The 119,574-nt window shown below is 37.3% G+C and overlaps 2 protein-coding genes across 3 annotated transcripts; one reads left to right on the forward strand and one right to left on the reverse strand.

Moving 5' to 3' along the window:
* Window positions 1–3,868: 3,868 nt before the first annotated feature.
* Window positions 3,869–68,623, reverse strand: C6H9orf85 (chromosome 6 C9orf85 homolog). Of its 2 annotated transcripts, none has more exons than XM_060014633.1 (4): window positions 68,250–68,623; window positions 39,882–39,988; window positions 4,819–4,838; window positions 3,869–4,311 (listed from the first exon to the last, which is right to left on the reverse strand). In XM_060014633.1, exons 1-3 carry the CDS (start codon window positions 68,349–68,351, stop codon window positions 4,820–4,822), a joined length of 228 nt encoding a protein of 75 aa, XP_059870616.1. In that variant the 5' UTR covers window positions 68,352–68,623; the 3' UTR covers window positions 3,869–4,311; window position 4,819. The 2 variants fall into 2 exon arrangements, with proteins under 2 accessions (XP_059870616.1, XP_059870615.1); XM_060014632.1 differs by lacking the exons at window positions 3,869–4,311; window positions 4,819–4,838 and adding exons at window positions 6,530–7,900; window positions 8,381–8,491.
* A 153-nt stretch (window positions 68,624–68,776) lies between these two features.
* Window positions 68,777–105,387, forward strand: ABHD17B (abhydrolase domain containing 17B, depalmitoylase). Its single transcript, XM_060014634.1, has 4 exons — window positions 68,777–69,446; window positions 96,198–96,667; window positions 100,663–100,842; window positions 103,860–105,387. Exons 2-4 carry the CDS (start codon window positions 96,201–96,203, stop codon window positions 104,077–104,079), a joined length of 867 nt encoding a protein of 288 aa, XP_059870617.1. The 5' UTR covers window positions 68,777–69,446; window positions 96,198–96,200; the 3' UTR covers window positions 104,080–105,387.
* Window positions 105,388–119,574: the final 14,187 nt, after the last annotated feature.

Raw genomic sequence — 119,574 nt, forward strand, 5'->3', positions numbered from 1 at the left:
AACACTAAGAGAAAAAAATAACTTTTACAGATTAAAGAAAATATACCCCACAAATAAATTGTGACTAGATTAAATAAGTGAAAATAAAAAGTAGAATAAACAATAAAAATTACAAACAACTACACAAATAATGTTGTTTGTAATTTAAATATGCAAGCTTATAATTTAAATAAAAGTTCAGTGTAACGGAATATGCTTTTCTAATTTATTTTGTATTTTTAATTCATTAGCTAATTTTAAAAATATAAATTTTTTGATCATTTGATTTACTAAAGTTTCTCAGTTCCTGTGTCTGTGTGATATTAATTACGGCTGGCAATATGGTATTACTTAGTTTTAACAAAGAAATGAAGGGCAGTTTATAAAGTTGTTACTGTCAGAAATATTTTTTCTAAAGCTCACTATTGTACTCACAAATTTATGGATGTTATTTTTTTAAAAATAAATTTATTTATTTATTTACGGCTGCGTTGGGTCTTTGTAGCTGCATGCGGGCTTTGTCTAGTTGCAGCGAGCAGGGGCTACGTTTCGTTGCAGTGCACGGGCTTCTCATTGCGGTGGCTTCTCTTGTTGCGGAGCTCGGGCTCCAGGCACGCGGGCTCAGTTGTTGTGGCTCGCGGGCTTAGTTGCTCCGAGGCATGTGGGATCTTCCCGGACCAGGGCTTGAACCCATGTCCCCTGCATTGGCAGGTGGCGTCTTAACCACTGTGCCACCAGTGAAGTCCCTGTATGTTGTTATTGAAGGGCCTATCCCTCACAAATACTAAAAATAGCCGATAGCAAGCCTGACATGTCTTATTACAAATGGAAGGGTTTGCCTCTTACTTTCAGCATGCAGGAATTCTGTATCAAGGTTTCTTTTCTCTCCCCCACCAAAGAATTTTCAGTTTACCTATGTCTCACCCACACAAAGCATCTTGGGATAATTTGAAAGAAAATGTCTAAGCCAAAATTTAAAAAATAATATTTATAAGCTCTATGAATAGAGCACCTATGGGCCAGAAGCTTTATAGATACTGTATTTAAACTAATAGCAATCTTATACTGTAGAAATCAGTCTTCATTTTACAACTAGGTAAAGTGCACAGAAGGTAACTTCACAAGGAAATTGGCCAAGGGTCATAAAGCTAGTGAAGGAGCAGGGTTAGGGTTCAAACAGATCTTTCTGCCTCCAAGTCTCTCTGCCTGCTACTCTTCCTGACACCAAAATCCACATTGCTTTATTTCAAGGAATGGATCTGCTAATGGTATCTATTAATTTTTTTAAATTAAGTACTATAATTACTTTTGAATTCAGATAAAATTTAGATACAATAAAGTGAACAAATCCTAACTGTTAAACTTTATATTTTTAGATACTTCTGTAACTATCCTTAGATCAGGATAAGGGCAATTCCAGCACCCCAGAAGTTTCCATTGTGTCCCTTCCTAGTCAATACCACACTCTCAAAGGTAGCCACTATTCTGATGTCTATCATCATTAGTTTTGACTATTTTTGTTCTGTTTGGTTTTGTTTGTTATTTGGGGTTTTTTTATTTTTGGCCACGCCGGACGGCCTGTGTCATCTTAATTCGCCAACCAGGGATTGAACCCGCACCCTGGCAGTGAAAGCTCTGAGTCCTAACTGCCGGACCACCAGGGAATTCCCAGTTTTGATTATTTCTGAACTTCATACAAATGGAATCATAAAATATATAATCTCGTGTTTGGATTCTTTTGTTCATCATTATCTGTGAGGTCCATCCACGGATAATGTATAATTTTAAAATGTTAATTACAAATTAATGTTTATGTTCAATTCAAAGACATTTGATTTGCCTTAGAAAATAGAAAAAAGTTATTTTTAAATATTATTTAAATAATATAATTTAAATATTGAATATTTGTATTTAATTTATATACTACAAATTAATATTTCTGGAGGTTACAGAAACTTCTAAACCAAATTTTGATGGAATATTTTATCAGTCAACTTTTGAACACTAAGGTACTGTTTGTAATTTTATATCCAATATAGTTTTTAAAACCCTCCATATTAGCATCAAGTACCAACTATACATTTTATAATGCAAACTATTTGATTTGAAAGGAAACATTTTTAAGATTATAAATTTTTTTTTACTTTTAAGATTATATAGAAGTAACTGATGTAACCTTATGTGTAGTTTTATGTAATGATATCTTTTGAAAACCTGGTATTTTAATTCCTTAAAAATTAGTCTTATTTAAGAGATTTGGGGATGCATAATTTTTTCCACAGTTGTTGATGAAATTGTGCAGCTCATTAGCATAGAGCTAAGTAATCCCAACGTACTCCCCTGACTCCATAAGTTTGCCAGTAAAAATTGTGCAAAACGAAAAAAAAAAAAAAAATTGTGCAAAACGATCTTGCAACATTTAACATTACTGACAAATTTGAAAATAATGAGTGACAAAAATTCTATGCCACAAGTTATATGGAGGATATCTATAATCTTTTTATTTTTAAAAAAATGTAGCTTTTAAACAGGGCAATCATTCAGTACAGGACTAATGTTACGAGAGAGGGAAAAGACCTAGAAGGAAAGGATAGAGGTGTGTTCAGGTTAATGTTGTTACACATTTCACTTAAGAAGAAAAGCGTTTAGGAACATGGAATATTTGTAATTTTGCACAAATGTGGTTGAAATAATATGGGCTTTGGAGCCACATAGACTTGGTTTGAACCTCAGGTTTATTACTTATTATCTTTTTGACTTTGGCAAGTTACTTAACCTCGAGCCTTAGGTAAGTCACCTGAAAAATGGAGAACACTAAGAATATTGCTGTTTATCTTTTACAATGAAAAAATATATATAAGCACCAAGTACATATAACAACTTTTTACTCTCCTAATAATTATTACCATATTAGGAGATAATCACTACAACTTACCTTCCCAATACAGCTACTAGATATATCCAGAATTGTTTGCAAACACCTATATTCCTTCCATTATGCAAGTAGCTCTCACAATAACAGGGCATCACTAATTAGGAAGATCACAGGTATTATGATTCATATATGGAAATCAATAATCATGGAGGAGAGTACAAAAAAAGTGACTTGAATTCAGGTATATCAGCAGTGGCTAAAAACTTAAGCTCTCTCCAGTGATGCCTGGGACAGTTCTTCAGAGAAAAAGAGAGAAAAGCTCTAAATTTTCTCAAATAAAGGAATATGAAAGTGTGGCAGTGGAAATGACTGTCAACAGAGCCCTGGAATAGTAGTATGAAAAATAGTGGAGTTATCCAGTCAGCAACTCACATATTTTTCTTAAGCATACTAACCCTAATAGGCAGAATGGGGTTTGGGGTCAGATGATCATGTAGGTTCAAAACCTGGACCTAAACACTTTGTGGATGTATGTCAATTTATTTAATCTCAGTTTCTCATCTGTAAATGTGGATAATGATAGTTATCACTATGCAGGGCCATGATATACATTCAAGGAGTTTATCATGTAAAGGGCTTAGTTTAGAGCACTGTCAGAATACAGTAAGCACTCAATATGTGTGCCTGTTGCCTTTCAGGACACCCTTTCTTGGTTCGCCTACTTCTCTGGTCACTCCTTAGTCTCCTAAACTGCACACATGCAGGGCACAACTCCAGGAGTCCTAGCAGAGAACAGCTGCTGTGAGGCTGAGAGGTAGGCAGAGACTTCAGAGGTCACCCAGTGTTGCAGTCTGGGCTTACCCAGAGGGGAGATTCCTTGGTGAACACCAGTGGCATTAAGACCTCAGAAAATACATGCTTAGGAATAAAAACAATACTCAAGGAGTAAGAGCCAGGAATAAGTGTGAAACTGAAATAGACCACCCCAAGCCTAAACCCAAGTTTTGACAGGATCAAGGTGATCTGCAGTAATTTATTTTTCAGAGGAAGTCTCTATAATGTATCATCCACAATTTCTAGCATACAATAAAAGTTATTAGATATGCAAAGCCAGGGGTAGTGACCAACAATCAAGAGATAAAATAATTAGTAAAAGCAAACAAAAGTGAACAAGAACTTCAAAATAACTGTAATTAATAAATTAAAAACATAGAGAAAAAATGTACAAGATAGGTAGCACAGAATATTTCAACAGAGATAAATCTATTTAAAAAAAAGAATCAAATGAACATTTTAGAACTGCAAAATTCAGTATCTGAAATTAAGAATGTATTAGACGGGTTTAAAAGCATACTAGTAGGAATTGCCTGGCTGGTGGTCCAGTGGTTGAGACTCCGTGCTTCCACAGCAGGGAGCACGGGTTTGATCACTGGTTGGGGAACTGGGATCCCGTGAGCCTCATGGCCAAAATAAACAAATAAATATAAATACATAAATAAATGCACGTCCTTTTCACAGGGAATTATACTCAATATCCTGTAGTAAACTATAATGGAGAAGAATATGAAAAATAATATATATATGTATAACTGAGTCACTTTGCTGTACAGCATAAATTAACAGTGTAAATCAACTACACTTCAATAAAATTTAAAAAATAAAAGCATACTGAACACATTACTCCTGTTTATATAGAAGACAGAATTATGAATGCGAAGAAAGGCCAAAAGAAAACATACAAACAAACAAACACAAAAACAAATAGAAAAAAGAAAGCAGAGCATGAGAAAGACGTGGGACACACTCCTATGCATACAGAATGGGAGTGCTAGGAGAGGAAAGAATAGGAAAAAGCATATTTGAAGAAATAATGGCTAACGACTTTCCAAGTCTGTTCAAGGACATTGACCAACAGATATGAGAAACTCAGAAAACCTTAAGGAGCATAAATAAGAAATTCATACCTTAGAAATCAGTCAAATGGCTGAAAACCAAAGAGAAACAAAAAACATCTTAAAAGCAGGTTTCACATCATCTGACCTTCCATTACCTTCCTGATCTTATCTCTTTCAACTCTCCAACTTAATCACTCCCTTCCTTGCTGTCCCTTGAACACACCTGGCACAATCTTGCTTTAGAGGCCTTGTAGTGGCTGTTTCCTCTGCCTGGAACATTCTTCCCCAACATGTCTCTCTAGGCACCTTATTTAAAAAGACCACTTCCCATCCCCTTGTGCGCACTCATTCCCACCCCATCCATACCCTTAGACTCCCAATCACCCTACCATGCCTTATTTTTTTTCCCACAGAACTTTTCACCTTCTAACATTCTGCATTCCATATACAAACACATATATATGTTCTTCTGAAGAACATAGGCAAACAACCAAATTGACATCTTCATTACTAATAATTACTAATTATTTCATTTCCAGTTAATAATTACTAACTCATTACTAATATATATATACACACAAAATCACAGTAGCAATAATAATACCAGTTATTTAGTGCACTCATAGTTGGCACAGAAATATTAATTTGTACCAAGTCACACAGCTAGTAACTGGCAGAGCCAGGACTTAGATCCATGCTGAATTCCAATAAAAATAATTTTTAGATTAGAAAGGATAAGACCTAAAGATATGTAAATGAGCTAAATGTAACAATTAAATTTCAGTCTGTTGAAAAAACAAAACAAAATCTCTCTTAGCACTAAAGAATGAAATGCAGATATTAGTACATGTCACTAGGTGATGCTCTTCATTAAACTTCTCTCCTAGTAAGGTAATCTGAGGAATTATAACTCACTCAGATGGGGAAGAATTTATGCTAGGTCTAATAATAATTAAGCTGGCTCATTAACCACAAAAGTTACATAGCTCAGAAAACAAATTTACAAACAAAAAGGTAAGCCACACGAATTTATGGTAGAAAAGCTTTCTGTAGACTGTAAACTTAGAGGTTTCTATATCATAAACATGATATTCCTCTCTATTTATTTATTTATATTTATTTATTTATTTATTGCGGTATGCGGGCCTCTCACTGTTGTGGCCTCTCCCGTTGCGGAGCACAGGCTCCGGACGCACAGGCTCAGGGGCCATGGCTCACGGGCCTAGCCGCTCCGCGGCATGTGGGATCTTCCCGGACCGGGGCACGAATCCACGTGCATCGGCAGGTGGACTCTCAACCACTGCGCCACCAGGGAAGCCCTGTATCTCTACTCTTTTATGCTTAAAATATTTTAAAGTAAATTGACTATACACCCTTTAATATTTCAATATGTATCTCTCAAATAACATTATTACACCTAAGCAAAATGATTCCTTAATATCATCTATTACCCAAAAACCAATGGTCAATAAACATTAAAGGGGGCTCAGGCTCATTAGTAATTAGAGAAATACAAATTAATAAGACAAAGACATATGTTGCACACATATCTGACAGAAATTTAAAAGTATGATACCAAGTGTTGGAAAGGATGCAGAGCACAGGAGCTCTAATACATTGCTATGGGGAAGGGAGATAACAATCCTTCCGGAAAGACAGCATTACATAGTGCATAGTAATAGTGAAGATGCATATATACCTGATGCCCTCTACCACTGCTAGACACACCTAACAGAAACTGTAGCAAGAAACAAGACAAGTACACCAGGAAACATTTCAATCTTCTTCTATTACATACCTAACAGAAAATGTACCAAGAAATAAGACACTTATACCAAGAAACACTTAGTATTGTTTGTTATAGGAAAATTCTGAAATAACTCAAATGTCCCTCAGTATTAGAGAGGAAAAATAAATTTTGGTATGTAAATACAATAGAACAAAACAGAATAAAAAATGTAGAATAAAAATGTAATCTTAACAAATTAGAGCTCTTGCAACAACACGGATCAATTTCACAAGTTTCATAATAATGAAATAAGAAGAGATACAAATTAACATGCACAGTATAAGTGTGTTCATATAAAGTTTGAAACCAATGCCTGCCACTTATTTTCAAATGGTTCAGCAAATAAAAAATATATCTATATATCTATTCAAATATAAAGAAAATGTGGCAAAATGTTAACAATTGTGAATCTAAGTGAAGAGCATACAAAGGTTCATTGTACTACACTGCTACTTTTCTTTAGGTTTGAGATTTTTCAAAACAAAAAGATAGAAAAAATGTTCAAAAATCAGACAAAGCTAACTTATATTGTTTAGGAGTATTTTATTCACATGGGTGATAAATGTATGATTATTCTTTATGTGTTAAACTATACATATAGATTTTATGCATTTTTTTCTATATGTAAATTTCATAAGCGAAAAAAGTTAAAAATAATGTGATAAGATACATAAAAATATTTTCAAAGAAAAACTGCTATATACTTGTTAAACATTATTATTAAAAAACAAACTTTTTGTTTTACAACAAGCAAGCGTAAGCAAGAGGGATTTTGTTATGTGGGACATTAACCTGAGATCAATCTGTCAAAAGGTACCTCCTGAGGACCAATTTTTGAGGCTAGCAACAAAATAATGTCATCTGATTTTTCCATGAGATAGTTTCTATACAAGCATCAATTCTGAATCTTGCTTAATTTGATACTAGATAGTATATTCTTCTAAATAATTCCCATGAACTGCAATACGATACTCCAATACTCATTTTGGCAGATATACTAGCATATGCTACTTAAAAATGTATTATAAGAAAACTCTGGATGAAAGCTTTATCACTATTCAAATATCATACACAATTCATATTGTCCATGTATTTTCTATATGTTTTTCCAATGTCCTTACTAGTATTCCACAGTATTTTTTTTAAACCCTCAAAATTAAAGTTGTTCAGAATTTCATGCTTCCAAACTATCTTTTAATATAGTTATATCAATCCATCTGATTGTCTTCTTCTGTGTCATCTAAATCAATATCAAAATCTAAATCTAAATCATCACTTTCTTCATTTCTTCTGCAGCTTCTTCTGTGGCTGGAACGTTGATTATTTTCAACATTTTCTGTCTTTTCTGGTTCTATATTAAACCTAAAGATGGAAGAAAAAAACTTTATTTCTCAGGATTTCATTGTAGACTGAAAAGACTTTTACACTACATTTCTTGATTAATAGGAGCCTAATGAAATAAAGAGGAAAAGATCCTTGAAGATTAACTTAACTCAAGAGCCAACCAATTATAATACAGTTGTCAATAAAGTATGATCAAAGAAATTAACACATGATGTCCATTAAAGAAAAGAAGTTATATAATGAGTAATTCTTTTGTAATGTGTAATAAATGTGAACCTCATAAATATTTTAACTTTCTAAAAATGATGTTTCACTTTTATTATAACGATAGAAATATTTAACAATTAATTAAGATGTTCTTCCTGTTGGGTAGAACAACGTCTACATTAGTGTGACATTCTGCATCTTAAGACTCTCAGAGCAACTGAATGTTTCCTTAAAAGAAAATTCACATATTAATTAAAAGAGTAAATCGCAAACATAAAAAGAAATACTCACGGAATAACATCTTCTCTCTTTCCACATTTGGCACAAACTTCAAGATCACAGGCACATGGTCTACACATTATGTGATAAGAATCCTTCACTGTCTTTTGTAAACATTTAACACTAAAAGTAGAAAAGAAAATAAAATCTTAATTTTTTACTCATTATCTAAGGTTTATTTAATGAAATAAGGGGGTGTGTGGCTAAGTGTATAGCTGATAAGCCTCAATCTCAGATATTACTCTCATATGTTATTTAGATTAATTACATAGCATTTCTAGAGAACAGTGTACAGCTCAGAATAATAGTAGATTCTTAAAGCTTTTAAAAAATGTCATCTGCAAATATTAACAATTTTACTCCTTCCTTTTCAATTTGGATTCCTTTTATTTCTTTTCCTTACCTGATTGCTCTGGCTAGGACTTCCAACACTATGTTGAATAAAAGTGGCAACAGTGGGCATCCTTGTATTGATCCTGATCTTAGAGGGAAAGCTTTCAGTTTTCACCACTGAGTATAACGTTAGCTGTGGATTTATCATATATGGCCTTTATTATGTTGAGAAACTTTCCCTCTATACCCACTTTGTTGAGAGTTTTTATCATATCATTGTGTGCAATGCTTTTTTTGCATCTATTGAGATGGTCATATGATTTTTATCCTTCATTTTATTAATGTGCTGTATCATATTGATTGATTTGAGGAAATCGAACCATTCCTGCATGCCTGGAATAAACCCCACTTGATCATGGTGAATGGTCCTTTTGATGTATTGTTGAATTCAGTTTACTAATATTTTGTTGAGAACTTTTGCATCTATGTTCATCAGGGATAATGGCCTGTAATTTTCTTTTCTTGTGGTATCCCTGTCTGGTTTGGTAGCAGAGTAATGCTGGCCTCATAAAATGAGTTTGGAAGCATTCCCTCCTCTTGAAGAGTCTGAGAAGGATTGGTATTCGTTTTTTGTTTTTTTGTTTTTTTGGAAGAGTTTGAGAAGGATTGGTATTAGTTCTTCTTTGAATGTTTGGTAGAATTTACCAGTGAAGCTGTCTGGTCCTGGACTTTTGTTTGTTGGGAGATTTTTGATTGCTAATTCAATCTCCTTACTAGTAAGTGAACTTTTAGATTTTTACTTCTTCATGATTCGGTCTTTGTAGGGTGTATGTTTCTAGGAATTTACCCATTTCTTATAGGTTGTCAAACGTGTTGGCATACAATTGTCCATCGAAATCTCTTAAAATCCTTTGTATTTCTGTGGTACCTGTTGCAATGTCTCCTTTTTCATTTCTGATTTGATTTATTTGAGTTCTCTTTTTTCTTGGTGATTTTAGCTAAAGGTCTGACAATTTTGTTTATCTTTACAAATAACCAGTTCTGAGATTCATTGATCTTTCCTGTTGTCTTTTCAGTTCCTATTTCGATTATTTCCAATCTGAACTTTGTTATTTCCTTCCTTCTTCTAACTTTGGACTTCATCTATTTTTCTAGTTCCTTTAGGAACAAAGTTAGGTTGTTTAACGTATATATGGAATTTAAGAAAAAAAAAACATGTCATGAAGAACCCAGGGGTAAGACAGGAATAAAGACACAGACCTACTAGAGAATGGACTTGAGGATATGGGGAGGGGGAAGGGTAAGCTGGGACAAAGCGAGAGAGAGGCATGGACATATATACACTACCAAATGTAAGGTAGATAGCTAGTGGGAAGCAGCCACATAGCACAGGGAGATCAGCTCGGTGCTTTGTGACCGCCTGGAGGGGTGGGATAGGGAGGGTGGGAGGGAAGGAGACGACGCAAGAGGGAAGAGATATGGGAACATATGTATAACTGATTCACTTTGTTACAAAGCAGAAACTAACACACCATTGTAAAGCAATTATACTCCAATAAAGATGTAAAAATAAATAAATAAATAAAGTTAGGTTAAGATTTTTTTTGTTTCTTGACGTAAGCATTTACTGCTAGGAACTTCCTTCTCAGAACTGCTTTGTGGGTTAACATAAAATATATCCTGGAGAATGCTCCGTGGACACTTGAGAAGTGTACATATTTTGTTGCTTTTGGTTGGAATATTCCATATGTACCCATATAATATTGTTTAAAAGGCCATACTAACAAAAGCAATCTACAGATTCAATTCAGTCCTTATCAAAATTTCAGTGGCATTTTTCACAGAAATAAAACAAACAATCCTAAATTTGTATGGAACCACAAAAGACCCCAAATAGCAAAGCAGTCTTGAGAAAGAAGAAAAAAGGTAACAGCAGCACACTTCCTGATTTCAAACTATATTACAAAGCCACAGTAATCAAAACAGTGGTACTGGCATAAAAATAGACACATAGATTGATGGAACAGAATAGAGAGCCCAGAAATAAACCCATTCATATATGGTCAATTAATTTATAAAAAGGAGCCAAGAATATACAATAAGGAAAGAACAGTCTCTTCTATAAATGGTATTGGAAAAACTGGACAGCCACATGCAAAAGAATGGAACTACACCACTATCTTACACTATACAAAAAAATTAACTCAAAGTGGGTTACAGACTTGAATGTAAGACCTAAAGCCATAAAACTCCTAGAAGAAAACTGGCAGTAAGCTCTTGACATCAGTCTTGGCAATTTTTTGGAAATCATTTTGGAAATAAAGTCAAAAAAAAAATAAACAAGTGGGACTATAACATACTAAAAAGCTTCTTCACAGCAAAGGAAAACGCCAACAAAATGAAAAGGCAACCTACAGAATGAGAGAAAATATTTGCAAATCATGTATATGTTAAGGGGTTAATAACTCAAATATACAAAGAACTCATATACCCCAAAGGCAAAAAAAAAAAAAAAAAAAATCTGATTAAAAAATGGGCAGGGCTTCCCTGGTGGCGCAGTGGTTGAGAGTCCGCCTGCCGATGCAGGGGACATGGGTTCATGCCCTGGTCCAAGAAGATCCCACGTGCCGCGGGGCGGCTGGGCCCATGAGCCATGGCCGCTGGGCCTGTGCGTCCGGAGCCTGTGCTCCGCAACGGGAGAGGCCACAACAGTGAGAGGCCCGCGTACTGCAAAATAAATAAATAAATGAGCAAAGGATCTGAATAGACACTTTTCCAAAGAATACATACAGATGGCCAACAGGTACATAAAAAGATGCTCAACATCACTAATAATCAGGGAAATTCAAATCTAAACCAAAATGAGATATCACTCCACACCTGTCAGAATGGCTATTATCAAAAAGACAAGAAATAACAAGTGTTGGCGAGAATGTGGGGAAAAAAGGAAAGTTTATGCACTGTTAGTGGGAATGTAAATCAGTGCAGCCACTATGGGAAACATTATAGAGGTTAATCAAAAAATTAAAAACGGAACTACCATTTGATCCAGCAATTCTACTTCTGGGTATTATTCCAAAGAAAACAAAAACACTAACTTGAAAAGATATATTCATCCCCATGTTCACTGCAGCATTATTTGCAATGGAAAAGAAATGGAAACAACCCAAGTGTCCATTGATGGATGGATAAAGAAAATGTAATATATACGTACACACACACACACACACACACACACACACACACACAATGGAATATTATTCAGTCTTTAAAAAAGAAGGAAATCTTGCCATTTGTGACAACATGGATGGACCCTGAGGGCATTATGCTAAGGGAAATAAGTCAGACAGAAAAAGGCAAATTCCATATAATCTCACTTCTATGTAAAATCTGAATGAATGAATGAATGAATGAATAAATAAAATACCTAGCTCATGGATACAGAGAACAGATTGGTGGTTGTCAAAGGCAAGGGGTAGGGGGTGGGCAAAATGGGTGAAGGGGGTCAAAAGGTACAAACTTTGAGCTATAAAATAAATAAGTCATCGGGATGTAATGTACATCATGGTAACTATGGTTAATAATTCTGTATTGCATATTTGAAAGTTGCTAAGAAAGTAAATCTTAAAAGTTCTCATCACAAGAAAAAAAATTTTGTGACTATGTATGGTGATGCATGTTAACTAGACTTATTGTGGTGATCATTTTGCAATGTATAAAAATATCAAATCATTATGTTGTATACTTGAAACTAACATAATGTTATATGTCAATTATATCTCAATTTTCAAAAAATTAAAATTTTTTCTGCATCAAAGGACATTATCAAGAAAGTGAAAACAAAACCCTGCTGGATGGGAGAAAATACTTGGAAATCATATCTGATAAGGAACTGGCATCTAGAATATACTAAAAACTCCTATAACTCAATAATAAAAAGACAAATAACACAATTACAAATAAACAAAGAATCTGAATAGACATTTTCCCAAAAAAGATATACAAATGGCCAATAAGCACATGAAAAGATCATCAACATCTTCAGTCATCAGGGAAATGCAAATCAAAACCACGATAAGGAACCACCATATAATGACTAGAATGACTAGTATCAAAAAGAAGGGCAATAACAAGTGTTGGTAAGGATGTGGAGAAATTGGAATCCTCATATTGCTGGTGGGAAGTAAAAAGGTACGGTCACTTTTGAAAACAATTTGGCAGTTCCTCAAAAGGTTATAAATACAGAAGTATCACCTAACCCAGAAACTCTACTTCTAGATACATACCCAAGAGAATTGAAAACACATATGCACGCAAAAACTTGTACATCAATGTTCACAGCAGCATTATTTGTAAGAGCCAAAAAAGTAGGAATAATCCAAATGTCCCTCAATTGATGAATGGGTAAATAACAATATATATCCATACGATGGAGTATTACTTATTAATAAAAAAGAATTAAGCACTGATAAATGTTACAACATGCTTGAAAAAAATATGCTAAGTGAAAGAAGGCAGTCATAGAAGACTACATATTATATGATTCTGTTTATATGAAATGTCCAAAATAGGTAAATCTATAGAAAGAGAAAGCAAGGGTTGGGGGAATGTTTGGGGGAGAAATGGAGATTGACTCCTAATGGGTATGAGGTTTCTTTCTGAGATGATGAAAATGTTCAAAATTTGATGTGTTTGCAAAACTCTGTGATATATAATACTAAAAGCTGCTAAACTGTACACTTCAAATGGATGAACAGCATAGTACGTGAATCTTAATAAAGATATTTTTAAAAAGCCAAATAGAAATATATTAGAAATAAGAAAGACATGGAGTGAAAGACACAAGAAATCTACTTTAAACATAAACAGGCATACCTCATTTTATTGTACTTTACAGATATTGCTTTTTCTTTCTTTTTTAAACAAATTGAAGGCTTGTGGCAACCCTGTGTTGAGCAAGTCTATCGTTGTCATTTTTTCCAACATTTGCTCACTTTGTGCCTCTGTGTCACATTTTGAATATTCTTGCAATATTTCAAATTTTTAAATTATTATATTTGTTACAGTTATCTGTGATGAGTAATCTTTGATGTTACTATTGCAAAAAGATTACAACTTGCTGAAGACTCAGATGATGGCTAGCATTTTCTAGCAATATTTTTTAAATAAGGTATGTACATTGATTTTTTAAAACATAATGCTATTGCATACTTAATAGACTACAATATAGTGTAAGCCTAAGTTCTACATGCACTGGAAACCAAAAAATTCATGTGACTCACTTTACTGCAGTGCTTGCTTTACTGAGGTGCCCTGGAATCAAACCCACAATATCTCTGAGATATGCCTGTAGAGAGTTAAAAGGAGAAGGGCAGGAAAAAAAAACAAATGCAGGGCTTCCCTGTTGGCGCAGTGGTTGACAGTCCGCCTGCCGATGCAGGGGACACGGGATCATGCCCCGGTCTGGGAAGATCCCACATGCCATGGAGCGACTAGGCCCGTGAGCCATGGCTGCTGAGCCTGCGTGTCCGGAGCCTGTGCTCCGCAATGGAAGAGACCACAACAGTGAGAGGCCCGCGTACCGCAAAAACACACACACAAAAAAAATGCAAACACTAATCAGAAGAAAGCTACATTATTATTGAAATAGACTTCAAAGCAAAGAAAACTGTCAGGTTTAAAGAAAGGATACTACATGACAATGAAGGAATCAATTTTCCAAAAGCATGAAATAATCCTAAATATTTATGCACCAAAAAAGTGTGTTGAAATAAATGATGCAAAAGCATTGAACTAAAAAGAGAAATAGACAAATCCACAATTACAACTGGGGACTTCAACACTTCTCTCTCTGTAAGTGAAGAAACAAGCAGACAAAAATCAGTAAAGATATAGAACACCTGACTGACAGAAGCCTATCAATCAAACTGACATTTACAGAACACTCCACCCAACAAGAGCAATATATTCCCTTCAAGCACACATGGAACAGAATCTAATATAAACCATATTCTGAGCTATAAAACCAACCTTAACAAATTAAAAACAAAAGCCTAAAATTTATATAAAGTATGTTCTCTTACCACAATGAAATTAACCAGAAATCAGTAACAGAAAAACATCTGGAAAATGCCCAAATATTCAAAAATTAAGCAAAACAATTCTAAATAACCTACAGGTTAAAGAGGAAGTCACAAAGGCCATTAGAATACTTTGATTGAATGATAATGAAAACACAGCACCAAAATTTATGGAATGGAGCTAAAGATGCTCTTGGGAAATTTATATAAATAAATGCTTATATTAAGCAAAAAGAACTATCTAAACATCCATCTTAAGAAAGAAGAAAAAGAAGAGTAAATTAAACTCAAAGTAAACAAAAGGGAGGAAGCAATATCAATGTGAACAGAAATTGATGAAATTGAAAAACAGAAAAAGAGAAAACCAATAAAATCCAAAGCAGGCTCTTTGCAAAGATTAATATAATTCATAAACATATAGCCAGGCTGATCAAGATAAAAAAAGAGAGACCACAAATAATCAATTTCAGGAAAGAAAGAGGGAACAATACTAGAGATGCAACAGATATTAAAGAATAATAAGAAAAATATACTAAAAACTCTATGCCTATAAATCCAACCACTTCATTGAAATGGACAAATTTCTGGAAAGACCAGTATAAAAACTTGCTTAAGATGAAATAGATAATCTAAAAACTCCTCTACCCATTAAAGAAAAATTTAGTTATGGTTAAAAACTCTCCCAACAAATAAAACTCCAGGCCAAAATGGTTTTAGAATTGGCGAATTCCACCAAACATTTAAGAGATAATACTAAATTTACACAAATCTTTCCAGAAAATAAAATAGAAAGAAACAGTTCCCAACTCATTTGATGAGGCCCTAACATCAAGATAAGAAAAAGACAAAATTACAAACGAGTATTGGTAATGAACACATGCAAGAAAATGTAACAAAATGTTAGCAAATCAAATCAAGCAATATGTAAAAAGGTTACACATCATGATCAAGTGGGGTTTATCTAGGGACATGAAAGTCTGATTCAATATTAAAATCAATAAACATAACTCATCAAATCAATGTTCTAACGAAGAAAAACCATATGATCATCTAGGTGCAGAAATAGTTATTTGACAAAATTTAACATCTATTCATGAAATAAGTTCTCAGCAAACTATGAACTGAAACTTCCTCAACCCAGTAAAATGCATCTAAAAAGAATCTACAGCTAATATACTTAAGGATAAAAGACTGGGTATGTTCCCCATAAGATCAGGAACAGGGTAAGAATATCTGTCCTCATCACTCCTTTTCAAAAACATACTGGAGGCCCTAGGCAGTAAAATAAAGCCAAAAGAGAAATAAAAGTCATACAGACTGGAAAGCAAGAAATAAAACTGTCTTCATTTTGTATCTTTTTATTTTTTCCCCCACCGCATGGCTTGCGGGATCTTAGTTCTGTGACCATGGCAGTGAAAGTGCCAAGTCCTAACCACTGGACCACCAGGGAATTCCTATGTCTTCATTTTTTAAAAAATTCACACAGAGAAGCCACAACAGTGAGAGGTCCGCGTACTGCCAAAAAAAAAAAAAAATTGTCTATGTAGAAAATATCACAGAATATACAAAAAAAAGTGTTAGAAATAAAATTGGGGCTCGGCTGCATGTTCATGCGCTGTGCACCCTCCAGCCACTACATGCTGCTCTTCTCCATGGCAGCACCATGGACCTGGGCCAGATGTGCAGCTTCTACATCGGCCTCGGCTCACGCATCAACTGCAACATCTTCTCCTATGACTACTCAGGCCATGGCATCAGCTTGGGCAAGCCCTCTGAGAAGAACCTCTACATGACATCGATGCCGTGTGGCAGGCACTGTGCATCGGAAGTGAGAAGAACTACAATCCTGCAGCCGGTGGAACAAAAACCACATCCACAGAAAGATAGACAAGATGAAAAGGCAGAGGGCTATGTACCAGATGAAGGAACAAGATAAAACCCCAGAAAAACAACTAAATGAAGTGGAGACAGGCAACCTTCCAGAAAAGGAATTCAGAATAATGATAGTGAAGATGATCCAGGACCTAGGAAAAAGAATGGAGGCAAAGATCGAGAAGATGTAAGAAATGTTTAACAAACACCTAGAAGGATTAAAGAACAAATGGAGATGAACAATACAATAACTGAAATGAAAAATACACACGAAGGAATCAATAGCAGAATAACTGAGGCAGAAGAACGGATAAGTGACTTGGAAGACAGAATGGTGGAATTCACTGCTGTGGAACAGAATAAAGAAAAAAGAATGAAAATAAATGAAGACAGCCTTTGGGACAACATTAAATGCAACAACATTCACATTATAGCGGTCCCAGAAGAAGAGAGAGAAAGGACCCGAGAAAATATTTGAAGAGATTATACATGAAAACTTCCCTAACATGGGAGAGGAAATAGCCACCCAAGTCCAGGAAGCACAGAGAGTCCCAGGCAGGATAAACCCAAGGAGAAGCACGCCAAGACACATAGTAATCAAATTGGCAAAAATTAAAGACAAAGAAAAATTATTGAAAGCAGCAACGGAAAAACGACAAATAACATACAAGGGAACTACCATAAGGTTAATAGCTGATTTCTCAGCAGAAATTCTACAAGCCAGAAGGGAGTGGCATGACATATTTAAAGTGATGAAAGGGAAGAAACTAAAACCAAGATTACTCTACCCAGCAAGGATCTCATTCAGACTCAACGGAGAAATCAAAAGCTTTACAGACAAGCAAAAGCTAAAAGAATTCAGCACCACCAAACCAGCTCTACAACAAATGCTAAAGGAGCTTCTCTAAGTGGGAAACACAGGAGAAGAAAAGGACCTACAAAAACAAACCTAAATCAATTAAGAAAATGGTAATAAGAACATACATATCAATAATTACCTTAAATGTGAATGGATTAAATGCTCCAACCAAAAGACACAGGCTCGCTGAATGGATACAAAAACTAGACCCATATATATGCTGTCTACAAAAGACCCACTTCAGACCTAGGGACACATACAGACTGAAAGTGAGGGGATGGAAAAAGATATTCATGCAAATGGAAATCAAAAGAAAGCTGGAGTAGCAATACTCATATCAGATAAAATAGACTTTAAAATAAAGAATGTTATAAGAGAAAGGAAGGACACTACATAATGATCAAGGGATCAATCCAAGAAGAAACATAACAAGTATAAATATACATGCACCCAACATAGGAGCTCCTCAATACATAAGGCAACTGCTAACTGCTATAAAAGAGGAAACTGACAGTGACACAATAATAGTGGGGGACTTTAACACCTCACACCAATGGGCAGATCATCCAAACAGAAAATTAATAAGGAAACACAAGCTTTAAATGACAAAGTAGACAAGATAGAGTTAATTGATATTTATAGGACATTCCATACAAAAACAGCAGATTACTCTTTCTTCTCAAGTGCGCACGGAACATTCTCCAGGATAGATCACATCTTGGGTCACAAATCAAGCCTCTGTAAATTTAAGAAAATTGAAATCATATCAAGCATCTTTTCTGACCACAATGCTATGAGATTAGAAATCAATTACAGGGGAAAAAACGTAAAAAGCACAAACACATGGAGGCTAAACAATACCTTACTCAATAACCAAGAGATCACTGAAGAAATCAAAGAAGGCATCAAAAAATACTTAGAGACAAATGACAATGAAAACACAACAATCCAAAACCTATGGGATGCAGCAAAAGCAGTTCTAAGAGGGAAGTTTATCACAATACAATCCTTCCTCAAGAAACAACAAACATCTCAAATAAACAATCTAACCTTATACCTAAAGGAACTAGAGAAAGAAGAACAAACAAAACCCAAAGTTAGTAGAGGAAAAAAATCATAAAGATCAGAGCAGAAATACATGAAACAGAAACAAAGAAAATAGCAAAGATCAATAAAACTAAAAGATGGTTCTTTGAGAAGATAAACAAAATTGATAAACCATTTGCCAGACTCATCAAGAAAAAGAGGGAGAGGACTCAAATCAATAAAATTAGAAATGAAAAAGGAGAAGTTACAACAGACACCGCAGAAATACAAAGCACCCTAAGAGACTACTAAAAGCAACTCTATGCCAATAAAATGGACAACCTGGAAGAAATGGACAAATTCTTAGAAAGGTATAACCTTCCAAGACTGAACCAGGAAGAAACAGAAAATATGAACATACCAATCAGAAGTAATGAAATTGAAACTGTGATTAAAAATCTTCCAACAAACAAAGCCCAGGACCAGATGGCTTCACAGGTGAATTCTATCAAACATTTAGAGAATAGATAACACACATTCTTCTCAAACTCAAGAAATTGCAGAGGAAGGAACACACCCAAATTCATTCTACGAGGCCACCATCACCCTGATACCAAAAACAGACAAAGATACTACAAGAAAAGAAAATGACAGACCAATATCACTGATGAATATAGATGCAAAAATCCTCAACAAAATACTAGCAAAGAGAATCCAATAACACATTAAAAGGATCATGCACCATGATCAACTGGGATTTATCCCAGGGATGCAAGGATTCTTCAATATACGCAAATCAATCAATGTGATACACCATATTAGCAAATTGCAGAAGAGAAACCATAGGATCATCTGAATAGATGCAGAAAAACCTTTCGACAAAATTCAACACCAATTTATGATAACAACCCTCCAGGAGGTAGGCATAGAGGGAACTTACCTCAACATAATACAGGCCATATATGACAAACCCACAGCCAACATCGTTCTCAACAGTGAAAAACTGAAACCATTTCCTCTAAGATCAGGAACAAGACAAGGTTGTCCACTCTCACCACTGTTACTCAACATAGTTTTGGAACTTTTAGCCACAGCAATCAGAGAAGAAAAAGAAATAAAAGGAATCCAAACTGGAAAAGAAGAAGTAAATCTGTCACTGTTTGCAGGTGACATGATACCATACATAGAGAATTCTAAAGATGCTACCAGAAAACTGCTAGAGCTAATCAATGAATTTGGTAAAGTAGCAGGTTACAAAATTAATGCACAGAAATCTCTTGCATTCCTACACACTAATGATGAAAAATCGGAAAGCGAAATTAAGGAAACACTCCCATTTACCACTGCAACAAAAAGAATAAAATACCTAGGAATAAGTCTTCCTAAGGAGACAAAAGACCAGTATGCAGAAAACTATAAGACACTGGTGAAAGAAATTAAAGATGATACAAATAGATGGAGAGATATACCATGTTGTTGGATTGCAAGAATTAATATTGCGAAAATGACTATACTACCCAAAGCAATCTACAGATTCAGTGCAATCCCTATCAAATTACCAATGGCGTTTTTTATGGAACTACAACAAAAAACCTTAAAATTTGTAATGGAGACACAAAAGACCCCAAATAGCCAAAGCGGTCTTGAGGGAAAAAAACGGAACTGGGGGAATCAGAGTCCCTGACTTCAGACTATACTAGAAAGCTACAGTAATCAAGACAATATGGTACTGGCACAAAAACAGAAATAGATCAATGGAACAAGATAGAAAGCCCAGAGATAAACCCATGCACCTATGGTGAAGTAATCTATGACAAAGGAGGCAAGGATATACAATGGAGAAAAGACAGTCTCTTCAATAAGTGGTGCTGGGAAAACTGGACAACTATATGTAAAAGATTGAAATTAGTACACTCCCTAACACCATACACAAAAATAGACTCAAAATGAATTAGAGACCTAAATGTAAGACCGAACACTATAAAACTCTTACAGGAAAACATAGAAAGAACACTCTTTGACATAAATCACAGTAAGACCTTTTTTCATCCACCTCCTAGAGTAATGGAAATAAAAAATAAACAAATGGGGTCTAATGAAACTTTTTGCACAGCAAAGGAAACTACAAACAAGACGAAAAGACAACCCTCAGAATGGGAGACAATATTTGCAAACGAATCAACGGACAAAGGATTAATCTCCAAAATACATAAACAGCTCATACAGCTCAATATTAAAAAAACAAACAACCCAATCCAAAAATGGGCAGAAGACCTAAATAGACATTTCTCCAAAGAAGACATACAAATGGCCAAGAAGCACATGAAAAGCTGCTCAACATCACTAATTATTAGAGAAATGCAAATCAACACTACAATGAGGTATCACCTCACACCAGTCAGAATGGGCATCATCACAAAATCTAGAAACAACAAATGCTGGAGAGGGTGTGGAGAAAAGGGAACCCTCTTGCACTGTTGGTGGGAATGTAATTTAATACAGCCACTATGGAGAACAGTAAGGAGGTTCCTTAAAAAACTAAAAATAGAATTACCATATGACCCAGCAATCCCACTACTGGGCATATACCCAGAGAAAACCGTAATTTAAAAAGACACATGCACCCCAATGTTCATCGCAGCACTATTTACAATAGCCAGGACATGGAAGCAACCTAAATGCCCACTGACAGACGAATGGATAAAGAAGGTGTGGTACATATATACAATGGAATATTACTCAGCCATAAGAAGGAATGAAATTGGGTCATTTGTAGAGACATGGATGGATCTAGAAACTGTCATACAGAGTGAAGTAAGTCAGACAGAGAAAAACAAATATCGTATATTAACGCATATATGTGGAACCTAGAAACATGCTACAGATGAACTGGTTTGCAGGGCAGAAATTGAGACACAGATGGAGACAACAAACGTATGGACACCAAGGGGGAAAAGTGGTGGGGGGGGGGGGGTGGGATGAATTGGGAGATTGGGATTGAGGTATATACATTAATATGTATAAAACGGATAACTAATAAGAACCTGCTGTATAAAAAAATAAATAAATTTAAAAAAATAAAATTGACAAGCTGATTCTAAAAGTTATAAGAAAAAGCAAAGTAAATATATTAGCCAAAACTATTTTGAAAGAAAAACAAGGTTGGAAGACTTTCTTAAGCCTGGATTTCAAGACTTATCTTAAAGCTGTAGTAATCAAGGAAGGCAGTATGGTATTGGTGAAAGATAGATACATACATCAATGGGACAGAATAGACTCTTACACATAACTCAACTGATTTTCAACACAGTACACAAAGGGAATTCAATGGAGAAAGTACAGACTTTTCAACAAATAACCATGGAACAGTTGGATATCCATAAAATTAACAGGAAATGGATCATAAACCCAATATAAAACCAAGAATTACATAACTTGTAGAGGAAAACAAAGGAAAAAATATTTGTAACCCTAGGCAAAGATTTCTTAACTACAACAAAACCATCATCAATAAATCCTGATAAATTAAACAGATCTTCACCATACATTCACACAAAACTCTGTACATGAAATATTTATGGCAGCATAGTTCACAATCACCAAAAACTAGCAAACCTAAATGTCTATCAACCAGTGAATGGATGAACAGTCGGTGATACATCCTGATTGAATACTACTCAGCAATAAAACCGACCTAACCACTGATCCACACAACAGTGCAGATGAATCTCAAATCCACTATGTTAAGTTAAAGAAGTCAGCCTCAAAAGACCATATATTGTGTGACTCCATAAATATGACATTCTGCAATAAGGTAAAAGTATGGGGAAAGAAAACAGATCAGTGTTTGCCAGGGACTGGGAGTGAGGTAGGAGGAACTACAAAGTGGCATAAAGGAATGTTTGTGGGTAATAGAACCGTCCTATATCTTAATTGTGGTGTTTGTCTCACAACTGTATTCATTTGTCAAAACTTATAAAACTGTTGTTAAAAACAAAACAACTGCCCCGAAAATAGAGTCACTTAAGCTAAGGCCCAAATCACCAAATTGAGACAATTTCCGTTTTGGTTTTCCCAGAAATGGAATTTTAAACCAATCAGGACTCATCTAATCAGCACAAGCTAAGTACTCTGCCTGATAGGCCCTTGCCACCCCCTAAAGGAAAGTGACCTTGCAGTAACCAATCTGCTTTTTTGTCTAGTGTGACTTTCTTGTTCCCACACCCTTCTGCCTACAAAACTCTTTCATTTTCTACAGTTCCTCAGAGCTCCTTTCCATCTGCTAAATCGGATAAAGTCAATAAGATCTCGAAAATTCACTCAGTTGAATTTTGTTTTTCTAACACTGTACACTATAAAGGGTACATTTTACTGCATGTAAGAGACTTGATTAGGAAAAATGAATCAGAATTTTTAAAAAAAACTTCACAATCAAAGTGAAAATAATTATGAAAATTTTTTGTTAAATAATTTGGTATGTTTTGTGTTTTGACTTTCCAAAAAGCTTTACTTAATTACTTTGCAATAAAAATTAGATTAAAATATTATGCCATTAGAATACACACAAAATTCTAATAATACAAATGGACTAGGAAAAATTTCAGTGTTTTTTGGCTTCAATTTCTTTTTTTAAAATAATTTTAAAGGAAGCCTGTTTTGGTTAGATTTCTGAGGCTTCAAAGAAATTCATTTCTATTAATACGTTGTTTTATAACAGGGACTCCTGGGGTAAACTAATCCTTAAGTATTCAAATTGCTAATTCGGGGATAAAACTGTATTTGTAGAACTGTTAATGTTAAAATTTACATGTAAAATAGGCTCAAAAATGGGATATCCTGTTTTGGAATGCAGAGTTAAAAGATACCAGATTCTACATTTTCTAGCACATCTAATCCTCAAAACAGTGACTTTTATCACTGGCTCAAACACCTGTGTAGCTTATTAAAATGCAGATCTCTGGCCTCCACCCATTATTTATATAATCAGAATCTTGGGGATGGGTTCCAAGAATCTGTCTGTTAATAAACTCTTAAAGAAATTCTTAAGCACATTACCACTGGAGAACTCTTGACCAGATCAAAGTACTACTGCCTAGATAGGGAGGTCTTTCAATATCCTTCAATATGGTTGAGAAGAGAAGGAATTTTTTTGCTGAAAGCAATTATGCTCTTTTCAAATTTAAATCCACTCAGAAAAACAGGTTGTATTAGGCTAGTAGCTCTGAGTATAAATATACCTATCTTATAAGGAGATACACACACATACACATTTTTCAAATGACACGTTTCCTTTTTATAAACGTGAAATGTTTGTTAAAAGGTAAATTATATACATTTTTAGACGTTTACAACCCTCCAGTTTCTCTGTCACAGAAGTGAGATCTTTGTGCGCCTTCAATTTCAAATCTCTTAACCTAGGCTTTATGTCTTCATGGGGAATACAGTGAGAGAAGACCTGAAAGTAATTGAGTTTCAGCCTCTTTTTCTCACCTAAATACATTACATTCGTCTAGCCAAAGAATCTTGATCTTAAGCATGAAATGGTTTAGACATTATTTTAATGATAAGAGATATACATTCCAAGTTGTAATAAAACTTGTGCAGTATCTTGAAACATCTTTAAAAATAGCTGTAAATTATTTAATCACTCCTGAGTATTTTTTTCTTGCAAAATGTGTAGTAAGGAAAAACTTGAAATTCACCTAAATACAAATTTTACCTAATTTCCCCTGAAAATAGCTACATTTTGAATATTTTGTGAGTTCATTACCAAGAGAACTCCAGAGATGTTAAAATAATGGTGATTTTGCCTTCTTTTCATTGCTCCATGAAATACAATTCCCAGAAATAATCAATCTTGACCATGCATATACCACAACTAATCATTTTAGTGGAAACTGTGCTCAAAAAAAAAGCACAGGTTACTCCTGTGAACCACGTTTACTAACAAAGGAGACAGTAATACACTTTTTTAAAATGTTATTATATTTACTTTTTTTATAATGAAAAACACAAAAGTAAAGAAAAAGTAATTAAAAGCTAAACAATGTTCACTACCTATTTAAGGATAAAAATCAGAGACAAAATTTGATTTTGAGGACCACTGTAAATACTAGAAAATATTATGTATTTTGAAAATAGCACTGATTTGGGATATCCTGATATCCTTGCCACATAATCATTGAAAGTCACTTTAACTTCTTTGAGTCTCATTCTTTACAATGGGTACTAAAAGTCCGGGCAACTTAGCATGAACAAAGACAGCAGCACCAAATTGTACTAGTAATCACTGTATTTGTCACCTCCACAAATTCATAGCTAAATAACAAAAATGAAAAACCCACAGACTTTCTAATGACATTCTTGTAGTATTAACACATTTTCTATTGTATAATAAAACATAGCAACATTTGGAAGATCTGTATAATTCAATGAACTAATATTTTCCAAATGAGCAAATGCATGATGTTACAAAAGCATGCATGAGTGAAAGATCCATTCAATTGCAAGACAGACCAATGGATTTTAGTATAACAAAGTGTTCTCTGATGTGGTTTCAGATTCTATACCATAACAAACCTTTAGGAAATTACCCTTCTGAGATCTGGTATGGTATCAAAGATGAATTTCTGCAATTATCTGGAAAAGGTTATTAAAATTTACTCATACTCTTTTTGAAATGTACTGTTTCCTTTTCCTTCTACTAGTCAGACACTAATGAAATTCATAGAAATATAAAACAATGCCACTTGTCTCACTAATATTTTTGTTTCAAAAGTTATTTTTTCATAAAAAGTTATTAGTATTAACCCTTAATGGGCATGTTGCTTACATTCATATTATTTATTAAATAATTATTTTAAAATGTCTCAGTTTTCATATCTAATACAATAAATATCATTATATCTAATAAATATCATTAGATATAACCCATAAAAGCCAATATAAACCAAGCTATCAGGGCTTCCCTTGTGGCACAGTGGTTAAGAATCCCACCTGCCAATACAGGGGACACGGGTTCGATCCCTGGTCTGGGAAGATCCCACATGTTGCGGAGCAACTAAGCCCACGCGCCACAACTACTGAGCCTGCACTCTAGAGCCCGCGAGCCACAACTACTGAAGCCCGCCCGCCTAGAGCCCGTGCTCTGCAACAAGAGAAGCCACCGCAATGAGAAGCCTGCTCACCACAACTAGAGAAAGCCCGCGCGCAGCAACGAAGACCCAACGCAGCCAAAAATAAACAAATAATTAATTTTTAAAAAACAAGCTATCTGAGCTCCTCAGTAAATTTTTTTTTTTTTTTTTTTTTTTTGTGGTATGCGGGCCTCTCACTGTTGTGGCCTCTCCTGCTGCGGATCGCAGGCTCAGCGGCCATGGCTCACGGGCCTAGCCACTCCGCGGCATGTGGGATCTTCCCGGACCGGGGCACGAACCCATGGTCCCCTGCATCGGCAGGCGGACTCTCAACCACTGTACCACCAGTGAAGCCCCTCAGTAATTTTTAACAGTATAAAGAGGTCCTGAGAACAAAAGCTCTGAGAAGTACTGATCTGGACAATAAATACCAATGGGAAAAGAACTGATCTGATATTTTCAGTAACTTCTATAAGTAAAAGACTCATTTTACTCTGCCACAACTTTTCTGGTACTGCCTTCATTTCCTGGTTATACTATTACACTTTAACCTTTATCACAGTTCAGCTCCACTTGTAATATTCTGACAGGTGACAGCTAGGTGCTTTTGTAAACAGTGAGCTGTGATACTCCACTCTTGGTATACAAATAATAGAAACTCACATTAACAGAGTTCTATAAAGTGACATTTCCTACAGTGGCTCCAAGTAACCTGTGCTAACACAGAAAGATCCAGAATCCATACTAAGGAATTATATCATATGCTACTTAGGAAATGTTTTTAAGGAAACAATGTCCCCAAATTCCAAGAACTTTGAGTAGAAGTTCAGTTCACTTCCCTGTGTCCCTAAATGATGTATTTGAAAATACGTGGAGAGATTTTACCTCTTCTTATTGCCGTAGATTTGATTAGAATAATTCTTAAAAGATTACAAAATATTCACCTTTGACCAAGAGTAGTTTAGAAAAAAAAAAGAGAAAATGGAAACTACTGCTCAAAACTATTACTTGGAGCAGGTAATTTAAAATCAAAGCTTGCTGTATCAATCAATATTAATGTCAAAAAGTAGGCTTTATGTACAGATGCACTAGTGATGATAGTAATGAAAACTCTTCACTTTTACCTTTAAGTATTAAAGACCAAAGTTCTGGGCAAGAATAAGGTCAGGGTTTACAGTCACTGTATACTATAATATGATGCGGAGTGGCCTGTGACTAAAACTCCACTCTAGGACATTTTAATACTCCTGGAATGTGGTGACGTGACTCTCATATCACTGATTAACCATCAGAGCCTCAAACTATTCTAAGAAATTCTGGAGTTGAAGAGCTAAACCGAAGAGGCCAAACTGGCACTCACTGTCTTTCTCTCATATATAGTTTATTGTCACACACTGGTATACATGGAAGGACTGATCATACTGTAGTATATAACAATGTTTACTTTTGTTTGATAAAAGATGAAAAAAAATTAGTGATCAATACACTTTTTTTAAGGCTAGAAATCTAACCGCTAAACCAAAATTCTGTCTTGTTTTCTCTTTGTTAAATGTATACTCAAAGCAGATCTTTTTGACAAGGAACATTGATTAATGTTTATGAATCACCAAGATTATGTAACAAGAGGAAAGAAAAAATAAGAGCAAATGAATGAACAAATGACAACTTATGTAGAACCCAAAGACAATACATATAGAGACAGTTTGAGAGTACCTGCATTGTCCATCAAAGAGAACAGGGGATTCTTGCTCATTTTCCCTCCATTCCCTGGTGCCTTCCTCATAGGGTTTCCTGTAAACATTGTTTACAGCACTCTACTACCTTTTCTAGATCTGTCTTTCCTATCTTCATCTTATTATTCCTCTGCAGGCTTAACTTGTGCCCTTTGGGTCTCTGTCTCCTTTTACTTACAACTAGCACTTCTTGCAAACTGCCAACAGAGTTACCTGTGGGCCCACCTCTCCTAACAGACTGTAAATTCCTTGGTGTCACAGTCATTTTGGTATCTTCTGTAATACATAGCACAGTGTCTTGTACATTGAAGATGCTATTTAAAATAATTGCAGGGCTTCCCTGGTGGCACAGTGGTTAAGAATCCACCTGCCAAGGCAGGGGACATGGGTTCAAGCTCTGGTCCGGAAAGATCCCACATGTCGTGGAGCAACTAAGCCCATGTGCCACAACTACTGAACCTGCACTCTAGAGAGCCCACGAACCACAACTAATGAGCCCTCATGCCGCAACTACTGAAGCCCGCATGCCTGGAGCCCGTGCTCCACAAGAGAAGCCACCGCAATGAGAAGCCCGCACACCCCAATGAAGAGTAGCCCCTGCTCCCGCAACTAGAGAAAGCCCACATGCAGCAACAAAGACCCCAACACAGCCAATAATAAAAACAAATAAATAAATAAATTTATTTAAAAAAATAATTGCAAACTGAACCAAATTTTTTATCTGTTATCCCTAGCAATCCCATTTCTTTGTCAGAAAATAGCTATGTTTGGGATAATATCCTCCATCACTACCCTGGACTCTTCCTAGAGACAATTTTGTTCCTAACAAAACATGTACATTACACTAAATTATCTTTCAAATACAGGGCAGGTTTCTTGGTTCTTGTAGGTTAAGTAAGGAAAATCTGGTTATACAAAATAAAGTTTTTTAACAGATATGTTTTCATTCTACAAGTGAAAATTTTGTGTTCGTTAATTTAAGGTATAGAAATGGTTCAAGTCATAGTGGATGACTTTGAGTCAAACCTTAGGGATCTGACATTAAAATGAAAGCCAGGAATGAGAGATTATGAAAAAACAAACAAAAAAACCTCTGCATTCTAATTTTGAATCTGCTGTTTACTAGCTGTGCCTACGGTAAGTCGCCTAATTTTTCTAAGGCCACTTTTTCATCTGCTGCTCCTACCTCCATAGGGTTCTTACTAGAAGCCAATATATATAACAAAGCTTTGAAGACATGCAAAGTTCAGTACAAATATCTTAATTATCTACTTGCTTAAGACACTATCAGAAAAATGGAAAAACGTATAGTACTAGGGTTAAAGTGAAATCTAGCTTTACGTGATCTTAGGCCAGCTCTAAGTATTTGAGATCTTTTCCTTTTCTTTTACCATGATTCCTCAAACAGTATCAAGTTCCTGATAATTCTCTGAAGAATTCCAGCAATAAATTCTCCCAAGTCTCACCAACAGAATATAATTTCTACTTTTAAGGGATTTCTTAGCTTTCTGGCTTCTACCTTTTACAATTAACATCCAAATCAGAAAGAATACATCATTTCAGTGCCCAAACAGTAAAAGTAAAATTGGGGGCTTCCCCGGTGGCGCAGTGGTTGAGAGTCTGCCTGCCGATGCAGGGGACACGGGTTCGTGCCCCGGTCTGGGAAGATCCCACATGCCGCGGAGCAGCTGGGCCCGTGAGCCATGGCCGCTGAGCCTGTGCGTCTGGAGCCTGTGCTCCGCAACGGGAGAGGCCACAACAGTGAGAGGCCCGCGTACCGCAAAAAAACAAACAAACAAAAAAGTAAAATTGGATTTCTAAAATACCAGTAAAGGAGAAGGTTCTATAATAACAAAGCTATTTCTGCATCCCAGAGTACTAAAAGTACTTTACTTATCTAAGACGTAGTCTCTGCAATGCCACTCCCAGTTCCTATTCATGAAAGTCATGCTGTCTGAAAGGAAAAAGGCACTCAACTGCAGGGGTTTCCCCAGCTATTTACAGTACACCTTTCCCAGGTTGATGGGGGATGAAGGCAGGAAGGGAAAGGAAAAGAAAGAGTCAAACTACAGTTGAGTCTTTACTATCTTTTAATTCTGCTTGGATTCTGGCAGATAGCATACACTGTTAAACTATCTTCATCCCAATCACCTCTGCCATCACAAACTTACTTGAAGTTCCAAATAAACTGCATATAGGTACACACACATCTAGAGAGAGGACCTGACTGACAATGAAGGTTTAATCATTAAATATCCTTTTCTCCTATTTTATTTTAGAACAATTTTTCTTCCTAATTTATTACATTCTTTGCAACAGTAAGTAATCAATTTTTCACTGGTCTGGAAACGTGATATTTAATAATGTATTTATTTCAATGAAATTGATTGGGATGTTGCCTAGACCTGGTGTAAAATTTAATTCACCACTTAAAAATTCCAACCCTTTGTGCTTCCCTGGTGGCGCAGTGGTTGAGAGTCCGCCTGCCGATGCAGGGGACACAGGTTCGTGCCCCGGTCCGGGAAGATCCCACATGCCGCGGAGCGGCTGGGCTCGTGCGCCATGGCCGCTGAGCCTGCGCTCTGCAACAGGAGAGGCCACAACAGTGAGAGGCCCGCGTACCGCAAAATAAAAAATAAAAGATAAATTCCAACCCTTTTTGCCAAGCCAATAAAATTTGTAAAATGTAATGAACACAACTGGTATAAACTTCACCTTCTATTTCCACCCAGTCTAATACCCTAAGTTAATAATAAAAATGATGGGGTTTGGGAGGTAAGATTAGAAAGAGCCTAAAAATCTATAAACCAGATAAACAATCCAACTGCTATGTTTATTTTAAATGGTAAAAATAAAAGAATGTATAGAAAGCCAGTCTTTATTTACCACAATAATATATATATGCTATATACAGGTATATACAATATATATAATACATGGTGCCAGCAAAAGAAAGAAAAAAAGAAAAATAGAAAGAAAGAAAAATAGAAAAACAGGAAGGAAGGAAGGGAATAAAAGCCAGTTGTCAGGCAATAAACCCATAAATTAAGCATCCAATTTTTACCAGTTTTTTTTTAAGATTTTTTTTGATGTGGACCATTTTTTTTTTTTTAACACTAAAGAGGCTATTAAGTATGTAGTATTATCTATAAGTACAAAGACTTTCCCAATCACGTCACTTAGAGATCATTTTATCCACTGCTCTGTTTGGCTGCCAGTCTCTTGTCTCTCTCCTCAGCAATGGTAAGGCAGATACCCTTTCCACAAGGAACAGAGATCCATGGTTTGTTGCCTTTGCCAATAACGAAAATGTTGGAGAGCCGGGTGGCAAAGCTATTGCCATTGGCATCTTTCACATAAACTACATCAAAAGAACCAGGATGTCTCTCCTGGTGAGTGATCATACCAATTCTTCCCAGGTTAGCACCTCCAGCCACAATTCACAGGTTACCAGTGTCAAATTTGAAGAAATCAGTAATCTTGCCAGTCTCCAAATCAATTTGAATGGTGTCATTCACCTTGATGAGGGGATCAGAGTAGCGGATGGTGCGAGCATCATGGGTTGATGTGGACCATTTTTAAAGTCTTCATTGAATTTGTTACAATATTGCTTCCATTTTATGTTTTGGTTTTTTGGCCGAGAGGCATGTGGGATCCTAGCTCCCAGACCAGGGATCCAACCTGCACCCCCTGCATTGGAAGGCCAAGTCTTAACCACTGGACGGCCAGGGAAGTCCCCAATTTTTACCAGTTTTTAAGGAATTCAACTTTGTTCGTTAATCTGTAGCCATTTCACTATATAAAATATCACCAAGTCAACAGCCTTCTCTGGCTATGAAATATAATATTTATAAAATATAAAGCTTTTGCATTTCCATCCCAATTAATTGTTTATTAGCACTGAGACAATTTTTCTATTAGAAGAGTCTACAATAAACAACGCATTTAATTTTCAGATGTCCTGACACAAATATTTTCTTCAAATTTAAAAAAGGAAAAATTCTTTCTCTAATAATTTATTTAAAAATCCATTTATTTTTCCTTTTCACTTGAATCTGTTTATCTTTCCCATGCATGCAATATAGCTTTAGGCCCATAATGGCTCAGGGACCCCTCAAAGGTGTATTTTAATAACAGAAGCTGTGCTTCTAGAATGCAAAGAGCTGATAAATGTGCTCAGTTTTACAATACATCAAAAGGGAGGCAAGTCAAAATGTTCAAAACATGTGGATTGTAGAATTAGCCACCTAAACAATGGGTCTTCACTCAGACGCTATAAACTCAGATTATATGGAGGAATAAGGGCTCAATTTGGACTGGTCACGGCATATTGTAAACATTATTTTTCAGGTATCTCACAGTGAAGTAAGTAGTATGCTCAGTTCCTAAGCACTGAAAGCAAGTACACCTTGGATACTTATGAATAGAATCTATCTATCTAAAATGTGATTATAACTCGTTCAAGGAGATTCACGTTACAGTGTTTGAGCAATGAACAAATACAAGTAATGAATGCCAACTCATGGACAAATAAAATAATTCAGTACCAAGGAATGAGTGCAAGGTACTATCATGATTTAACCATTAGCTGGTGGATATACCTGGTGCTTTCTGTGCATTAATTTGCTTTCTTTGAAAAGTGAGGGCAGTGGTACTCTTTATTAGGCAGAATTTTAAGAGTACAATACTTCTTCCCTTTAAAAAAAAGGGAGTTAACATATTTTGGCAAGTATGTAGAGAAATTTGAACCCTTGTGCACCACTGATAGGATTATAAAATAGTGTGATCACTATAGAAAAAAGTATGGAGAAGCCTCATGAAAACAGAACTACCATATGATCCACCAATCCCTCTTCTGCGTATACATGCAAAGAACTGAAAACAGAGTCTCGAAGAGATATCTGCCCAACAATGTTCATAGCAGTATTCAAAATAGCCAAGAGGTGGGAGCCACCTAGAGGTCCATCAGTGGATGAGTGGATAAACAAAATGTGATACACACACACACACACACACACACACACACACACACACACACACACACACACAATTATTATTCAGGTTTAAAATGGAAGGAAATTCTGTCACATGCTGCAGCACAATGATCCTTGAAGACATCATGCTAAGTGAAATGAAAGTAAAAAAAAAGACATACACTGTATGATTGCATTTATATAAGGTATTTAAAGTAGTCAAATTCAAAACAACAGAAAGTAGAATGGTGTTTACCAAGAACTAAGGAAAGAAGAAGAGGGGAGTTGTTGTTAAATGGGTTATACAGCTTCAAACTTGCAAGATGAAAAAGCTCTGGAGATCTACTGTACATGTGATTATACATAACAGTACCGAACTGTACACTTTTAAATGGCTGAGATGGCAAATTTTATGTTATGTGTTTTTCACCACCACAACAAAAATAAATAGATAGATAGATAGATAGACAACTTAAAAAAAGAACACAGTTGGTCTATAAAAGATTATCTTTAAGGATTTAGTTTGGCTAATTAAAAAAAAAAAAGCTTTTAGTAAAGATGGAGCAAACATCTGGTTAGAGAGGTAAGCAATAGGGTAGCATGATCTGTTGAGCAACACCTCACTTTCTCCCCAATAGTACTACGTTTTGTTTTCTCCCACAGTTTAGAAGACCACCCCCATCCATTCCCCCAGCACACTACAGTAAACATACAAAAGCAAAACTTCTGGGGGGACAAAGTTCCACTTACCTGCCTGCTGCTGGAGACCCAACTCTTCCCCACAAGTGCACTTGAAACATTCATGTGAAATAAGCCTTTTTAAAAACACTATTTTATTCATCTGAGCCAAGGGAGTAGAGATGAGATAGGGGAGAATTTATTTATTTAATGCAATGACGTGTGAAGAGATAAGGGTTGTACCAGGGCAGTCAGTGGAGATAAAAATTAAGAGGCAACACGTTTTAAAATTGTCAAGTAAGAAGTGCAATACCTGGGGACTTCCCTGGTGGCGCAGTGGTTAAGACTCTGCCTGCCAATGCAGGAGACATGGGTTCGATCCCTGGTCCAGGAAGATCCCATGTGCTGCAGAGCAACTAAGCCCATGCTCCACAACTACTGAGCCTGCGCTCTAGAGCCCGTAGGCCACAACTACTGAGCACACAGATCACAACTACTGAAGCCCGCGTGCCTAGAGTCCATGCTCTGCGACAAGAAAAGTCACTGCAATGAGAAGCCCGCACACCGCAACTGAGAGTAGCCCCCGCTTGCCGCAACTAGATAAAGCCCGTGCGCAGCAATGAAGACCCAACGCAGCCAAAAATAAATAAATAAATTAAAAAAGAAGTGAATACCTGGATGTGAGGACCAGGGGGAGTGACTTTGTTTAATGAAAAGCAAACATTGTTTTAGGCATATAGCACCCACAAGTCATGAAACTGGCCAGACATCCCTAGAGCAATGTGGTTCCAAGGTATGGTACACCAGTTCTTCTCCTCTTCACTTGAAATATGTTTCGGATGAAATCTACTTTCAATCAACATTCTTCCTTTGGCATTTAAGGTCTTCTCTCCATTCAGGGCAGCTCCATTTTGGTCTGTAGCATTCAGTGGACTCCTGGGTAACCTTTTGTTTTATTCAAAAACTCTACAGCTGCAAAGTTTGAAAACCACTGAACCAAATACGTATGACATTTCAGTGGCTTGACCCTGTGGGTATCCACCTATTTTGTATGCAACACGGTTCCTCAACCACGACACTACGGCCAGGTCAGGCGGCTATAGCTTCGTTGTAAGGGCTGTCCTGGGCGCTGTGGGATGTTTAGCCTACACCTGGGCCTCTACCTCCTAGATGCCAGTAGCATCCCTCCCAAATTCTCTAGTCATGACAATCAAAAAGTCTCCAGACACTGCCAAATATCCCCTGGGAGGCAAAATCCTCCCCTCCCAGACTCTAATCTGTTTGTGGTCTGTTGCTATTTTATACTAGCTTCTCCTTTCTCTTCTAATGGTTATGTTAAACATGAGCTAACACTATATTATTGGTGATTTCTTTTTAATGGGTAGGAAGAGAAAACAAACAGGCTAGAGACTCTAACAGATATGTGGGTATTTGCCTACTACATTTCAAAATTGACAGGAGAAAAAGGTTGCTTGGTTACCTGAAACACAAGGCATATGAAGTTTCTATGCCTTAGGCATTTCAGGACCTACAAGTAAAATTTGTCTAGATACAGGCATTTCAAAAAAAAAAAAAAAAAAAGCAGGACTATATATACTACTCAGCAGTAGGAAACTTCCATAAACAAGACAGGTGACTTATAAAAATTAATATAGTATTAGGCTCAGGTAAAGAGGGAAAAAGGACTTTTTGAATGAATAATAAAACACAGAAATCACTGTGGGAAAGTGGAAAAACAGAGCTTTGCAATAAGACAATTTGCATCTGAATCTTAACTCCATTTGCTTTACTTTCTTATCTTGGTAAGACATTTAATCCCTCTGAGCCCAGAATAAAAAAAAAGAAAGAAAGAAAACAGCCCACTTCATTTCCTTACATTTCTTGAGGAAGGGGACAGTCTTTTAACCATCTGTATTTCTAGTACCCAGAAAATAATATAAATGTCTATAAATGAGTTTTAAGTGAAAAATATCAAGATTCCTTTCTTCTTTTAAGAGTTATACAAATCACTTTATATTTTTAAGATTTCTTGCTTTTCCAATAATTTTCAGCTCCACACCTAAAATTATTTACAGTGTTCATGAATGGCTTGTGATTGACCAGGAATGGTAATGAATGGTTTTAATTTATCTTTGGGTTTTTTTTTTCCCCTCAAAAGTCAAAAACAAGACACTTGACAGAAACTAACACACCATTGTAGAGCAATTATACTCCAATAAAGATGTTAAAAAAAAAAAAAAAAAAAACAAGGCACTTGAAAAATGAGGGGTTTTTGGGGTTTTTTTTGGCCTCGCTGCGTGACTTGCAGGGATCTTAGTTCCCCAACCAGGGACCGAACCCCACCCTTCACAGTGAAAGAGCTGAAAGTGCAGAGTCCTAACCACTGGACCACCAGGTAATTCCCCTTGAAAAATGAGGTTTTATACAAAAAGATTTAGACTCGTCCTGAACCACAATTCAACATCTAGCAGTAATCTTAATAATGATTATACCATTCAGGGGTCAAGGGAGATGTCTGTCATAGCACCACAACAGCCCTCCACCAGGGAGTAGCGATTTCTCTCCTTCAAATAAAAAAACACGAGTCAAAATGATGGGGAAATCCTGGTACAACTACGCTGACCTCTGATTAAGTGACAGTGGAAAATAAGGATGGCAGCTCATCTTAGCACTTTTACAGAGATGAGAAGCTGTAAAAAACTAAGCATTATGTTTATGAGCCTTTCATTTTATTTCTATAAAGACCTACAGCTTTGCATACTCAATGACATTTAAATTATCTGATCATATAAAAGGGTAGTATCATACCATATCTCATTGTTCACACATCACTAATACGTGACATGCATTTTATCCCCTTCCCCTCACAGCCATCATCCCATCCCTCTCTAGCAAAAACAGTTTTCAACTCTTCTCTCTTTCAGCTAAAGTTAGGACGTCTATTCTTTTCTTAAAAGTCTCTGGGAATGGTCCATGGTTGTTTTCAGTTATTGGAAGAAATTGTCATAAAGAACATGCTTATAAAAATCCTGTAGCACATCACCTTACTGAAGGAAAAAGAGAAACATGAAAATATTTTCTGCCACTTACAAACACCGTACAATTTTTGCTTCCCATGGTTGAATGAAGAAGTTTGAAGAGTTTAGATGTCAACCTCTGTTTCTTGGATCTAACTGTTTGGTATTAGATCCCATGGACAATGGAAATTTGCTAGATGTGCGTGGTTTTTGGTGATTCACACGCCAAACAAATGGGAGAAAAGGCATTAATTTTCCCAATATTCAGAATATTATCTCATTCCAAAAGAAATGTCACTTATAACCAGTACTTCCTCCTCCATTTTATGTTCTGCTGAACTTTTCTTTATGTACATCATTTGGTTACATAATTTGTGGCATGAGACAGACAAATGAAACAATGCTCAGCGTTTTTACCAAAAGTAACATTCAGGGTGCTGGAAAATGAATCTTTACACAAAAGACACATCTAGTGTCAAAGTAAACTTCTTATACAAATCCTAACAAAGGACAAATTTAATTTATAAGTGATTAGCTTGAACAAAACATTTAAAATTTCAAAACAAGCTACGCTACTTTAAGCACTGTTCATCAATGGATTTAAAAACCTTATAGCATTGGTCAAGTTTTGATATGCAGAGACAGCAAAGTGTACATAGGTGATTTATGCTTTCTATAACACTCAATCTTGGTTTGGAGTTTGAAAGCTAGGCTTTCTAAAATGCCTAATGTAATCTAAAATTCTAACGTAGCCTGAAATTCATGATATTCTAGGCCAGGCAAGTTGACCTCCTAAATAACGTGTTCAGACTTGTTTTAACTAGCAGTTTCTTAGTCTCTCATAAGCTATCATTTTTGTATTAGTTTGGGCTTCTTTATTACTAGAGATCTTCCTTTAGGCTTTAATGTCTTGTTACCTGTACTTTGGTATTTGTATAATATATTTCCTTCATTTTGCATTCAGTGGGAGCTATTCTATGGCTAACCTCATCTGCTTCAGGGTGATATAGAACAGCAGCTCCTGAGGTCCTCTTCCAGCTCTCATTTCGAAGACCTCTGAGTCACATACTACCGGCTATTGGCAACATCACCATGAGCTTCCCTGACTCCAAGGACTTCAATGACTCCAAGACAGGACAGAGTTGCTGACCTTTGGGTCCATGTGTCCACATTCAACCATTCTTAGGTTGTTGTGTTATAAGTTTTCTGGAACTAAACATAAGATTTGTTACTGTTTCCTTTTGTTTTTAACAGAGTCTTTCTATCTGAATAAAATATCTGTTCTTCTAGGAATTATAGTATACAAGTTCTTCTGGAACCATAAAAATATTAAGGCCATAAGTAATACACAAAAAGAATAAAAATTCAAGAGCTGTCTAAAATAACTAAGTTCAGAAATTCTATGGCATGGGACTTCCCTGGCGGTCCAGTGGTTAAGACTTTGCCTTCCAATGTGGGGGGTGTGGGTTTGATCCCTGGTTGGGGAGCTAAGATCCCACATGCTTTGGGGCCAAAAAACCAAAACATAAAGCAGAAGCAATATTGTAACAAATTCAATAAAAACTTTTTTAAAAAAAGAAATTCTCTAGCAAATCACAGCATCTGGAAAATGTATAATAATTGATATGATCTTTTATATACTGGCACATTCAATGAAGATAAACATAAAGGAGGCAGCACAAATTAAAGATAAGAGATTAAATTGCAGATAATGGATAAGGCACAAATGTTTTTAAATTATTTCCTTTGTTATATCATGAATCTACTAAAACTCTACAGTTACATAAATACTTACTACCTATAAAAATTCTTTTAGGAACTAGCACTACCAAGAGAAAAGTGGAGACTGGTGACGAAATCTCAAAATACCTTTATAAAAAGAAAGACCTGTTGAAAATATTCAAAAAACTACAAATCTTGTATTAGGCCTATTAACTAAAACTACACAGTTTATAGTGAATCAGCATCTAATTTCTGTGGTAGGAAACAGAGTCAATCCATTCATGGAAATCCAGCACTGAACAGTACAAACAGTTGCCAAATTTCCCTACTGCTAATTTGGGCCAATGAGCATAAAACTTTAAAATTTTCTTTATAAGTGTTTTCTTTGGGGAGGAAATGCTAGAGAATACAAAGAAAAGACTGGAAGACAGGAGACAGAAACTTGTATAGCTATTTAAAAGGGGGTCAGCTGTACCTGTAATAAATACTAAAAATTTGCTCTGAAAAAGCAATACAGAAATAAAAAGCTGAAGTTAGTCTATCTTTACTTCAGGTTTTTAACCTTTCAGCATTAAAAAGAAGCATCTTGGGCTTCCCTGGTGGCGCAGTGGTTGAGAGTCCGCCTGCCAATGCAGGGGACACAGGTTCGTGCCCCGGTCCGGGAAGATCCCACATGCCGCGGAGTGGCTGGGCCCATGAGCCATGGCTGCTAGGCCTGCGCACCCGGAGCCTGTGCTCCGCAACGGGAGAGGCCACAACAGTGAGAGGCCCGCGTACCGCAAAAAAAAAAAAAAAAGAAGCATCTTAAGCAAACTAAAATGCCCAAACATTCAAAGCTATTAAAATTCTCAAATAAACAAATTACCCCATAGCTTGAGTTAAAGATCCACAAAAAAGCTGACATAATTTTTCAATAGAAATAAACAGCAAAGGTTATATCATATTTATTTATTATTATTATTATTTGTGTGTGTGTGTGTGGTACACGGGCCTCTCACTGCCGTGGCCTCTCCCGTTGTGGAACACAGGCTCCAGACGCGCAGGCTCAGCGGCCATGGCTCACGGGCCCAGCAGCTCCACGGCATGTGGGATCTTCCCGGACCGGGGCACGAACCCGCGTCCCCTGCATCGGCAGGCGGACTCTCAACCACTGCGCCACCAGGGAAGCCCCATATTTATTATTTAGACTGACTTCCAAACTTTAATTAAAATTTCCTCCCAAAAAGGGAGAGGGAATACATTTAAGGAAGTTGCTACTACTGAATAGCTAAAAGTAAAATAAAGCAACAATGAACAAATGTATTCTAAATAGCTACTATATAGACTACCAAATTAAAACTCATAATTGTAAAAATAATATTGTACATATTAATGCTAATTTTTATATGTAAAATAATCAGTTTTCTCTTTTAGGCAGCAATTACCCTCCAATATGGCCCTTACTCAGCTGAGCCAAAGGATGTAAGGGAGCTGCACCAGGATGTACATAAAGCTGATAAAACAGAATGCCAAAATTACAGAGGAAGGGTAAAGGACAGAGAGGTGAGAAACAAAGTCCAGTGTCTCTTCATGTAGACCCAAAACTTCAAAGGAATGAAATTATAAATTATCAATCTAGTGATTTATTTATGATACTCAATCTAAGGCATTTCAGTAATCTTCATGGGTCAAATTAAAAGGTCAGACCCTTTTTAAGACCCCCTTTGGTAAAAAATATTATTTAATTTAGTAAATTAAATAGTAAACATTATTATCTCATCAGTGGGAGATAGAATTTTGCAAAACAAACTTTCCCTTCTCTGTCTTAAGCCTAGTATCATTTTATGAACAAGATGCTATAAAAATGGTGCATTATTTATTTAGGGGAGAATGGGGAGAAGGGAATGGTGAATCCACCCTTTCAATCTATTTGCCTTCACAAGCTAGGATTCAGCATGTAAGATGAAATTCTATTCTGCAGGGAATGGAAATTTTTTCTCTATTCACCTTAATATTTATCTGGACACGATTTTGAAAATCAGGGAATGAAGTCATATACTATGATACTGATAGTACTGGTGAGGTAATTAAGAAACTTAACTTACCATTTTTTAGGCTTTGATAAGGGTTTGTACTTGCTGTATTTTACACGCCACTCAAGAACTTCTTTACAACGCTGACATACTCCATCATGAAGTTTTGCATTAATTTTCTTAAAAAGAAACAGAAAAACAAATTGAGAATTTCACTTGTGAGCCAGCATTACAAACCCCAAAAGGTACATGAGAAATTTAAGGTTTTTTTAATTTTAATTTTATTTATTTATTTTTATAAATTTATTTACTTTTGGCCGCGTTGGATCTTCGTTGCTACGCGACCTTTCTCTAGTTGCAGTAAGTGGGGGCTACTCCTTGTTGTGGTGCACGGGCTTCTCATTGTGGTGGCTACTCTCGTTGCAGAGCACGGACTTTAGGCGTGTGGGCTTCAGCAGCTGTGGCACGTGGGCTCAGTAGTTGCAGCTTGCGGGCTCTAGAGCACAGCCTCAGTAGTTGTGGAGCGCGGGCTTAGCTGCTTCATGGCATGTGGGATCTTCCCAGACCAAGGCTCAAACCCATGTACCCTGCATTGGCAGGTGGATTCTTAACCACTGTGCCACTAGGGAAGGCCTAAGTGTTTTTTTAAATAGCAACCTAACTTCAACCTGGGTTAACATTTTATGGTATACTATGTATTTCGATGTACATTATCAATTTGGCTCTTTACAAAGGCAAAGATCCTTAACTGGCTGTAGCTCAGAATCATCTAGGGAGCTTTTTAATTTCCTGGAAGGAGTATTTTAAGCACATTCCCATTGATTCTGATGCATATTTATTTTACAACTCAAACTGTATAGTTAAGATATATTCATTTTACTGTATGTACATTATATCTCAAAAACAGGTAGTAATAAAAAAGAAAGTCTAATTCATATTTTAAGACTACTGTTTTGACAATTCAAATCTTACACTGAGAAATGAGAAATTAAACTGAGAAATTAGACAGTCCTGAATTGTCAGTCTGCAGGGGACAGCAGAGACTAAGAAACTTGAGAAAGGAGAGCCAGGGAGAAGCAGCTGGAAGCAAGAAGGTATTTAATTATTCAATTTAAACCTTTTGTATTCTCATGTAAAGATGTCTTAGAAAAGTTACCTTGCTAACCTGGTTTCTTCAAAACAGAAAATAAATATGTGCATGTGACTGTGGTAGAAAAGGGGCTTTATGAAGAAAATAAACATTTTTATTATAATATTAGTCTCAAAATGTGTTGCGAAATGAGGAAGGAAAATTTTTAAATGTGTCATGTGTTCTCACAACAGCTTTATATTTTATAACACATCTATTTGACTCAGGACCTAGACTATATATTTTCACTAAGTACTCTGGGAATTCTCTAACTTACTTTGGTTGTGGAAGCCTGGTCTTTGCCTATTGTTGGAATAATGAAGAAAGGACATTTTAAGTTCGCTTCCTTTGTTTCCTTTTTTAATTTCTCAAAAGGAGAAAAAAAAAGCATCCCAAAAGATGCAGATTCTTTGGAAGGTTATTTGATACTGAGTTAAAATCACAATATTTAGAAATCATCTGAAAGAAAACAAAACTTCTAAACAGCATTTGATATTCTTTAAAGTTCTAAACAAGAAGGTAAGATAATGACAAAACGTTTATTCAAAGAGATATTTCAAGGGTATTTTCAAAAACCATAAATTAAGCTGTGAATACATTATGAGTGAATTTAACGCTGTGGTGAAAAACATATTCTATTACTTATGAATTGTGTGTGGGGATTCTTTTCTTCCTGACCTAGAAGGAGAGTCCCTGGGAAGATAAATTCTGCATGCCACTATATTCCCTCTTTTCTGTGGTCCACTGACTGTTGCCAGAAAGAAGGAAGTCTGTGCCTAACACCAGACTCCTCTTCTTATCAACCTTGGCACTTAGTTATTGCATACAGGGCTTGCTAAGAAATATCCAGAACTAAGGTTCACATTTCATCTTTGATTCTCACTGCCCTCTGTTGCCTAGAATATCTTACCGAAAGCATTGCTTATATCTTCCTAACTCTAACAACAATAGAAACAAACTAATGACTTGATCTATGATTATAATATGAATGTGATATAAACTTTCAAATTAGAATGTTCTTAGAATGCACACCATTTTGTTACCTGAAATTTTATTATATACAACACACGCTACTTGTTAACTAGGAAGGATTATTTGGTTTCTTGCTTGTTTCTGTTCCAATTTCCGACCATTTCATCTTGATTTACAAAGCTGTGCATAGTTTGGAAACTGGTTTCTTTAGGGTGGATCGAGAGTAGAACAAAACAGGTCTTTGTGGGAACTTGTCCTGTATGTGATGTGTGAAGCAGTATAAATGGAGACGTTGTACAGCATCCACATGACCAGCAGGCACTACTACAAAATTAAACTTTGATTTTCATGCGTTAAGAAATGAATGAGAAAAGAAATGAATGAATGAGAATGAACAGTACTTTCACTTAAAAATAATTGCAGAAAGAAAACAGTGTACCTTGCTTTACTGTCTTTTGGCAAACTAGAAAAAGTGAATTCCAGACAACTGAGCAAAGAAAGCCAAATCCTAGTTCTAGGAATCACTCTGCCTGGAGCAAAGGAGATGGCAATCTTACCTTACACCTATGTTTACAACTAACCCTGTTTTGGCAGTTAATTTTGGCATGTCCCTCATGGTAGAAGATAATAGGTTATTTAAGGTTAAGATTTAAGCATGTTCAAATATAAAATCAAAACTTAGTTTTATAAGTACAAAAGCCTTTAAAGATCATTTAGTTTAACAAGCTACTATCCAGATATCTAAAGGAAAAAAATCATCAGTGGAAGATTCCACTGGACTTAAGAATCTTAGCTAAAAAAAGAAAACCTTCTTTATCAATGAATACTTCTTTTAAAAATTAGAATAGACTTAAGATGTATCAGAAGACACTCCTACTTCACACACATAGTCTTAAAAACTGTCTAAGCCATTATTAATTCATACAACACATTTTATAGTAAGTGCTGTTATCCCTGTTAAACGTTGTTATCCCACAATGCATCAGTGGTAAAATAACACAGCAATCCCCAAAAGAAAACTGGGTGAGGACTACAACCCCAAGAAGGCAGCAAGAGCAAATTGTAAATATAACATCTGTATCAATATGCTGATGCTGAAAAATATTTTATAAAATATAAAGTATCACTTAACAGAAGGAAGGCACTACTATGTTGGGGGGCAAGAATCTGAATAACATTCAAGAGCAACTAATATAATCTTTCGTTAGGATTTTCTGCACATCAAAATTCTTTCAGAAATGCTAAAGGTAAAACAATGGCATATTTTACTTCCCTTCATTAATGGAAAAAAAAAAACAAATTCTCAAGAAAAATGCCAATTCTAATGGCAGCTTAATTTCCATGGAATGGAATGGAATGGCCTTGTTCTCTCCCCTGCCTTACCAAAATAAGGTATTTGCTGCCAATATAGCTACAACAGTGTTATTTCAGAAAATAGGAATTTTATATTTTAACTATATTTAAAAGTATATATTTTTAAATTTTCTAGTAACACTCCTTTATTCTAAATTTGGTTAGAGGATAAAGGATCTCTGAATTTAGGAGTAAGATATTATATGACTAATAATAATAATGTGAAAATCTGTATTTTAGGTTGTGACTTTCAAATCATAAACCGTATTATTTTAAATCCTTTTAATATGGCTAGAACATTGTTGGGCATAAAGTATCTTATAAAATAAATATAACCAAAAATAGATGAGGGAGTCAGATTGAGGGAATAATGAGAGTTGGTAGCGAAAATTACAGAGCAGTCAGGAGTACAGCTGGGAAGTGCACTTGCTAGAAATCGGCCACAAGTGAGATGTGAGTTTTCTAGCAGTCAAAAAAACATGAGCTCTGCTCACCTACCTGATTCAATGTTTGTAACATGCCAAAAATCCAGTTTCTCAGAAGCAGCACAACTATTCTTGTCATTGAAATCCAAAGTTTCATTTTCCCAAAAAGGACACCATATAATACAGTAAACAATGCTCTCAAAAACATCCTTACAGGGCTTCCCTGGTGGCGCAGTGGTTGAGAGTCTGCCTGCCAATGCAGGGGACGCGGGTTCGTGCCCCGGTCCGGGAAGATCCCACATGCCGCGGAGCTGCTGGGCCCGTGAGCCATGGCCGCTGAGCCTGCGCGTCTGGAGCCTGTGCTCCGCAACGGGAGAGGCCACAGCAGTGAGAGGCCCGTGTACCGCAAAAAAAAAAAAAAAAAAAAAAAAATCCTTATAATTCAAAGTATTTCACAGAGCTGTTTTCTACCCTAGTTCTCAAAGTAGGCCGGTGTTATAGCACGCCAAACACAATGTAGTAAAAAAGTTATTTTCGGGTGTGCAAAGTAGATACAGAGGCCTGATATTCATAAGATCTATAGAAATGCACTGCAAATCATAAGGCCATCTTCAATAAATACTTTCTCCCAAATGAGTTCTAAAAACATTCACCTCTATTACGAAAAATTCAAACATGCAGAAAAAAGTTAAAACAATAATACTAACGCATAGCCATATACACTATCTAGAGACAACTGTTAACATTTTATGTGTGTGTACACTTAAAATAAGTTGCAAACATCGAGACAATTCACCTGTCAATCATACATATCCTGGAAATAGACTTTCTCCTACTTAACCACAATACCATTACCACACCTCAGAAAAATGAAAAATAATTCTCTAATATCATTGAATGTAGCCCGTCTACACTGAAATGTCCTCAACTGCTGCCCTGCCCCCCCAAATCAGTATTCAAGTTGTTTGTTATCTCTCTTTTGATCTAGAAGGGTTTTCCTCTTTTACCCTCTATTACACTGATTTTTTTTCAATTATTTTTAAAAAAATTTTTATTGGAGTATTGTTGATTTACAATGTTGTGTTAATTTCAGGTATACAGCAAAGTGAATCAGTTATACATGTACACTGATGTTTTTGAAAATACCAGGCAAGTTGTCTTTGAGAATATTCCACATTCTGTATGTGTAAGATTGTTTTCTCTTGGTGTAATTTAACTCATTGCTTTATGTCCTATAGTTTTGCAAGGTGGAAGTTAGGTTTAAAGACTTGATTAGACCCAGGTTTAAGATTTTTTTGACAAGAACAGTTCATTTGTGCTGCTGCTATGTACTCCATATTACTCCAAGTCAGGAGGCACAAGATGTCCAGTTCTCACCTAGTCAGTGATGAGAAATTTGACTGATCACTTGGTTAAGGTAGTGACTGTCCAGATCTCTTCAAATTACAAAGATTAGCAATAATGTATAGGGGTCATGTCAATATGCTGTTCCACAATAACATTTCGCTTCATGGTTTTAGCATCCATTCAAGGTTCTTTGTCTGAATCAATCATTTTAAATGCTAACTCTATCATTCTTTCTACATTAATTTTTTTTAAAAAAAGGTTGACAGCTTAAGTCAGTTTTGAGGTATAATACATATAGAGTAAAATTCACCCAATTTAGGTGTATAGTTCCGTGAATCTGACAATCAAAATATAGAACATTTCCATCCTTCTAAAAAGCTCCCTCATGCCCCTTTGTTGTCAACCCCCAGACAACACTAATTTTCAGTCTGCTCTTATAGTGTTGCCTTTTCCAGAATGTCATATAAATGAAATGATCAAGTATATAACTATTTGAGGAGCTCATTCCTTTTTATTGGTGAATGGTATTCCATTGCATAGATGTGCTATAATGTTTATTCATTCACCATTTGAAGGACTTTTTTTTTTTTTTTTTTTTGCGGTACGCGGGCCTCTCACTGTTGTGGCCTCTCCCGTTGTGGAGCACAGGCTCCTGACACGCAGGCTCAGCGGCCATGGCTCACGGGCCCAGCCGCTCCGTGATATGTGGGATCTTCCCGGTCCGGGGAACGAACCCGTGTCCCCTGTATCGGCAGGCGGACTCTCAACCACTGCGCCACCAGGGAAGCCCTTGAAGGACATTTTGAGTTGCTTCTAGTTTGGGGTGCTAATGAATATTTACATACAAATTTCTGTGTGGAAATGTTTTTATTTCTCTTGATTTACTATCTAAGAATGGTATCGTTGGGTTGTATGATAATTTTATGCTTAACTTTCTAAGACTCTAACAATTTTTCAAAGTGGCTATACCATTTTGCATTTCCACTAGCCATGCATGAAGATCCAGTTTTTCCACATCCTTTCCAGTGCTTGAAATTGTAAATATTTTTTTTATTTTAGCCATTTGAATAGGTGGATAGAGTTATCTATTTATGCTTTTAATTTGCATCTCCTTAATAACTGATAATGCTGAATATCTTTTCATGCACTTACACGCTATCATGTATTTTCTTTACTGAAGTGTCTGTTCAAATCTTTTGCCGTTTTTTTTTTCTTTTAATTGTATTGTTTTGTTTGTTTTCTCATTATTTTGATGTGAGGTTCTGTATATATTCTAGATACCTGGCCTTTACTGATACATACTTTGCAAATATACACGCGCAGGCTCAGCAGCCATGGCTCACGGGCCCAGCCGCTCCATGGCATGTGGGATCTTCCCGGACCAGGGCACTAACCCGTGTCCCCTGCATCGACAGGTGGACTCTCAATCACTGCGCCACCAGGGAAGTCCCCAATCTGTGCTTTTATTTTCATTATCTTAACAGCGTTTTTCTAAGATAAAATCTTTTAAATTTCAAAGAACAATGTTTCGATTTTTTCTTTTACGGACTATGCTTTTAGTGTCAAATCTAAGAAGTCTTTGAAGAATCATGATTTTTACCTACGTTTTCTTCTGGAAGTTCAGTAATTTTAGGCCTTACATTTAGTCTATGATCTATTTTGAGCTCATTTTTGTACATGGTGCAAAATACTGGTAGGAGGTTCTTTTTAAATTATCTATGGGCGGGACTTCCTGGTGGTGCAGTGGTTAAGAATACGCCTGCCAATGCAGGGACCATAGGCTCGATCCCTGGTCCAGGAAAATCCCACATGCCGCAGAGCAACTAAGCCCGTGTGCCACAACTACTAAGCCTGTGCTCTAGAGCCCGCTAGCCACAACTACTGAAGCCCGTGCACCTAGAGCCCGTGCTCTGCAACAAGAGAAGCCACCGCAATGAGAAGCCCGCGCACCGCAAAGAGTAGCCCCCGCTCACCGCAACTAGAGAAAGCCCGTGCGCAGCAACGAAGACCCAATGCAGCCAAAAATAAGTAAATAAATAAATAAATTTATAAATTATCTATGGGCATCCAAGTTCTAGCATCACTGAATTGTGTTTGTATCTTTGTCAAAAGTTAAGTATGTGTGAGTCTATTTTGGACTCAATATTCCATCACATTAATCTGTGTCTACTCTTTCTTCAGTACCACCCTGTCTTGATTACTGGAGCTTTAAGGTCTTGAAGTCAGTACTGTGTCTCCTCCAAATTTGTTCTTTTTCAAAATTGTTTTGGCTATTCTAGTTCCTCTACTTTTCTGTATACATTTTAGGATCAATTTCTTAATTGTAACAAAAAAAGCCTGCTATGGACCTACTAGAGAATGGACTTGAGGACATGGGGAGGGGGAAGGGTAAGCTGGGACAAAGTGAGAGAGTGGCATGGACATATATACATTAGGAAACATAAAATAGATAGCTAGTGGGAAGCAGCCTCACAGCACAGGGAGATCAGCTCAGTGCTTTGTGACCGCCTGGAGGGGTGGGATAGGGAGGGTGGGAGGGAAGGAGATGCAAGAGGGAAGAGATATGGGGACATATCTATATGTATAACTGATTCACTTTGTTATAAAGCAGAAACTGACATACCATTGTAAAGCAATTATACTATAATAAAGATGTTAAAAAAAATTTTTTAAAAAAGCCTGCTATGATTGCAATTAGGATTATATTGAAACCATAAATAAATTTGAGGGAGAATTGACATCTTAACAATTCTGACTATTCCAATCCATCACCATTGCATTCCTGGGATAAACCTCATTTGTCTGAGGTACATTATCCTTCTTATTGGTGAATACAATATGCTAATATTTCACTGAAGATTTTTGTGTTTATGTTCAATGAGGGATATTGGTCCATAGTTGTTTGTTCATTTTTTGTTGTTGTTGTTGTTGTTTTTTGCGTTACGCGGGCCTCTCACTGCTGTGGCCTCCCCCATTGCTGAGCACAGGCTCCAGACGCGCAGGCTCAGCGGCCACGGCTCAAGGGCCCAGCCGCTCCGCTGCACGTGGGATCTTCCCGGACCGGGGCACGAACCCGCGTCCTCTGCATCGGCAGGCGAACTCTCAACCACTGCGCCACCAGGGAAGCCCTGTTCATTTGTTTTAATAATGTCTCTGGTTTTGGTGTTTAGTTCAGCTGCTAGAGGATTCATATAAAAGGGTTAAAAGGACTTAAAATAGAAGTAAAGATTTTATATATCTTAGAAGAACACTAGAATATTAAAAGTCTTGTAGAATAAGCTCAAGTCCTTATTTTTAAACGTTTAAAAGTACATTTATATGTTAAAAGTGTTTTTTTGGTTACAAACCAAGAAAAAGTTTATCCTAACTAGATGGAGTTCAATTTCTTATAGCTAGCCTTTGGTTTATCATATTATATAACACTTTAGGAAATCAAATTTATCACTCAATAAATATGTACAGGGAAGGGGAAAAAACAGAGTTCAAGCTTCACGTAGAAATCTCTTTTGTATTCTGTCCAGTAGTCTGTAAATTTTGTTCATCTCCTACCACCTCATTTGGTTTTACAACTAGTTCTTTCCTTTTAATGATTTTTTTCCCCACTATGTATTAACAATGGTATACTATATTGTATAATTTTCTTATGACAAGAATTTATTACTTTTGTAAATGAAAAATAACTTTACTGATCAATTTTATAGATTTAAAACAATATGAGCACTTATATATAAATATTCACATTGTAGAAATTTTTATAAAAATACAGATAAAGAGAAAAAGACAAGTCTTATCACTCAGAGATTCTATACTTTCCAGCATTTCAAGCATATATATTTATAGAAATTTGCACTTTTTAATGTATGCATTGCTTTATAACTTATCAATTTTTTTCATAAGAGTATATATACTTTTAAAACATGTTTTCATTGGCTGTATTTTATTCTCTCAGAGTAATACTTTCATTTACTTAACCTATTCTCTTGAGAGTTTGCTTGTTTCCAACTTCTGACTGAATACGTATATTTTTAAATGTACTATGTTATAAATATCAGAAAACTTTTAATGAACATGCAAATTCTCATTTACACAAAACAAGTTCTTATCTCATTTCAACAAAAGAGTAAAAATAACAGGAATTTTATCAGAGGTAAAAACTCGTAGTAAAGAATAACTGTCCCTTTCTTAAATCAAGTATATAATTATTTGGACATTAAAGCAAATGTTTCCTAATATTGTCTATAAAAATTTGCTTTGTTTTTTTATCCTGGCAGTTAAAAAGTTAAAAAGAATAGAAGACATTGCCACTTTCCTTTTCAAAAAGAGAATTAAAAATCATTCTTGCTGGGAATTCCCTGGCGGTCCAGTGGTTAGGACTCGGCTCTTTCACTGCCAAGGGCCCAGGTTCAATCCCTGGTCAAGGAACTAAGATCCCGCAAGCCTCTCAGGACAGCCCCCCCCCCCAAAAAAAGCATTCTTGCTATAATCAACAATACCACAATTACTATAGATAGGACACCACTATTACATGATCCAGAATATTAATACTGATTCTAGTCTCTTAAAACTTTCAAACGTACAAACTCTTTTTTAATGTAATAAGAAGTAATAGTCTGAATGTCTATTACTCTCAGAAATACCTTATTTGGATAAGTTACTGAGTCTTACTATTTTTATGTATTTTATTATTTCACAAAATGAGCTAGTTATATAAATAGACCAGAAATACTTTTGAAGTGAGTTCTCCTAATAAAATTGGTTTTATTGTCATTTAAGGATAAATAGAAGACCAAAGTTACTATACGCTTACTTCTTTTTAGGAAACTACATTGGTTTAATGTAGCTAATTAGAGATTAGCTCTCAACATTCATAAGCAAAATATTACCTTAGTGTTCTAAAATACTTGACATACATATATATATACATCAAATACATAAACATTTCAGTTACCAATATTTGATTTTTCACTATATAAAATTCTAATTAAAAGATACCTAAGGCATAAAATGAGGTACCTTTCTACTGTAAGTTAAAATAATTAATTTTACTCCCTGAAGTCTAGTCCATCTTCCTCTCATTCACTCTGTATTCATCTTAAGTCCTTAAAACACCAATACCAAGCAGAGGAAAGTGAAAATATATACTAGAAATACTCAAAATTCTCCTCTTGTTCAACACATTTACAATACTAGCTTTTCTAGTCACGAAATAATATTGGATTCCCTCTCCCACTTTTTTTTTTTACTACTGAAATGTTTAACAAATGACATCTGCAAAAATAAACAATTGCATTTTCATCCAAAGACTGAATATAAAATGAGTTCTGATCATCCTAAACAGAGGACTATTCTCTCAAAAAGTGGGTAGAGCTATTGTCAGTTGCAATTATACAGAGAGGGTCTATGTACAAACTACCTACTGATTTATTTCAGCAGCCATGCAAACTACTCAGATTTTCACTGACAAGCTGAATGCAGACAGACACTTAAAAGAAGCCACACCTGCCTACAGGCAGAAACATGCTGTTGCAATATTTTCTGGCAGTAGCAAAACCTATTAAGAAAGCAATTTTTTTTTCCAAAGTATATTTCACTCATTTACTTTTAAGGAAAAATTAAAATAAATTGGCGCTGTAAATTTTAACAAGCAAATATTTCTGAAGGATTCTAACAACCAAATCACTGCACTGATAAACCAATCACATCTTTAAAAGGTGTGGTCAGTTGGAACAAAGAGCACTCTGGTATGAAGATTTTTAATTCTCTCCATCTTGTTCTAAAAGGAACAGTTCAGGAGGACATGTTATGAATGTTAAAAAATATTTCCATAGAAGGACCCAAAATGCAATGCTAAGAACAAAGTATAAGCAGAACATAGAATAATCTCCTGAGGACAAGAGAAATTTTGCCTTACAACAATTAAAACATTGGGAATTTAGTATTTTAAGATAATGTGCTTTCAATTATATTTAAGCCATCTTCATCATTAACTATGGGACGTTTTTAGTAAACAAATAACCCAAGAATAACTTCTCTAAGAGGAAATAGCATTATTGTCAGAGCAGTTTTACAGGAAGTAAGTTTTTTCTCCCTCAAAATTTTGCTGTAAATGGTCAAAATGTCAATGATTTTATCTAGGGATAATCTGTGTCGTTCCTGAAAAAAGACCCGCCTTACAATGTAGGATTGTACCCCAAACTCCATTTGCTCCTTCTTAAGATCCTTTGCTAATACTTCTTCCTCTGATTACCCCTTAAAATTATACATTCCTCAATATTTAGTCATCAACTCACTCACTCACCTGCCCACTCTCTCTCTGTCTTTTTCTCTCCTTCAACTTAGATGTCTACCAAGGAGGTGATACACTTTTCCTTAGAAAGAAAGTTGATTACTATAGTTGAAACACCACTGGTTAGTGTGAGAAGAAATAATAACAATAATGGTAATAATAATAATGACATTTATACAGTATAATCTTAAAAATCAATATTCACAGTTAATCATATCATTTCCTCATGACTATCTTAGGGATAAATAGTATTATTCCTATTTTACAGATGAAGGAACAAATCCAGACAGGTTTAACAATCTGCCTACAATCACACAACTACAAAGTCATACAACCAGGGCTCAAGAGCATGCTGACTCCAAATTCCACATTTTGCCCCACCATTCCATACTGTCTCTCTTTTAGAAACTAAATCTCAGGGCTTCCCTGGTGGCACAGTGGTTAAGAATCCGCCTACCAATGCAGGGGACACGGGTTCAAACCCTGGTCTGGGAAGATCCCACACGCCGCAGAGCAACTAAGCCCGTGTGCCACAACTACTGAGCCTGTGCTCTAGAGCCCACGAGCCACAACTACTGCGCCCACGTGCCGCATCTACTGAAGCCCCCGCACTCTAGAGCCCGTGCTCCACAACAAGAGAAGCCACCATAATGAGAGGCCCGCGCACCGCAACAGAGTAGCCCCTGCTCGCCACAACTAGAGAAAGCCCGCGTGCAGCAATGAAGACCCAACACAGCCAAAAATAATAAATAAATAAATTTAAAAGAAAAAGAAACTAAATCTCAGTCTGATTTCTAGTTTCCCCGTTGAAAGCATCATTACTTGGGAAGATGCACTTTGATTTCCAATAGAGTAACTTAGAGAAATCTTTGAAACATATAGTGTTTGTTGAAACGTACAGTGTTGTCCAGAATAACCTCAGAACTGACAGGAAAACCTATGTTAGAGACATAGGTCAAGAGTCCAGAAGAGCTATTACTTAAGAAGCTTTTCCAAAGTTTAATATCAAAAGATATCACCCCTAAATGTAATTAATCCTAGATTCTCAGTCTGTATGTCTAAAGTCCCTTAATTCAGACATGGTTCACAGTGGTATTGCACTGTATAGAAACCATCTGTTTTCTACTCTGACTTTCTCATGGTCAGGAAAAATAGAATTTATAGAAATAGTTTATGGCCTTTATTCCTATTCCTGGAATTTAGGCCAAATCTAAACACTCTGAAAGCTGGGGAATTACTTCTTCACTCTTCCCTATGTTTTAACCCTGCCTTAGTTAAAAGGTCAAACGTCAGACCAAATCTCAATTAGCTATGGAATCTAAGATTAGGAACATGCTAGGAAATCTGGGTAATTTCCAGATCAGTGATACTCAACCTTTGTTTCTCCCTCTACTGTTCACAACCCCATGTTACTCTCATCATCAAATACAGAAAATAGTACAACTTAATTAACAGGAGAGTTAATGAGTATTTGGGGGAAGCACAGGGAAGAGAGGTCCTGATACATTCTTTTCCAACAGAGGATGTCTCTCAAAACTAGAGGAGATAGAGCTAAATACATGTATTTCTAGCTTCTCGAGAAATCTTCTACTGTACTTATCATTTAACTCCCTGCTCGGTTGTTTACAGTTCTGGTCAATGTTCTTTTGCTTATGCAAGTCCTTGAGTGATTTCATATCTATGGGACATGTCTGTACTTTGATCAGGTGTCTAGACAAAGCATGCTTAGGGAAAGGTTATTTATTTACATGGTTTATTATAAAACAGGTCTTTTTGGTTTTCACTATAAAAATAATAGCAAACTAAATAATTTTTATGTAAAAGACTGCTATCATAAATCTATAAACCACATGCCTAATCCTTTATAAAAATTCTCCCTGCTGCTATTCTTAGCCACATTCCTGTGGCTAGGGGCAGGCATAATTATCTTCATTTTGCAGATGAGAAACCTGAGGCTCAGAGAATTAAGAGATTTGCCTGAGGTCACACAATTAATCAGGACAGCAGAGGCAGAACCCATAAAAAGATGCCTTTTAGTTTAGGGCATTCTATTAAAGTTACAAGTAGAAAGTGTTCCCCTATAGCTTTCAAGGTTTTCTAAATAGTAAAGGAAAAAAGAAAAAAAGAAAAGCACAACATTTTGCAGAGTAAAATTCTGTCTATGTTTTTGTCCTATGTTTTGACTCAAATTCTAACACTGGTATGTTCATTGTTTTGCAAATAGGGCCAAATCTGCTGGCTTGTTCCTAAGGTAACCTAGCAGTATTATATGTTATTTGCTTAAAAGGCACAAAACAAAATTCGAAAGTTAGAAAAATTCATTTAAGAAAGAAAATATTACCTTTGCTAAGCAATGTTCTAAAAGAGGAGGATTTACTTTTCTACAATGTTCTTCACAGATTTTCAACACACTGACACCTAAAAAATAAAGTGTAAACTAAAGTAGTGAGCTACATAGGCCAACTATGTATAATCCAATTGGAATGCAAAAAGCCCTACTCAAGCAGCAATTGTGTAGTGTCATGAGGCAACACGTGTTTTTAAAAGCACTCATTAAAAGTTAGTCACAATTTGAGATCCTGTCCAACCAGTATGGTATGCCCCAAGTTAGTGATCTTAAGAGACAAACTATTGACCAACCATTGTTTAGCATGTATTAAACAAAAAAGAACAATGATATTCATTTCCTTCTAATAGCATATTTTAGGAATTTATGGATTTAACTCTTCCAAGCATAATAACTGGCAATGTCCACAAACCAAATGATTTTATCTTTTAAAATAAATCAGCATTGCATGTCATTTACTTGGGTACAGGTATACAAGGACAACTGCCATACTGAAGCTAGTTAATTTCTTCAAAGATAGTTGCCTTGTTCTGGTCACACTAATATATCATTAAGAATAGCCTGTATATGCTGACAATTGATTGAGGAGTCAAGTCACAAAAAATTAGGTTTGTGCCATGATTCGTTTAGTCTAGAGCGCAGTATTCACATGTGACTTACCTAACTTCAGTTGAGAGCATTTTCTCATTCTTAAAAAAGAAAGATATTTTTGATGACAAGAATATAAAAAAACTAAGGGATAAAATTAAGGTGTGTTCTGAAGTGAAGGATGCAAATCACCTGTAACAAAACGCTACTACAGGGCTTCCCTGGTGGCGCAGTGGTTGAGAGTCCGCCTGCCGATGCAGGGGACACAGGTTCGTGCCCCGGTCCGGGAAGATCCCACATGCCGCGAAGCGGCTGGGCCCGTGAGCCGTGGCCGCTGAGCCTGCGCATCCGGAGCCTGTGCTCCGTAATGGGAGAGGCCACAACAGTGAGAGGCCCGCATACCGCAAAAAAAAAAAAAAAAAAAAAAAAAAAAAAACGCTACTACATTTTATTTCCATAGTTTTTTTAAAATCTGAAGTTGTCCTATAGTTCTTATTTTATTCTCACATCATCCCTGTGTGGAAGGAAGAAAGTAGTATTGTTATTTATTGTTATTCTAATTTGTAGAGAATTGATATAACTTACCTATGGTTACAGAGAGTGACTCAGTAGCCATACAGGAAGGAATCTGAAGAGTCTACTCCTGCTTTGCCCTGACTCCAAGTTTAGGACTCCTTCCAACAGTCAAATTATAAAATGTATCACAGGTTAGAAGTAAGTACACCATGTACCGTGACCATCTCTCTGCTGTCTACAGGAACAATTCGAAAAAAGTACAAGCTAGTGTGTACTCAGTACTATGCTAGGCATCGCAAGGATTCAGAAGATTTACAATACACAGTTCTTTCCTCACAGTGCTTCACATCTAGTTGAGACAAAAGTAATGGGCATGAAGGAAATCTGAATAGTAAGCAATAGTATTGTTAAGAGTTAAAATAGTGTTTAAAACAATAGATTAACTGTTAGCTTCTTCAAACTGGGCTTTTGGAAGGATTTGGATTGAGGGGTAGGGGAGTCACTGGAGATTCAAGGCTGACTGGTAGCCTTGCAGATTTAAAAACTCTATTGTTTCATTCAGTCCCAACCCAATGGGACAAAGAGAGGGAGTTATCTATCTCTACTACTCAATGACAAATTTGCAAAGGTGTCACAGAATGGGGAAGACATCTTATGTTTTCAAAGACCATTGTTAAGCTTGTAAAATAAGTCCTCAAAAGGTTGCAGATCAAAGCCTAACGTGACACACGGGTTTAATTTAAAACAGCAGCAATTCATCTTCTTTCATACCTTCTTTGTACTTCTACCAGTCAAGTGTTAAAACCAGAAGTGGGATTTATCCACAAGTAGAAGCAGGAGAGACTATGTACAGATGATCACACAGCCCATATTTTTCGGCCTTTCCTGAAGGTGTCAATAAAATTTCTAGTTTGCTCTTACTTCTTGTACACTGGTCTTAACTCCCCAGCTATACTACAACACCATGAAGGCCAGAACAAGGTCTTATTTTCATCTCCTTATTGCTTAGCACAGACACTAAATAATGGGCACTTAGACTTTAAAACTTTAATGATGGGGACTTCCTGGTGGCGCAGTGGTTAATAATCCACCTGCCAATGCAGGAGACACGAGTTCGAGTTCTTCTCCGCGAAGATCCCGCATGCCGCGGAGCAACTAAGCCCGTGCGCCACAACTACTGAGCCTGCGCTCTAGGGCCCGCCAGCCACAGCTACTCAGCCGGCGTGCCGCAACTACTTAAGCCCGCGCGCCTAGAGCCTGTGCTCCGCAACAATAGAAGCCAACGCAATGAGATGCCCACGCACTGCAACAAAGCTTAGCCCCTGCTTGCTGCAACCAGAGAAAGCGTGCGCGCAGCAATGAAGACCCAACACAGCCATAAATAAATAAATTTATATTAAATAATAATAATAATTGTAGGAAATGATTTTTTTTAAAAAAGAAGAAGAAGCCTTAGTAAAATTTGACTGATTTTTTCTTACTGGGTAGCAAAAAGTAGGCATTAATAAAGGTGTCTCTAGAGAATCCCTAAGATGAGTGTTAACTACCAAGATAAACCAGGATTTTTATTTAAATATACCAGGGAACAGCCAACGAAATCATCATATGAGGGTCAAAGAACCATCCATGGTTCAATAATAAGGAGTTTAAATTAGAGCAACAGCATCACATATGTAAAAGTAACCATAATATTCTTTCATATGGATGATAAATGACAACTTATCCCATATGACTATTCTAACTTTATTAAAAATTAGATCTAGCATTATGTCCTACAAGCATTCACATTTACAGGAAACATGATATCATATTACTATAATGTCTTGTGATAAGGGCTAATGATGGTATATAGAACATTCACAAATACAAGTATATACTATGATGTCAGGTATATTATTCAATTTGATGACTTCAGGAACATGAGTAATTTCAAAACAAACAAGTCAGCCACCTGGTAAGACAGGGCTGAGCATTCAGTAATATATAAATCTTTACAGAACAACAAAGCATTTAAAATAATCCCTAGTGTAGCTTGGTATTTCATATGCGTGTTGTAAACGGCCTTCAAAACCAGGTGCAATTAATATAAAGCTACAACAGAATTCTAATGCTGATGGGCCATCACTGAAAATTATTATACATGTATACTTCTATCACCTACAAGAAGAAATACTTCTTTGTTAATAACATATAACTCTGCCAAAGCAAAAACAAAAAAGAAAATGTGTCATACAACTCCATTCCGTAAGGACAATTTGAATAATTACATTAACTTTAGAATATAAGTTAATGTAATATCTAACTAATTACATAGTTAGAATATAAATCTAACTATTCCAATTAGAAATGAACTTGATAAAATATCTAAGAAAATATGCACCATAAAGTTCTAAAAATGTAATTCAACCTCATAAGTAGATAAATTGGAAGACATTTAGGACTGAGGTTGAATCAACTCCAAAGCTAAAGGAAAGTTCAAATTTACTCTTGATAGTTTTAGAAGTCAAAAATCCTAAAGGGGCCAAATCAATCACTTGGAAAATCAAATGACACCAATTTCTTTCATCCCAAAGAAGGATTATATCAAGTCGTGTTGTACATTTAAGCAGTTAAGATGATCCATCAGGATGCTTGCCTACATCCACTAATACTATTTCTGTAAAGAAAGGCTGGTCATCCAGACACCTATAACTCTCTCTCCTTTGACTCCAAAAGCCGTGACTTTAAGGTTATTTAAAAATACTTCATATTCATCAAGATAATGGTTATTAGAGGAGAGAGTTGTGGTGAATAGGAGAGGTCAGTGACATTCTCTTGATCTGAGTTGACTGGGTTCAGTTTGTGAAACTTCATTGAACTCTATTATGATTTTTGCACTTTCTATATGTTGTATGTTATACTTCAACAAAAGTTTAATAAATGAAAATGCTCCATATTTACCTTTTTTCACTTTTTAGAGTAGTTACTAGTCTGAGATTCCTGAATGATTCATACCATACTCATCTTTTGCAAATGCTTGCTACATAACAATAAGACAGATGTCATGTCAATAAAGACAGATGAATTAACAAAGACCAACAATCAATTATACAATGTCAATAAGAACTACTTGATTTGCATTCCTTCATTCCAGAGCACTGAACTGCTGCTACATATTACGTAGTACACCATGAGTAGTTAAAAAAAAAAATGCTTGAGCCCCTCCCGCCAGAGGTAGATGGCATTTGTGTATGTACACGTAAGAGAGAGAAAGAAGCCAAGACATATATACTAATAACTAATAAGACATGCACTATATGTGTTGTGAGAGCAATAGATGCCACAGGGAAGGAGTGAGACATTCCAGTGGGATTAACCAGGAAGGGCATTACTGAGGGCATAGTACAAGCATGATGAACGTCTTAGTAAGATGAAGGAATGGACCAGCATTTACAGAATACTTAACACTGCACGTCAGGTACCATGTGAGCATTTTCATAAACCTTACTTAACTTTCACAATATAGCTAAACCCACTAAGATCTTGACTAGTTAAGAAATTTATCTAAGATCACAGAGCCAGTACATACTAGAGAATTTGACCTAAATCTTTTCACTCCAAGATCAATGTCTTTCTACCACACCATGCTGCCACTGTCTTGAATAAGAGCTTGATATCTGTGGCCAAAAATCCAAATCTGAAATCTGACAAAAACTGATAAAAAAAATTTTTCCTACCCAATGGATGCACTTCAAAATATTTTTATTCTTCAAAGTAACTGGATCAAAACCAAAACAAAACAGACCACATCTATGTATAGGAATGATGGCCTAAATTGACAGTTTTGGAATTCTAATTCACAGCTTGAGATCAACCTATTCGACTATCCTTTTTGGTAAAAAGGTCTCAGTCAACCATAGTCTTCTAACAAAAAGCCGACTACCAAAATAATAAGGTTATGAAAATTAAGATAATTTAACAGTTGACAGTCTTGCTGACAAACTGAAACACAGAATGTGAGAAAAGGCCAAGAATCAAGGGTAATTCTTACATTTTGGTTTGAGGAACTGGGTAAATAGTGGAGTTGTTTACAGAGTTGGGAAGCACAGGAGGAGGAAAAGGTTTGAAAGAGAAAAATTAAGAGTTCTTTCTTTGCCATGTTAAGCTTAAGAAACCTTTTTGATATTTAAGAATAGAGGTCAAGTAGGTAGTTAAATATACAACTTTGCAGCTTAGGAGAGAGGTTGGCCTGGAGTTCCAGATTTGGAAGGTATCAGCATAAAGATGGTAAAGTCATGGACTGAGCTGAATGAAAAAAATTATTTCAAGACAGTGCTGGAGAGGCAAATGCTGCTGATCAACTGAGTGAGATGAGTACTGAGCATTAACAAAGATTTGGCAACACAGAGATCGATGACCTTGACAAGGGTGCTTTTAGTGGAACGGTATGTACAAAAATTATTTAAATAGGGTTAGAACAAAATGGGAGGTAAAGAAATGGGAGATCCAGGAGCTTTTCTTATAAAGAAAGAAGTAGGGTGGGGCCAGAAAAGAACATGGGTTTTATCTAAGGAGGATTTTTTTTTTAATTGAAATAACCCATTACAGATGGAAAGATTGATGATGCAACAGAACATGGACAAATGAGAATTCTTAAGCCTTTAAGTCCTAAGGTAGGCAAGAAGAAATGAGCTCTAGGGTGCAAGGAAAGGGACCAGTCTTAGGCAGAGACAGGCACTTCATCCACTGTAACAGGAAGGAGAGTGTATGGGTGTAATGCCAACTGGCCCGAGGCAGGGGAACACAATCAGATTCACAGGTTTCATCAGACCGAAATTCTCCGGACCACCCAGTTCCAGAAACTGCCCTGGAGACATTCCGGACCACCCAGTTCCAGGAACTGACCTGGGGACTTTGCACCCGGCCCAGCCTTCCCGCCTTTCGAGGGGCGGGACTAACGGTCCCCTAGGATACCCGAAAAGACCACCAAATAAGGAATACGCTGCGCCCTCCCAGATTCACCACACCCCTTTCCCTTCTTCCCCTATAAAATCTTGCCCAACCACCGCCCGGGTGCGACTTCTCTGGCCCCTTTCTCTCGGACCAGTGAACCTCGCCCGGGAGCGCTCCCTAATAAAGCTCACTTGAAGCTTTCCTGTTTCGCGGTGCCGTTTGTTAAGATCCGACCTTACAATGGGTACAGATGCAGGTAGTTTGGTAGATATGATGGTGGATAGAAAGCTGGATCTAAGCAAGGTTAGGATTCTGTCAGGTAGGTACCACAGAAGGAAAGACGGATAAGGGATTTGAAGTACATGCAAAAGAGCAGCTGTACTGATAGAACATGGTCTCCAAGCTAGATGAGGGAAAAAAGGACATGAATGAGGTGCAGTGGAAAGTGGAAAACAATGTACATGAGCACCCAGTGGAGTTAAAAAAAATTATTTGAGGAATAAGGAAACCAGGTAAGTAGACAGTGGGTTTTTTTGTTGTTCTTTTTGTTTGTTTGCTTGTTTTAAGTTTATAAGAGGAGCAGTTACCAGCAATGAGGTTTAACATTTGACCATGGGAATAGATTTCTGAGGTGGGGGGATCTAAAAGCTGTGAGATCAGATGTTTGATTATCCATGTGGCTGTAGCAATCACTAAGTCTAATGACAGGAAAACTGGAAAAGCAGTGAGCCGGGTACTAACGAGGAGGTAAGGATGGATCTGGAGGGGAAAATTGTCTGATGGCATGCATTTCAGAAGAGCTGGGGTTCTGAGCAAGGAAAAAATGGACTAAAGCAACAAATGGGAGAAAGGGTTCTAAATGAGGGGTTGAAGATGTGGGGTGAAAAAAACATCATTACTTAAAGACTATAGGGAAACAAGAGTTCCCAGGAATAGTCAGGGCAAGAAAGTGAACGAAATTTTATTTTCAACACTATGTCTGTTTGATGATAGTAAACTATCAGTTCCAGGAGGCAAATTGGAAGGGTTAGGGGAAGGGGACATTGAAAAGTTCAAGGATTGTATCAAGTTAGGATCTACATAAAGCAAATGAGTATAAAATTTCCCAGCAAAAATGGCCAACTTGGGAATCCTCGACACTAAAAATGCAACCGAAACAAATTAACAAACACCTTTTCTAAGCTTCATGAGAGCAGTTCAGTATCTTTCCAATAAATTCCCTTTTTGCTTAAGTTAGCAACTAAAGAATCCTAATGATAATGACCTGCATGTAGAGGGCCTTGCATACATAGACAAGTTCAGAAGAGGAATGTTTATTCAATTCATTCAGTATATTTAAGTGCTATTTGGCCTGGAGTGATAAGGAAAATCTCAGAAAGGAATCTTAGGCATGTTAGCTATCCGTTTATCCCCTTTCGCATTTCATTTCTTCCTTTCACAAAAGTCAATGGTGAGAAAAAGTTCAATAACAATTAGGCTGGAGTGAGCGGGCAGCAGGGTTGCTCTGAGGACAAACACAATTCTCTGTACACCTGCCTGTGACCTCACAAAAACACTTGTGCAGGTGTGGAGAGTCCTATAGCTTAAAATAACAAATGCCACAGCAGTCTGTAACTGTCATCCCTGAGGTTCCTTGTCCAACTGCGCCACTCCGTACTACACAGTGTTTCTCCAAACGGAAAATAACCCATTTGGGGAAGAGTTAATATACATTACGACTTTCTCTCTCTCAGGTGAACTAATTTACCTAGATGAAGAATTCTGAGAATACTTTATTTCTAACAGGGTAGTATTTAACTTTATGTAGAAACAAGTGTTGACAATGTAATTATAAAATTTTATAATCCAACAGTGAGTATGGTAGTATTCCTTAACACATAGACCAAATCAAGACAAATTAATTTCAGTTGTCATTCATTGTACATAAAATGAAATGTCTACAACATACGGTTGATGTAGAAAAAACCAACTGTAGCAGGCATCAAAAATAAGAAACATGCAAAATCAATTTATTGGCTTCAAGTGGAAGCACCTTGGGAATGTAGGTATAATGAAATATCCCAAAACATGGATGAGATTATTTTGTGTAAAAGACAGGGAATACTATACTTCAAAACATTCAAAGTAGTGAATATTCACTAGCACTATGACTTTTATTTAGTACAATACTCTTATGTATCATAATGCCCCGCACACCATAGATTAAATCACCTTGTCAATTGAAAAAGTATGTTGAATTTAATAAGAAGTCAATTGGGGGGAGGATACATTTAATTTCAATCCATGTAATAGACAGCCTTGGTGAAATATATCAAAGAGCACTTCCCAATCTGGAAAAAAGATCAAAGGGGGTCCCAGGTGATCTCCAGAATGCCAAAGATGGTTACCTTGAAACTACAGTGGAATCTATTTCTGCCCAGCTGCAGATTTGTTTAATGGCTACTCACTCATTTAAACCTTAATTGTTGAAATCCATTGATTAAGAAATAACACTTATTCCCATGACTGGCACTTCATAACTCATACCAAAATTACTCACATCAGAGATAACACAAACCAATCTGAGACCATTTCCTAAATTACAACATCTTTGGGCTCGAGGAGATAGGACAAAGATCCCATATGACTTGATTCCAAGCTACCTGAACAAAATGAGCCTTACCAATAGTATCTTTTCCATAGCAAGGTTTTATTCATTCATCTTACAGTGTCAGGCATCATGGCCAACTAAATTATTATGACTCTATCCTGGAGTCAATCTAGGAAAAGTAAGATCCAAGCTCAGTAATCTTTTTTTTTTTGTTGTTGTTGTTGTTGTACGTGGGCCTCTCACTGTTGTGGCCTCTCCCGTTGCGGAGCACAGGCTCCGGACGCGCGGGCTCAGCGGCCATGGCTCACGGGCCCAGCCGCTCCGCGGCACGTGGGATCTTCCCGGACCGGGGCACGAACCCGTGTCCCCTGCATCGGCAGGTAGACTCTCAACCACTGCGCCACCAGGGAAGCCCCAGGCTCAATAATCTTATGAACAAGATCCACTTTGTTTTTTGTTTGTTTTTTATTTTTTGCCACACCACATGGCTTGTGGTATCTTAGTTCCCTAACCAGGGATCGAACCCATGCCCTCAGCGGTGAAAGCACAGAGTCCTAACCGCTGGACCACCAAGGAGTTCCCAAGATCCACTTTGTAACGACCATCTGTATTTCTCTTACAGAGAAACAATATTTAACTTAAGGGTCATGACTGGAGTTTGTAGATAAAAGCTTAAAAAATGGGAAAATATTAGAAGACAACTATTAGAATTAATTTGACTTATGGTTAGCTAACATATTCAATATGACAGAATGTCAACCTGTCATTTGTTTTCTTTCTGGAGAAGTTAAAAAAATAGTTTTCTTTTTAAAACATACTGATAATAGGTAGTATTCCTACAACTTCCCCAAACAAAAAGCAAACAACAAAAACAGAACTTCATGACATCTGAGTAGTTAATCAGTCATTCTGCGGTCATATCTGTTTATAATTGAGGTAAAATTTATATCAGTGTCATGCACAGACCTTAAATGCTCAATTCAATGAGTTTCAATAAATGCTTGTGACCTTCATGTTTCCGTCACTCCAGAAAGTTGTCCTGAACCCCTTCCAGTCAATTCCCCCACCACCCAAGGCAACTACTGTTCAGATTTCTATAGATGTGAGAAACACCTGACTTCTTTCCTTCCACACGATATTTTTGAGATTTACCTACATGCTTGCATGTATCAGTAGCTTTTTTTTTAAATAGCAGAGTATTTCATTATATGATTGACACAATCTGTTTATCTATTCTCTGTTGAAGGATATTTGTGGGGGGTTTTGTTTGTTTTTTGTTTTGTTTTGTTTTTTTGGCTATTGTGAATAAAGGTACTTGTAAACACAGAATCCTGTTCTGCTGTATAAATGTAATCATATCACCTTAAACTTAAGACAGCTTTCTGCCTAAACTAGGAGCTGAGGGTCTTGAAGGAATTAGCATCGGCTTTCACACAAAATGAGTGAGGAGCCCCACCCCTGCTCCAGAGCCCTGGCTGATTAGATGGGACCTGCTCCAACCAGCCTGTATCTGTGATATGTGACACTCCAGGGGGCCACACTTTATGAAAATAGACTCTTTCCCCCGAACATTTCAAACAGGTAGTGTTTAGGGGTAGTGTCAATAAAGCTCATCTCTGTTCCAACCCTAATCTGGTATCACATTGCTTCTATTATAGACAAAAACACAGTATTCAAAAACAACAACCAACACACAGACACAAAAAGGGACTTTTAATTTACCCGTTCTTTAAGGTCTCCCAGCACAGGCTACACCTAATCAATGCATAGCCAGCCACATGCTATTAATATAACTTTGGGCACATCATTCACCTCTGAGTCCCAATTTCCCAAGATGCAAAATGGGATAACTGTAGCACCTGTCTTAGGGTTATTTTTGAAGATCAAATTAGATAATACATATCAAGTATTCACAGATGCTAACATACTTAAGTACATAGCATTAGCTATTATTAACAAAACTTTATTTCCAAAACTATTTAGAGAGTATAACCTCAGATTTTCCTTTTCCTTTTCCATTTCAAGGTAGTAACAAGAGTTGCCCAAAATGAGTGTGTTCCCCCCAAAATTAATTCACATTTAACTGGTATTATGTAAACCAAAGTCTACAGCCAGGGAAGTTTTGGCTAAATAATTTTTTTTTAAACTGCAAAACATCTAAGTGTTTTATGCTAATGTACACTATGACCCCCTAAAAGTGAGATCTAGTATTGACCACGAAATTGACTTCTGCCCTAACAAAATCATGTGATCCTGTGGCTCTAAAACTTTCAGACATGCTAGTAAAAACAATGCTGACTACACATATGAAACAAACAGCATCCTTAAGAAGATAATATATGCTCTTCCCATTTCATTTAGTTAAATGCTATCCATCCTTCAGACCTCAGGGAAGCCTTCTTAAACCCTCCAAACTTACTCAAGACTTCCTGCTAGATACTCTCAAGGTTCCCTTAGACTTTTCCTTCCTAGCTCTTACTGCCATTTGTATTAACATACTCAAAAAGATTATTTGATTAATGCCTGTCACCTTGCCCACCAAACTATAAGCTTCAATTAAAGGCATGGCTGTATATTATGCTCAACCTTATACCCCTAGTATCTATCACAATGTCTGGTACCAAATAACTGATATGGAACAAATATGTGAATACAAGAATTCACTGCAACTTTATTTGTCATAGTGAAAAATTGAAAACAACTCAAATGTTTATTAATAGGAAAGTAATTAATAAGCTACTCTACATATATATTATAGAATATTATACACCCATTAAAAAGAATGAGCTTAATCTCTATGTTCTGACATACTCAATTTTCTAAATGAGAAAGGGAAAATGCATTTTATTTCATATGTACTATATTGTGCATAGATGTCTAAAAACATACACATCTAACTCTTAACAGTGACTACATCTGAAGAGGAACAGGCCTGGAAAAAGGTACTTTCACTTTTACACTTTATACATTTCTCTGTTGTTTCAATATTCTTCAACAAACATGTATTTCTTTTCTAATTAATTTTTTAAGCTTTGAGCAACTGCAAGTCCACATAAATTATCATATGCTTTATGCTTCCACAAAGCAAAAAAAACCAACAGAACTGGGGCTAAAATGTGGCTTTTTCTTGGTCCAGTGTTCCTTCCACTACACATTATTGCCTTTCCAATAAGGGACACAAGCTTGATATCGATACAATCAATATTTTAGTACCAAATGACTAGAAGAGATTTAAACCTACTCCCCTCTCCACCTCACCTCTGCAAGTCATGAGAGGGCACTGCAGGCCAATGGCCATAGAGGCTTCTTTTAATAACCCCAGTGACAGGGAGGTTACAAAATTCTAGTGCATGCTCCTCACTATTAAGACAATTCCCTTATATTGAGCTGAAACCTATCTCTTTTACTTTGACCCGTTGGTTCAAGTTTGGCCATTTGGAATGCGAAGCTTCTCTCCTCTTCTGCAATATATTCAAGTATATGAAGACAGTTATCACCTGTGTCTTTTTGGGAGTGGGTGCTTTACTTAGATAAACTTTCCAATAAAACAGCTGTCATTATCCAACTTGTAATTTCAGTCCTGACAAACTGCTTGGCAGACGAGGAGACAGAGAACCATCATGTAAGACTATGTCAAAATAATGAGGTACAAGTAGTCAATTGTTACAACAATCCTTCAAGGAGAGTTACAGAGAATCATGCACATCTTACCACTCCTTTATTAGATGTTGCTGAATAAAACATCTTTCTGGTATAAAGCACAGGAATGAAGACAGGGTCAGATGCTTCTGACAAAATCTTGGCTTTAGACAGCTACACATAGATGGTTCAAGAATTTGCCATGAATGCAGCCAATTATTAGTCCTCCATCAGACAGATGAACAATCAACCTAATGATCTTCCTCAGTAAAATATTTCTTGCTGTTTTTGTTAGAACCTCCAATAACAAAGCACCTGGTGGTTCTACCAATGGACGAATGAGACTTCCTCACTATTTAAAAGAGACAAAGGAATTAATGATAACAGTGATAAACAAAATGAAACTCAGGAACTGAACTTGAGACTCATGAAAACATTTCAGACCATAATGACATGGTTGTTAGATAACACCAGAAAATACACGATGAAAAGTACAGGAAGTCTAGGACGAAGTACTAGAACAAGAAGTACAAGTTCAAGAAGTCCTGTACTTAAAAGGACAACAAGCACAGTAAGCGACGCTGTAGCTAAATACTTATTAAAACTGCTTTTTATCACCTGATGAAAAACAATCAGCAGTAAATGCTTGTGAAAAGACTTAGAGTAAGAATACAGGGCAAGATAGACATCTATTTGGAATAGCACAGCTTTTTTACTCTGGTTTACCTATTGATGACAGGCACAAACTTGGGAAAGTCTTCCCAAACGTTGCTCCAGGTTTTCCTTCTGAATCTGAACCTAATTAAGGGAAAGGAGAGGTCCTCTGAGCGCCCAATTGAAAATATCCCTCCTTATTCTTCTTTACTCAACTGTGATTCCCTTCATCATAATTTATAATTATATATCTCTGTGCTTATTGTCCCATGACCCAGAAAACCATAAGTTCCTTGAAGGCAGAGTCAACTCTTTTGAACACTGTATACACATGCACATGGGACCCTGTACATGAAAGATGTTCATTATATATCTGTATAGTGAAGACAGAAAGGAAAGAAAAAGGAAGTCACTGGTTACCATGAACTGTCACTTTGGGACTTCCCTGGTGATGCAGTGGTTAAGAATCCGCCTGCCAATGCAGAGGACACGGGTTCGATCGTCAGACCTGGAAGATCCCACATGCCGCGGAGCAACTAAGCCCATGCGCCACAACTACTGAGCCTGCGCTCTAGAGCCCGCAAGCCACAACTACTGAGCCCACGCGCCTACAGCCCGTGCTCCGCAATGAGAAGCCCACGCACCGCAACGAAGCGTAGCCCGGCTCGCTGCAACTAGAGAAAGCCCGCACTCAGCAACAAAGACCCAACGCAGCCAAAAAAAAAAAAAAAGTTACTTTTCTTGCGTAGCCAATGTTGGGAAATTTATCACTTGTTGGACACTAATGATCCAGATCATTTATATATATCATTTAACCTCTCAACAATACAGGCGGGTTTCTCATTTGAGACCAAAGTAAGACTCAGAGAAATTAAATATTTAATAACTTGCTTAAGCCACACACCTAGAAAATTTGAGCTCCAGTTTACGTTAACGTCAGGTTTATCTGATATGATGGCGGCTGCCCCCAAGCTGCTCTTGTCTTCAATTATCTCCCCTCCATACAGCTAAGTGAGGAGAGAGAAATACTTAACAGCAAATTAGTAGCTGTATACAACCCAAGACCTCTGGCTATCTATACAGTCTGAATTTCCTTCCAGCTTAAATAAATCTGCTAAATAAATATAAACAGCAACACAAGCAGTTTTGCATTCATCAAATAATTTGATTCTCAAAACAATCTTACAAACGAGAGAGAAATTCCCATTATGTTGGTGTGGACACTGGGGCTAAGAGGGCTTAAGAGCTTTCACATTCTCCCTACAAACCTATGGGCCTGGGATTTTCCAAAAAGAAACAGTGACTGCATAAACCTGGTGCAACATTTGAAAAAGACACTAGCGTCATAATGCTCGTTTTCCTACTGCAAATATGTAATCCAAATGGGAGCGTTCAACGACTCAATTTTCCCTTTGCATTTTAGGTTTGATGAGGGTCCCGTTCATTCAGTACAATTAGTCAAATGTTCACCGCCAAATATATTTACAAGGAGACAACACATCCAGGTCAAAGAAAAGGCTACACTGCAGCCAAAACTAACTCTGGGCTGCGGTCCACATTTGCCCTGGCCAACTCCTCTCACTTCCTGAGAGCCAACTCCTCTCACTTCCACTGAACCATTCCTCCCTGGAGTCAGATTTAGTGTAATAGGCAGGCTCCTACCTTGGTCTGAACACTCTTATCAAACTTGTCATTTTTGAAGCTAAACGTATTCTGGTGCCTCTGAGGCCTGGAACGAGCCACGTTCCCCTTCTGGGAGCTCATCGCCGAAACCACAACCACCTCGAGCTGGGACAAGGAAGATGCACCCAAGCCTAGGGTACCAGGAACTATCTCCACGGCGTTCACGCTTCTGTCTCCGACCCGGAAGGAACTTAACCAGCATTTCTGCCTCCGCCTCCGGCATCCCACGTGACTCCTCGCGGAGGTCAAAGGACACCTTTCGGCCCTTCAGCTCCAGCAAGGGTCTTTTACTCAGCCCAATCTCTACCCCTCCCCATCCGCGAAGCCTCTTTCTCAAACCCGGCGAAAAATCCCACTTTCTTCGAAGCGAGAATTCCCCCATTGGGCCGAATGTGGCAGTCCGCCCAAGTGAAGGGGAGGGAAAACTTTGCTCCTATTGGCTCTTCTTTTCCGCAATCCCCGCCTCCTGCCGACTCAGCTCGGCCTCTCCGGGCGCCCTACTCCTCTGGGCGGCTTGTGATTGGTGGAAGTCGGGCTAAACTGGACTCCGTCCAACCCCCGGCCCGCTCGCAGGCTGGAGTCCGGGTCAGCCTTGGCGCTTTCGTTCAGTCAGTGACCAAGTCCTAGCGTAGTGAGCTCACTGCTAGCCCCTGGGTTCCGTTCCAGCCTCCTTCCCGCCACGAGAGCGAACCCCGCTGCCGGCAGGCCGAAGGGGAGCAAAGAAAGGAGGATTAAAAAGAAGAAAGACCTGACTGGGTCTGGGTGGTGTCTGCAGTGCCAGAAAGGGAGGTGGCGGCGGCTGCGGCAGCAGCGACCACGGCCGCGCGGGACGTGAGGCCCAACAGCAGCCGGCGGCGGCGGCGGCGGAGGCGGCCGCTCCAGCGCCTCGCGCCGAGGCCGTTAGTCAGCAGAACGCGAACCCGTGTGGAGGAGCAGGGCCGTCGCGAGGCGAGACTCGGGAGCGCGAGCCGGCCCCCTCGGGCGCCGCCGTTCTTGCTCGTGCGGGCGCCGGGGGCTGCCGCCCTCGTCCCCCCTCTTTGGCCGGGCCCGCCCGCAGGCCGGGAGAGTCGGGCGGCGGCAGCAGCGCGGATCGCGCCTCGTAGAGGACAGCGCGGCGGCAGAGGTTCTTTCCTGGCCCTTTCTACCTGACGCCTTGCCTGCGGCCCTCAGGTGCAGGTGCGTGGGGCCACGGGGGGCCGGGGCGCTGCGGCTGGGCTCGGGGAGGGGGCGCTAGGCCCGGAGCAGCAGCGCGGGAGGGACGAGCCCGGGCCGGGCGGGGGGAGGGGAGCGGGAGGCGTCTTTGTTGTTGGCGACTGGGATGCCTCTCGGCGCCGGCAAAGGCGGAGAAGCCACTCCCGATCGCGTCTGGGTTTTTGAGAAGATTCTCTGTTGGTTCGGTGAAGGGGAGAGGTAGGAAAGTCTTCGTAGTCGGTGAGGCTGCGGGAGTCTGGGGGCGGGAGAGGGACGGACAGACGGACTGGCAAAGGTCTTGGGTCCTTCTTGCAAAGAAGGGCCTCATTTCATTCCTTTGCTATTCTCCCTGTGGACGGAAAGATGGGTCCAGGTTCACTTTTCGCTCCCTGGCTCATTGTGAGAGTCGCGACGCCTGAAGGCTGTCTCCTGGATGTCCTCGTGTGTGCCAGCCTAGACTTTAGCTCGTTTGTGCACCGCGCTTGGTGATTTGTGTATTCTGGTCCGCCGCCGTAGGGTGGTTTTTTCTCGATGGTTGAACTCTACTTGTTTTCGAACTCTAGGGTAGGCTCATCAGGAATTGTTTTTGAATTGAAAAATTAGAAGTTTTCTTTGGAATTTTTTTTAACCCTGAAACGAAAAGTTAGATTGTACTGTTGTGAAGGGCTTTTGTAAAGAAGAGAGTTTAACCCTGGCTTCTTATTCAAAAAAAAAAAAAAAAGAAAGAAATGTTCAGAGCTTTGATCCGTGGAGATTTCTGCCAACGCCAGGATATAACTTTTTTAAATGACTCATAGATTTAAGTCAGCGTGAAGTGGATTTGTTAAGCAGAAGGATGAGTAACGGAATACAGGGAGGGTGACCTTTAAATTTTGGCTGTTAGCTTACAAAAAGGTATTCATGTTTAAAACTTTTCTGTAATATGCAGTACTTGATCCGTAAGATAATTCATTGAATTCTTTTTAAGGCTTGAATAAATAAAAAGTTTGGAAATCTCGCGTCATTTAAAACTACTAGTCATTAGGTAATGAGTCTGAGTAAAAAGGTACATGTTGTAAGAGCATTCATCTGTTTACATTAACAAAAAGACTTAAAATAAAATGAACTTTTCTCTATGAAGAGTTTGTCTCATACGTTTATAGCATAAACTCATTTGGGTGATTTATCTAATATCTAATCAGAGCCAATATTTTGATAATTATCATAATTGCCAGTGTTCTAATTTGGGTGCCCAACTCTTTGGTTGGGAGTAGGGGTGGAGGCTTACTTAAAGAAGAGCAGTGGAGATAGACATGTTTCACCTTATAAAAGAAATAAGGTCCCTGTTGTGCAATAATTGCTATATTACTTGAGATCCAGGAGGAAACCCTCACCTATATTTTGACCTCTCTTTTCTCCTGCTGTAGAATTAATAAGGTTAATTGTCAAGGATAGGATTAGAGTTTTAGCACACCTAGGCAGTTTTAATCTTGTCACTTGCTGTGCAGTACTGTAGTTGATAAGTGGCTTGTTTCCTTGAGTATCTTTGCCCATTTTGAAACGTTCATGACATCTGACAAAGAATTTTCTATTTCCTGTGACATACAGAATTGCCATAAAGCATTATGGCAAAGTAATGTTTTTGGTAGTTTAATGAACACAGAAGAACTAGGCAGTTAGTGTCTGTTCCAAGTTTTGTCGCTGAATTGGTCTACAGCTCCAGGCAAGCTATCCCACATCTGAGTCAGTTTCTCCATCTGTAATATAGGACTAATAAAATGTGCATTTGCTCACTATGTAGAAAGGGCAGTGAGAACCAACAGTTCCTCTGGTTATGTGACATTGATTGTTTTAGTTAATAAGAGTACTTTTTAATGCAATTTTGTTTTGGTATCATGAATTTCAGTTCCTTGGTGAAGAATTACGATAAAGAAACATAGTTATAATAGGGAGACTGTCTATCCATATGCCATCACTTAGGAAGTGATAAACTCAAAATTTCTCCATTGTTAAGAAAATATAATTTGGTGTCATATCTTTAGAATCAGTGATGACAAGAAAATAGAGTGACAGATTGACTTGCTTGGTTTGTTTACTGATAGATTTTATTTCTAATATATCCAAGGTTTTGCTCTTAATTCTCAAAAATTACTCCTACCTACTCCTACCTTTCCTATCCTGTTAAAGATTTCTCACATAGCAATATGGCTCTCAAACCCAGCCTTGTGAGTTGGAGAGGAAAAATGATGCTTTATGACTTTATTACAGATGAAATAAAGCCTAGAGAAGTTCGTTGTTTGAATTGCCTAAAGCTACACAATTTGTAAGAACCAGAACTGAGACTTGAATCTGGGTCTTCTGACTTCTAGTCCTGAATCTTTGCTTTGGAGCAGTGTTTTCCAAACATCTGTCTAGGCCCAACAGTTTTCGCCAACTGAGGTGAAATGAGAAATAATATATAGCAATGTAAGTATTGATAATATACAATGTAATGAATATTCATGCACTCATTACCCAGTTGGAAAGTTAAAACTACAAAACAAAACTTCCTCTGTACTTGGTACCCCTCTTAAATCCTATTCCCTCTTTTCCCCACTCCCAACTGCTAACATGCATCCTTCCGTTTATACTTTACTACATTCCTTTATATCCATGAACCCTATATGGTTTTTCTTTGATTGGTTTTAAGACTATTTAAATATGAATTTTGTATCTGTAGCTTGCTTTCTTCACTGATCATGCCAAGATTTATCTATGTTTATTCAGGTAGCTCTAGTTTATTTTTACTGTCATATGGTGTGTGTTTCATTATGTGACTGTATCAGGTTTCTGTTGGTCATTTTAGTTGTTTCCAATTGTTTGCTTATTAAACAGTGCGTAGGGAATATTCCGGTGTATGTTTACTTAGGTGCATGTGCAAGGCTTCCTCTAGGGTAGTGGTTCTTGAACCTATATCCCATTTTTAAAGTAATATTTTACAACTTCCTCATTACTGTTAAAATGAAATTCATAATAATAAACTTACATTCATATTTTAAATAAAGTAATGCCCTGACTAAAATAAAGAAGTAATTTATAACAAAGTAATATATTGCACTGTGTCAATGCTCAGGCTCAACCACACTGTAATCTTGCTACCAAGTGTGATAGTAGACCAGTAACATTAGAATTCTGGGAGCTTGTTAGAAATCAGAACCTCAGGCCCTACCCTAGTGATTCAGGTGCTGAATATTAACAAGATTCCCAGGTGAGTTGAGTGCACCTTAAAGTCTAAGAAGCACTGCTAGAAGAAATAGTAGTAGTAGATACTTTGCACGGATAGGATCACCATGAATAGGACAGCTGCTAAAGCAGATTAAACAGGTGTGTTGAATTGGCCATTCAAATACCAACAGAGGCACTGATACTGATAAGGGAGTTTCTGAAATAACTAATTTCAGTAAAGTTGGAACAAAAATAAAAGTGCAGTCTTCTCTCTTTACACAAGGGTTGCATTCTTTAAAATCTTCACCTATATTAAAACAATACAAATATACTTTGTGTTAAATCCTATTTATTAATATTTGACCTTATTTTTTCCTTCTGTTTCCTTAAATGATTGTCCAGCAGAATGTTCAAAAGTCATGGGACGTGTCACAGCATTATCTTTACACACCAAGTGTGCCTCGTGTCCCTGGTATCTATACAGTAGTACCCCATTCGTTACAACAACTAAAAAGCCATTATTGAGAAAGATTGCACTGGGATACAAATCTAGTAGTAGATTGCTAGAACACAGGGTAGGAGCTGCTTCTTCAACTTGATTTGATAACTACCAGTTTTCTCTCCAGAGTGTTTGTATCAGTAATGGATTAAAGGGTCTGTTTTCTCACCTTCCAGATACTTTAGACTTGTTAAGTTTTGACATTATGAGGAGTATGAAATGTTACTTCATTGTAGGTTTCATCACACTGTTGAGAACACTTTCATTTATTTTTTGGCTATTAATGTTCCTTCTATGAATTGCCTATTCTGTTTTTCTACGGGTTTATTTTATTGATTTGTAAATGCTTTTTATGTATTCTGGATAGCAATGCTTGGTAGGCTTTACAGATATTTTCTAGTCATTTGCATGCCTTTTCACTTTAAGTATGGTATCTTTTGGTAACTAGATGTTCTTAATTTTAATGTCAAATTCTTCTATGATTATGCTTTTTCTCTTTAAAGGAAATCTTCTCTATCTTGAGATTATAAAGATTCTGTTATAGTTTGTTTTAAAAGTTTTACTTTTTCACATGTAAATCTTAAATACACATGGAGCTATTTTTATAAATGAGGTGTTTGTGAATCTAAATTTACTCAGTAAAAATGACTACCCTTTATACTGAAATTATTTTTATGTTAATGTGTGCTTATGAAATTATAGTGATAGTATATTATATTTAGTTTGTAACACCCCTTTGTGGCAAAATTAAAACTTGTTAACTCTTTTGTCATTCCAATTTTTTTTTTTTAATTTGGATCGAACACACACGCTCTGCATTGAAAGGCAAAGTCTTAATCACTGGCCCGCCAGGGAAGTCCCCAATTTGACTTTTTTAATAAAAGGTTTGGGAACCACTGCTTTTAGAGTACTCTGATTCCTTTTTTCATCTGTGTCTCACATTCGGCCTCTAAAACATCACAGAAAGTGAGCAGGTACTCTAAGGTACTAATCTTTCATCATTTGCATCTCCACATTTTACAGTTTGTTTTATGTGTCTTGTCATCACTTTTTATTCTGCCTAGAATTTTAAAAATGATACTTATTATCCTAATTTTTTAACAGAATTTCAGACTAAATTCAAGTATTTTAATGTTAATTTGGCTCAGATGTAGGTCCTGTTTTGTTTTCCCAGGAATTAAAGGTGAAAATGGTTAAACAAGTCCTTGTACAGTTAAAGATGAAAAGTGGGAAAGGAAGAATGGGCCGGTGTCTACTATCAGTTACTCTTCTAGGTTTGAGGGGTGCATCTGTAAACAAAATAAACAAAGATCCCTAACCTTCTAGAGCTTACCACCTAGCAGAGGACCATACACAATATGCACAATAAATATCTAATATGTTAGAAAGCGATAAATAACTTCTAAAGAAAAGGTAGAGAATGGTAAGGAGGAAATCAAACGAGGAAGTTTTGACCTATTAAATAGGTCTCCCTTTTGAGAAGGGGAGAATGAGCACAATGTGCAGTGAGGGCATTAACCATGTGGATAATCTTGGAAGAGTGGACAGAATATAGTCAAGTTAAACCTATGTTCCTGGCTCTCCCATTTAATAAGTTGTGTGAACTTGGACAAGTTGATTGACTTAACCTGAAGCCTTGATTTCTTCATATGTAAAGGGATGATAACCTGAGAAAAGTATTATTAAGATTAAAGGAGATAACAAGTAAAAGCCCCTACCTCCTTCCCTCCCTGCCCCAGCCCCCTGCCATGTAGTTTCATGTAGCACTCTGTACTTTATTTTTATGGCAATAGAGATAGGGGTCTTTACCCTTAAAAATACATACTGCTAAAGAAATTCTTTTCATTATGTCTGTCTTAGCATATTTAACTAAGATTTATTTTTAGAATGTAGCCACAGTGAAAGAATAGGATTAAGAGAATAAGTATATGCTTGATGTAGGTCAGGATGAAGAAGAAAGAGACGTTGAAATAACCTCATTAACTTGGTGTAGGCAAGTCTCCATTCCAATCCCAACAAACCTGAAATAAAAGAAAACGCCTCCAGGAACAAAAGTAGAAGACATTATCAGTTTATCTAGTGCAACAAATTTGTTTGGCTTCTGAATTTACATTATTCTTAAATGTGTTTTGAAAATTAAAAGCAGTTGAAATAATTCCTGTAATAAACTACCCCCCCCCCCAAATTCCATCAGCAAACTGTAGCCTAGATTTTTTGTTTCTGATTAGTATCCTGCTTGGTGTACTTATAATTTTTCACTCTTTAGCTTTGCCATCTCCACCCCTAAAAAGTAAAAATTATTCTCCACACATCAGCTATTAACGAGAAAATAATGCCATTCGGTAACTTGGTTTGGCAAGCTTACATTTCATTCACAGCTTTTTAACAGACCTCACTGTCACTTTTATTAATGAAGATTTAGGGCGGTTAAGTTAATGGGAGTGAGGAAGACCTTTAAAAATTATGCTTGGAAGACATTCTGATAGAATTCCCTAGGGTAGTTGCTTTCAATTTTTCATTTGTTAAAATCCATAAGAAGTTTTGCTTTCATGACCTAATACATGCATATGCACACACAAAATAATGTTGCACCTAAGATTATCTAAATGCTCAGTAGAATGAATGGAAAAGGAAGTACTCAGAAATAAGGATAGATGCCAAGAAGGGAAGAGGGTGGGGGAATCATGTATGACATGTTAAAGAGTTTAGATTAATCCAAGAGGGATATAAGACCTATTGAAAGATTTTAAACAAAAAAATGAAATCACTTGGCAACAGTGTAGAATGTGCATTAGAGGGGTATGAGATAGATACTACTGAGTGACTTTTTAATAAGTTGAAAAGTGGTTGAGCTAAGATGTGGCTGAGGGGATGGAGAGGTACCTAGGAGTTAGGCCTTGATTGAATGAGAGAACTGAAGAGAGAGGGAGGGAGGAGGAGGGAAGGAAATACAGATTTAGATATTCAGGGTCTATAGCTTAAGGGAGAGGTCTGTGCTAGAGATTCAGGTTTAGTTTTTTAGATTTAGACACCATCAGTGTATAAATGGTAGTTAAAGCCAGGGGTATGGCTGAGAACAAAAGACAGGAAGGCAAAAGACCAAAGTTGTAGCTAAAGCATAGGTTTGGGCGAGTTAAACAAAAGATAAGAGGACAATAAAGGGCAATTTGTAAATAATAATAATAATAGTATAACCTTTGAAAAGATCACCAGAAAAACCTAGATTGGAAGTTAGTTTCAAGAAGGAAAGGAGAGGATGATGGTGTTTAATTCCACAATTGATTGTGTAAAAGGAAGACTAAGAAATACCCAATGCACTTGAAATTATGAGGTTACCGGTAATCCTAAATGGATCAACAACTTCATGATAGATGTTAGATCACAATTCATTTTGGCCCTCATGGGGAACAGTGGAAAATGAGAAGTAAAGAAGTTTGATTTTGAAAGATAGTCAGAGAAGGTAGTAGAATCTAGATATATACACTTTTTTTTTTTTTTTTTTTAAAGAGGAGACTCTTGAATATGTTTATAAACAGCAGAGATGGATCAGAAGAGCAGGAGAGGCTGAAGATACAGGAAACATCAGAGAGGATAACTGGTTAGGCAGGGTCTCTGAAGATGCTAGAGGCATTGGAACCCTCCAGAATATGTGTGGAGGAGTCGGTCCTGAGGGAGTGACACTTCGCACAGTCAGGATTTGATTGATTTCGAGGGTCCAGAAAGGGATTATAAAATACATGCCTGCATTTTCCAAGTAAAAAGAACATCTTTTCTGCATCTAGTATGGCAGGAATTTAGACGTCTCATTTCATGTTCCCAGTAACTCTGCACAGTTTACAAATAAGATTGAGGCTCAGAGAAGTACTGTGATTTGTCTAAAGCCGACACAACTTAGAAGGTAACTGAGCTGTGATTTGATTGCATTTATATCTAGTTTCAAAGCCCAGTAGTTCTAAAATTTTTTATTTTTGAGGGGAACAGTGAAATTTCCAAAAAGGGGGAAGGATAATGAGAGGCTACCAATTGAAGTTTTGCTCAGTACAATCACTTCAAAAATAAAAACTTAGTACCTATTACCATTTCTTAGTTTCTTACAAGAGTTTCATTTTTCACAAAAAAAGATATATTTTAATGTTAGAAAACTGTTGAAAGGATATAATCTCCAAATAGAGGGCAAACCTTTAAATTTATTAACTCACTACTTTTGTCCATAACTTTTCTCATTTTGCTGAAGAATGGTAAAAACTTGATTATAGGCCAGTACCAGCCCTCAAACCACCCATGCCAACAAAGATTCATGAAATGAAACTTATATATATACAAAAATATAGTACATTGTTACCATTGTATAACAAACTTCAGTTGTTATAGCTGAATATTTTATTGTGTTCAAAAAAACTAAATATTGTATTTCCCCCATGTTAGAAACTTCTTTCATATTTTGTTTTGCTGCAAATTGATTTCTGAGGATTCTCATTACCAAACTTGTAAGAAATTAATAAAATGATAAACAAAAGCAACTCCTAGAAATTCAAAGCATTGATTCACAAACTGTTTCCTTTTGTAAATTTCTTAGATACTTCTGGGTTTTGTGTATTATGGCTTATTTTTTAAATTGCTGAAAGCCGCTGTAAATCTAAATACTTTCAGAAATAGAAAATCAAATTGCTCTAACAGATATTTTGTACCATTGCTTACTACCCTACCTTGTCCCACTTTGGGAATATTATCCTGGATACATAAACTTATTTGCTTATAGAAGTGTAAATATTGCCTAACCAACTATAACAGTACATCTTTAATCAACACATGTGTATCTTATTTTTTTAGAGTTCCTATCAAAGTGAAGAACTGACTTAGTTCCATCTTCTTTAAGTTTGAAGTTCTGCTTCTGCCTGTGATGGCACTGGAAAGTAGTACTAGTAATACAGGGGGGAAAAAATCACTGTTCAGGGGCTTACAGTGGGGCACTGACTGATAACTTATCACTTAGGGACAATATGCTCCACCTGAGGGCTGCAGGAGTGAATCACTCAGTTAGTTATTTTAAGTGCCCAAATCATTTAAAAGTGAATGCTTTAAGAATATAAATTCTTCCCACTAGCACACATTTCATCCCAAAAGAAACTGTCAGTAGCAGAGAATGTTCAGTTTTTGCCAATACAAAATTTAAATTAACTCTTCAAAGTAACTCATGAGTACAAGGCTCGCTAAAATGGCTCCCAAATTAATCAACTTGGAAGAATTTCAACTTTTTTTCTTTTTGCCACCATTCAAATAACTTTTAAAAAAGGATTTTCTAGCCTTGTCAGAAGATACTCGTGATATAACTTAATAAAGAAAAATATAGTATTATAGCTTTATAATCAGGAAAATGGATTTGCTATTGCAGTTAATGGGTATTAGCCAGATAAAACATCCCCAATTAGCACATTAGTAAAATGTACATGTGGTAATTATCCTTAACTTACTGGTCTGCTTATTTAACTACCTTTCTTAAGGATTTTAAGTATATCAGAAGGTGTTTTTTTTAATGCATAGAGTGCAATGTAAATAGAAGCATAATTTGTTAATTATTATGGTTTCCAGAAAGAGTCAAGCCATAAATTACACACATTAGTGTTGTGAATCCTGGTTCAGAATAACAAAACAAAACCTATTTTAATTATATTTAGCATTATCTATCTCAGTTTATGTTCTGTCAGGTCTTTAGGTATAACTGAAAGTTCTTATTTTCTTTACTCTCTTTCATTTCATTAGTAAATTATTATTGATCAGGTGCTGCCTGTATACTGCTGAAGAAAACACATGGTCACTAACGTCATAGTAAAGACAGTAGGCATTAATCAATTAAGCACACATGGCAGGGATCACAATATTCAACTGTAAACGAAAAGAACTGGGTGCTATGAGGAAGAATAACAATTTAGATTTGAGGCTTTTAAGACGTCTGGGAAAAGTGGCATTTGAGACTGGAATATTGAGAGGTCAGAGGGAGCAAATGAGGCAAGTGTGCAAATCCTGACTTGGAAACAGCTTTCAAGAAACTGAAAGAGGGTGAGTGAGGGAGTCTGCAATCATAGAGGTGAAAGTATCAAGATAAGTTTGGAGGCGTAAGCAAAGGCCGGGTCACACAAGGCCTTTAAGGACCTGTGGAGAAGTTAGATTTTATTACAGGTACAGCGGGAAGCTATCAAGGAGTTCTTGAGCAGATTACTTTGTAGGCTATGTAGAAAAGAAATTGTAAGTTAGGAGAACATATGAATGGAAGAAATTCACATTTACTCTCAAATATTTTCCATTTGTTCGTTTACTCACACATTCTACGTTGTTCCTTCTGCTGTGTTATTCTACATAACCCTGGTCACTCCTTTATTTGTAAAAGCCAGGAATTACTATAAAAGAGTGGAAAAGGTAACCTCAGTAAATCAAAGGAATTGCATGTGTTCTCACCTGTAATAAAGGGTGAAAGAAATTGTTTTTCCAAATTGAACTCTCCGTTTAGTATTTATATGCAGGCTTATATGCAGTTGCCTAAATGACTGCATCATTCTTTATTCCATGTGTAAAAGAACTACAATGGTTTTCTATACATTGTTAAACAGATTTATTTTTAAATTTCTCATTTATCTAATCCTCCCCTTTCCCTGTTTTTTTTTTCTTCCTTTCTACCATATACCTTTGCCTTAGTTCTTTCTCAACTGTCATACTTTTACATGTATTATTCTCCTAGCCTGGAGGGTTTTCCCTCTGCTTTTGGAAGTCGTATTTACTGACTTTTTAATTCTAACTCCTTCATAAGGTCTTTCCTAAGTGTTATCTACTTTTGTCTGATTTCTGAAACTTAAAGTCTACCCTGTATTACATAGCATTTAATTTTTTATAAGATGAAAAGAGCCTGTAGAGCATTAATTTATTAATAATACATATTCATTCATTATAATACATTTAAAATACTGACAGCCAATTTACAAAAGAACACATGAATTTAAGAATTAAGAGAGACTTGAATGAATGTTACGCCAATTACCTTATTTTTTCAAATGAAGAAATATAAGAGTTAAATTACTTGCCCGAGGTCTTAAAGAATTAAAACTGACTTTTAGTCTGTTAAATATGTTGTTCTTATTTTCTTTAATTGGGCATTTAAACCTTTCTTCTTTGAAATAGTTATTCTAGTTCTTATCAGGCACTCCTGGAGAAAATTTGCACAAAACTTCCATGTTTGAAGAAATGATGGCAAAATGTTGATTTGTTGAGGCCAGGAAAGGTATTAAGCACAAGTTACAGTCATGAGGATTTATAACACACTTTCTAGGAGTGGTAGTATTTCTTCAGACCTTTACTTAACAGGTGAGTATAGCTAAGGAAAAGCAGCTGGCAACCAGGAGAAAAAGGAAGTGGTGGAGATGGCAGTTTATGTTGTGTTGATAGACAAACTGAAGGCCATATTAGTAAGAATTGATTGGCTTGTTACACAATCTATATAAGAGAGACAATGATACTTGTTAAGGAATGTTGTACTTATATTAAGGCCTCATAAGTGCCAGCATTCCCCCCATATCCCTACTAAAAATATGGAGAAGGGATTGTTATGAGGAATATACTTGTATGCTGCTTATGCAGTTCTGTGGTTCTTTTGTCCCAATGCTTAATGAAAATACCTCTTTCAAAATCATATCTATAGAACACTTGAAATTGTACCCTGATCCACCCTGAAGCCGTGTGGTTTTGTGTTTTTTTGTTGCCTGCTTAAACAGATTTATATGTTTCACTTCTATGTACTGCTTTATTAAATAATGGTAGGATAAAACTGACTTAATTTAAATAACCTAAATTTCACTCCTTCACCAAATAAACATTTTTTTAAGAGGTTAAATCTCAGAGCTGGTCTAGTGGAAGAGCCTGTTATTTTGAGAATTGATGTTTAATATATATATGCAAGTTTGGGCTACTTCCATTTTCAATGGGAAGAATGTGCCAAGACCTCGGCTTCTGTAATGCCATCTTGTCAGTGTTCTAATGCTCAGAATTGTTTCTTATTAACATCTTCTACCCCAAAATGGCAGTGTATCAGGATAACGTAATAATGTATTTCTCTCAAGAATTGACATTGGACAAACACTTAGCAGGATGGTTCAGAGCTAGGTACTATTTAATCAATTCCATGCAAAAGCAGTTACTGTGCTATCAGCTTGGGTGTCAAATCTGAAAATTACATTAGATACCAACAGCACTATTAAGGATATGTGTGGTTCTATGAACCCTGAAACTATATGCAAAATTTTTAGAAAAAAGGATCCAAAACATTTAATAACAGAGTGACCTGAAAACTCTCTTCTAAAATATCTGGTGGTTCTTGAGTTAGAATTTCTGTTACATAGTCATTTTATGCTTCTTAAGTCTTATTAACTAACCTACCTATACTTTGATTCTGTAAATGCTCATTTTGTCCCAAACTTCACTTCTGTATGGTTAATATTCCCAGCTCTATATTCTCCTGACTTCAATTTCCTTTTTCCCTTTTGGCAGTGCACACAATCCAGATTACAATTTTGGGGGCGACTTCCTGACCTTGGAATATGCCTTCAACCTGGGCATTAAGGAATATTCCTAGCTTGTTGTTGTATACTGTCAGTACACAAAAACATATTACATTTCTATACATTAACAAAGAATTAGAACATGGTATTTTTAAAAAGGTTAAATAGAGAATACAGGAATACAAACACTCAGAGATTTCAGTTCTTCCCAAATTGATTTCTAGATTCAGTGCCACTCATCAACATCCCAGAGAATATCAAGTATCAAAGTTAATACAAATGACAAATCCCCATCAGGTGGTTGTATAGTTGTTACTGGAAACTGATGCCACCTTTGAGAGCAGTTTGGCAGTCCATTTTGGATACATTTTAAGAAATAGAAATTTGACAATATTAAAGCATATATCCAAAGACTTCCAGAATCCTTGCATACTTGAAGGCCACTGAAATATATCACTTTCTTCCATGTAATAAGTACAATTTGCCTGTTTTAAACAGTGACTTCATAATCCTCAGAAAAGAACATCAAAGCTGTGAATTTATAAATGCCAGTCTAGGTTTTACTTACTTTTTTGCCACCTGGTGGCCAAGACCACTTCCTTCCTCTTGCCCCAGGTACATAGTCTCATATTCTGAACACCCAAACAAACTTTTTTTTTTTCATGTAGTCTTAGATTTTTAAATTTTATTTGGTTTGGCTTTAGTTTGTTCTTGTGTATGAAATGGGAAGGTCTTTCATCCTTGTTCTTCTTTCTCCACTGGACTCGTTATATACTCTCCATATCCACACCATAGCGAAACATTTCATTCCCAATACTAATCTTAACTCAATGATTAAAAGCATGGACTCTGGGTCAAACTGCTAAGTATCAGTCCTGGCTTCACTACAGTGATCCGGGGGAAACTAAACTTCTCGGTTTTCTCATCTGTAAATTGGGCTGGTGGGGAGGATAATGGCATCTCTTTCATAGGGTTGTTATAGGGATTATTTATGAAGTTTTTTTTTTTTTTTTACAAGATCTAGCTATATAAGTATTTTGATAAATAAACACTAACTTGGCTTTTGTAACCTAGCAAAATATCATACCTGCAGGTTTAGATTTCTGAATGTCAAAAGTGATATTAGGGCTTCCCTGGTGGCGCAGTGGTTGAGAGTCCGCCTGCCGATGCAGGAGATGCGGGTTCATGCCCCGGTCCGGGAAGATCCCACATGCCGCTCCGGAGCGGCTGGGCCCGTGAGCCATGGCCGCTGAGCTTGCGTGTCCAGAGCCTGTGCTCCGCAGCGGGAGAGGCCACAATAGTGAGAGGCCCGCGTACCGCAAAAAAAAAAAAAAAAAAAAAAAAGTGATACTAATGTTTGATTTATTTTGTTTTACAAACTAGCTCAGCTATCATTGGCTTTTGAGCGACTTCTGTGTGGCAGCCATTGCTAGAAGTAGGTATATACTTGAATGTTGAGTATATGCAATGAAGGGTATGTGTGAGATATGATTCAAAACAATAAGGACAGAAATGTCCTTGTGGTTAGTAAATAGTTGGTAATTTACAAAGTGGTTCAGCTGATTAATTGTACAATAAAGAAAAAACATTTTTAAGCCCAAAATGTCTGGCTCCTTTTGGAACGGGACTTCATGGGCCCCTCATATACATTTCCATGCTTTTAGAAGATACCTTTTAATAATCTATACAGACTGGAATTTAATTTTTTAGTGATAATTCACTGAGTAGTGCAGATATAAAATGTCTAAAAAATTTTGAAGTTTAGGAGTTTGTAGAATATATACTAAAATTTAAATTTCTTGAAAAATTGAAATAAGAAAGTTTTATTTTAGGAATATAAAATATTTTAAATATTTGACTGTATAATTTTCATATTCAACATATTAAAATTTAAAGTATATTTAACCCATATTTTAAAAATTAACTTTGAATTGTTAACCTAGTTTTGTTTTATTTTATTTAAATATACAGCTTGCTAGATACAGCATTTCTTTATTTTGTTTCTGATAGATGGGAAGTGAGAAATAATTCAAACAAAATAAATCTACATTAGAATGAAGCTAAAAATATTTTTATACTTTTTGAAACATTGTTTCTCCCCCAAAAGAAATGAAAGCAAGGACTTGAACAGATGTTTGTTCACCCATGTTCATAGAAGCATTATTCACAGTAGCCAAAAGTGTCCAGCAGATTGATTAATGGATAAACTAAATGTGATATGTACATAAAATGGACTATTATTCAGCCTTTAAAAGGAAGGAAAGTCTGACGCATACTGCAACATGATGAACCTTGAAGATGTGCTAAGTGAAATAAGCCAGTCACAAAAGGACAAATACTATATGATTCCACTAGAGTAGTCAAATTCATAGAGACAAAAAGTAGGATGATGATTGGGAGGGGCTGGGGGAAGGAGGGAATAAGGGAATCATTGCTTAGTAGTACAAACTTCCAGTTGGGGAAGATGAAAATGTTCTGAAGAAGACTGGTAGTGGTGATTGCCTAACAGTATAAATGTACCTAATGCTACAGAATTGTACACTTAAAAATGCTTTAAATGATCAATTTTATGTTATGTATATTTTACCACAATTTTAAAAAGCACATTGTTTCCCCCGGAGTGGCCAGGAGACACAGAGATCACTCATTTTGAAAAGCAACTGTGTAAAATAGGAATCTTTCACCCCCCTCAGGAATACTTGCACTCCCCCTCCCCACATTGTCACTAGCCTATCCCCCTCCCCCAAATTACAACTCATTAACTATAATTTGCAAAATATAAATTAACATGCTTGTTTAGGTACTTTTTTAGTGGTGGGGGAAACTTTGAAAATCTCTGAAGTTTTTCAAATTATGTATTTCTTCACTCTTTTACATGCTAAGGAAGATTGAGTGAATTGAAGCTTTTGACCATAAATGAAGCTTAATTGTAAAGTTTTAGAACTAGAAGAAATCTTAATATCTAGTTCAAACTTCTCATTTTATTTAAAAGGAGAATTAGATTTAAAGGGATTGACTTCCCTAAAGTCACCAACCTTATAGTTTCTGGACTATACTGTACTCGTTTGAATAATTTACTGGGTAGAATCCCTAATTGCATTACTGGACCAAATAGTTAAAGCTGTACCATGTTCTTGAATATTTGTAAGGTATCTTCTGTTCCCATTGAAAACGGTAAATAGAACACACTTTTTTTTTCCATAGGCAGAGGTGGATGGATGGATATGGGAGAGACTGATAGACTTGAGACTGACTCAAGTAAAGTACCCTATCCCCAGAAATCCTCTTTATTTTCATAGTTATAGGAGTTCTAAGACTGCAGCCAGTTAGTCCTATTCAGACTAGAAGTCTGCTGAACAGCATGCTTACACAAATATAAAGGATACTCAATTTAATTCTTTGCTCATAAATATGAACAGTCAGTGAAGAAGCAGTCTAACAGCATGAAAATCAAAGATGAACAAACAGAAGGAACAAACATCTGAAAAACACAGATGGACAGAACAACAAAAATTAGGCTCACTTGCTACTCTAAGAGAGATTTCAGAGGATATTGCACCCATAAACCAAAAAGTTGGGGGTTTTTTTGTTTTGGGGTTTTTTTGGGGGGTTTTTGGCTGTGTTGGGTCTTCGTTGCTGTGCGCAGGCTTTCTCTAGTTGCAGCGAGCAGCAACTACTCTTCGCTGTGGTGCGCGGGCTTCTCATTGCAGTGGCTTCTCTTGTTGCAGAGCACAGGCTCTAGGCGGGTGGGCTTCAGTAGATGTGTCTCGTGGGCTCAGTAGTTGTGGCTCTTGGGCTCTAGAGCACAGGCTCAGTAGTTGTGGCGCACGGGCTTAATTGCTCCGCGGCATGTGGGATCTTCCTGGACCAGAGCTTGAACCTGTGTCCCCTGCATTGACAGGCAGATTCTAACCACTGCGCGACCAGGGAAGCCCAACCAAAAAGTTTTAATGTTAAAATTGATTTTATACTCTAGAATACCAAAGTAGCGATCTGTGAGATAAACTAGAAGAAATTACCTAGGAAATAGAGCAGAAAGAGAAGGGAAAAGGAAAGAAAATTTGTAAGTATAATAGTCCTAGGATTCCTAAATAGGAATTCCTGATAGAAAGAGAAAGAGGTGGAGAGGGAATTAAAAAACAGAAGAAAAATTCTTTGAGCTAAAGAAAAGTCTTGAGGCTTTAGATCAAAATGACTTCTTAAATACACAACAGAAAGAATGAAAACACGTTTAGATATAGTCTCATAAAATTTCAGAGCTCAGGATAAAGAAAAATCTCAGGTTTTTTTTTTTTGTGGAAGAGAGATGGGAATTACTTTAAAAAACAAAAATCAGATTGGTATTAGGAGTCAACATTGGATGCTAGAAGATGTGGGCCAATGATTTAAGCTGGGGTGGAAATTTCTTTAAAAACTTGTAATTCTAAAGCATGCCTAGTTTGCCATTTGTGAAATCTAAGTAAGAACTTTGTTTTTAAATAAATATTTTTGGCTGCGTTGGGTCTTGGTTGCTGTGCGCGGGCTTTCTCTAGTTGAGGTGAGCAGGGGCTACTCTTCGTGGAGGTGCGCGGGCTTCTCATTGTGGTGGCTTCTCTTGTTGTGGAGCACGGGCTCTAGGCGCACGGGCCTCAGTAGTTGTGGCTCACGGGCTCCAGAGCGTAGGCTCAGTAGTTGCACTGAGGCATGTGGGATCTTAACCACTGTGCCACTAGGGAAGTCCCAAAGTAAGAACTTTTTAAAATTGTACATTAAAATATGCTTTATTTCCCCTAGGCCCTTGTGAGGGAGGGAGGGCAAATGCTTGGAGATGTATTCTAGCAAAACCAAACAAAAAATAATCCCACAGAAGAATTAAAACATGAGATTATGAAACAACAGAAGGATGATGAAAAGAAATCCTAGCTAGACAGACCCCTGGGCTTTGAACTGTCCCAGAACTTAATTGTTTCAGTTTAAAATAACTCACTGGGGACTAAGAACATCTTCAGAAACACAGATTCTGTTGCACAAATTCGAAGAATAAGAAGTTGGAATATATTATATGTGATAAAAGCTTATGAACTTTCTGAAAATTAAAAAAAGGCAGCAGCTCTAGGAAAATTAAAGGCTCTTCAGAAAGTCAAATATGAAACAAACTGAAATGTGCCTTATTTTTGAGCAGTTATCAGAGTTATAAACACCTTCACACTTGGAATTTAGTGACATAAAATATCCCACTACTTGGATGGCAGTGGATAACATTGTAAATACTTTTTGTTACCCAGTTTAAAAAAAATCAACCTATAGATAAAACAAAAATTTTATAATTATAAAACAAACTGCAAATGATATAAAACTTAATGTGAAAGTAATTGTATAGCCAATTATAATGGTATTTGATTACATAGGAAGCCAGTGGAAACTTCCTAAAGTTGATGGAACAAGAAATGGAGGGCTTGCCTGGTGGCGCAGTGGTTGAGAGTCCGCCTGCCAACGCAGAGGATGCGGGTTCGTGCTCCGGTCCGGGAGGATCCCACATGCCGCGGAGCGGCTGGGCCCATGAGCCATGGCCGCTGAGCCTGCGCGTCCGAGCCTGTGCTCCGCAACGGGAGAGGCCACAACAGTGAGAGGCCCGCGTACCGCAAAAAAGAATATTGAATTCCTTTGACACCTTAAAACCATGCATTAAAATGTATGGATAGTCTGATTGATTTGCATTCCTCCTTTTAAATAAAATGGCTTTTACGTTAAGGTTGGGCTTGATGTAATATTTTTGTCAAGATAGTAGTCTTCTAAAACAGTATTGTATAGGTAAACTCATTTAGTTCTGGGTGGTTACATTGTTCAACAGGACCTATAAAAATAGCTTATATGTACTATGATGGAAAGACTGGAGAGGAAGGAGCTCCAACATTTAAATCTAGTATGAAGCATGTAAGTTTTGGTTCTGCATTGCCTGGGTTTAAAAGCTTTTAGTTCAGCACTGCCCAATAAGGACTTTCTGCAGTGATGGAAATGCTTCTTCTACACTGTGCAATTTGGTAGCCACTAGTCAACATATGGCTAGTGTGGCTGAGGAACTGAATATTTAATTTTAATTACTTTAAGTAGCCGTATGTGGTTAGTGCCTCCTGTATTAGTGCAGTAAGAATTAAGAAACTAGGGGAAAACATTAGTACTGTAGAAATGGCTACATTGACCTATGTAGGAGTGCTGAGCCAAATTAGTTTGCTTGGCCTAGCGTATAGGCTCTTCAGCCTTAATTTCCATCTTCTATAATCTTGTCATAAATCCAGTTTCCTCACTTCTGATTCTTACTGTTTAACTTTCTTTTACTGAAGAAAAAATAAATAAATAACTTCATACTAACACTAGGATTGGGACTATTTTGGTACCTCTGGTAGACCTCAACTTTCTTCATGTGTCTAACCCCAACTTTTCTCACCAGCGGGAAAGGAAACTTATTTTGACATACCCATTATGTTTTGCCTGTTTGAGAAACTCCTCTAAATTTTATAAAACTCGCAATTATTAAGGCATCTGTTCAATTTACCAACAAAAGCCACGTTTCATAGGTGTTTTCAAGTGATACATTGGCCCAGTTACTAAGTATCTCTAGAATCTTATTAGTATTTAAAAATTATAACTATCTTTAAAAGTAACTGACATGACTCTTTAAAAGAAAATAGTTTTACCAAATTTCTCCTTCCAATTTGAAATACAAAAAATATAGTGCCTTTAAAAAAACTTTTCCTGAGTTATTAAGTTTCCATTCCTATGTAACACAACCCATGCGTTCTGTCTTCCAAGTTTTCCTAGCAAAATCAGCCAATCAAGTCCTTTGATCTCACAGACAGTGGAGTACTTCTGCTGCTGATTCTTATAATGATCTAAAAGAAATAAATACAACCTACCCCAAAGAGATAAGGGCTACATAAGCTGTATTTCTACATAAGATATATACAAATAAGAAAATGTGTTAAAGTGACATGTACTAAACACCTAGTTTCTAAGTAACATTTAGCAGAAATTTTGATCATTATGAGAATTTGGAATACTCTGTCTTGAGTGAAAAATAAGGCTGGTGCCAAACTTCTTTAATGGTGATTATTCAGCTTCTCTGTATACGTTGAACTCTGTAATACATATAGCTCTCTGAAAACAGTAACGCATGTGGTTTCACTTGTTGCTGTACTTTGGTAAATGCTACTACAGATTACATGCTGGATATTAGGGTGGCAGTACCTAACTCCCTTGGTGCCCTCCAAGGATACTGAACTGAGCTTAATTTGATTTAGATACACCCCTAGGCTACTGAGCTGTATGTGATTGACCCCCTTTGTATAGTAGTATTATGGTGATTTCCTTTGGATTAGTCAGCTGGGATGTGTTGGGCTCATGGCCCCCTTGTACAGAACTAACCTAAAATCTGATTTTTTTTTTTTCCTGCTTTTTCATAGTTGAGTATCTTCTGTGCCATCGCTTCGAACTTCATTCTGATCTTTGCTACCTCTTGCTCTTAATAATCAAACATCTACCTCGTTTATCCATTTCTGGTGTTAGGCAGGCTTTGCTATAAATCTATTTTTATTTTTATTTTTTCTGGTTTCTTCTGTCAGTTTAAAAAACATCAAGCTTTAATTTTTATAACCAAAGATAAGCATCAAAAATGGGTTGTTTTTACAGTAGCAAACAGACCAGTCTTTACATTTTGTGCAGTCTTCCCTTTTTTACTTATTTTTTGTCTTTGAATGCTCAGATATTTATTTATCTTAAAAAATTAATCTCTGGGAAGCGTTGCTGTTATTCTGAATCACTGGGACTTCTTGAAACCTGATTGCTAAATAGATAGACGTATAACTAACTGAAAGTAGTAATCGCAGATTCTCTAGGTAACAAATTCTGACATTCTACAAAACAGAATATGTAATATTACTTCCCCAGATTTCCGTGCATGAAGCCAAATTCAAAGAAATTCATCTTGGATTTTAGAATGTAGTTCTTAACATGAAATCTAGTATATCAAAATTTAAGCAGTTTACTGACTACACTCCAAATTGGGTAAGACTTTAAATCAGCTCAGATACTATTTAGAGTGAAATTGTCAAAATACCACACAAAATGAAGAAAAGTTATAAGTATTGATACTTTTAAAATGTTTTCTCTAAAACCTTTTTTAAAAGACTATTGAGTACTACTACTGTTCATCATGACAAAATCTTGAACCCTAAAAGAATCAATCAATTGTCCTTCGTAGATGGTAGTAATATGAGTCAATCTGCATTACCAAGAAATTATTACAAAAGAGTTGAAAGGGAGATTTTTTTTCAGTAAATGTTATTACATCAGGAATTAACAGAAGTCGTTTCAGTTATTTCTTCTGTCAGAAGAGAGGAAGGCGGGGCTTCCCTGGTGGTGCAGTGGTTGAGAATCCACCTGCCAATACAGGGGACACGGGTACGATCCCTGGTCCGGGAAGATCCCGCATGCTGCAGAGCAACTAAACCCGTGTGCCGCAACTACTGAGCCTGCGCTCTAGAGCCCGTGAGCCACAGCTACTGAGCCTGCATGCCGCAACTACTGAAGCCCATGCGCCTAGGGCCTGTGCTCCGCAACAAGAGAAGCCATCGCAATGAGAAGCCTGTGCACCAAAACAAAGAGTAGCCCCCCACCACCACCGCTCACCGCAACTAGAGAAAGCCCACGCGCAGCAACGAAGACCCAACTCAGCCAAAAATAAATAAATTTTTTAAAAAAAAAGAGAGAGAGGAGGGGCTTCCCTGGTGGCCCAGTGGTTGAGAGTCCGCCTGCCAATGCAGGGGACACAGGCTCGTGCCCCGGTCCGGGAGGTTCCCACATGCCGCGGAGCGGCTGGGCCCGTGAACCATGGCCGCTGAGCCTGCGCGTCTGGAGCCTGTGCTCTGCAACGGGAGAGGCCACAACAGTGAGAGGCCAGCGTACCGCAAAAAAAAAAAAAAAGGGAAGGAGATTATAGTATGTCATTTTATTTAAGGACATTATTTAACAGTAGTCTTCCTGTTTTGCTGAGAAAGGACTCAGGTGTTCATCTCTTTTCCTTTGTCATTGAGCAGGAAAAAATTACCAGGAGAAGCAAGTTCTTAAATTACTATTTCATGCAATTTTAGGAACTTCCTCCTGCTATATAAGTGAAGTAACTCTGAGTCCCCTGCCAAAAGGAAAACCTTAATTTTCACAATGGGCCATCTGTTTAACATTGAGCTGACCTTTCATTTTGTGAATTGATTTCCAAAGGGGCAAGATTTCCTTCTCCCTGGAAGACTGTTCTGTTCTGTGCTTTATAACACACTGAATGATTTCAGTAACTAGCAATGCTTTTCCTGCCTGAACCCTCCCTCATTCAGGTTCATACATTTTTATTTGATTGCTTCTATTCTGACCCATAAAAGAAACCTAAGTAATTGTCACAAAATATGTTGGATTTCTTTCTTAACATGTGATTTGTAAACTTTTTCCTTCTTTTCTGGGGGCTTCTGAGGTGCAGAGGGTTGAATTAATCTTAATAATTTACTAACTCATTCATCTAAAAAATAATTAGAAACCTCATTATGTGTTAGATACTCTGCATGGCACTAGAGGTCCAGAATGACCTCTTTTTCTGTTGCATTTTGTTCTCTATTTTGTTGATATCTACCATTAATTTCTTATTTCTTTGTGTTTACACTCCTTCTTGAGTTTTAACATGCTGATAAATACTCAAGGCTAGACATTTGTAATGAAAACTATAACTACTCTTCAGGTGTATCATAGTATCATTTTTATGCTGGTTATGTCTGACTTATTAAGAGTCATAATGGGAATTCCCTGGTGACCCAGTGATTAGGACTCCATGCTTCCACTGCAGGGGGCATGGGTGCATTCCCTGGTCAGGGAACTAAGATCTCCTGTGCTGCTTGGTGCAGCCAAAATAAATAAGAGTCATATTCATGCCTTTATTCTGTGTCTTAATCTTATCAGTATTAATATTCCCAACAATTCAAGTGACCGGTGCCCTGGCACATTTTTACTTCTTAAATATTTCCTAACTCTTATTCCAGTCCCCTCCACATTGGTATTCTCCAAAGTTTTGATTCTGGATTATTAGGGATGTACTTTGCTGCTTTTTCTTTTCCTCCATTGCTTACTTACCAAAAAAGACATTATATTAACTATTATTTATTTGTCATATCTCAGATATCTCAGACTTTTCTTGCATTTCTTTTCCTCCTTGCTGGAGTTTTTCAAAGAGGGTCTTGACTTAGTAAACCTTCTCAGTTTTTGTGTGCCTGCAAATATCCTTATTTTATCCTTATATTAAATGGGTATTTTTTTTATTTTTTGTTTTTTGCGGTACGCTGGCCTCTCACTGCTGTGGCCTCTCCCGCTGTGGAGCACAGGCTCCGGACGCGCAGGCTCAGCGGCCATGGCTCACGGGCCCAGCCGCTCCGCGGTATGTGGGATCTTCCTGGACCGGGGCACGAACCCGTGTCCCCTGCATCGGCAGGCGGAGGCTCAACCACTGCGCCACCAGGGAAGCCCTAAATTGGTATTTTATCTGTGTGAAATTCTAGCTTCAAAGCTTTTTCCTTACTTTAAATTTACCCCTTCAGTGTCTTCTGGTTTCTAGTGTTGCTATTCAAAAGTTAGCTGTTCATCTGATTCTTGTTCCTTTGTAAGTAATCTGTTCTTCCCTTTTGGAAACGTTCAGATTTTTGTTTCTGGCAGTTTTAATATTTACTGTAATTTGTCTAGCTGTGAAAGTTTTCTTAAATACCTATTTGGCATTCTGAGCTATTTCAATCTGAATTTTCTCTCTTTAATTCTGAAAAATTATTAGATTGTCTTTATTTTCTCCTCTCTTTTTTTGGAGGGGACTCCTATAGTGATATTGGTATTTCTACTGAAATCCTCCTTAAATTTTCTTCTATATTTTCCATCTCTTCATCCCCCTGAAAAGTTCCATACCTGGGAATTCTTCAGCCTGATTTTCCAGCTCACTAATGTGTTCTTCAACTGTTATCAATATTTGTACCCAACCCATCAGTTTAATTCTTTATTTCAGATACTGATTTTTTTATACCAGGGATTCCAGTTGAACTTTTCTTTCTGACACTTTTTTCTGCTTCATCTTTAAGTTTTCTCTCTCTCTCACTCCCTCCTTCTCTCTTTCTCTCTCTCTCTCTTTTTTTTTTTTTTTCTTTGGTGCGCGGGCCTCTCACTATCATGGCCTCTCCCGTTGCGGAGCACAGGCTCGGACGCGCAGGCTCAGCGGCCATGGCTCACGGGCCCAGCCGCTCCGCGGCATGTGGGATCTCCCCGGAACGGGGCACAAACCCGTGTCCCCGCATCGGCAGGCGGACTCTCAGCCACTGTGCCACCTGGGAAGCCCCTCTCTCTCTCTTTTTAAATAGGTTTATTATAACTTAGTTTAAATCCTTGTTTTGTCTTGTCCAAAAATTCAGCTACAAATTATTCAATTTGTTGTATGACCTTTGTGTACTCTCATAACTCTGTTTTCCATCTGTGATTACTCACTGCCTTGTCGCCTCAAGATTTTGTTGTCAAGAAATAACTAGTAAATAAAATGTTTATATTCAGGTGAGTTATATGAAACAAATTGGATTTAAATTATCTAAATTTAACAAGATTTCAGTGATTTATCAAGAATAAGATATTCTCCCTCAGTAATTTGCCCAGCTCTGCTCTGATCATACTAAAACATAGGTTTATTTGTTTTATTTATATTTTCTATTGTGAAAAATTTCACATTTATAGAAAAGGAGAGAATAACTTTTTTAAGCAAGTCTATGTTGCTGCCCTATATCAGACCTATCATTAGGAAAGTGATAATTTCCAAGTTTATCTTATTAAGTGGATACCAGTTGTCTGGGTTTGAGGCAGTGGAGGTGGGAATAATTTCTTCTGCCACCATTAAGAAGGTCAGATTGTCTTTCATTTGACTTGACCCTGGCATTGCAGCTTTTTCTCGTCTAATTTTTTCCTTTGGTGTTCATCTTCAGAATCGTCTCTGCAGCATTATATATGTTCGGTCAGCCAGTTTATTTCAAAATTACTTTATTATATAGTACATAAAAGTCTTCACGTTCAAGTGGTAATTTACAGGAACATAGTATAGCTATATACAGTTTACTTAATCAAGCTTTTAATATGCTCTTCAGGGTCAGCAGTTGATGGCGTGTAAGGTAATTGGGGGTAAGAAATGACCATAGGTAGATTATTAAATGGATAGCACTGATATATTGTACCTTCTACCTCATCTTCTTTTTCCAGGTTATCTCCTTCTTTGTTTTTAGGTTTTTTTGTTTGTTTGTTTTTGTTTTGGGGATCATCTCCTTCTTTGGAACTGACCCTTTGAACTCCCTTCTCTGCCATCTTCACCAGATCCTTTGTCCTCCTGACCAGGATAATAGATTTGTAGCCAAATTCTGTAGTAGACTTTGCTAATTTATCACACATTCTTTGCCTGCTAAGCCCGGGGCATGCTCTCAGAATCCTCCTCAGTACAACATGTCATGGAGCCAATTAGAGTTAGCACTAAGGATGACAGCTAGTTGTCATTTTTGTTCTATCTGACTCTTGTTCCAACCAGAGTAAGACATTAACTTATTCAGGCTATATTCATTTTGAAGGCCGAAAGGGAATAAAAATAGAATAACAAGTAAAGGTGCTTCCCATTAGCCCAGAGACATTTTTCTGCCCTTCCCTTACTCATCTTTTAAAGCCTTTCATGTCACTCCTACTCTTCTCTCTCTGCTGTTTCTGCTTCTTCTTTCTACCTAATTAGTTTACACTGGGAAATTAACACATTTGTATTAAGCAAAATAAACTAGATTTTGAATCAGTAATTAATGAAAAAGGCATTCATTTCTTTCCATATGTACTCAACACTTTAGTCACTCTTCTGAGGTGATAGTTTCTCATTTTTTGGTAGGATGAAGTTCTTTTTTTCCCTATCCTTTTATTTAGATTTTTTTGGAGAAAATTAGGTGCCACCAAACCTCTGGAAGGTGTTTGTTTTGAATGCCTTCTTCCTGGAACCTAAGCAATGGTCTACTGCTAAAAAGAGATAGGAATTTGAGAAAGGATAATTAGAAGGAAATGCTGGTAGGGCAAACAAGTAGTACTTTATTTTGTTTCTGAGTTAATATGAGCTGTGGATACTTTTAAAATATTGATGAAAAGGGCATAGGAGAAAGTGGACCATTTCTGAGTGTGTCAGCTCTACGGCCATTACTATGTTAAGTGCCTTAACGATATCATTATATTTGTTCTTCACAACCACTGTGTTCATTGTAGGCACTGGCCTCATTTACTTATGAAAACAGTGAGGGTCAAAAAGGTAAATAATTTGCCCAAGGGCACACGGCTAGTAAGTGCTACCACAACTCTCTCTGACTTCAAACCTTATGCTCATTTCCATCTAACCATTTACGAAATTTTCCTTGAGCAGATCTTTTTTCCATAATAATAATGCCTTCTTAATTTGGGCAATAATTTCATACATACATATATTCATATATACATTTTAATGTTTTACAGGTTATTTAGGCCATTGGCACTATGGCTAACATAATAGGCTTCTGAGACAAATATGGCTAAAATAATAAGCTTCTGAGACAAATAGTGTTTTGAGCCCTTGAAGCAGTGTATGTAGCCCAGTGATGTAGGACGATGACTGAGCCTGGTGTCAAATCCTGGCTCCCTCACTTCCTCAACTTGTGCAGGTTTCTTTTCTCAGACTACCATACAGAGTTGCTTAGAGGATTAAACATGCTGATATGCATAGAACCCTTAGCACAATGCCTGACAAATAGTAAGTGCTATTATTATATATTTACTATATTATGTTAAATCCCTAGCTTCTCACGAGATTCTGAGAATTTTCACTGAGTTACACAGAAATTAAAAGCTAACTAAAGATATTTCATACCTACTATGTTGTTATTTGTAGAGAAATAACAAATGTATACCTCTACTCTCTGGTAAGAGTATCATTTTTCATATTTTGGTTAAGTATTATAAAATATCAACTACTGGGCTTCCCTGGTGGTGCAGTGGTTGAGAGTCCACCTGCCGATGCAGGGGAAACGGGTTTGTGCCCCGGTCCGGGAGGATCCCGCATGCCGCGGAGCGGCTGGGCCCGTGAGCCATGGCTGCTGAGCCTGCGCGTCCGGAGCCTGTGCTCCGCAACGGGAGAGGCCACAACAGTGAGAGGCCCACGTACTGCAAAAAAAAAAAAAATTCAACTACTATTTGCAACATGTCACATAGTATTTGAGTCCGTTTCCTGGTCAGGAATATTTGTCTCACCTCATGATTTCAAGTGTTTCTAGAAAGATGCCAAAAATCTATTTGGGAAAGCATACTTCATATAATAGTAGTAGACACTGTCCAGTAGTAGAATTTACTGGTGTCTTTGTTTTAACTTTTATTGTATGCAAATGCAGAATGGACATTCAGTGATTAAAACATGACTATTCTTTTCTTTTTCAGAAGATGAATAATCTTTCATTTAGTGAGCTATGTTGCCTCTTCTGCTGTCCACCTTGTCCAGGGAAAATTGCTTCAAAATTAGCATTTTTGCCACCTGATCCAACTTACACGCTGATGTGTGATGAAAGTGGAAGCCGCTGGACGTTACACCTATCAGAACGAGCAGACTGGCAATATTCTTCTAGAGAAAAAGATGCTATTGAGTGTTTCATGACTAGAACCAGTAAAGGCAACAGAATTGCCTGCATGTTTGTGCGTTGCTCACCCAATGCCAAATACACTTTACTCTTTTCACACGGAAATGCTGTTGATCTTGGTCAGATGAGCAGTTTTTACATAGGACTGGGATCGCGGATTAATTGTAATATATTTTCATATGATTATTCTGGATATGGTGCAAGTTCTGGGAAACCGACAGAGAAGAACCTCTATGCAGACATAGAAGCTGCTTGGCTTGCTCTTAGGACAAGGTAAATGGTGATTGGGAATTGTTTTCCACATTTGTGATGGCTGATAAAATTGTCTTGTATAAGAATAGAATAAAATCTGTTTTTGTAACACATCTTGAAGTACTAAATAAAGATTATATTTACCAGTATAAACCTATGAAGAGTTACACTTTTAGATTGTAATTTTAAATTTTGTATAATAGCATAAAAGAGTTTGACAGCTTGTGTGTGTGTGTGTGATTTTCCTAAAAATGTAAGCCAGTGAAAAATGTTTGGTTTTAGAAACTTACTGGATTGTGGTATAAAAATGTTTATTCAAAGTTGCAACATTTCAAGGGAATGAGAGAAAACAGTGATTTAGCTAATCATTCTCTTGATCTGTCATTAACAGAGTAAGAGGCTAGATTGTTAAAATCCTAAGGCAGGGTTTGCATCATTTTATATAATTAATAATTAAAAATTAATAAATAGAAATAACATTAATCTTTGCTAGTCACAAAAATACTTATAAATTTTTCTTGAAAAAGATTGCAATTTTGTATACTTCAGTGTATTTTCTCATCAGTTAATGTACACTAAACAGAAAGATACCTCAATACAAATTATTCTTCATTGTACATTAATAAGCTGCCTGACTTCCAGAGGTGTTTTTTTGTTTGTTTGTTTGTTTGTTTTTGCCTGCGTTGGGTCTTCGTTGCTGTGCGCGGGCTTTCTCTAGTTGCGGTGAGCAGGGGCTACTCTTCGTTGCAGTGCGCGGGCTTCTCACTGCGGTGGCTTCTCTTGTTGCGGAGCACGGGCTCTAGGCACGCAAGCTTCAGTAGTTGTGGCACGCGGGCTCAGTAGTTGTGGCTCTCCAGCTCTAGAGAGCAGGCTCGGTAGTTGTGGCGCACGGGCTTAGTTGCTCCGCAGCATGTGGGATCTTCCCGGACCAAGGCTCGAACCCGTGTCCCCTGCATTGGCAGGCGGATTCTTAACCACTGCACCACCAGGGAAATCCCTCCAGAGGATTTTAGACTGAAGCTAGAGTACATAAAGAAAATCTACCATTCCTAATTTAATTTAAATATTAATGGTTTCAGTTAGTTGGGAAGAACTTTCTCAATTTCATTAGTAGATATAATCTTTTTTAGAAAAATCTTTAGAAACATTTACCCCTCCAAGATGTGTAGTAAAACTATAGTTCCATAGCAGAATTCTGTATAAAAGGGATTCTTAAGTCAATTGAAATGATATGAAAACAAATTTCTGACAAGTAAGAAAAAAAATAGATGGTAAGTAGTAATTATGGAGTTTAGGAGTGGGAGGGAGGCACGCACAGAGCGGTAAAAATTTATAAACTTAAAAGCTACCTTAAATGACCACAGTCAAAATATGCTTCGGTTATACTCCTGTCAGTCCCCTCAGGCCCGCAAACAAAACTGAGTTCCCCCTTTCAGATTCAACCAGTTGAATATAGTATATATAATACCTGTCAGGAAAATATAATTTTTTAATAACAGATTTATTGCAATATAATTCACATACTATAAATCAACTTCAGTGAATTAGTATAGCATCTAAAGGTGCCAAAAGCAGATAGCCTTCATTATTAGTGCTTCCAAGTAGCACAAAAGTATAAATTATTCAAGCAAAACATGTTAGTATCCAGTTAAGTGTTCTTTCTATGTTTATGTAAAAGAATCCCCTCTTGTAAGTGGTCAGCTTTATTATTTTTTTTAAATCTTATCAGATATCAATTTACAGGAAACTTTCTTCAGTGATTTCTAGTCTGGGTTAATTAAGCTTTTTATACACTCGACCAGTATGAATGAAGACTAGGAGTAGAACAGATAGATTGCTACCTAGTCCCACATACTAGTTTAGCATAGAATTTCAGACTTAAAATTTCTCTTATGTTGAACTCTAAATATGGTTGGAAGAGTTAGTAAGGTTAGGAAGTCTTGGGAAATTTTATTTAATTTTTCTGAGCCTCTGTTTCTTAGTCTATTTAATGAAGCGCTTGAGTTAAATGATCTCCAAGATTCTTTCCAGTTCTTGAATTCTGTCATCTAATAAAATGTGTGTAATTAGAATTCATGCCTTTCATTTAGTTTACTTGATTAAAGTAAAAAAGAGCTTAAGTAACCAGGAAGGGAAAAAATAATGAACTTAAATAATTATTATTTGAATAACTTCCCTTTAAGGATAATTGAATATCTATAGTAACCATGTTTCTGAACTTCTGATGGATCAACAGAAAATAAAGTATGAATATTCACTATGCAGCCTTTCCCCCACAGTATTTGAGCTCATTATCTGTGTGCTATAATAGAAAAGGCACTGGACCTGGAGTCAGGATACCTGGGTTCTAATTAACTTACTCTGTCATTAACTGAGTAAGTCAGTTAACTTACTCTGTCATTAACTGAGTAAGTCATTAACTTACTCTGACTTTGAACATCTACTCAGTAAGCAGCCAACCTAGATTAGATGGTCTCTGAAGTCCTTTCTAATGTGTACTATTCTGAAATTCTGTTACTGCTTTGAGTCCTCTGATAGTAAATTGGCAGATGCTTCAGCTACTCTGGAGCCTTGCCATTGCTAGCTTTAGCCTAAAACCCATCGTTGCCACCCACAGTTCTGCTGTTCAGCTAAACAGCATCCATGCAGCCCCAAGCGTTATGCTGATGCGATGCTGCAAATGTTCATTTTCCTAATTTCTTCATTCCTATGAAGCTAGGTCTGTTGCAAAGAAAAAACCTTTTCTTTTTTTAATTAAGATTCTGTGTAGAGAATTTATTTATTTATTTATATATTTTGGCTGCGTTGGGTCTTCATTGCTGCGCGCGGGCCTTCTCTAGTTGCGGCGAGCAGGGGCTACTCTTAGTTGTGGTGCGTGGGCTTCTCATTGTGGTGGCTTCTCGTTGCGGAGCATGGGTTCTAGGCGCACGGGCTTCAGTAGTTGTGGCTCACAGGCTCTAGAGTGCAGGCTCAGTAGTTGTGGCACATGGGCTTAGTTGCTCTGCGGCATGTGGGATCTTCCCAGACCAGGGATCAAACCTATGTCCCCTGTGTTGGCAGGCGTATTCTTAAACAGTGCATCACAAGGGAAGTGCAAAAAAAGCTTTTCTGAGTTTAGTTACATTTAGAGTCAGTCTGTAGTAGATGGAACCCAATCTTTGGGACATGGTCCAAATTCTTCTGTAAGACTGATTTGAAGAAACTATGGAGAGGTAATTAGCTCCTATAGTACCTCACTTACACTTGCAGTAGTTTATAGTTAAGACAGTTATACTGTACACAAGTAACAATGCCTGGAACATAGTATATACCCAATATAATTGAGTTAGTGAGTTCATATATTTAAATCTGAATCATTTTTAAAGGAAGTATTCATAAATCACTGGCCCATGTGGCTTTTGGAATTCTCATTCATCTATTGATCTTTCCAATCATTAGTCCATTTCTATGGGTAAATAAATGCAAATCTCAAGAAAAATAAGTAATTTGCTCTTGGCTAAAACAATACATATATTTTATTCATCATTCCATACTGTAACTATATGTTGCATTTTCATCACTATGACCAACTTCAGAAAATAAAATGAACCACTTCTAATGCTTAGAGAAATAAAGAACCTTTTTTACATTGAATGGAAAATAAACACTAAATCTCCATTAAACATCAGTCCATTAAAATATTAGTGACATAGTATGTTCCAAATATAGTCAATAATATGCTACATTGAATTGCATAAATGATTTAATAAATTCATTCCTTAAGATTAAAATTTTAAGAGACCTCAGCCATTATTTTTCCAAAAGATAGACTTGAAACAGATGAAATAGTATAGATTTTATTGTGGCATTAAATATGTTAGTGATGACTAAGAAACTTAAGTTTTAAATATAAATTTATTGACATTGTCTCATTCTTTCATTCTTTTTTAAGAGTAAGTCCTTAGTAGTGATTGAACACTTCATACCAGTCTGACTCTCCAACTCTTTTTTTTTTTTTAAACTTCTGGACTCTGTAGATATGGCATTCGCCCTGAAAATGTGATTATATATGGCCAAAGTATAGGGACAGTACCATCTGTGGATCTTGCTGCTCGGTATGAGAGTGCTGCTGTTATTCTTCATTCTCCTTTGACCTCAGGAATGCGAGTCGCTTTTCCTGATACCAAGAAGACCTACTGTTTTGATGCATTCCCAAAGTAAGTATTAATATTCAAATAGTTTAATTCGAAGAAACTTTTGAGGGAATTTTTTTCCATCACTTAAGGTATTCATGATACAGTTCACTCAGCCATGAGCTCCTATTTTACATATATTTTAGAAATTGTGGAAAAATTACTTTGTGAGGAAGGTGGTGGCAGGACATCTGTCAGAAGGCTGAAGTGTTTGAGCAATAGTAAGCCAAGTGAAAAGTGCTGAGAGCCTTATACCCCAGATGGTGGCACTAGTATTGGAGATAAGAGAGTGAATTTGAGAAAAAATTGATAGAACTGAATGTCAGACTGTATATAGGATGCTAAACAAAAGAATTTGAATATAATTCCCAGGTTTCTGACTTGAGCTGCTAATGGACGATAGTACCATCCAGTGAGGTGCATAATACTGGAGGAGAGGAACAAGTAGAGGGAAAATGAGACACATGTGCATAAAATATGAATGAACGGGGCTTCCCTGGTGGCGCAGTGGTTAAGAATCCGCCTGCCAATGCAGGGGACACGGGTTCGAGCCCTAGTCTGGGAAGATCCCACATGCCGTGCAGCAACTAAGCCTGTGTGCCACAACTACTGACCCTGTGCTCTAGAGCCTGCAAGCCACAAGTGCTGAGCCTGCGTGCCACAGCTACTGAAGCCCGTGCGCCTAGAGCCAGTGCTCCACAACAAGAAAAGCCACCGCAGTGAGAAGCCTGTACACAGCAACAAAGAGTAGTCCCCACTCGCGGTAACCAGAGAAAAGCCCACACTCAACAACGAAGACCCAACACAGCCAAAAATAAAATAAATAAAAATTTTTAAAATCTTCTGTAAAAATGAATGAATGATGTCTAATTAGTGATACCTGATTTACAAAAGAAGTGAATTGTGAAAATGTTGAGTCCTAAATGAGCCAGAAATGAATGAATGATGTCTAATTAGTGATATCTGATTTACAAAAGAAGTGAATTGTGAAAATGTTGAGTCTTAAATGAGCCAGAATAATTACTGCCCCCACAAAGTCTGCAAACATAAGTGTTAGACAAATTTAAAAGAAGGGCTACTTTTCCTCATGCTTCTCAACACAGGATGGTAGTTCCCACTAGCTCTTCTTCATTGTTACAAAAAAATTGACGGCCTATTTTTCTCAAAGAAAGGAAGGGAAGAAGTGACAGGGTAGCAAATTTCAGTCGTTATTTCCTTTCCCAAATTGGTAGCAATACAAAGATTCTTTGTGAATGATAGATAGGCCAAAGGCCAAGTCACCGCGTGATTCTTTATAAGAACAGGAAGGGTCATTTCAAAAACAAATTTTTTCTTCTTTAGCCAGTAAGGGGTTACTTTCTTAGGGAAGCGTATGGGAGCATATGCTATTATCACCAGAGCAGGCTGTGGGAGGTTTTTGGTTTTTAAATTTATTGGGGGTTTGTTTTTGTTTTAGAAAATGGTAGATTGGAAGGTATGTGCATTATACTTTGTAGCTGAATGGTAGGAATGATAGGGAGACAATTGGGGTAAACTATTGCCAAGTTACATCTCTGTTTAGCTCCCTCTTTCATTTCAGCTGCACCAACAGAGTATGCAGCACTAACAGTAAACTGTTTGAAAAAGATCATACGTTTCCTTTTTTATTTAATTCCTCTACTATTGAAGAGTTGACAGCAAATAATATACCCAAGCATTTTTTCCTTACCAAATGCTGCCTTGAATTATTTCATTGATGATTTTCTTCTTTTTCAAGATTCTGTCCTCATTTTGTAGTTATGCCTTGCGCCTCTTTCTATCAGAAAATTTTTAAAACTTGTTCTTCGTAAGGTTTTTTCTTTGTATTGTTTGTCTCTTCCAAGTTGCCCTTTTTTACTGTTTATTTTGATCCTTGTCTTATATGTAAAGTGACATCTCCTCTGATGTCTGATAATTCTTATTTGTGTGCTCATATGGAAGAGTAAGGAACTAAAGAGCTGAGCTGAAGTGTGGGGAATTAAGACTTGTTGACTGTGAGTTTCACTATCCAGTGATCTGGCCAAGCCAGTTAGTTGGGGATCCCACCCCGATGTCAGTATTTATCTTTCCTCTTAAGGCAGATATATAGTCTCCAAAGAAGACTCTGACTACAACTATCTCTTAAAAGGTGGAGGCTTGGCTGCCAGCATTCTGGGAGCCCAGTAGGGAAAATGGATTCATAGCAGACAACATGTATATGTTTACTTGCTATTTGATACCTCTGCCTTAAACTGTGTCCGGCAATCCCCTAGTCCACAAACCCTGCAGTTTTAGGTAGAGGGCATTTACCCAGCTGCAAAAGGGAGGAAAGAAAAGAACTGGGGGGGTGGGGCGAGGGTGCAGGACACTATTTCTTAAACAGACTTTGAACAACTTCTGTAGATTTGAATCACCCGCCTTTATCTGCATGTCAGTTCCTAGCCTTCTGGGGGTATTCCATGATATAAATTGGATTGGTTCTTCACTTTACCCTTCTGTCCTCTTAAAAATTATGTTTTCTCCTATACTTTTAATCTGTTATCTCACATATTCATCTGCTTTCCAGCTCCAAAATGTTATGTTTTATTTTATTCTTCCTATTTTTGTAGTAAATACCCAAAACAAAAAAAATATTTTGCTTATCATTTTAGTAGGATATTGGGAGGGAGAAAAAAATATGAATGCAGAGAGGTATGAAGTTAGCACATAGCTGAAATGGTCCTTGGTTTCTTCCTCTCCTTGCAACCTAAGTTTCTGTGCTAAAATATCAACATTGTAGAAAGGCGAAGTAGGATGACTATAATGATTGAGTGATTCCCTCAAAACAGAAGTGCATGAAGTTAACGTTCTCAGATAATCTTAAGGTAGGGAGTAATGTAAAGATGACTTTTGAATCATATTTGAAATCCAAGAGGTATCTATCCCTTCTGAATTGATTCAAAGATGGTTCTGATATTTAAATTATCTAATATAGCACAAGAAAATTTTTTTTGTTTCCTTTTCATACTTAATTTGTTGACTTCTTTCCTCCTCTTTCCCTACAGCATTGACAAAATCTCTAAGATTACCTCTCCAGTATTAATAATTCATGGGACTGAAGATGAAGTCATTGACTTCTCACACGGCCTCGCATTGTTTGAGCGTTGCCAAAGACCTGTGGAGCCTCTTTGGGTTGAAGGGGCAGGTCACAATGATGTGGAACTTTATGGACAGTATCTTGAAAGATTGAAACAGTTTGTGTCACAGGAACTGGTAAATTTGTAAAATATTCTGAAAATTTGCATACTGGGTTTTCTTTCTTGCTGAACTGCACTCTTTGGTAAATAACATAAAACCTGAAGGTTTTGTTTGCAAATCATGTCAGTTGCCTTCATAAATGTACAGGTAATGATTTGTTAACAGACTTAATGAAGGTTTTAATTACCAAACTAGAAACTGGAAATAACAATATCATGCAGTCAGGCTATGTAATTTATATTTTTTCTGTGAATTTTTTTTTTTAAACATCAAGATGAGTACTGTATGAAATTTTAATTCTGTAAGATCAAACGCTATGAAAGTATTGCCAAATGCTTTTGCATATCAGAAACAAATTTATAAATATTTTTAAAACATCTCAATGTACTAAACCTTATCCTGGTATACAAATGTAATATTCTTTCAATAAAAAGCTGTATATCTTAAACAATTAAAGTACTCAGAATAAACCGTATGAAAACATGCAAGTTCACTAAAGATGACCTAAACCCTGTTGTACAGGGATAGAGATTTAAAGGTTATTTTATTGTAAAATACATTGAATTTTCTGTATTCCCTGGTTATCATACATTTTCTCCTTTAAAAAAAAAGATGTAAGTCTTAATTTTTATGCCATTTGTTAATTTACCCACTAGTTACCTTGTAAATGATAAAGTCACAATAGCACTGAATTTTAACGAGTTTTGATTTATAAGTTTGGTACTGTGAGGCAACTACTTAAAATTTTCATTTTAGTAATTTAAAAGGCATTTAGAGCTTCAAGAATAATTTTGTACGCAATGTTGTTTTAAATTTTGACTAATCTCGTAGAAATGCAATACTGTCACTGTTAGAAAACCTGAAAGTCCATTAGATGTTCTTTAAGACCACAAACAGACTGGCTATTTGATCCCTTTTCACTTTGACTATTTTTAAGAATAGGACCTGTTGTTTTGGATTACTATCTGAGAATTTCATGGATTTACTCCTGGATGCAGGAGATAAGAAAACATCATAACTTTTATATTAACGAATGTAGTGAAAAAAATAAAGCTCACACAAAAACTAAGTTGCCTTTCCTTGAATGAATCCTGCTTGAATAAAACAATGAAAGAAAAATAAAAATAAAATTAATGGTATGTAGTCTAATTTGTAAATGAATGAATATTGAAATAATACACACTGTGGATATATTTTAAGGCCTTATGTAGTTTTAATTGTTCTGCTTGTTCTGTGGTTATGTCTAAGACTATAGTGTATGACTCTCTTCAAAGTATATCAAGTATTGTGAATGCTTTGGTTCAGATGTGTCAAATTAACAGTAAAACAAAAATATGCCACTCAGCTGTGCTTGTTTTTCTTCTTCCATGCTCCTCACTCCCTACTTAGTACAAGGACTAAAAAAAAAATATACCATTCATCTTTATAGTACATAGATCTATAGTTTCCTAAATTTTATTATTCCTTCTTTCTTTTAGAGACGTTTTTCCTTCTCAAGATTGTCTTAAAGCCTATACGTTTCCTTCTTTGTACAACATACACCCTAGAGTTTAACTGTTTTCTTTGATCACCTGGGAAAATCAAAATATTGATCACACTAATTCAGTATTCACTCATTCATTCAACAGATACTTATTGAATGTTTAAATCATTCAAAACCCTATGCCAGATAAAGATAGACATCAACCTTGTCCTCACAGCCTTCACAGTGTAACTGGGACAGACACCTTATTGCACAAGTATTATTACTGTTTGTATAAGGCTGAAGGAGCTTTGTAGGGTATTATAATAGGTAAAAGGTGCTCTTGAGCGAACATGGGAAGAAGGGCAAGGAGGAGTCCCACAAAGAAGTGGTATTTGAACTGAGCTTTGAAGGATGACTAGGAAAACACTGGGCCTGGGTTGTCTGAGGGGAACAGTATGTGGAAGCCTAGAGGAAGGATGGTGCATTTGAAATTAAGAACACTGGTCAGAGGTCAAGGGGAAATGATGGCAGAGGGATGAGGGTGGTGGCTGACAAGCTAGTTAGCGGCACGATCACATATGGTATCATCATTCTAGAAATAGTAGAAAACCGTTGAAAAAAATATGAAACTACACTTGTCAAGAGCTTATAGATGAAAAATATCTGGGGGCTTCCCTGGTGGTGCAGGGGTTAAGAATCCACCTGCAATGCAGGGGACACGGGTTCGATACCTGGTCCAGGAAGGTCCCACATGCCATGGAGCAACTAAGCCCATGAGCCACAACTACTGAAGTGTGTGTGCCTAGAGCCCGTTCTCTGCAACAACAGAAGCCACCCCAATGAGAATCCCGCCCAGCACAAGGAAGAGTAGACCCCGCTTGCTACAACTAGAGAAAACCTGCACGCAGCAATGAAGACCCAACACAGCCAAAAATAAATTAATCAATTTTTTTTAAAAAAACTATGGAGGAAAAACATAATTTAAGAAAAATATCTAGAGATTTTAACTTGCTGGAAATAATATTTGAGCCAATTGTTTACAACCTGAAGTAAGATGATGGTGATGAAAAATTGATCATGGGGAAATAAATCTTATATACAAAGTGCTGGTCAAACCACATCTGCAATAATTTCAGGATGCAGTGACAGGATATTCACAAATTAGAGCAAATCCTGGGGTGTTTTACCAAGTTGGGAAGAATCCCATAAACTGAAACCCAAAGAATAACTGAAGGATTATTATCACTAAGGAATGATAGCTGTTTTCACATATTTGACAGGTATGTACAATTTACCCTTTTTGGCTCGGTGGAACTAGGTGAAAGTTGCAAAATGGCAGATTAGAGCTCAAAGAATTTATGGCTTTTTGTCCATCAAGGAAAGGGATCACCTCTGAAGGATAAATGAGTATGTTAACCGCTGGAGTAGAAGCTGAATGACATCTGACACGGTGCTACAGAAGAAATTTCAGATTTAAATGAGAAGTTGAGCTACATGGACTGTCTCTAAAGTGCCTTTAAGATTTTATATTCCATTTGGAGTTACACCTAATCAAAGGATTGCCTGCTCTGGCATCTAGGAGAAGGACAGTATGATGTAGAATTGGCAATCGGATCTGGGCACTCTTCTCAACTGACAGTAATTAGATCTGTGACCTTGGCAATTCACTTCTTTGGACCACAACTTCCTACTAGAAATGAAAAGATGGAACTGATTAATCCCTTACATTTTTAATGTAATGTGAAAATCTCAGCCCCACTCATATGTAATGACTCATATTAGTTTTTAACCTTCCTTGACTAGAGTAGCCCCAATAATATATTTCAATATGTGGCTTTTGTGCATACCATCATTGTGCAATTTGAATAGCAATGTTAATCCTGGGATAAGGGTCAGCAGTGTACATAACTCCTACAATATCTTACAATGAGCAGAATAAGAACTTAAATAAATTGATTTATCATCTTCACACTTTCCCCAGACTTCTAACTTAAATATCACCAGTTCTATATTCCAGCTAAGAATATATTCCACAGTAGTTTTTTTCTTGGTGATTTCTATAAATATATACGTTTTGCTCACTTTAAGAAAGCTTAATAAATGAAAATGAATTTTTAATTGTAAACTGAGATCAATTGTCACGTAAATAGGATGTTCTTGGTGCAAGCAGACATTCTATATGGCAAAAACTTAACTTCAAAAACAGCTATTATGGGAAGTCAGATAAACTCTTAAATCTTAAAAACTTTAGACAATAAAGCCTAATCCCTTCATTTTACAAGTGAGGAAGCCCAAACGAGAAGTTACTTTGCCAAGGTCTACAATCTAATTGTCAAGAGTTGTACTATCTCTCATTATCTTCTCTTAACCAAATTTATCTGGACTAATATATCAATGATCATTTTGAGCTATAATACAGCATAAACTTATTTGCTCTCCAACATTAATCATAAGTATTTTTTAAATGGCTCCTAGAGTTCTCCATATCAGCTAGTTATTCATTGAATAGCAAATTGATAGGTTGTATCTTTAACATTTCTCAAATTATTTCTATATTTAAAGTATTTAACAATAATCCATTTTACAAGGCTCAGTAACAGCTATTTGGTGTGTTAAAGCCTAGTGAAGATGGTAACTATAGTCACATGAATAAACAATCAAATGTTTACTTCAGCAGCACATTTACTACAAATTATAGCATGCCAAGAATAAGCAGTTATGTTGAAAAAAAGCATCAAAGCGGTTGTTACTAGTTGGTGATGGATGGGCTTTAAGTGTGTTGTTTTGGTTTAAAACAGGCAGTATGTTTAAATACATGACAGCATGTTGCGTTCTAACAATAATGTATATCCCAAATGTCCAGTAACCAAAAAAGGAATTATGCATATGATAGCTGGAACTGAGTTATAATTTGCAGAACGGAGAGGTCTCTACTGCATCTATAAATGGTTATGCCTCTGGCTGAATTGGTTGAGTAATGCTAAGGAAGGAAGCAAATACCTCTATCCTGGAAGTGACCCACTTGACAGAGTTTGGCCGGGGTGGGATGGGGGGAGAACAGGAAGTAAAGCATAGAGTCTTTATAAATATCAGTGAGCTAAAGTCTGTTAAACTGGTTATCACATTAGAAGCCAGATGGACCTTAAATTATTTTTCTCCCTCTATTTCCTCCTGTAGGCCACGTACTGAACTTGCATAATACAACTATAACACTCCTAGAAAAACAATTTAATAGTATGCTTTAAGAAATGACATACTTATATTAGAAAAATTGGGAGAAAAGCTGTTTTAAAATAATTTGTGATATTTTGTACGTGCTGATAAAAATGCAAATTTCAACTATTGTACTACTTGATTAATTCAGAGTTGAACTTTCTTTTTCCAAAATTACTGCTTAATGCAGTATATTAGTTGAGGTAATAAAGGTAGCAGGTAGCTTTATGAATATAGGGCTATCTGAATCAAACATTTTAAATGTAATGCTCTTTTTCAGATTACCTGCAGAGTATGGTGGATTCATAGACTATAAATCAAAACTTTCAACTTCTAATAGCATTTTACATTATAAATATTAGATGAAAAAAACATCTTATTCAGATGAAACTTGTATTTATATTTAAACACTTAATTTCAAATTGTGTAAGTTCGGTTTTAAAGCTTTGGTAAAGTAAGAGGCTATATTACTTCACCGAAGTTTTACATTTTGCTATATTTTCCTAGCTGGTTTGAATCTGAAAATCTTGAGCCTTCTAAGTCCACCAATAGAAAATAGAATGGGCAGATGGGAGCGAGACATGAGAAAATAGCTTATATATCTCTGAATATATGTGATGCTATCAAAAATGATAATTAAACTTGCTGAAGTATCCAGTGTAATATCAACTGAAAAAATAAAAATATAAATGGTTATACCTCCATAAAATAAAATGTAAATTCCTCTGGAATAAAACCAGAAGAGAATAAATACAAAGAAAAATTATTGTGTTGAGGTAATAGGATTGTGGGTGAGTTTTTTCCTTTCCTTAGAAAGGTAACTTTTTATGTTGCTATGTTTTTGTTTGTTTGTTTGTTTGCGGTACGCGGGGCTCACGGGCCCAGCCGTTCCGCGGCATGTGGGATCTTCCTGGACCGGGGCACGAACCCGTGTCCCCTGCATCGGCAGGTGGACTCTGAACCACTGCGCCACCAGGGATAGTTTGATAATTTTTAGAAAGAAGTTTGGCTTTAAAAATGCCAAGATAACAGGAGAAGTAGCTCCTCCCAACCAAGAGGCAGCAAACAAGTTCCCAGATGCCATTAAGAAAATCATTGAGGAGAAAGAATACCAATATCATTGAGGAGAAAGAAAAAATGCCACAAAGGACATTTATTAGTAAGGAAGAAAAATGAGCACCAGGATTTAAGACAAGAAGGGATAGGTTACTGTTTTGTGCAAATGCAGTTGGGTTTATGTTCCAGACTGCCCTTGTCTATAAAGCTGCTAACCCCCAAGCCTTGAAGGGAAAATATAGATACCAGCTGCCAGTCCTTTGATTGCACTACAAGAAAGCCTGAACAATGAGAACTGTTTTTCTGGACTGGTTTTATTGATGCTTCGTCCCTGAATTCAGGAAGTACCTTGCCAGTAAGGAACTGCCTTTTAAAATTCTTTTGATATTGAACAATGCCCCTGGCCATCCAGAACCCAATGATTTCAACGTGTGAAGGTGTCAAAGTGGTCTACTTGCCCCCAAACACAACGTCTTATTCAGCCCTTAGATCAGAGAGTCGTAAGGACTTTTAATGCTCATTACACATGGTACTCTATGGAAAAGGATTGTCAACACTATAGAAGAGAACCCTGATAGCGCATCATGAAAGTCTGGAAAGATTACACCATTAAAGATGCCATCATTATGGAAAAAGCTGTGAAAGTCATCAAGCCCAAAACAATAAGTTCCTGCTGGAGAAAACTGTTCAGATGTGTGCATGACTTCACAGAATTTACGACAGAACCAGTCAAGGAAATCATGAAAGACACTGTGAATATGGCAAAAAAGTGGGGGTGAAGAATTTCAAGATATGGATATTAGAAAAATTCAAGAGCTAATAGACACCACACCCGGGGAATTAACAGAAGACAATTTGATGGGGCAGGCAGAGTGCTTCCGAACCAGTACCAGACAATGAGGAAGAAGATGTCGAGGAAGCAGTGCCAGAAAACAAACTGACACTAGACAACTGGCAGAAGGGTTCTGATTATTCATGACTGCTTTTGACTTCTTTTATGACATGGACCTTCTATGATATGGGCACTGAAACTAAAGCAAATGGTGGAGGAAGGATTGGTACCATATGGAAACATTTTTAAAGAAATGAAAAAGCAAAAATCAGAAAGAAATTACAGTGTATTTGCAGAAAGTTACACCAAGTGCGCCTCCCTTTCCTGCCTCCCCTCACACCTCCTCCACCTCTTTTGCCTCTGTCACCCCTGAAAAAACAAGACCAACCTCTCTTCCTCCTCAGCCTACCCAAAATGAAGAAGATGCAGATGAAGAACTTTATGATGATTCACTTCCTCTTAGTGAATCGTAAATAATCATTACGCCATATAGTTAATAAACTTATCTGTTGTGTATGAGTGTCTTCATGTGAAAGTCTAATAACTGTACGACAAGAACTGTATGAGACGTTTTTGTGTCATCATTATCATTGCCTGAGTATCCATCATATAGAACATCGTGTGCAAGACTTGTATTGAAGTAGATAGCCTATCCTTACATAGGCATAAGGTGAGTAATATTTAATATAAAATTAATAATGTGTTAGTTTTCTTACTGTTTTATGACTTTGCTTTCAAAGAATTACACTACTGTACAGTATGCTTCTCTCTCATATTTGGAGAAAATACATATCAGCTTATCACAGGTAAGTGGGGTTTTTTTAATATAACTGTTTCCAATACTGTATTATGAATAGGACCATAATACTGTATACCATAACAATTTTGATAACAGTTCATTCATTTGTGTATAGGCTAGTCTACCTTGAAGCAACTGTAGCGATTACACTAGGCTACCATAAAGCAAACATATTGCTGCTTCTTTGTTATCAATGCATGAATCGTTATACCTGTAAATAAATACGAATTTCTTTCTCACATTATCTTTTCAGTTTTGATATTTAGTGTTAGTAATACATATAACATCTACAGTATTTTGTGTCATATAAGACAATACTGATATAGGTATTGGCAGAGAGATGATTCATCTTGTAAACTGACAATATAAACCTGTGGTATCAATAAAGACAGTACAGTACTGTACATGTATTTTCTCTTCCTTATGATTTTCTTAATAAGCCAGAAGTGAGCTGTTTCCTTTTAAGTGATGCAATGTTTTTCTCTAGGTTTTTTCAAGATTTTCTCCTTGTCTTTGCCTTTTAGTGTTTTGTATTATGATGTGTCTATTTGTGATCTCTTTGCATTTATACTTGGAGCTTGTTGAGTTTCCTGGATGTGTAGGTTATTGTTCTTCAATAAATTTGAGAAGTTTTTGCCATTTTTCAAAAGTTTTTTTTCTTTCTGTCCTCTCCTGGTACTCTCAGTTCCAGGGCTGCAAAGATTACAGAATTAGTCATCTGCTCTTATGTTAACGAGCCCCAGGCTGCTTTACTTTTTAGATTTTTATGTTTGCTTTCCAATTTCCTCTGTTGTCCTTTCACTGTCTTAACTGTCACTACATGCTACTGTGAGCTTGTTTTTTCTGCTCTAACTTGCTGTTTCTGTGTTTCTATTCAGATGATCTAGGATATCAGAAAACTGAACTTATTAAATTATGTCTAAATTAAGAGCAACGTGGCTCGGCTTAAGGCCCTGACTCTGCTATGAGCTACAGCCAGACAGCCAAGACCAAAGCTACCCCCACCCTGAGATAAGAATTAGTTTCTGGCTGCCCAGCCGATCGGATTCTATCCAGAAGATCTGGATTTCTAGGGCTGGCTGCTAGGAGCTTGCTCTCTGGTGAATGTTACTGCTGTTATCTTCTGTTTCTTTTTTTTTTAAAGTCATGAATTTTCAAGAAACAGAGCAACATACCATTTCCAACTTTTGCCAATGTTGAAACAGTAGCTTCTAAATGACTTACTACCAATCTGAGAAACCGAAGAGAACATATGAAGTGGTAGCATGCATCAACCAGCCTTGAGCTTAGCACTAATTAATAGCCATCATTGACTGGAATGATGGATTTGAAAGTGCTCTCTTTAGAATCATGAAGACGAAAGGTTGAGCTATTGCAAACATCAACGAACATGGAAAAGAACTGTCGTGGTCCTAACGCGAGTTGGAAAAGAATTTCCAGACACAAGGCAGAATGTAAAGAAGATAGAATTTATTAGAGGGAAAGGTCGCTGCCAGAACTGCGGGCAGATTTCCTAGTAGTCTGGGAGAGTGAGCCCAAACATGTGCTATTGATCAGTTTTTATAGCCAGAAAACAAAGGAATGGTCCGAGGTGAAAATTTCGTTTACTGATTAGTCGAGGCACATATACCTTCCTTCTATAGGGTGGGAGTGGGACTGGCCAGATGCCTTTCCTAGTTTAGGACAGGTCCCATGGCCCAGGTGGGCGTCGCCCAAGTGGGCTCAGGAATTTTGTAACCAGCGCAACATGGTGGGTAGGGCGATTAAGAGTCCGGTATCCTTCCAAACAAAGCTACATAATCAGAGCAAGGCAGGGTAAGTATGAGTCCAAACACCTTGCCAATTAAGGAATATTTTGCAATTCATGAGATACTTAAAGAACAACGTTGAAAAAAAGAAAGAAAAAGACTCGGTTAGTAGTTAATTTGAGCTTTTCCGGGCGGCGGGGACGGAGGAGGGCCTGGCGGGTCCGCGCGGCCTCAGGGCCGTTGCCTGGGTCCCCGCCCAACCCAGCGCCCGCCGCCGTCCGAGCCCTGCGCCCGCGTCCCCGTCCAGGGTCGCGGTGGCCAGAGGTGCGCCCGGGGCCGCGGGACAGGCGAGCGCAGAGGTCGCTTGTGTTGCGGGTGGTGGTGCGGCGAGGATCCGGCGCCTCCGCGGAGCATCACGGGGTACGGGGTAGGAGCGCCGCGGCCTGCTATGCTCTTCGCACTTTCCCGGCTCTGAAGCCTCCAGAACACGGCTAGGCAGCAGTAGTTCAATGGGGAGTTTGCCTGCTGGGAACTAGGGGCCTGCTGGGGTCTCAGTTCTTGGCTGGCCCCGAACACGAGGTTGCCAGGCGTGTGACGGCAGCAGGTAGGAGTGAGCCGCTGGTGCGGTGATGAGCAGGGAAGGAAGGACGGCGGCTGTTGGCCTGTGAACCTAGGCAAGAACGACCAGCCGACACAACCCAGACCAAGGTCCGTAGGCCCAGCTCGGTCCTGTGCGGCTGGTCAGTGGAATAGACCTGCAGGTGTGGCTCTTGTCACTCTAGGACTGGCTTCGGGACAGATCCTGCTGATGAGGCCAGGGCACCGTCCTCAGTTCTCCAGGAGAGTGTGCTGGAGTGGAGCCGGGGTGGCGGTGGGGGGTGGGGGGGTGCGGGGTGTGTGTGCCCGACTCAGCACGGCGGCCACGCAAGTCCAGTTTGCTGGTAAGGGCAGTGGGGAGCCGGGGGAAGTCATGGCCTTGGGAATGTCCTCTGGTGAAAAAGAACCTGCAGGCTTATAGAATAACTTTTGTGTGGAACGTTGGTGTGCTGAAAAGCAGTTCTGTGTGCTTTTCCCCCTTGGTGTGGATCGGCAGTTCTGAGGCAGCAGGCGTGATACAGAAGTGTGAGCAGAGACCGTCTGGAATCCCCAAACTCCAGGGAAACTAGAGGTGACAGCCAGCCTAGTGAAGAGGACAGGAGTTAGGGGGCTGGTGGCTGTGGCAGCAGCCCAGCAGGTGGCAGCCCACCAGGTGCCCCTTGTCTCAGGGCCCTAATCCTGGCTCCAGCCGGGTGGTCAGGGGAGCTGCAAAGTCTTCTGGGTGAGCAGAGCCCACGGTCCTGAGCTGTTCTTCTCTGTGTTTGGGTCATCTCCCCCCATCCAAGGGGAGAAATCTAGATGAGGTTTAAGAATTAGTGCTTTAAGAATGTGGATCTCATAGTTGAAACCTCGGAACACATGTTTTCAGCACAAGGTGTTAAAGTGAACGGAAGGATTCAACGCCTTTTCAAGGAGGGTGTCTCCATGTGGGCAGAACTAGAGAATAAATGGGTCTTGAATTTAAAAAAAAAAAAAGTTAATTTGAATATGAGTAAATAGTGTAGAACTGGTTTCAAGATGCTGGAAACAGGCTAAAATGGGGGGGGGAGTGTGATTAGGAATTTGTTTTGCCTCTTTAGCACTCATTAAGCCCTTATTTTGGTCACATTTTGTCTCTGAATGTTTGTGCTTCAGAGCCTAAGAGAAATAAGCAAAAATAATGATTAAAAGAATGTAAAAGGACTCGTAAGGAAAGCTAACAGTAGCTGTTGTGGCTGCACCATTGTTTCAGATCCTTTCCAATGTTTCCCAGAAGTCATCTACTCGAAGCCCCTCTCCAAGAACGCTTAGAGTAAGACAGAAGAGCTATTGGACACTGTACTATCCCTTTTGATCCTACCAGTTCTAGGTAGTTCTCTAAACGGGGTGTTATGCAGAGCATTGTTTAAAAAAAAAGAAGATTGGGCTTCCCTGGTGGCGCAGTGGTTGAGGGTGTGCCTGCTGATGTAGGGGACACGGGTTCGTGCCCCGGTCCGGGAAGATTCCACATGCCACAGAGCGGCTGGGCCCGTGAGCCATGGCCGCTGGGCCTACGCGTCCGGAGCCTGTGCTCCGCAACGGGAGAGGCCACAGCAGTGAGAGGCCCATGTACCGCATTAAAAAAAAAAAAAAAGATTCCCAGAGAGACAGATCTGCCTTCCAAGAAGCTATCTGCTACCTTCTTATCTGTTAGATTGAAAATCTCTGAAAGGCAGAGAATGTATCTTCCCCTCTTTATATATCTTTACCTTTCTTGGTAACTAAAAGCTCCCTGACACCTAAATTAATATAAGGGAAGAAAATGTTCCAAGGAGGTAAGACTTTTCCTTTTCTTCATTTGAAAGTTTTATAGAATAGCCTCATAATTCAGAGCTGTGACTTCATATTTTCCGTTTCTTTAAATTATTATATTAGAGAAGAAAATAGCAAAATTAACAGTACAAGGGGAGAAGAGAGGGTAGGTAGGTTTTGAAAACTCAGACATACTAATGAATCTCTTGGAGCCACAGTTTCATCATCAGTTAAAGGGGATATTAATAGTATTCACTCTGTTGACCTTGGAGGTTTACTGTGAAGATTAAATGATAATCCTAAGTGGGAATATTTTTAGTGCTCTAGAGGAATATAAAAGTATAAAAGGTTATGTTCTAAAAGTGGATCTCTATCTAGAAATGAAGAGGGTCAGGCCATGAACTACTTTTAGATAATTTTTAGGGAGTTTTTATTCTTGATAATATGCCAATTTACAAATGAATTTGCAGCGAGCAATTTGAGTCTGTGCAACTCTGTGATAAAAGCTGGCTCATGTCTTACTTTGGTCATATTTATATGACAGAATCTAAAGCAACCAAAATTACTGTCTGTTGCGCCTTAAAATAATGGTCCTACCAGGAAGGCAGCAACAGCTGGATGAACCATAGCAAACGGGAGCAAATGCACCTTTTGTCTCCTCCAATCCTTCCCTGCTCTTGTGACACTTTGGCTCCAAAGTGTCCTATTGTCCCCAAACATGCTGCCTTTGTGTTCTTAGTTTTGAGAGTTAAACTAGAAAGGCTGGAGGCAAGACAAATAACACTGGGTCAGCTGAAATAGAAATCTCATGATTTTGGAAAAGATTTACTCCATAATGGTAAATTCTTAGTGCTCACTTTAAAAAAAAAAAATCCTGATACATCTTTTTAATCACAGTGCTTCTCCACTGATATAAAAATTATTCAAATTTAATTTGTTAGTGGTTTGATGTTTAACTTTAAAGATTTAATAAATTACTAGCATGTTAATAAACAAGATTTAATCTCTTTTATGGAGGATTGAAATATAAACCCTCTAATTTCTAAACATAATATTATATTTCCCTTTATAAGGAAACAAAAATATGACTTACAAGAAACTCTGCAAGTTCTTTTTTTTTTTAAATTTATTTACTTATTTATTTTTGTCTGCGTTGGGTCTTTGTTGCTGCACGCGGGCTTTCTCTAGTTGCTGCAAGCGGGGGCTACTCTTCATTGCAGTGCGCGGGCTTCTCATTGCGGTGGCTTCTCTTGCTGTGGAGCACGGGCTCTAGGTGCACGGGCTTCAGTAGTTGCAGAACAAAGGCTCAGTAGTTGTGGCTCGTGGGCTCTAGAGCGCAGGCTCAGTAGTTGTGGTGCACGGGCTTAGTTACTCCGTGGCATGTGGGATCTCCCCGGACCCAGGGCTCGAACCCGTGTTCCCTGCATTGGCGGGCGGGTTCTTAACCACTGCGCCACCAGGGAAGTCCCTGCAAGTTCTTATAATCTGTGTCCTTTGCTTTCTCATTATAATGTGTTGGCAGCAGCGTCACTCCTTTGCATTATCCAAGAACAAGTGGATTTGGATGCAAGAATTTTTTGAAAGAGCAGTTCAACCCAGAAGTGACAATCCCATTAAAAGGGTTGTCCAGGCAGAGTTACTGTTCACTTAGCTACCCTGAAACACAAGCTAATAAATACAAAATCTTCTTTCGGCTGTCCTAGAGTTCTCCCAATGCTTCTCAGTGGTGCCTTCTTTGAAATAAGCTCATCTCACCAGAACTTGTAGAAGGGGGAAGGAGGAACACTTTGATTTAAACTATTTAATGAAGCAAATATTTCTTCTATTACATAATGTGACATAGCATAAATGAACAAATTTTGTTTGATTTAAACTCTATCTATACATGGCTTATCTTTTCCAATTACAATTGATATCTTTTTTTTGTTTATTTGTTTGTTTTAAATGAGGTTCTAATATGCTGTTCTAGCTTATTTCTCAGAGGTTTTTAGACTGGGGGGTCCAAAAATGTTCTCCATCCCCCACACCTCCTGAATTTTCCTGCTTCCATGCCTGTCCCATCAAAAAAAGCTGTGCAAATTCACAAAATAAGGAAAACTGGAACTTGGAATAATCAACTCGGTATAAGAAAAGAAGCATTTTTTAAATTATGAGAAATTCTCAAGAAGGAGATAAAATGTATTCATCCTAAGGTGTTCAATACAATTGACAAAGTTACTTTTTATACCTAGATTTTCCATCTGCACAATGCTGCTTACATCAAAGACGTATTTGATAATATGTGAAAGAGCTTTTAAGTTTATTGTGCTATATCCATTCTGATGATGATGATTAGAGAAAAGTGAGTATGATGACTGTGTATAAAATACTCCATTGATGCTTCCAATAAGATGCTGTTGATGCCTCACCCATATGATCTCACCCTACCACTTCAGTGCACACAGGCTCAATTGCCAACTACAAGCACTTGTATTTATTTCCTTGAGGGCTTTCTCTTGCTACCTGAGCCAAGGTTGCTATCCAATTGGCTAGAAGCAGCCCTCAACCAAAGACTAACCAGAGCTTGGGCACACTCCAGTTGCCTTGCCCTCCAGGTAGGATAACTCTGAGCTGTGTGTCCTACACAGGCTCCCAGAATTTCCACAGAGGAATTAAGGGATTAAACTCCAGTCACCACAGTCCTAGCTTGCATGATTTCACAGACTTTATTGGCTATATTTTCCCCCCTGTCTCACTTCCTTATTCCCCTCCAGGGTCTCCTTCATCCCCCAAAATAAACTACTTGCACTCAATTTTTTGTCTCAGAGTCTACTTCTACTTTTAGGTATTCCTAAAAAGATACTGCCATTGCTCAAAATATACTTGTAGCTCCTAGAGTCACTGAATCTTGGAAATCACCTACATGGAAGAAACTATAGAAAAGTTGTACGATGGAAAGGAGGAGGACTTTGGACCAAGAAATATCCACATTAAAATGATTTTACTAGCTGTGTGACTTTGTGCAATCCTCTCTAAACCTCAATGTCCTCATCTGTAAGTGGTTGCAACATAACTGCTGACCAGCTTTCTTTACTGGGTCTTTCTTCTCAAGAATCTAATAAGGTAATACACATGAAAGGATAGATAGATGGAGAGATGGATAGATAGATAGATAGATAGATATTCATACAAAGATTATTATTGTTGTAATTTTTAATTCAGGAAAACTTCAAAACACCAGTTGAAATTGGAATAAGTGAGAAAAGAAGGCAATCCAGGTCTGTGGCAGGTGGTTCGTTGTGGGATAGTGCTAACAGACCAGCTAGATTTAAAACAAAGAACTTGTTGGCAGACTGGGAAAAATAATGTACAGTACTTTATTTTTTTTAATAAATTTATTTTATTTATTCATTTTTGGCTGCACTGGATCTTCATTGCTGCGCACGGGCTTGCTCTAGTTGCGGCGAGTGGGGGCTACTCTTTGTTGCAGTGCACAGGCTTCTCATTGCGGTGGCTTCTCTTGTTGCGTGCAGAGCACAGGCTCTAGGTGCGTGCGGAGCACGGGCTGTAGGTGTACAGGCTTCAGTAGTTGTGGCACGTGGGCTCAGTAGTTGTGGCTTACGGGCTCTAGAGCACAGGCTCAGTAGTTGTGGCGCACAGGCTTAGTTGCTCCACTGCATGTGGGATCTTCCCGGACCAGGGCTCGAACCCATGTCCCCTGCATTGGCACGTGGATTCTTAACCACTGGGCCACCAGGGAAGTCCTGGCTTCTCTTCTTTAATCTTACCAGTCTTTCACATCTCATACTTGTTCTGGCAGTGGCTAAGCATGAGGACCTTACCTTTGCAGTCAATGTTCCTTGACCCTGGCAGAGCTAGACAATATTCATCCAGTGCTCTCACTGCACAATCTGTGGAATTTCCAATGCTTGCCTCAAGGTTTCTGTGAATTCTGGGAGATTATGCTCTCTAGTGACCACCCTGGCTCTGAACTCCTCTTTCTTCAGAATTGACTCAGTTATAGATTGTCTTTCTTTGCCATGCACAGCACCTCTGTTTCATA

Source organism: Delphinus delphis, chromosome 6, assembly GCF_949987515.2.
Source record: "Delphinus delphis chromosome 6, mDelDel1.2, whole genome shotgun sequence".
NCBI lineage: Eukaryota > Metazoa > Chordata > Mammalia > Artiodactyla > Delphinidae > Delphinus > Delphinus delphis.

Excerpts from the sequence above, each read along its gene's own strand:
- C6H9orf85 (XM_060014632.1), bottom strand. The coding sequence starts at position 68,351 with ATGAGCTCCCAGAAGGGGAACGTGGCTCGTTCCAGGCCTCAGAGGCAC. Across the intron at positions 8,492-39,881 it reads TTATCAAAGCCTAAAAAATG|TGTTAAATGTTTACAAAAGA; the intron begins GTAAGTTAAGTT and ends TTCTACTTTTAG. Across the intron at positions 7,901-8,380 it reads AAGAGAGAAGATGTTATTCC|GTTTAATATAGAACCAGAAA; the intron begins GTGAGTATTTCT and ends TTCCATCTTTAG.
- ABHD17B (XM_060014634.1), top strand. The coding sequence starts at position 96,201 with ATGAATAATCTTTCATTTAGTGAGCTATGTTGCCTCTTCTGCTGTCCA. Across the intron at positions 96,668-100,662 it reads TGGCTTGCTCTTAGGACAAG|ATATGGCATTCGCCCTGAAA; the intron begins GTAAATGGTGAT and ends TGGACTCTGTAG. Across the intron at positions 100,843-103,859 it reads TGTTTTGATGCATTCCCAAA|CATTGACAAAATCTCTAAGA; the intron begins GTAAGTATTAAT and ends CTTTCCCTACAG.